The 121,896-nt window shown below is 49.8% G+C and overlaps 1 protein-coding gene across 9 annotated transcripts; it reads left to right on the forward strand.

Moving 5' to 3' along the window:
* Positions 1 to 50,422: 50,422 nt before the first annotated feature.
* On the forward strand, positions 50,423 to 121,352 carry LOC110145851 (tyrosine-protein phosphatase non-receptor type substrate 1). Of its 9 annotated transcripts, XM_070472318.1 has the most exons (10): positions 50,423 to 50,593; positions 74,108 to 74,337; positions 80,637 to 80,724; positions 98,702 to 99,058; positions 103,515 to 103,835; positions 104,401 to 104,730; positions 106,516 to 106,629; positions 109,849 to 109,873; positions 116,255 to 116,306; positions 118,820 to 121,352. In XM_070472318.1, the coding sequence occupies exons 3-10, from the start codon at positions 80,646 to 80,648 to the stop codon at positions 119,072 to 119,074; spliced, it is 1,533 nt and encodes a 510-aa protein (XP_070328419.1). In that variant the 5' UTR covers positions 50,423 to 50,593; positions 74,108 to 74,337; positions 80,637 to 80,645; the 3' UTR covers positions 119,075 to 121,352. The 9 variants fall into 9 exon arrangements, with proteins under 9 accessions (XP_070328419.1, XP_070328421.1, XP_020761986.2 ...); XM_070472320.1 differs by lacking the exons at positions 50,423 to 50,593; positions 74,108 to 74,337 and adding an exon at positions 79,492 to 79,579; XM_020906327.2 differs by lacking the exons at positions 50,423 to 50,593; positions 74,108 to 74,337 and adding an exon at positions 79,670 to 79,754.
* The last annotated feature ends 544 nt before the right edge of the window (positions 121,353 to 121,896 follow it).

The raw sequence follows: 121,896 nt of genomic DNA on the forward strand, positions 1-121,896 counted from the left end.
TTTTAAAGAACTGAATGAGAACTTGCCTTTAAAGCATCTAACTTAGTGCAGATAAACTCTCCCCTGAGAGTAGGAGCAACAGTGATGGACACTTTTTGAGCTCTAATTAAATACTGCACTATGTGTTTCATTGATCAGCTTACATACTCTTCACCAATGTAAGGTTGAATACCCAGCCCAAGGTCACAATAAGTGGCGAAGGTTGGGTTTGAACCTGAACACAGGCAGTCTGCCCCATGTGCTATTACCATGTGGACTCTATATTCGTACCCAATAGTGCCTCCATAGCCACCACAGCAGCTGATTGGAGCAGGAGGTGTCACCTGAGCCAAAGACTGCCAAAACATAGGCCAGCCAGCAACCACTGGTTTGGCCTGGTGCAAAATCTCCACCCAGCAGGGCTGAGCACAGTTAGCTAAACTGATCAGTACCAATTGGTCTAATATTGGTACTGTGTTTGAATCTGGATCTCAGAGTTGGAGAAATGCATAAAAACTGGAAGACCCCATAGGATCAGCTATTACAAAGACAGTGTGAAGACACAAAGCCTCTTACATGAAGACGCATAAGTGAAGAAGGGGGCCTTGAACTCACTCAATCCCTGGAGCATCGGCAGCTGAATGATTTGCAAGTGGCTAAACTGTCAGTCGGTCTGCGGAGACTGCAACAGCCTTCTGCTCTGTGCTCACCTTCTACAGGTGTTCTGCACTCAGCAGCCAGGGAGGTCCCACTAAAAGGGGATGCTCACAGCCCTGTCCCAAAACACGGGGACCAAGGAACTAGTCAAGGAGGAATTGTTTCAAATAGCTGGGAATTTCTTCTGACATATACATTCTTTTCCTTACTACAGAAGTCCTTGTGTCCCAGTTGTTGGCTCTCCTGCCAAACTTGTCCTACCCTGAGAGCTTGGTGCTGGCGCTCTGCATTCCCACCAGCGATCCACTGTCACAGAACCACTGGTAAGCAGTGCTGGCTTTCCAGGAAGCTCCCAGGGAAGCTGGGGTGCTTTGCCTTCCACATACACCTCAGCCTCCCCTCGCAACGGGGGGCATCATGTTGGTAATTGATGAGACTGGTAACAGATAAGGGGGTCATTGTACTAGTCTCCCTACTTTTCTGTATTTGAAATTTTTCTTAAAAAGAAAAAAAAGGGGGGGGGGTGTTTTCTCTGATGTGCCTTCTTCCCCACACATCCTCAGACAACTTCCTATTGCCCCTCTCTGCCACCATCACCCACGGCATAATTGCCCGCTTCCCCTCCCCTCTGGTTTGACTGAGAGAGTTTAGCTCCACTTACTAGCTGCCTGTCGGTGTCTTAAAGTCATCGGGGACACTCAAAAGCCTTTAAGGCCCAGTTGTCCCCCCAAGTCCCAAGAGTCAGAGCTAAATGGCCTTTTGTGGGGGTTCTGGATGCTGAGGGTTGGCAGATGCTCCCCAGGTGATTCTGGCACTTTCCGGAGTTGAGCAGCCATCTTGACAACCCAGAGCCATCCCTGCACTTTAGCAACAGCTTTTATTACCTGAGCCCCCACCCCACCCCTGGGCCACCACACCTGCCCTAAGTGACTTGAGGAGTTGTTCCTTCCAAACCCAGACCACGTGCTTCATTCACCCCAGGGTGTCTGCCTGGATGGCATTCTTTACCTTACCTTTTGCCGCAGGGGTTCACATCATTGTCACCATTTGGAAGCACAGAGAAGCACCTAGGAGCCCACCACAGCCCCACTACAGGTCCAGGAATTCGTGAGGAGAAAGGATCCATTGTTGCTAGTCACTTTAAGGGAACAGCTGAAAAACACATTCAAAGGATCCTGAGATAATGAGTATGCTAATGTGATTTCCATTGGGTGCCTGTGCTACCTCCAAAATCGCTGTCAGAATTTCCTCATGGATTCAAAGCTTCCATTGAAGTCAATGGGGGATTTGAGTTAAAATAGCATCAAAGTTTTTACTTGAATGGACAAAACTGGGGAGTTATGAATTAAGGGCTAGCTTCAGGTTGGCCCTGACACTGCTGACCTTGAGGGGAAAGCGCAGGCACTAGGGGTTGTGAGTGGAGCTTCTGGCCAGGCTGGCCAGTCCCTTGGGTGGACTGAACCAGCAAGTGTTAAATAGGGGACCATTTCATATGACAAATGAAAACCTGCTGTCCACTCACTAGGTGAAGGATCCCAGGCAAGGCAAACTGTTCCTCTGATTGAGTCTCAATTTTCCCATCTGTAAAATGGCATGGATGAAACCTACCTTGCATAGTTGCTTCCAGGATTAAAGAAGTATGTGTGTGAGAGGAGTCAGTTGTGAATAAAACAAGTGAAGTCTGTTATCACAGTGGAGTTGCCATTCCAGTGGGGGAGACCGATACCAAACACAAAAACAGATGGTTAACAAGTAAGTGGTGATAAGTGCTATGGAGAAAGAATAGAGGAGAGACCCTTAAGGAAAGAGATTTGGAATCAGACAGACCCAAATTCAAATCCAAGCTTGCCCCTCGCAGCTATGTTACTCCTGGGAAAGTGATTTTATCTCCCTGAAGTTCAATGAGATCCATTGATCATTCATCCACCCACTGAACAAATATTTACAGAATTCTGTCTTGCGTCAAGCATTCTTTTGAGTGCTGGAGGGGCCAAAATGAATAAAACAGACAGAACTCTTTGTGCTTAAGAGTTTAAACTCTAGAGAAGAGAAACAGACATCAAGAAAACATACACATATCGGGTGATGAAGGAAAATAAAGCAGGTAAGGGGATAGAGAATGATGGAGAGGGTGCTATTGTAAGTAGAGGGGTCAGGGAAGGCCTCTGTGAGGAGGTGACTTTGCAAAACATGAGGGAGTGAGCCACGTGGACAGAGCATTCCCAGGGGAGGGAGCAAGGGCAGAGGCCTTGAGGCAGTACCCTGCATGGGGTTCACGGGCGCATGGAGATGGGGGGGCGGGCCTAGAGGACCAGAGACCAGGTGCATGAAGAACCGCACACAGCGTGTGACTCTAAGTAGGAGTTCAGTAGATAGTGGTTATTGTCTGTGCCCCTTTCATGAAAACTGGGGCAATAGGTCACTTTCCACTATCATAAAAGTTCTTGGGGATTCTCAGCGGATTGATAGCTTTTTCATTTACTTTTCTTCTCCTTTACTGAGTGAGAACCAGCAAGTCAAGCTCCTAGTCCATGGGCAAGCCCACCTCTCTGCGTCTAGTCTGAAGCCAACAGGAATGTCTGATACGTGGCAGTTGTACTGGGGGTGGGGGCAGAGTGAATGCTGGTCGTTAGATAATAATGGCAGTGTCTTGAATTTCCTTCCTCTCTGCAGCTTCACAAATTAGATGCCCTAGAAATGCTGTGCCCGTCGCCAAGATGCACCTCCATCTGGGGTGGAAGGAGACATCTGCTAAACAGCTGCATCTTATTTGAGAGCTGGCACTTAATTAAATTACTCAGCTCTGGTTGGGGCAGGCAGAAGTGAGCAGCAAGGGGCAGGCCCATCACAAGCGTGCCTTCCACCTCTCCCAGAGTGTTCCTCCACACACACCTGTTGATTCCACCAACCTGGATATCTCCACATTTCAGTACACCCCATGCTCTCTGAGGCTCCCCCCTTGCCTTTACTCATGATGTCCCCCTGCCAGGGACACCCTCCTGCCTGCCCACTTCCCCTGTGTCTTTCAAAAGGCCCAAGTCAAACATCAACTCCTCTATGAGGCCTTTTCCAGCTTCCCAGGCTCAACACATTTCCTCCTGTGAGCTTGCGCTATACTTGGTGAATTCCTTACCTGGAGCGTTCATACCATTAAACTGCAACTTCATTCACCCTGCCGGTCTATGAGCTCCTCATGGCTAGGAACCATGTTGAATTCATCTTTGTGACTCCAACCTTGTGCCTAACTCCCCATAGACACTTAATATGTGTTTGGTTAATAAATGGATGGATAGAGGGAAGGATGGAGGGAAGAGAGAAGGAAGAAGGGAGAGATGAACAGATGGATTAACTGCCACCAATTAAGTCTAAGCTAGCATTATTTCTCAGTGGGACAAACAGCAGTGTCTTACTGATCTTCTAGTTTCTACTTTTCCCCACAGTAGTTCATTCTACTCAGAGTGCTTAGGAATCTTTTAATTACAGAACTAGCATTATGTCACTCCTCTGTTTAAAACCTTCCAGGAGCTTCCACATTCCTAGTCCTGGCCTACAAACCCGTATAGGATCCAGACCCTTCCTGCCCTTCCAATCTTATCTCCTTGTTTCTATGTGTTCCAACAGCTTTGGGAACCAGCCAAGCTCCCTCTCACCTCAGGACCTTTGCATCTGCTATTCCCTCCGCCTGTAATTCACTTCCCCTGGCAGTCTGTCAACCTGGCATTGTCTTAGTCCTTCAGATCCAGCTCTAATGCCATCTCCTCACAGAGGCCTTTCTTGATCTCCTAGAAAATATCCACCATCTTGATCCCCAAAGCAAAGGGTGTCTGATCCAGCCAAAGAGAGCTTTGACTGCTAAAACCCAGCCAGCTTCCCAGAGCATCACCCTCACCTGGGATGGCAGTTCAGATCCCTCCTCAGAGATAGCCACAAGCCACCCCTTCCCCCAAGGCCTCACTCTTCTTCATCAACTGAAGATGCTTCATGAATGAGCTTGTCTGGAGCGGCTGCAATTAAACCATCAGAGCAACATTGGACCATTTGTTTACTATGGCACTTAGAGCTGGAATGGCTTGTTGTTTTGATATTTCTATTTTCAGCTTCGTTTCCTAAGGGTAGCAGGAGAGGGTAGGCAATGAATCCTGGTCTATTCAAGCAAAAAGATGTTTCAGTGTATCCTAGCATTTCAGAGTCACAAAATTCTAGAATCATTGTCAGAGAATGTGAGAGCAGCAAAAATCTGCAATTTTAGCTACAGGTTCCTAGATTCATGGGATTAGAATCTTATACAACAAAAATTAGAATCTTAGTGTCAAATCCACTCATAGTCTTAGAGTGATGGAATCTTAAGAGATTTCTCACTCTGTTCAGAGTTCTCTGCTGTGCTATCAACTCCTCAGAAGACCTTCTCTAATGGTCTTATCTACAATGTGTCCCCCTGCACCTTGTCATCACACCCATACTCTGTCACTCTCTATTGTTTTATTCTGGTTCATTTTTCTCCGCAGCACTGATCACCACCTGATGTTTGATATTTATCTGTCTGCTTATTTGCTTATTTGCCTGTCTCCCCCACACGTTGAATTGAGGTCAGGAACTCTGTTTTGCTCACTGCTTAGGAAGTACTTACAACAATATCTGGCATGTAGTAGGGACTAAAAAAACATTTTTTTTCTGTTCATCTAATAAATATTTTTTGAATACCCACTTCATGTTGGCCCCTTGAGATGTCCCAGGATGGGAAGTAGGTCTCATTTTGCACTGCTCAGATTCAATTGGTAGTAAACACACAGGGCACTGTGTTGAAAAGAATTCTCAGGTCTCATCCAAGCTTGAGGGTTGGGGGAGGGGGAGATTGATTAGTAATGTCTGGCATGGACCCAGCAATGGAGAGATGTAGCCATCTCTGCTCTGACCTCTAATTTTACACTTAACAAAACTGAGGTCCAGAAGAGAATGGGGGTACACTAGAGTCAGCCAGCTTGGGGCTACTGCAGCCAGGATTGGAACCCCCCATCACTCTGCCTGTACTCTCTAGCCTCACCTCACAGGGCTGCTTCCTCAGCCTGAGTCTGTCTCAAGGGCATGGTTTTAATGTCCTCCCCATCCCCCCAGTCTTCCTGGGTCCACTCCTCCCAGGTGCTCCCAGGAGTAAGGGGCAGCTGAAGTCCCTGGCCCTAAACCCCAGCCTGGGAACCTAATTCTGGAACACTGCCTGAATGCACAAGCCAGTTATTTTTAAAAATCCAAAAAGAAAAGGAAGAAAGGGAAAACAGTGCTTCGGTCTCTGCGCCAACCCTGGCTGAGAGAATAGAGACTTGAAAGGAACAAAGAGTTTCCTCAAACACGGCAGATCAAGGGCTTGGCTTATGTGGTAACCAGTAACCCACCACCGTGCTTTGTGACAGATCCTTTAGAAGGCAGAGGGCTCTGTTCCTGCTGCAGCGCTGGGGGTGGCGGGGAGACACAGGGGACATCCTCACCACCCCCACACCCACCGCAGAGCAGGCTGCTACCATCGTAGACTTGGAGAACCCCTGAATGTTAGGGCCTCAGAGCCCTACAGAGCCTGGAGTCTGATACCCTCGTGGTCAGACAGGCAGGCAGAAGCCCTGGACGTCTTCTCATGGTCACAGAGGGAGCCATGGGCCAGGGCACTTCTCTCCTCACCAGGTCCCCTTTCCGGAGGATGGAGACTAGTTAAATGTTCCTATCTCCCTCTTTACCTCTTAGATCATGACTGCCTTGGAAAGCCTTCTCAGGAACTCTCCCAACCATGAAATTTCCTGTTCTCTTCCTCCCACAGACTTCTTTTTTCAAGGTGCCTATAGGGTACAAGTTTTACCCTCTAGGTCTTCAGCATCAGCACTGGTCAGTTCTGAGATCACAGAAGAATTGTAGCTGCATCCCAAACGTTCTTGTACGGTGGATCACATACCACCAGGTTCTGTGTCAAGCCCCTTACATGTGGTGCTCCATCTGGGTGGCAAAACAGTCCTATGATAGAGGCTCTATTATCCCCACTTTTCAGATGAGAAAACCAAGGCTCCAAAAACTGGAAAAAGTGCCTAAGGTGACGCATCAATGGTTTGGCAGACCTGACACTTGGACTCACCATCTTCTAAGCCAGCTTTCTGTTCCCTCACCCCTCCCTTGGGTATTAAAGTCAACAGTGTTTCACCCAAGTCACAGAACAGAGGAAGGCCCCAAGGGGTCCGGCTAGGAACGAGGAGTTTCCCTCCATCTGATACCACCCTGCACACAAGTCGCACATTCCTCCCCAACCCAAGTCAGCCTCCAGCCTGAGCGCGGCCCCGGCCCTCCCAGTCTCCTTGCTACTCCTCTGTCGCTGTCTCACCGTGTCTCTGTCACACAGCTTTTCCCCACCCTGTTTGCTGTCTCCCTTCTGTGTGCCTTTCTCTGCATCTTTGTCTGCCTCTGGCTCCCTGTCACATGCTCCCAGGCCCCATCCCTGTATCTTCTCTTTCTCTCTCAGCATCCTGTGCCGTTCTCTCTCTGTATTCTGTGTCTCCTTTAATCCTCGGGCTCTGGTTCTGCGTGTCTACTTCTCTTACCCAGCCGCTGTGTCTCTGGTTTCTATGTCTCTCTATCCCTAAAACCGCTTCTCTCTCTCACCAAACTCTCTTCTCTCTCTTCCTGATGTCTCTCTGTCTCCGTCTCTCTCATCCTCACTCCAGCTCTCCAGCTCTCTCGCCTCTGTCTCTGCAGCCTTACTCACCTTCCCTCTCCCCCCACCCCTCCCAGCCTGCTCCTTCCCTCTCACACCCCCACATTCTGACACATCCCAGCTTAGCTGTAGGGAGGGATGGGTCAGGGATACTCCAAAAGCCAGGGTGGGGGTGCTCACATCAGAGGGACTCCAGCCAGCCTCTCCCTTTTCTTCCTCAGAAATGACTGGTTGCTTTCCTGGGAGGCAGATGAGAAATCCCTGAATAGGGATTTAAAGCACTAAGCTCTGATTCCTTCCTTTTAATATTTATAAAGAGAGAAAGGGGATAATTTCAGGAAGATCATTTCAAGGCGAAAACCCACATATTTTCAATAGAATTATTCCAGAAAGCCCCTTTCCGGCTCATTGGAGTGTATAATTTTGTAAGTTAAAGACATGAGGCCTGGTTTCCAAGTTCCCTAAAATGACGCAGCTGAGTGAGGGCCAGAAAGGAAGTGTAAGATGAGAAGGAGGGGATGGCGGCAGAGAGATGAAACAGACTGAGGCCCCACACGGGCTGAGGGGGCAGCAGCAGCCAGAGTCCCTGCCAGACCCTCCCCTCCTCTGCCCACATCCCTCAACAGAGCAGACAAACTCAGGCATAACCATCACCAAATACCCGTCTCCGATCCTGAGGCCTCTAAGTCCAGAGCTGCAGAGCCAACTGCCCCTGCGAAGGGCTCACAGGCTCCGCAAGCAAGAAGCATCCAGAGCTGCCATCAGCATCTTCCTCCCCAGACCTCTTCTGTCCTTGGCCTTCATCTCAACCATCCAGCCACGCGAGTTTGTCTTGGGTCCTCCCTCTCCTCTGTCCCTTCTAATTAGTTGTCAAGCCTTGTTGACTGTATACCTCACCTGGAAAATCCCTCCATCCACATTCCCAAAGATGGATCTCAGCATCCCTGGCCTAGACCACTGTAAAGGCTCTGAACAGGGATCAGGGCCTCTGGTCTGTGTATGGACCTCTCCAGAGCCCAGCTCTAAGAATGATCTATCCTTCTTCAGAAACAATCACATCTCCTGTCGCTTGCATGGTGGACACCAAATTCCTCTACCCTGGCATCCACAAATAGCCACAATCTAATAACTGTATTTCTTCATACTCACCCTCTTATCACAAACTCTTCATGTGGCTAAAATGAGCCAGTCTTTTCTCTGTCTACACAAAATCAATGAGAAACACTTTTCTATCTCCAAACCTTGGCAGAGGCTCCTCACTTCTCTTGGAATGCCAGCCTGCCATCTTGGCTTGTGTATCTCCAACCCAACCTCAAGGCCCATCTCAAATGCCACCCACCATCTATGAGGAATGGCTGTAATGGCTCATTGTTCTTTCTGCAGGTTCGCTTTCCCTCTCTTTGACATTTCACTTTGAACATGAAATAGGTGGCAGGGCCTGTGAGCAGGCAAGCTCTGGGCCGAAGACAGAGGGAACAAGAAGAAGGAATCTGTCCTTCTGACATGCTCCCAAACCAGACCAAGCTGGATTCTATGGTTCTGATGAGTGCCTGAAATAATTGGCAGGATACTCAGCTAATAATTTACAGTTATCGAAGTAATTAGCAATATCATTGCAAAGATCAAATATTGAGCACCTACTATAAGCCAGGCCCCTGCTAAGTGCTTTGTCCACATTATCTCATGTAGTTCACCGTAAGTCAATATTGTGGGGACTGTTATCACATCGGTGGTACAGAGGAGGAAACTGAGGCACGGCAGCTTGCACAACATCACACTGTGAGTCAGAGGTTCAGGGTTCTGGCCAGGCCAGACCAACTTTGGAATCCTTGCGTTTAACCTCAGACACAGCTGAGAATGCTGACACCTCAGTATTAGCAGGAACTGAGTGATGAGGTCCCTGACTCATTCCCACTGAAGGGGGCCCACAGGCTGTGAGCCCACAGCCACAGCCCCTCCCTTGGGCCCAGCTTCCCCATCTCTTCAATGAGCCAGTTCCTGTTCAAAGTGTGGACCTTTTAGATACTGATTCTCCAAACCCCAGGAGCACAGCTTGTCTTCTTTCCCCCCACCTCCCCACTGAGAAAGGCACAGATGGAAGAGGCAGAGCATAGAACTTCAAAAGACCTCCACAGGAGCAAAAGTGGCCTGTTCCCCCACCTCCGCAGACTTGCCCCAGCACCAGACTTGGCCGAGATTATTCCCTGGTCTGCCTCTGAAAGCCCTCAGGGATGCTGCCAGCCCCTTCCCACAAAACTCAGCCTCACTGTGACTCCTGCCAAAGGCTGGCCCCTAATTGTCAGACTCTGGCTCCACCTCTGGTCAGAGCATCTATATCACCCTCCTCATTGGTCTCCCTGCTTCCATCCTAGGCCTTACCTACACAGTGACCTTAAACAAACATCATGAGGCCTCTTTAGTTCTTGAAACCCTCCATGTTAGATAGAATAAAGCCCAGACTGTTCCCCCGGCTCCCAGATCCTGTGTGCTTTGGCCTCCAGGCTCCCTGAGCTTCAGAATCTACCTTTCAACAGGGCTCAGGATAAACCAGCTTCTTTCCCATCTTGGGAACTTTGTTCTTTTTCTCTTTCCTCAGTTCTTTTCCAGGTCTCTTCTTTCCTCTCTCTCAGTTCAAAAATCATCTTTTCCGCAAAGCCTGATCCCAATCATTTATAGTAGCTTCTGCCATATATGTGTTCACACCAGTGATGCTGCTCCTTTCTCTTATCATGCAGTTAAATATTTGAGTGTTTCTAACATATTGTCCATCAGAGGCAGCAAAATGGCAGACTCCAAACTCTCATTCCTCCCACGGAAGCACCAAAAACAAAAATAAAAACCCAGAAACTGGGCCGAACTAATATAGGAGCTCTGAAAAACAATCAGAAATTTATAGCAACTAAATGAACACACAGTCAAGAAAAATCCACCTTCAAAACAGTAGGAAATGTTTTGTGGTGATTTTATTAGCTCTTATTCCATCCTCTCCCTGGCACAACAGTGATCTTGGTCTGGGGGAGACAGCAGCCCAGTTCCTAGTTCCCTCTCTCAAACCAGAGGTTGCAAGGCAGATCTTGTTTGCAACTTTCTGACCTGATGAGAACTCCCTAAAGAACTGGTCCTTGTTTCATCTAATTTGGATCTTAGGTAGGGAGAAGCAGCAGGCACTGCTCATGAAAGCTTCAGGGAGAAGATAGAACCAAGACGCCTGTGTCCATAGATGGTCTGTTGTATGTGCCCATCCATAATCACTTGCCCCAGACATCTTGATTGGATGTTCACTTGGTTGCTGTAACCTTTGACTGCTTTCCAGAGCTCCTATATTAGGTCAGTGCAGTTTCTCTTTTTGGTTTTGTTCTTGATGCTTCCATGTGAGGGATGAGAGCTTGGAGCGTCCTAGTCTGCTGCCTATGATGGGCAATACTGAACAGCCTGAAGAAAGATGCAGTAAACCTGAAGAAAGTGCAGCTGAAATGATTGAGCCTGAAGAGCAGGGAAAAAAGAACGAAGAAAAGTGAATAAAATCTAGGGGACTTGTAGGACAGCATCAAAGGACCAATACATGTATTATGGGAGTCCCCAAAGAAGAGGAGAAAAAGAGGCAGAGAAACTATTTGAAGAAGAAAATGGCTAAAACTTCCCAAATTTGATGAAGTACATGTATCTACAAATCCCAGAAACTGAATAATTTCCAAGTTGGAAATTGGTTGCACTCTAACCAACCCACTCTGAGCTGCATTATAATCAAATTGTAAAATCCCCAAGCCAAAGAGAAAATCTTGAAAAATAGCAAAAGAGAGGTGACTATGGACAATGGAGTTTTAATGTGATTATCAGCCTACTTCTCAGCAGAAACCTTGAAGACTAGAAGGAAGTGGGACAATATATTTAGTGTCCAAATAAAAAAATTTCAACCAAAGAATTCTTATCCAGCAAAACTATATCCTTACAAAAAATGAAGGAGGAATTAAGACACATCAAGATAAACAAAAACTGAGGTAATTCGTTACCACTAGACCTAACCTATGAGAAATTCTAAGGGAATCCTTCAGGTTAAAATAAAAAGATACTAGATAGTAGCTCAAAGCTGTATGAAGAAATAAGAATATCTGATAAAGGTAAGTACTTGGGCAAATGTAAAAGCAAATATTATTGTAATTTTGGTTTGTAACTCTACCTTTTATTTTTTGTAAGGTTTAAAATACAAATGAATAAAAATTAATTATAAATCTATGTTAGTTGGTACACAGTGTTTAAAGATACAATTTGTGACATCAGTAACTAAAATGGGAGAATGAACAGAACAATAAAGGAGTGGAATTTTTGTATGCAATCGAAATTAAGTTGGTATCCATTCAAATTAAATTGTTATAACTTTAAGATGTTATATGTAATCATCATGTTGTTGTTGTTCAGTAGCTGAGTCTAGTCCAACTCTTTGCAACCCCATGGACTGCAGCACCCCAGACTTCCCTGTCCTTTACTATCTTCTGCAGCTAGTTCAAACTCATGCCCATCGAGTCGGTGATGCCATCCAATCATCTCATCCTCTGTTGCCCCTTCTCCTGCTGCCTTCAGTCTTTCCAGCATCAGGGTCTTTTCTAAGGAGTCAGTTCTTCCCATCAGGTGGCCAAAGTATTGGAGCTTCAGCTTCAGCATAAGTTCCTCTAATGAATATTCAGGACTGATTTCCTTTAGGACTAACTGGTTTAATCTCCTTGCAGTCCAAGAGACTCTCAAAAGTCTTCTCCAGCACCACAGTTCAAAAGCATGAATTCTCTGCACTCGGCTTTCTTCATGGTCCAACTCTAACTCCAAACATGTCTAATGGAAAAACCATAGCTTTGACTATATGGATCTTTTTCGGAAAAGTAATTTCTCTGTTTTTTAATATGCTGCCTAGGTTTGCCATGGCTTTTCTTCCAAGGAACAAGCGTCTTTTCATCTCATGGCTGCAATCACCATCCACAGTGATTTTGAAGCCTAAGAAAATAAAATCTGCCACTGTTTTCATTGTTTCCCCATCTACTTGCCATGAAGTGATGGGACCAGATGACATGATCTTTGTTTTTGCATGTTGAGTTTTAAGTCAGCTTTTTCACTCTCCTCTTTCACTTTCATCAAGAGGCTTCTTTAGTTCCTCTTTGCTTTCTGCCATAAGGGTGGTGTCATCTGCTTATCTGAGGTTATTGATATTTCTCCCGGCAATCTTGATTCCAACTAATGCTGCATCCAGCCTGGCATTTCGCATGATGTACTCTGCACATAAGTTAAGCCAGGTGACAATACACAGCCTTGTCATACTCCTTTTCCTATTTGGAACCAGTCTGTTGTTTCATGTCTGGTTCTAACTGTTGCTTCTTGACCTGCATACAGGTTTTGCAGGAGGCAGGTCAGGTGATCTGGTATTCCCATCTCTTGAAGAGTTTTCCACAGTTTGTTGTGATCCACACAGTCAAAGGCTTTGGCATAGTCAATAAAGCAGATGCTTTTTCTTGAATTCTCTTGCTTTTTCTATGATCCAACAGATGTTGGCAATTTGATCTCTGGTTCCTCTGCCTTTTCTAAATCCAGTTTGAACATCTGGAATTCCATGGTTCATGTGCTGTTGAAGCCTAGCTTGGAGAATTTTGAACATCACTTTGCTAGCTTGTGAGATGAGTGCGATCGTGCAGTAGTTCTAACATTCTTTGGCATTGTCTTTCTTTGGGATTGGAATGAAAACTGAGCTTTTCCAGTCCAGTGGCTGCTGCCGAGTTTTCCAAATTTGCTGGCATATTGAGTGCAGCACTTTCATAGCATCATCTTTTAGGATTTGAAATGCTCAGCTAAAATTCCATCACCTCCACTAGCTTCGGTGTGATGCTTCCTAAGACCTACTTGACTTTGCATTCCAGGATGTCTGGCTCTAGGTGAGTGATCACACCATCATGGTTATCTGGGTCATTAATATCTTTTTTGGATGGTTCTATGTATTCTTGCCACCTCTTCTTAATATCTTCTGCTTCTGTTAGATACATACCATTTCTGTCCTTTATTGTGCCCATCTTTGCTTGAAATGTTCCCATTGGTATCTCTAATTTTCTTGAAGAGATCTCCAGTCTTTCCAATTCTATTGTTTTCCTCTATTTCTTTGCATTGATCCCTTAGAAAGGCTTTCTTATCTCTCCTTGCTATTCTTTGGAACTCTGCATTTAGATGGATATATCTTTCCTTTTCTCCTTTGCCTTTTACCTCTCTTCTTTTCTCAGCTATTTGTAAGGGATACTCAGGTGACTATTTTGCCTTTTTGCATTTCTTTTTCTTGGAGATAATTTTGATCACCACCTCCTATATAATGTCACAAACCTCTGTCCATAGTTCTTCAGGCACTCTGTCTATCAGATCTAATCCCTTGAATCTATTTGTCACTGCCACTGTATAATCATGAGGGATTCAATTTAGGTCATACCTGAATGGTCTAGTGGTTTTCCTTATTTTCTTTAAGTCTGAATTTGACAATAAGGAGTTCATTATCTGAGCCACAGTCAGCTCCCAGTCTTGTTGTTGCTGACTGTAGAAAGCTTCTCCATCTTCAGCTGCAGAGAATATAATCAATTTGATTTTGGTATTGACCATCTGGTGATGTCCATGTGTAGAGTTATCTCTTGTGTTGTTGGAAGAGGGTGTTTTCTATCCCCAGTGCATTCTCTTGTGTTTATACTAATATCAGACAAAATAGACTTTAAGCCAAAGATTGTTATAAGAGACAAGGAAGGACATTATATATTAGTGAGTGTCAATTGAACAAGAAAATAACAGCAATAATAAACATATATGTACCAAACATCAAAGCTCTAATGTATTATCCATCCTACTTCCTGAATGTTAGTTCCATGAGAGCAAAAACTGGATCTGTATTACTCACTGCTTTGCTCCAGTGTTAGGTACTGTGTCTAGCTCACTTCCCACTATTCCCAGCAAGTGACTACAGGGAAGCAGGCAGATAGAATCTGGGGGTTGCCACCAAGCTTCATTTAGGGAGCACTGGCCAGTGGTTGTCCTCAACTCTCCCAACTACCCTCTCCAAAAGTTTGAGATCTTTTCTTTGCCATCCTTGGGCATCATGAAGATGAGAATGAAGGTGTTTAGGAATTGTGGGCAATTTGATCATCCTCAGCCTCGCTGCATAATAGGAAATCTGAGGGACTAAGGGAGGGTGAATCATTGGAGGGCATCCAGTCTAATTGGCTGTTACCTATGAGGACACTGAGGCTTAGAGATGGCAGGGGACCAGCTAAAGTTCACACATAAAGTTCACATAGGAAGCTAATGGCAGAGCTGGCATTCAGACTCAATTCAGCTGACTGCCCACCCCATGCTACTTCTATAAAGTTGCCCAGGGGACTGTCCAAGGCACTGCCCATAGCTTTTATTTCCTTAAGTCATTCCCTCCTTCCTTCACTTTCACTCCTCCCTCCCTTCTCCATTTCTACATGACACTATTTGCTCTCCATCCTCATACCACACAAGCTTCTTATTTGACTCTCATGATGGCCTTTAGAAAGTGCATTTCTAAGCCCCATTTTACAGCTAAAATAACTGAATAACTAAAACAGGAAGAGATCAGCCAGTGAAGAAATGGGAGGCTAGAACCTTGCCCAGTTTTTGACTCTAGGTTTCAAGGTCTGGTCTGCTTTATCAGATCCTTGCACATATCAAGAATTTGTTTCAGCAAAACCCATCACACTCATTGTCAACTTGCTAGGAAAAGCTTCTTCCAACCACAAAGACTCCTGGCTCCCTTTCTCCTGTGGATATCCCCTTTCATCTCAGGATGACCTTGGATGACCAGGCACTCTCCAAATGGAAGCATGCAGAAAAGTTGGGGCCCAGACTCCAGGTTGGAGGCATAGGTGTGGATGTGGGGTCTCCCAGATCTGGACATCCTCAACTTCAACTAGCTCAGTGCACCTACCATTTATAGGTGCTGAGCTAAATGCTTTGCAGCTATTATATCAAGTTCATGCCCGCCATGCCCAACAAGACCAAAACCTCTACCCCATTTTGCTGCTGAGAACACAGAAGAGAAGTAGCTTGCACAAGCACACTCATGGTCATTAGCTGGCTGGCCAGACATCCTCTTAACCCCTTCACTGTCTTAGATCATAGACCCCTGAGGTCTGTGTGTCGGTGGCAGTGGATATAAGCCCTGAAAATGTACAAAACAGTATGTGTGAGCATGTGGCTTCTCCCAGGTCACCTTGGCAACACTCGTTTTTTCTTCTCAGGAGTAAGGAGCAGTGAGGGTTGGGGCTGAGGAATCCCAGGGTATTTTTGCTCAAACTCTGTTCAAAACCTACTTCTGAAGGGGCCTGACCCACATGAAGAAAGGGACAGACACGAGATGCTAGGGGATCTGGCCGAGGTCTGGGGTTGGGGGTTGGGGGTATCTCAGAACTGAGCAATTCCTCCCTTTCATCAGTGGTGGGAATTCCAGGACTACAGTGGTGTCGAAGGTGGGGTAGAGAGTGTTCCTGGGGGAAGGCAGGGGACCCTGGTTCTTCCCCAGTTTGGGGGAGGGATTGTTTTGCCTTTAGGGAGGCAATGGGCTACTGGCTGGAGGTCCTATGTTTTGGCTGCAGTCACTTGATCCTCTTACTTTTCCTGTCAGTGAGGAAGCTGTTTACTCCCAGAAAGTCATTTATTTCCTGATAAGATCAACCTCATTGTTAAAGAGAATTTTCACTTCCTGTCCGGGAGGAGGCGAAAGGCAAAATTCCAGCACTTGGAGCCCCATAAACAGTCAGTGTGAGAGAGGCTGTAGACAACACTGTCCAACAGCCCCTGTCTCCAAAGTGTGGAGACTGAGGTCGGGAGAAAGGGAGAGTTGGGGAAAGAGTCAGCGGCAGAGCTGAACCCAAGTCCAGCCCTCCTGAAATGGCCAGGCCCCCTATTGCTCTGCACCCTGTCAAGTGAAAGTGAAGTCGCTCAGTCGTGTCCGACTCTTTGCGACCCCACGGACTGACTATAACCCACCAGGCTCCTCCGTCCATGGGATTTTCCAAAGCACCCTGCAATTCTCTGTGCTGGCTTTTGGCTAAAGATGCCACTTGCCATCCTTAAAAACATGCTAGCAGAACATTTCAACAATATTTTTGGGTAATGCTCTAATATACTACAATAACATAACATTCAAATACTACATTCTGACACAGCTTAGTATTCGACTTCAACATTTTAGCACAGTTCTAACCCACATTCTAATCTAACACTCTGAAGAAACATACTATTATAACACACAACATTACATAACGTCCTGCTATGATAAGACAACATTCTAACCTAAGGATATGACATTTCTGTATTATTTGACTACAATTCTAAGGCAACACTCTAAAGTAACTTTCTAAGTAATTACTCTAGTACTGAGGACTCTGAGAGCCTAAGCCTCTGAATTTCGCTGGACAAGGTGACACAGAAAGCTCAGTTAGGCTGACAGCCTCATGACTTTGATACAGACCAGGCTACTTATTGCACATCTGCCCATGCCCAGTCTGCTTCCGATCTGTGAAGCCAGAGCACCCCTTAGCTCTGGGGACTCCAGGATCCAGGTCAAATGTCCCCAAGGCACACTGTGGGACTCCTTGACTTCTGGTGGCCACCCCTCCCCTCACTTCTCCGAGCCCCATGATTCTGTGGGCTGGGGTAGAATGAGGGCTGGGTGAGGGAGAAGGAGAAAGAGACTCATTTGGAGATCTCATTTGGAGCATCCTGGGAGAGCTGAAGACAATCCCACTATTTGGATCAGGTTTTCCTTAATGTTTCAGGTTGGGTTACTAGGGCTACAGTCGGAGGATGTGCCTGGAAGGTATAGCCAGGAAGGAAGAGGAGAATCAAGACCTCAGAACAGCATTCTTCTTCAAGTCTGAGGAAACCAGGATGTTGGAGCTTAAGGATCGGTGAGAGCAAGAGTTTCAGAACTTTTCCTGGCCAAGGATCCAACTGTTCACCTAGAATTATACCCTGGAATTCTGAAACAGATTTCCCATGTTTCACTCCCTCCCCTTGCAATGTCACCCCCCTGAACAGCCCTCTATGACCAATAGTCTAAACAGCGAGCCCCTCTTGCTGGGCCCTCTTCCCTGAAGAGTTCTCCTTCAGTACCTATCCCTGCCTGATGTATTTCTGGTGATTTCTTCATTTGTCTCCTCACCCAAACCTGTGGTTCTTTAAACATCAGTGTACACTGGAGTCGCCTGGGAGCTCTTTTTAAAACACTGATCGCCCACTGCAGACCAGTTGAAACCAGATCACTGGTGTGAGGCCCAGGCATCAAGGATTTTTTTTTATTTTTAAAGCTCCCCAAATGACTTCAATGGGCAGCCAAGGCTGAGAGCCCGAGTTAGAATGTCAGCCCCTCGTCCTTATTAACAGTATCTGATGAATAGTAGGTGCTCAGTAAATATCTGTTAAGAAACAAACACATTCAACAAAATACTTCTGTTTTAAAACTTTTCCACAGAGGAAAAAATTTTAAAATAGTACCAAAAAGTTTCCCAGGGCAAGGTGAATATTCTCCTTCCCTAGACTAAGTTGAGTCTCAAAAGGTGTGCAGCATTAACCTGTCCCTATTCTACCCAAAAAGGAAAGGAAAGTACATTCCCTACAGAAGGCATAGCACATGCAAAGACCCTGAGCGTTAGTCTCTGAGTGTCTCAACATTTCTGCCTTGGAGATTCTTTTACCCTCTCAGGATCTGTTGGTCTGTGAAACTCATGACCTTGTGGGTGTCCTTCCAGAACACTTCCCTAGGAGTTCTGCTTCTCCAAGCTTCAGTTTCTTCTTCAGTCAATGGGGATGATTATCCCCATAGCCTCCTAGTCTGGGAGAGTGGTGGTGGTATTCTGAGCATGTATTGACATAGCAGATGTTATCTCAATGTAAAGGACTGTGCATCATAATGACCAAGAACGTTCTCTGTGCCAAGCATGGGCCTTGTTTTTTAGCAATGCCACCTCACTGAATCTATTCAACAGCTGTAGGTGAACCATTGTTGTGCCATTTCGCAGATGGGGAAACCAAAACTCTGAAGAGTGTGAGACTTATCCAAGGCCATCCAACCTGGAACCAAAACCCAAGAAATCTGTTCATCTCCAAGGGCCATGGAAGCCTCAGAGTCTTTTGACCTCATAAGTACTAAGTCTAAGATTTGAGAATGTCCAACTCCATGAGTACCAGGTGGCCAAGACAGAGCAGACAGTCTGGTTTCATGATTTATTTCACTCCCATCCAATTGTTTGCCAAACGAAGGAGTGGGGGGTGTGGGGTGGCTGGTGGCTAGGAGCCTGGGCTGCCCAGTCACGGGGTGGGCTTGTCTGACCGCCAGCCAATCCGAACTACCGGAGCTGGTGTTGGAAAGGCGCTGGCCCCATCTTGCTGGGACACTCTATCTTTGTCCTGGGGCACAAAAGAGGCCTTGTCTTGGCCCGGCAGTGCTTATTCCACATGCTCCCGACTGCCCCAGCCCCTCTGCCTCGAGAAAGGCCCACTTTGTCGAGTCAAAAGACTAACTTGTTTCTTTTTCATCAAAACGTGTTGACTGACCTGGTTGATTTATCTTGGGAAAGTGGTGGATGAGGGAGGGGAGTGAGGTGATAGAGACCGGCACAATCCAGAAGGCCATATAGTCCATCCTGACTTGAGGGTGGACACCCAGAGGGTACGAGAGACGGGGGATAGCCGCACAATGAATGTGCTCTCAGGACAGTCCCCCAGTCTCACTAGTGCAGTGATTCCACTGTTAGCAATTCATTTATTTGGCTTCAACCTTTGAAAGTAGCTAAAAAAATAAAATAAAAACTTCATTTCAATGAGACTGCTCTGTTATCACATCTGAATGTGAAATATTTTTCCTGAGAATAAAGGTGAGTCAGCAGTAAGAGAGAGCAAGCAGTAGAAAGGGTACGACTAGGAACCCAGAAGGAAGGAGGAGGGTACTACTCAGATAAAAGGGGATTAAGTGAGTAAAGAAATATAAGTAGACTTTTTCTTTGGTAGTTTTCCCCTGAAATCAGTCCTCTCCCTCTCCATCTACCAAGTCTATTATTCAGTCTTTTCATTCACCCATTCATTCTTCCATTCAAGAAACATGCTGAGCATCTACTCTGTGCCAGAGACTCTTTCAGGCACTGGAACCACAGTGGAGAATGAGACCCCTGTCTTCAGGAAGCATCCACTCTGGGGAGCTAGAATGAACCGACAAGTAAGCAAATGCATTAATGTGATAACACAATCATTGAGCTGGAGCTATGAGCTGTGAGGAATAAGACAGGGTGGCTGGAGAGGCGCTAGCACGGGGGAAGAGCCGCTTTGGCCCAGGCTCCCTGAGGAGGGTACGTTTGCCTGTGGTTGGAAGATGGAAAGAACCAGCCATGGGGAGGCCGGGGGACAAGTCAGAGGGAACAGCACTCATGGAGGCTCCGAGGTGGACTGATCTGCAATCTTCCAGATGCACAGAGAAGGCCAGCATGATTGGAATCACATGCCTGGGAGGAGAGTGGTAAGGGGAGAATCCAGGGGCAGGACAGACCATGGGACTGGGAGGCTCCTAGTTACACCCTTGGATTTTTATTCTGGGTGAGATGGGTGTGCCAGGGGATAACATGAGCTAATCCTTATTTTTATGTCCTCCCCCCACCACTCCTGTGCTGTGTAAGAACTGATTGGGTAGAGGCTGCTGCAGCCCTCAGGTGATAACCATCGTAGCTAGGCCCACGAGGGTGACAGTGGTGAGGGGAGAGTGGAGAGAACTGAGGCATACTTTTAGAGAGGGGACACAGAATCTGAATGAATGAATGAACCCTCAAGGTGGGGCCTGAGAAATGTAGGTTCTATTTCCTATTCTGCCACTGAATTCCAGTGTGACCTGGGCCAAGCCTTCCCCATCTTGGGCCTCAGTTTCCCCATCTAAGAAGTAAGATCCAAGGAGGCTGGAATAACAGAGGCCAAGGTCTCTTACAGCAGGGACTGCCGGCCTAGGGGTTCCTGAGCCCCTAATGCTCTCAGAGGCGGGGACTGTGATCCAGTTACTAATCCAGTCAGGCCTTGTTGGCCCAAGGGCAGCTGCGGAAACCTGGTGTTGACGCAGCGACTCAGGCTTGGTCCTCCGCTGTCAGCAGAAACTGGGACAGCCAGGGGCCTGAGAGTCGCCTGCAGGCTCGGAAAGGCTGGCAGGATGCCACCACACAGCTGGGGGAAGGAGCAGGCTGCCAGCACCAGGCTTCCTCTGGGGACTGACATTCCAACCACTGCGGCCACCATAGCTTTCCACCCGGCCCAGGCTTGGTACTGGGACTGAGCCCAACCTCTGTGGGCTAATAGGAGACGCTGGCAGGAGAACACAACCTGCTGTGTGACCACTCCATCCCCTCTTTTGGTGAAGTAGATATTTCTACCCCCATTTTATTGATAAGGGAACTGAGGCCCAGAAGGTGGTAGGTGGCAGAGCAAGGAATTGGAAACTAAATTTGACTAATTTCTTTGTTGTTGCTTCATAAGTATGGAGAGAACAGGAGTGAAAAAGAAAGAAAGGGAAGCTAAATATGTTTTAATAAATATAGAAACTCAAAGTCACACCTCATATTTAGCTGGGGCTGCGGACTTTCAAACAAAAACTCCTTCATTTTATAGCCGAAAGTACATCCTTTTTGCAAAGTTGATAAGTCACTTGACCACTGTTCACAGCTCATTTGCTGCTCTTTTATTCGTTTGCACTTTCAGCAAATATTTCATTGCCAAGGATTCTGTGAGGCTCTGATGAGACCGTTACAATCATAAACAAAAAGTGACTTAGTGCCTGTAGTGACTGGCTCACATAGTATAGAGGATGAGACAGATATGAACAAAAAATTTTGGAGACTCTACAGTTATTTTCTTATTGCAGGTTTGAGTAAATTATCTCCTTCTCTGAGTTTCTTCCTCCATGAGGCGGCAGTAGGGATTAGATAAGTTGTTCTTATCATTTTCTGTGACTTCCTTCAACCAGTGGATGACTGTGTGAGCGGGGTCCGCGTGTGTGAAATGTCAAGGCTGGATGAGATAGGCTAGAGATTTTGAGAGACGGAGCAGGGCAATTTGGGGAGAGTCTTCAGACTGGAATGATGCAGGTCTAACACTTAGGGAGGGGGAAAGGAGAGAAAGCAGGTTGCATAGTCAAGAATCTTAGACTATAGCATGACTCCAAGAAAGGTTCCACTATGCTGATGGGGCATCCTTGAGCAAAGGCATAATCAGAGAGTCTCTGCATCTCTGCAGGGTGTCCTGCTTCAGTACTCCTGCCTTGCCCAGTCATTGGTTGAGAGCAGCCCACAGGAAGTGGGGGCTCAACAGAAGCAAGGTGGCATGTCCCAAGAGGCAGCAGCTGCGGCTCTCGGTCAAACCCGCTCCCTGCAGAAGCAGACCTGAGTGGTGCATTTTCACAGCTCCCACAAAAACCAGATTTGGCTCTAGCGCCAGAGTCTCCAAATCCCATGCTAACCCATCAGAACAACTCAGCGCAGCATGCTGCACCCTCAGCGTGCTAAGTTCACTGGCTAGTGGAACTTCGGGGAGGGTACTTGGCCAATGTCAAGCACACACCCTGGACAAGTTTTCGATTATGCAAAGTGGAAAATATGATGAGAAGCAAACTAAAGCAGGGCCCATTTGGACCAGACACTGCTGACTTCAGGAAGGGGAAGTTGGAACTACTGTTGCAACAGTAAGGAGAAGCCAAAAATATACCAAGGAGACAGTTGCTGCGAGCCCTTGCTGCTCAGGGGAAATGAACTCTGGGGGGGCTCCCCCCACCACAGAGGAAAGGCTGCTAGGGTGCTTGGGTCCCACTCAATCAGAAGGGGCTTGGGGTTTCTAGAGAAACTTCATTGCTCAGTGCAGAAAGGGACTTCTTCACTTATAGAGTCCAATCTTCATGGGGAAAGTGAGCCCTGAATGGGGACAAGAGCTTCACAAAGCCCCCTAAGAGTTACAAGCTGCTTACACCCTGCTCTCTGGGGCACCTGTGCCACCACCGGACGGGGAGGGACTGACGCTCTCAGACATTAGTCAGCTCGTGGTGGCTAAAAAAAGAAGCCTCATGGCACTTGTGAGGAACACATCTCAGCTTCAGGTGCCAAGGGGCTGCTGCCTCCCCCTGCACCAGCAGTTGGGTTCCACCACTGGGGCCAGGGCAATGGGCACAGAGGAGGAGGGGCCTGGAAAAAAGCAAGAACCCCCACTCCCGGGAGGCCTTCCTCCTCCCACCTCGCAGCTTTAAAATGATAAAAAGGACACAAAACCACTGGCAGTAGAGGTTGTGAAGTCATCACTCTTGCCACTGGCCCCCCCGGGGGGGGCGGTTGGGGAGAGCTCTGACCCCCACCCTGCCCAGGGGCTGTTCACATCCGGAAACCCCATCTCCTGGGCATGAAGGGACATAGTCAGCATGGCCCTGGCCAGAGGAGTGGCCCGTGTATAGCTGAGAGCAACTGGGGACCTCAGAGGTCCCTGGCTTCAACTTCTACCTCCCACTTTGTAGATAGGAGAGCTGAGGCTCCTGGCTCCAAGTTGCCCAGGGTAATCCCCAGCCCAGGGGTAATGCCAGCAAACCCAGAGGTGCTCAAAGAGCCTTCTCCCCACTCGACCTCGGCATGAGGAGGAAAAGTGATGGTTACTGCTCATTAGCACTAACTCTGTGCCAGGCACGTGTTAAGCTTCCTGCAGTCCTTGGCAATTCTATGAGGCAGGCATTACTCTGAATCCCATCTTCTATATGAGGATGTTTAGATGAGGTGCCAAAGGCCACAGGCTGAAAACTGGTAGAGCCAGGACTCGAGCCCAGGCAGGGAGGCTCCAGGGTCCAGGCAGTTAAACACCAGATGCCTGCTTCTTGTTGAACAGGTGAAGACAAAACTCAGGTACTAATAATGATTGTTTACTTGAAGCCGCCATTCACTGGCACTTATAATGGGAGGTGCTGTGCTAAGTGCTCTACACAGATACATTCATTCACCCAGTAAACACTGGGCATCAATGTATGTCAGACACCAGCATACAGTTGTCAAAAAGAATCAGGATGCCTACTTTCCTAGGGCTTATGTTCCAGTCTTCACATGTTGAAGGTACACTCATCCCCATTTTTAGATGAGACACAGAGAAGGGGTATCACTTGCCCATGGTCATACAGCAAGGAGTGGCAAAGCCCACATTTGAGCCAGCTCTGGCTGAGACCTCATCCTCTGCTTTTAGGGACTCCTTTCCAGCTGTATCTCCAGAAGGGACTAAACCAGACATGGCTACACTGATGTCTATTCAGGGTTCAGACCCTTTCAGAGCCCCTGAACACACCATCCCACCCAGCCTTAGCCTCGGTTCCCAGCTGGCAAATATACTAATGGTTCTACTCTCTTCACGATGTTGTGAGATTCCTTCCTTCCTCCCTCCCTCCTTTCTTTCCTAAAGCTAATTATGATGCTTCCTGACATTGTACAGACATCACGGGTTTATGAAACCCCTTCTCCACTTCTGGAGGTTATTTTTGCTCAGTTGCGCAGAAGAGAAAACCCAGGGGGTCAGAAAGATGAAGTGATTCACCCAAGGTAGCAACCAGATCAGAATTGGAACCCAGATATGTGTACCTCAAAGGGGTCCCAGTCAGGGTCATGGCAGGTCCTGGCAAGAGCAGACAGCACCAGTCAGTTGAGTTGTTTGATCCTAGTTTCATAAAGAGATGATTTACAAGGGCATGGGCAGGGCATAGAAAGCCCCAAAGGATAAAGCAGTACCCCAGAACCGATGCAAATGGATTATCAGCCTATAGGGTGAGAGGAAAGAGAAGCTACTGTCATCCAGAGACAGAAAGCTCCCTGAGAGCAGCTGTGCCTTCAGTTGGAGGACATAGCACATCTGAGATGACCCTGCCGGGAGAAAGCTGGGGAGTAAATACCCCAACCTCCCTCCCACGTCCTACCATTGCTGTCCACGGGCCAGGTCCAACTGAAGGCCAGAGGGCAAGGGAGGTCATTGACATGGTCCCTGAAGACCAACCTCCCAGGACAAAGAGCAGGGAGCAGGGTGGGAAGAGGACCCAGGAGGGAAACCACAAGATCTCCGCCAGAGTCAAGTGTGCCTTCCCTAGTTACTGCCCTGCCCTCGCATGGGCACAGCAGGCTCTGTTGCGTGTACAAGCAAGGCCACTAATGCATAGTCAGTATGGCTGGCTCACAACACAGAAACAAACAACCTGCAATTCTCAAGGCTTCAGGCGGTGGAAAGTTTATGGCCTGAGAGCTGGCCACTTTCTTCGGTAAGTTGAGTCTCATCAGAACGTAGCCATGAGCACTCATTGACGTCTGATGCACAGCTGCTTCCTTGCTACAACATCAGAGTTGAGCGGCTACAACAAGCCTAAAATATTCACTTTCCGGCCAAGAAAGTTTGCCAACCTCTGGCTTAAAAAAAAAAAAAAGGTTTGTTTCTTACTCATGTTACATGTCCATCTGCAGTTGGCGGGGCCTCTGCTCCATGTCATCCTAGTCAGACACCCAAGCTGGCCGCCCTCCCATCCAAAGCCCACCAGTCTCTCTGGCAGCATGTAGAGGAAGCAAACACTCCCCAACTCCAAGGCTCCACCAGGAAGAAGCGTGCCTCACTTCTGCGCACAGATCTTTCACTAAATCAAGTCCCATGGCCATGTTTAACTTCAAGGGAGCCAGAGAGCACAATCCCACCAGGTGCCCATATGAGGAGAACCAGAAATAGATTGCAGACAACACCCCTGACAACCGCAGCCTCTGAACACAGTGAATGGGTGTAAAGTAAAGAAATGAGATGCCATGTGTTACAGCAAAACTCACCAGACTTCCTGCTGGGCACAAGTCTCAGCAAGCCAGGCAGGATCAAGGCTGGGGGTGGAGAAACCAGAGAAACATACATGGCACCCCAGCCTTGCTCCCTGGCTTTATTATATTATCTGCAGAAACAACCTTGAGACCAGACAGGCCCTGGGTCCTTTCCTTAGAACCCAGCCTTGAATATATGTGTATGGATGGAGGGATAGGGGCAGTCTTGGGCTTAGACTCCTAGGGGCTCCCTTCTCTCCCTATCAGGGAGCAGAAGCTGGCCAAAAACCCAAGAGATCTTGTCTCAATCGCCAGCTTCATGACTAGACACTTTTCAGCTGTGTGGACTGGGCAGGTCACTACCCCTCTCCGAGCCTCCATTTTCTCAGCTGTAACAATCACGTCATCATGTGGTTCTCAAGGTGAGCTCCTGGGACCAGCAGCCTCAGCATCACCAGGGAACTGATTAGAAATCAAAGTCCAGGCCCCGCCCCACCTTCACTGAAGGGAAACTCTAGCTGTGGGGCCCAGCATTCTGGGTTTTAACAAGCCTCTCAGGTGACTCCGGTGCTCGCTCAAGTGTGAGAGCCGCTGGTAGAAAGTGAGGCTTAAATGAATTGAGATGTGCAAAGCCCAGGCACGAAGCCGCTCTCCCTGCAGCTTTCCCACCTCCGTACGTGACAACTCCATTCTGGCTTAAGCCAAAAAGCCTGCAGTCATCCTGGATCAGGGTTCTCCTGCCCCAAGCCTGCGGTTGAACCTTTAAAATGTAACCAAAGGTGCCCGCTGCTCACCGCCTCCTCCCCTCTAGCCGCCCCAGCCTCCATCATCTGACACTCACCTACCGAATAACTTTTCAGTCCACCTTCCTGCCCTGGCTCCCTGCAGCACCTCCTCACCCCAGACGCCAGAAGCATCCTCTTAAAAACGAAATCAGATTATTCCACTCCTCCGCTCAGAGCCTCCAATGATTCCAACTCACTCCAAAGAAAATCCTGTAGGACCCTGCTAGGTCTGACACCCACTGACCCCTCCACCTCCTCCCCACCAACACGCTCCCCTCTCTTGCTCTGCTCCAGCCACAAGGACCTGCCCTCTGCTCCTCCAACATGCCAGACACGCTCCCACCTCAGGACCTCGGCTCCGGCTATTTCCTCTGCCTCAGACCTTTCTCTGAATATCCCCATATGGCTCATGCCCTCACCTCCTTTGGATCACCATTCAAATGTCACCACCTTAGAGAGCCTTCTCTGACCCTGCCATCATGCACTGTCCCCATCTCCTGCCGTTTCTCTCTATAGCACTTATCAGCACCTGACACACATCTTTATTGTTTCTCTATTTACTGTCTGCCTCTCCCGACTCAGAGGGAGGTCCATGAGGCCAGGGACTGCCTGTTTTGTTCACTGCTGTATCCTCAATGCCTGGAATACTGCCTGCACAGAACAGGCCCTTAAGAAATATTTGTCAAGTGAATGAATGAAAAAGTAAATGAATTTTTAAAACAACAACAACAACAAACAAGTAACTGCTATTTCCCCTCCCTGCTCCTACTGTCAATGACTTGATCCAGGGCCCTGACTGCACCCAGTGTGAGGCTGCCCCATGAGCACTCCCAAGAGTTACACTTCAGAAAGACCCCAGGATTAAGGACTAGGGTTCTTGAGTACCACTCTGGAATCAACAGACCTGGGTTCACGTCTCAGTTCTCCCACTGTCTAGCCCTATAACATGCAGCAAATCACCTCACCTCTCTGATGCTTAATTTTCTCATCTCTAAAATGGGGATTATGTTAATATTGTCTAAGTTATAGGGCTGCTGCAAGAACTACAAAAGGGCTATGTGAAGGATGCAGCATTACACCTGGTACCAACTAAGCACTCAATACATAGAAATTGCTATTCTTCTGCTTTCTTCCACCAATACCCAATGGCCTGAGGTATCTGGGCAGTGGGAAGGTTTACCAGGAGTATGCCTGGCTTCAGGAAAAGGGGCCTGGATTTGAGTCCTCGCAGCTGCCATCTTGCTACGTGACTTTGAACAAGTCACTAGTCCCCTCTGGGCTTCCACAACTCCATCTGAGCAATGGGAGTAAGAGGTGTTGCAGGAGCTGGTCTCCATAGTCCTTGCAGCTTCCTCCCCAAGTCCTTCTGGAGAAACACACCCGAAGTCTAGGTTCACGGAGCCCTCTGTGTGGCCCACACCATGGAAGCCCCTGGGCTGAGCCGGCTCAGCGCGTGCTGCCCCCTCCCACCTTCACTGGCTCTGTGGGGGCAGGGTGCAATGGGTGCAGGGCTCCATGGTCTCTGAGGAAAGAGGCCCCAGCACCCACTTGGGCAGTGAGCCCCTCCTTCAGCCTGCAACTCACCCCCCTCCTCCCATCCCTCGGCTTTATGACCTGTTTTATGAGCCCGGCCTGGCGGCTTCCACGTTGCCATGGGAACCAGCCTGGTGCAGGCTCCTGGCAGCGCAATCTGAGATTGGCAATTTTAAGTCAGAAACCAATCCTGAGGAAGAGGTGGGGGGCGGGGGGGCACCCAAGTGTTGGGGGTCTATGGGACCCCAAGGATGCATGGTGCCTGCCTGCCCCCTCTGCTCTGCGCCAGTTCCCATATGCCACAAATCTCAGGGACTTCACACCTGGGAGATTGTGGAGCTGTTGGAGCCCTGGAGGGGCCTGGAGCTGGCTGGGAAATGAGAAGGGGAAACGAGTAGGGTCATGGAAAGCTAACAGAGCTAGAGGGGTGGACAGACATGCTCAGGGACACAATTACAAGGACAGACAACCCAAATGTCCTCACAATGGTATATGTGGACACACACAGACTCAGACACACACAGAGAAACAGAGATATGCACACAATAGTCACAGGGAAAGACACACATATGCAGAAATCCAGAAGGATACTCAGGTGCCCAGACACACAGACACCCAGAGACACATGCAGATACACACAGACACACAAGGGCTATATAGACATACACACCTCGACAGCTATGTGAACCAGGCACACTGACCAACCTCTCCAAGACTCAGTCTGGTAAATTGTCAGATGGGTACCATAATCCCCAGCATAGGACGATAGGGGAGGAGTGGAACACCTACAAGTGCTTAGACACCTTCATTCATCCACAATATGTACCAAGCTCCTGCTATGTGCCAGGTATTTCCTCTGAGCTGCAAGAGAGCTAAAGGACCAGCTTAGGAAACTCATAGGTGAGTCAGGAAGAGAATAAACAAATGCACAAGCAAAACAATTTTAAATTGTGAGACTTGCCATGGGGATAATAAAAGTAGGAGTGACTTGGGATAGAAATGAGTTAGGGTAGTCAGGGAAGGCTTCTCTGAGGAGGCAACATTAGTCTGAGATGGATGTGATGGAGCTGGCCATGCAACAGTGTAGAGAAGATAAGTTCAGTCAGCGGGAACATCAAGTAAAAAGTCCCTGAGGTTCAAAGGCAGGGCTCCATGGGTCCAGGGAGTGGGGCAGGCAATGAGTCTGAGGGAAACTGGCGGCCAGGTCAGGCAGGGCCTTGAAGGCTGACTTATGGTCTGTGAATTTCATTATGTACGAGGCGGGACCCACTGAAGGGTTTCCATCGGGCAATGACCTGATCAGAACTGCATTTTAATAGGCTACTTGGGCTGCTGGGAGGAGACAGCCTGGATGAGGCAAGACTGGACGTGGGGAGATGAAGGCGAGGCTGTGGCAGCATCCAGGGGACGGATGACCACAGGCTGGGCCAGTAATGGCAATGGCAGGAGAATTGGTCCATGAACGCACACATTCAGCGCATTCTTATTGGGTTTCTACATTGTTGCAGGCACTGGAGACACAGCAGCAAACAAAACAGAAATGCCTGCCCTCTTGGAGTGTAGGGTCTAGAGGGAAGAGAAAGGTTAATCAGTAAATAATTTTAACAGAATACATCAGTGGGTGATGGTGGTGCTGAGCGCTGTGAAGAAAAACAAAGCAGGGAAGGGAGAGCGTGGGGAGGCCAGGGAGGGATGAGTCAGTTTGTAGTTTTAAACCTGAGTTTTGGGAAAAGTTTCACTGAAAAGGCAACATTTGAGCAAAGATCAAGTTACAGGAGTGAAACTGGGGGTCGGTGGGAGCAAAGAATTCCAGTCAGAAGGGTCAGCGAATGCAAAGACCCTGAGGCAGGATCATCCCAGTGGGTTTGAGGAAAGCAGGAGGTCCACGTTGACTGTGGTGAAGTCAGATGTGGGATGCAGGCAGATCACTGCAAGGAGGAGAGGAAGGAGAGAGAGAGAAGGAAGAGAGGGTGGGGCTAAATGTTTGGGACACATCACAGGACCTGGATGCCTACACTGGGTAGGGCAAGAGCTCCAGGTAAGCCTGGGGCAAGGAAGCAGAATCTCCACCATTCACCCCTAAACCTTCATCAGCCAAAAAGTAAAAAAGTAGGGGGATGAGGGGAAAGACGTTCCCATGAAAAGAAATTAGTCAGAGGGTACCCTCATCCAGGACAGATTCCTGTCCAGGTCAGAACAAATTTCTCCTAGTGGCTCTGTCAGAGCTCCAGCTGCCCTCAAGATGCAAAGAGAGAGGTGGTGGCAGCCACAACTTCAGAATCAGGATGACTTTGGGTGGAGCCTAGAACAAGTCACCCCCACCCCTGCCCATTTGCTGCTGGCCTGACCCTACCTCCCTGGGATATCAAGATGGAGTAGGAACAAGTACATATAGGGCCTGTCCCAGGACATCAAAGGATGCTGGTTGTCCACATTCAGGAAACTGAACAGGTATCTTAAGGTGGACTGGAGTTGAGGGTCTGATGGGGCCTCAGAAGGCAGAGAAAGGGAGTGCATGGCCTTTAGTAACTGGTCTCAGGGCTCCGAACCCTGCCCAGAGACACCCCAGCCTTGACACAGTGCAGCAGGCGGCTCCCAGGGTGAACCCCCTAAGCTGCAGGTGAGCAGAATGGATTTCCTGTGCAGCAGGAGGTTAATCTGGGCGCTGCTCCCATGGCTCTCTAGGGCCTAGATGCCCTGGGCTGGATTTCAGGCTTGTTAAAGGCTTGACACAAACCCCTCTCTGGTTTCGACCTCTTGGCTGCCCAGCCCTGCTTGAGGGGCGCAGGGCGGCTTGAGGGGGACTCACAGTGCCATGGTCCACCCCTCAAGTCAGCCCTAAGTGGACCCCACTTCAGCGCAGCTGGCTGAGAAGCCCTCCCTCCCTGAGCCTCATCCTTGTCTGTCCAGAGGGGACTATGAGCCTCATTCACCTGCCTCCCAGAGCTGGAACGAGGTGAATTAAAGCATGGAAGTGAAAGAGCCTGAATCATTAGAGAGTCAGGGAACCTCTGTATGCCACCCAGAGGGATGTTGTGAGTGAGGAAAAGAGACCTGTGCCTGCTGCTTCCGAAACCCCCTGCTTCTGCCCTTCCATGGGGCCTCTCTGCCAGCAGTCCAGGGATTCTGTTCTGTAAAACACATAGGGTCAAGCAATTTCACTTCTGGGTATAAATCCAAAAGAACTGAAAGCAGGGACTTGAACAGATACTTGTACACCATGTTCACAGCAGAATTATTCATGACAGCCAAGAGATGGAAGCCACCCAAGTGTCCATTGACAGATAAATTGGTAAACAATATGTGGTCTATACATACAATGGAATACTATTTAGCCTTTAAAAGGAAGGAAGTTCTGACACTTGCTACAATGTGGATGAACCTTAAAGGCATTATGCTGAGTGAATTAAGCCAGTCACAAAAAGACAAACACTCTTTGATTCTGCTTACATAAGATATCTAGAGTAGTCAGGTCCCTAGTGACAGAAAGTAGAACATTGGTTGCCAGGGCAGGGGGTGGGGAGTACCGGAGTTATTGTCAACAGGCACCTAGCTTTAGGTTTTCGAGATGAAAAGTGGACATGGATGGCTGTGATGGTTGCACAACTCATCAATACACTTAATGCCATTGAACTGAACACTTAAAATGGTTAAAATGGTAAATTTTTTGTTATACATATTTTACCACTATAAAAAAATTGCATGTACATCACATACACACACATACACACACACACACACACACACACACACATATACAGCATCACCACCACCACCACCTCTAACCCCCCTCCCCGATCAAGCCTCTGCTCAATATCTTTCCGTGGTTTCCATCACATATCCCACAACACCCCCACTATGCTCTGTACCCCCAACCTCTCTGCCCAGCCTCCTACTCCTCCCCTGGTTCATCCACTCTGGCCCGACTGAACTTGTTCTTTTTCCAACCCACTAATTTCCAGCCTTAGAGCCTTGGCACCCTCTGTCCCTTCTGCCGGGAAGGCTCTGCCCCAGAAATCTACAAGTCCTGTCTCTCCTCACCCTCCAGATCCCATGTCATATGTCACCCCCTCAGAAGCACCCCCCCAGCCACCTGAACTAACAGCCCCCCAGTCCCACTCCTTTTGTTGCAGGAAGGGGGACCCCTTCCAGGGCCCGAAGCTGGGCTCTTGTCTAACACTCGGAAATGAATTGTCCGAGGAGACACATGTGCTGACAAAGCAAGAGATTTTATTGGGAAAGGGCACCCGGGTGGAGAGCAGTAGGTAAGGGAACCCAGGAGAACTGCTCTGCCACATGGCTCACAGTCTTGGGTTTTATGGTGATGGGATTAGTTTCCGGGTAGTCTTTGGCCAATCATTTTAATTCAGAGTCTTTCCTGGTGGGGCACACATCGCTCAGTCAAGATGGATGCTAGCGAGAGGGATTCTGGGAAGTGGACAGACACGCGGTGTCTCCTTTTGACCTTTCCCCAACTCTTCCGGTTGGCGGTGGCTTATTAGTTCCGTATTCCTTATCAGGATCTCCTGTCATAAAACAATTCATGCAAATGGTTACTATGGTGCCTGGCCAGGGTGGGCGGTTTCAATCAGTGTGCTTCCCCTAACACTTTCATTCTTTATCCCTTTATCTGAGTCTATGTCTCTTTATAGTGTCGATCACCACATGAAATCACACTTTGTGCTTGTCTGCTCTCTACTTGATTAGAATGTCAAGATGAGAGGGCAGGAATCTCACATGAGTAGCCCTAGAATAAATAGTACCTGACACATAGTAGTAGGTGCTCAATAAACAGTCGTTGCATGAATGGAGGATGATCCCATAGATGTACAATATTTGTTTACACTTTTTTATGTCAAAGCAGGTGTAAACATGGAGGAAAGGCCTGGAAGGATGCCCACAGGCCTACAGCAGTGAATCAAGAAGGAGAGTGGGCAGAAGCGGCTGCTGGCCGTGGTCGGCAAAGGACCTTTCACGGTTTACTCAATGCACCCAGGTGTTGCCTGAGACCTAAAGTGGAGCATGTGGTCACATGGTACCTCTGTAATAATGTTTAAAGAACTCTGGGATAGTGATCTCTGTCCTGTGTAGTAGGTATCCATGTGTGATATTCTCACCTCACCTCCTTGCAAGCCCTTGGGGTGCTGCTATCACCCTCATTTCATAATGAATCTCATTCTCTATCCCCCAGAGGGTCCCTGTGCCCCTGCTGCACACCAGGCACCATTCTGGGCTCAGAGACACCAGAGTGAAGGCACAGTGCCACCTTCATGGAGCTTTAGTGGGAGGCAAGCAATAAACACGTAAGTAAAACGTGTCTGTGGGACAAGGATGCTATGGATGATGCAAAGTGGTGATAGCTGAGAGTAGCAGAGCAGGGACGGCAGTGGAAGAGGGGTTGCAGTTGAAGGAAAGAGATCAGGCAAGTCCTCGCTGGAAAGGTGACATTGGGGCAAAGACCTGAAGGGGCCAAGGAGGGAACCATGTGGATCCGTGCAGGCAAAGGCCCAGAAGCAGAAGCACCTCAGTCCCCTGCATGCTGGAGCACTCGCCAGGAGGCACCCGGGCTGGGGCAGGCTCCAGGGGAGAGAGGCTCAGAAAGGTGGATTCCCTTGCCTCACAAGGAGGAGGACGCCTGTCTGACTGCAAAGTTAGGGCTCTGAACCGCCAAAGGCCTGACACGAGCCCTAGGGCGTGAAACCTCATGGGTTGAGCAGGTCTTAGGTGCCAGGCGCTGCACTGGGTGCACTGGGGAATCACGCTGGTAAAGCCCCTTCTCCTGGGGCTGCTGCTCCCACGGAGAGTTGAGAGGAGCCTGTGAGAGGTCAGCAGAGAGTCAGGCCAGTTTCCACAGAATCGTGTGATTGTCATTTCCATTTCTGTGTGTGCTGAGGGGGGCACGTGGGCACACAGCATACATGTGCCTACCTCTGAGTATGTGTCTGCCTGAGCCCGCATGCTCTGGCTGAGCAGGGGTCTCGAGTCAGACGGTAGTGTGCTTAGCCCTCTGTGTCCAGGTGAGTGTGATGCAGTGGGCATCCTTGTGCGGCTCTTGTGTTTGCACATCCTGGAAGGGCTCCAGGTCCATCGGGGGCACGTACCTGTACTGCAGTGGTTCAGTCTCTGGAACATGGCTCCCTGGGTTGGAATCTATATTCTGCCACTCACCACTTTGCCAAGGTACTTGGCAAATCGCCTAACCCCTCTGCACTTCACTTTCCCTGTCAGTAAAATGGAGACATTAATAAGACATACCCCATAAGGTAGCTGTGAGGATCAAATAAATTAATACGTGTGGAATACTTGGAACAGCATCTGGCAGATGCTGAGAGCAGTGTGTGAGCTGTTATTACGTCAGGGCTCTGTCTGCAGGTGTGTCTCCCAGGGCAGGCCCTGTCTGTGTGTCTGTCTGCGGGCACAGCCCCAGTCTCATCCCTGTGTTCGGAGTGCTTACTCTTCTCTCTGGCCAACGAGAGTGAATGTGGGGGCTGGGGGAAGGGTTGGCAGGAGGGGGCTGGCCAGCTGGACTTTTCACAGCCCAGTGGCTCTCTTCCTGAGCGGCCAAGCAGCTAGATGGGTGAGCAAAGGAGGGGCTCCTCTTCTGGGTTGCCCTGGGCCTGTGCTGGAGCCACCTCTAGTCCTGATCACAGGGCCTGGGCTTATATACCTGATGCCCCTTGGGATTGGGGGGCCTTAGAGGGCAGAGTCATGTCTGAGCCACCTCTGTGTCCCCACATCACAGGAGTCACTCTTAGTAACAGCTGACACTTACAGCGGGCCAAGTATCAGGCCCTATACTCACACATGGCCTAATTCTCTGAATCCTCACATCAGTGCATTGAGATAGGTCTTTCCCTTATTCCCACTTTACAGATGGGGAAGTCTAGGCACAAAGAGATGAACTGCTATTAAAGTTACACAAACCAAGCTGTCTGGCTTCAAAATCTGCATTCTTTTATCACATCCCTTTTACTGCGTTGGGCTTCCCAGGTGGCTCAGTGGTAAAGAATCCACCTGTCAATTCAGGAAACATGAGTTTGATCCCTGGGTCAGGAAGATCCCCTGGAGGAGACAGTGGCAACCCACTGCAGTATTCTTGACTGGGAGAATCCCATGGACAGAGGAGCCTGGCAGGCTACAGTCCATAGGGTTGCAAAAAGTTGGACATGACTGAGCACACAGGCTTTTTACTGAGTTACATATACTGAATTAAATTTACTAAATAAGCTCTGCGAACCGGCCGGCAGTGTGTTCGGTTAGCGCTTTTTGCTGGTTAATTTTCTCTCTCTCTCTTGCTATCCCACAGTTTAAGTTGCTATCTCACGTTAGCTCCCTCTGATTGCCCTCAGGGCTTTCAGGCCCGGTTCTTACCCTAAGCTATGTAGCCTGCTCCTCTCCATTCAGCTCCCATTTGCTGGTGGTGGATGCGAGCGTCTAGGGTGCTTTTCTGCTGGGAGTTGCTTTTATGCATGTGATCTGTGGGTTTTATTTATTTTTCCTCCCAGGTAGGTTGCCCTCCGAGATTCAAAAACTTCCCCCAGATCCGCCAGTGCGAGGGTTTCCTGGTGTTTGGAAACTTCCTCTATTACGACTCCCTTCCCGGGACGGGTCTCCATCCCTAGCTCTTTTGTCTCTCTTTTTATATTTTGTCCTACCTCCTTTCAAAGACAATGGGCTGCTTTTCTGGGCACCTGATGTCCTCTGCTAGCGATCAGAAGTTGTTTTGTGGAGTTTGCTCAGCGTTCAAATGTTCTTTCGATGAATTTGTAGGGGAGAAAGTGGTCTCCCCATCCTATTCCTCCACCAAATGAGTAAATCAGTGAACTAAAAACAAAAGAATAAAGTCTGGGGTGGAAAGAAGTGGCTGAGAAAAAGGTGGATAGTGTTTCTGGCAGAGGAGGGGACCAGCTTGGCACCCTGCTGCGAAGCCCTGGGGAGGGGAGGGGAAGGTAGATGGGGCCAGATGGTGGGGGTCTGGAAGGCTGAGCAGAGGGGCTTGAATCTGAGCTGGCTCCACCATTCAGAGACCTGGCCACAGTTATGTGCCATGGGGACAGGCCACCTGGATCCTTCTTTGTAGATAAATTGGTGAGCTGAATCCAGGCCTCTGGGAGAGCTCATGGCTGAAGGTGGAATAACAACAGAGTTGGTTAGAACAAAAGTCCTGCTGTCAGTCTGGGGCTGGAACCTGGTGCCCTTGCTTACTGGCCAGGGGACCTTGGAACTAGTCACCTACCTGTTAGGTAGCTTTAAGTTTCTCATCTCAACCAACTTGTTGAAGAGATAAAAGGCATTAAACCCAATGCCTGACACAATGAATTCACTCAATAAATGATCATTTACTATCAGGCAAGAACTTTAAAATAACTATAATAAGCTGCTTAAAGGATCTAGTGGAAAAGGTAAACAATACGTATAAACAGATGGGGAATTTAGGAAGAGAATACACTTTTTATTTATTTTTTTACTTTTATTTGCATTTATTTTCTGTGGCATTTATTCCCGGGCCATAAGTTTTTGTTTCTTCAGTTTCTTCTGGGATATCTTTTTCTTCTGTGCAACCTCCTCTTCTGGTTTAGGAACGATCTGTTCTTTTTCAGTAAGGATCATCTCAACGTGGCAGGGAGAGCTCATGTAGGGTTTGATCCAACCGTGAGCTCTGAAAGTCCTGCACCGCATCTTGGGGGTTTTGTTCACTTGGATGTGCTCAATGACCAGAGAATCTACATCTAAGCCCTTAAGTTCAGCATTACTCTCTGCATTTTTGAGCATGTGTAGTAAAAAATTCAGCACTCTTTTTGGGCCACCGACCCTGCGTCCAGCCCCATTGTTTGGCCTGTGCACATCTACCAACTCCACCATTGTAACGATAGAATGGCACGCATTGCTTCTTTAAAGTGACATCCTTCAAATACTTGGTGGCTTTTTAGATATGCATACCCTTTATGGCCTGGGCAGTTTCACGAGTGTTCTTAAAGTGAACACTAAGATTTGAACCTCTTGATTTGCATGATTTTGTGGATTTTCTGGGTCGAGTGAATAGCGCGCCATTTTTAAGGGTCAGCTCAGGCCGCTTACCAGAAAAGGAGAATACACTTTTTAAAAGGGAGTTTTCTTTTCTAGCAAGCTAGAATCATGCTCAAAAACAAAACTATGATATCAGAGATGAAGAATCCTTTTGATGAGATTATCAGCAGACTATGCCCAGGAAAGAAAAATGGATAATGGGTCCAGAGAAATTCTCCAAACTGAAAATAAAAATTCATAGTACAGTTTTCCTAGATTTGTTTAAGATAGTGCAGCTCAGAGTCAGACACACGGCGCTCAGTGTTATCATTTCTTCAGTCATTTAACAAATACGTTGCTGTCATTGTTCAGTTGCTAAGTCGTGTCTGACTCATCGTAATCCCATGGACTGTAGCCCACCAGACTTCTCTGTCCTCCACTATCTCCTGCACTTTGCTAGAATTCATGTCCATTGAGTTGATGATGCTATCTACTGAGTGCCTAGAATGCATCAGACAGTATTTTCTGTCTGGGATCTCAATAGTGATCAAGAGGACAAGGTCCCTGCAATGATGGACCTCACACCTAAGGAGAGAGTCAGATTAATAAATAAGTAAAACATACAGTCTGTTACATGGCATATGTTCTGTGGATAAAAACATGGGAAGGTTCAGAAATTGTAGAGGGAGATGCAATTTTAGATAGGGTGGTCAGGAAAGCCTTAATAAGAAGTCAACATTTGAGCAGAGGTCTAAAGGCAATAATGGAGGGAATCATGTAATTATCTGAAATAGCATTCGGGGTAGAACGAACGGCTGGTGCAAAGGTCCTGGGGCATGCATGCTTATAGTAATTTAGTGGAAAAACCAGAAGGTTGGGATGGCCAGAGTGCATAATTAAGAATGATGAGAAATAAGGTGAGAGAGGAAGTGGGCAGTGGGGGCCACCTGTAGGGGAGCAGATGAGCATGTTGGGATTTTTACTTCAACTGTGAGTAAGATAGGACCCGCTGGAGGATTTTGATTGGAAGAGTAGCAGGATCCTTCTATGTGGAACAGATTGGAGAGGGCCAGGTAGAAGCAGGAAGGCCAGTGGGAGGTTTCTAGTAACTATCCAGGTGAGATTATAACACCAGGAATGAAGGTATTGGCAGGAGAGACAATGGCAGGCTTTAGATGTGGGGTGCTGGGCCGATGTCAGGAGAGTCATAATTGTTATTGTTGCTGTTATTAGGGCCCCTCACAGGCCTTCTCTGGGCATCCATCTCCCCACCCCCTGCCCCCAGACAGGCAGGAGCAAAGGGATCCACTTGGTCCCTTCTCCCAGGAGAACCTCATTGATCTTGCTGGGTGGCCAGTAGTCAAGAACAATCCCCCAGTGAGGCTCCTAGCCTTCCAGGCAGCCCTGGGCTGGAGGCAGGCTCAGGTCTGCTCCTCACAGCCTCAGTTCCACAGCTTCAAGGTTGAGTTGTTTGCTCAGAATAGGCAAAGGTCAACAGCAGATTCATCTGAAGAAGCTGGCCCCGCAGTGCCAGGCAGCTCCTTTAGCCGCCTAAACCCTCATGGAAAGAGGAAGGGGACAACCACTTCAAGACACCCCGATATGCTCAATACCCAGGCCCCTCCCCCTCCTTCTCCATAGCACTGCTCAGTCCAGCCCCGCCCCCACCTGGCTGGCTGTCCGCGGCCTCTTCCTGGCGCCTCTGTATTTATCCCACCCTATTCCACCCACCCCACTAAAGGCGGGAGAGAGGACTTTGGTCAACAGCATGGAATCCTCTTTCCACTTCTCTATGCTCAACTAAGTCCCATTGGTTTCTTAATGCCCTCTTCTCCAGAAGGTCCGCCTCGACTACCCCCAGGTCAGGTTCCCCTCCGGCTCCCGCGGCACCTTTGATCACTCCTCCTTATCCCATTCACAGTGTGTTACAAGGACTAGACACATAGGCAGGCATACCCCTGCCCACCGTTCATGGCAGACACCACTGAACTATCAGGGCTCTCTTCCCCACAGAGCATGGTATGGCCTCAGGATCACAGCATTCTAGGATTAACAGTGCTAGAAGGAGGTGAACGGATAGGTTAAAAACTTTTATTTCATCTCCAGGTGTTAATTATATGCACCACATACACACAAACATTCACACATGCACACACCAGCACCTTTAGATAATTGCTTCCTGGAGGGTAGGGTTAAGTCTTATTCATCTCCCTCTCTATCTTTCTAGGACACCACTGAGGCCTGGTATTGAGAAGGTGTCTGCAAAGGTTCATCCTACACCAGCCCTAACCGCTCCCTGGGATGGCTGGGAGGAACATCACAGCAAACTGGCCCACTCCAAACATTCCAGTTGAGACAACTAAGGTTGTCTCAGAAAAGCCGCCCAGAAACACAAGCTGCTCCATCCAGGACTAGAACTTCTATCACTTCCACCTCCACCTCTCCTGCCGAGCCGACGCTCTGCATTACACTGAGCTTCCTGGAATTTTCTTTGTTCCAAATTCCAGTTAACATTTGTGTCTGACCTGTTTGATGTTGGGCTCCCTCAGAGGAAACTCACAGACCACGTGGGGAAATTTTGGGGAACCGAAACCTCTACCCTTTCTCAATTTTCTTCCTAACTCTGTCTACAATAACTGTTAATTTCCATCTCTTGTTGAAAGCCAAGGTCTATACCGTAGGGGTTAGTCTCAACAAGTCCCAGGGATGACCCATGTCTGACGTTAAAAGCATTCTGGGGACAATATGCCTTGGAAATGCCATGTGAGATCTTCCCTTTTGTGCAGCGTCATGTTACATATTAGCATATATGTAAAAGAATCTAACTCAAGCAAAAAAAAAAAAGATGTCAAACTTGCATAATCTTGTTCTTCAAACTTATTTAACCACACAATTTTTTTTTTTTTTTAGTTCCTGTTTGCATCTCTATTGGTTACAATTCTTTGAGTTGCATCAGAACCTCAACTGAGTTTGTTTCTACAAGGGGAGTATGTTGGCTTTGGTGACTAGAAAGTCTAGAAGTAATGAGGGCCTCAGGTATAATTAAATCCAGATTTCAGCACCATTTTCCCTTCCAAAGGGAATTCCCAGGATCCCTTTGGATCGCTCTTCCCTCCCCTGTGCATTTGTCAGCTTCATCTTCAGTTTGGCTTCTCTCATAGCAACAAAATGGCTACAGCAGTTCTGGGTATCATATCTGAGTACCCCACAACACAGAGGAGAAGCCTCCTCTTCTCCTCATTATGGACTGGATGTCTTTATCCTAATTAGGCCAAGTGTTCATCCCCGAGCCAATCACCAGGCAAGAGGAATGGGAATCAGCCAATGAGAGGCCTCCCTAGGGATGAAATCATGATGTCTTCCACAAAGCCCATGGCAATGTCCCCTCCCTATTACTATTCATCCCAACCACCCACACCCCATTTTTTCCTGAAAAGAAAAATTTGCTTTTTCCTATGGAGCTCGTGATCCACTGATCTCAAGGAGGGTAGATCCCTACCTGAGCCCTGAGAGTGAATTCTGATTGTTCCAAAGGACACATAACCTCATTCCTCTTCACCAGCAATTGATTCTGGAATGGCTGTATGACTTAGTTCTGGCTCATGAGATGCAAGCAAAAATCTGCTACATGGGGCTGCTAGGAAAGCTTTTGCCTTTTTGATGTGAAGAACAGACCTGGCTGGCATGTCCTTTTGACCCCTTACCATTCCTTTTTCTTCAAAACGAGAATGAAGATTTGATACTTGGAGGTGTGGCATGGGACCGTGAAGCAAGAATTGCAAAAACAAATTTTACTATACCAGAGACAGCAGAACAGAAAGATTGTGCCTAAGGCCTACACAGCATCGTTGTGCAGTTGCACATACCCTGGACTGCTATCTCAAGTAAAAAAATAGAAATTCATATTTGTTTAAGCCAAAGGCATTCCTAACTGACACAAAGCCAAGTCACTTTTTGCAAACTAGGACTAGTGAGAGCATAAAGACACAGCCTTGGAGACATAGCTCAAGTCTCACTGAATCCCAGATACTTTCTTAAACACATTCTTCTCGAGGGATATTTGTGAGAAAGCAGCCTTCCACTCTAGCAGAGTTGAGTGTCAGGAGCCACAAAACAGTAAGCTGTAGAAGGGGGCCACTGTCGTATATACTGACATTACAGGGTATCCCAAGGTTGCTTTAGGGCTTATTTCAGAGGGTTTCAGTTATGCCAACACAAAAGCACATTCTTGAACTCAGATACCCAGTTGGCGTTCAGCAAAATCTATCCATAGCCTCAAACTTATCTCCCCTTTCTATTCCAGTCATCTCACTTCTAGAATCTCCCTTGAGAAAATAACCCAGAATAAAAGCAGAAAAAGCTAAGAACTTGCCATTACAGCCACATATACAATAACAGGGAAAAAAAACTAGATAAATATAAATATCCTAAACCAGGAATGATTAAGAATGGAATATTACATGGACATGAAAATGAAGTTTACAAAGTTTGCAAGAGAATAGGGAAATATGATATTTGTTAATGAGAAAGCCAGCTTCAACATTTTATATGTATATGGTATGATCTCAATTATATAAAAATTGCATTGGCAAAAATAAACCAGGAAAAAAATATACTGATGTGTTAACTGTGATTGTGCCTGGTTGGAGTATTATGGGTAGGTTTTACGGGAATTTTTCCTGCTGTTCTATATTTTCCCATTTTGCCTATATGTTCTACTTTTGTAAGCAGAAAGAATAAAATTGACTTTTCTTTTCAGAGCTTCCAGGACCCTCTACTGTGTGAGATCACTGCTGTCATCCCCCCCTCCAGTAACGCAGATAATCAAGCACTTCCTAGAACGGGTGACACCCTACTGCACTGGGCCAAAATAAAAACAGCTTCCAAACCTGGCAGATCTGATTAATAGCATGAAATTTTTTCAATAGGCAAAGGGAGTGGTGGAAAAAGGGGAAGATCAACACCCTATTTTTAAATGGTGACGTGAGCTCACAGGAACTAAAAGGCAAGAAGAGGTACACACCATTCCAGGCCTTATGCAAAGCTATGCAAATGAGACACACTCCCTGGCTAACAGAATTCCGGGTCTGAGTTTCCACCTGGAATCTTGGGTCTCACTGAGCTGATCTGGAAGAGAAGACAGAGAGAAGGGAACGGTGATAACAATCATTCACTGAGCACCTACTAAATGCCCAGCTTGCATAGCATTGTCACAGCCTGGAACCCTTCTGACCCTCACCACACCTGTGGTTTAGGTAAGAGGATCATCTCTACTTTGCAGGTGTATCAAATGGAGGTCACAGAGGGATCAGCCAACTCCAAAGCTGTGGTGTCTGTGACCAGGCTAGGCAGCCCTGGGGGAAAATGATAGATCCGAGGGGGTCAGTCCTTGATGGGGAAGAGAGGAGGAGAGAAGAGAGATGCAGGCTGCTGGGGGCCCAGGGAGTACAAAGGTCCAGAACCCCTGGATGCGATGCCATTAGACTTGCAGGTGCTATGTATGCCCTGATCTTGCTCATCACCTGATGTTTGTGCCTGGAACACCCTCCCTTGGTACACCACCTCGGTCAGCTTTCCATTCCTAGATCACCTTACTAGAGGGGCCTCCACTGATTACTCTACCTAAAAGAGCATCACCTGTCTGTCTCTCCCACCCACAAAACCTACACCCTGCCCTGCTGGGATTCTCCTCATAGCACTTACACCTCTCTGACTTATATATTTGTTATTGCAAGAAAGTATGCTTCATGAGAGTAAGTTTAGCTTTTGGGTTCACCTCTGTGTTTCTAACACCTGGCACATACTTGATGTTCAAGGCATATGTGTCAAAAGAATTAATGAGCAAATAATGAATGAATGAACAAATCTCAGTTTGCCCTAGGAGCAAGTTAAACAACTTCAGACAATGACCCAAACAATAACAGTAACCTTGTTATTAATGGTACATTATTATTGTAACTCCCATTTCTAAGCACATATTTCCACATTCCTTTCCTCATTGAATCCCCACATCACTGATCCAAGGCAGGAAATATAATTATTCCCATTAGACAGCTGCAGAGACTGAGGCTCCAAAAGGTCAGGAAAACTGCCCAGAATCAGAGAGAATAACCAGCAGAGCCAGGTCTTGAATCAAACCTGTCTTATTCTAGAACATGCTTCTCTATGCATCACATGATGCTCCAGGTGGATGCCACCCAGTGAGAGGGCAGGTGCTACAGTTCGTTATTCATCACCGTATTCCCCATGCCTGGCATGGAGTAATTTGCCCTGGATGCTATTGCTGCTGCTTAGTAACTCCAGTCATGTCCAACTCTGTGTGACTCTATGGACTGTAGCCCACCAAGCTCCTCTGTCCATGGAATGCTCTAGGCAAGAGTACTAGAGTGGGAACTTGTTGGAAACATTAGTTCTCGGGTCCTATTCAGTTCAGTTGTTCAGTCATGTCCGACTCTTTGTCACCCCATGGACTGCAGCACATCAGGTTTCCCTATCCATCACCAACTCCCAGAGCCTGCTCAAACTCATGTCCATTGAGTCGGTGATGCCATCCAACCATCTCATCCTCTGTCATCCCCTCTCCTCCTGCCTTCACTCTTTCCCAGCATCAGAGTCTTTTTCAATGAGTCAGTTCTTCTCATCAGGTGGCCAAAGTATTGGAGTTTCAGCTTCAGCATCGGTCCTTCCAATGAACACCCAGGACTGATCTCCTTTAGGATGGACTGGTTTGATCTCCTTGCAGTCCAAGGGACTCTCAAGAGTCTTCTCCAACACCACAGTTCAAAAGCATCAATTCTTCAGCACTCAGCTTTCTTTATGGTCCAACTCTCACATCCATACATGACTACTGGAAAAACCATAGCTTTGACTAGACAGATCTTTGTCAGCAAAGTAATGTCTCTGCTTTTTAATATGCTGTCTAGGTTGGTCATAGCTTTTCTTCCAAGGAGAAAGCATCTTTTAATTTCATGGCTGCAGTCACCATATGCAAAGATTTTGGAGCCCAAGAAAATGAAGTCTGTCACTGTTTCCATTGTTTCCCCATCTACTTGCCATGAAGTGATGGGACCAGATGCCATGGTCTTCATTTTTTGAATGTTGAGTTTTAAGCCAGCTTTTTCACTCTCCTCTTTCACTTTCATCAAGAGGCTCCTTTAGTTTCTCTTTGCTTTCTGCCATAAGGGTGGTGTCATCTGCATATCTGAGGTTACTGATATCTCTCCTGGAAATCTTGATTCCAGTTTGTGCTTCATCCAAGCTGGCATTTCGCATGATGTACTCTGCAAAGAAGTTAAATAATCAGGGTGACAATATACAGCCTTGACATACTCCTTTCCCAATTTGGAACCAGTCTGTTGTTCCATGTCCAGTTCTAAGTGTTGCTTCTTGACCTGTGCACAGATTTCTCAGGAGGCAGGGAAGGTGGTCTGGTATTCCCATCTCTTTCAGAATTTTCCACAGTTTGTTGTGATCCACACAGTCAAAGGCTTTGGCATAGCCAATAAAGCAGAAGTAGATGTTTTTCTGGAACTCTCTTGCTTTTTCTATGATCCAACAGATGTTGGCAATTTGACCTCTGGTTCCTCTGCTTTTGCTAAATCCAGTTTAAACATCTGGAAGTTCTCCACTCACATACTGTTGAAGGATGGCTTGGAGATTTTTGAGCATTACTTTGCTACCATGTGAGATGAGTGCAATTGTGTGGTAGCTTGAACTTTCTTTGGCATTGCCTTTCTTTGGGATTGGAATGAAAACTGACCTTTTCCAGTCCTGTGGCCACTGCTGAGTTTTCCAGATTTGCTGCAGGGTTCCACTGCAGACTCCTGAATCACACCAGTGTACACTGAAGTGTGAGAACCACGGGGATAAATGAGTGAGGGCCTACAACAAATTGCCCTATCCCTAAAGGAGGGCTGATCATCCAGTGGAGTCTTCGTGAGGCTAAAACGAAAACCTCACCCTGGTTCTGGCAGGGCTTCAAGCTCTCCTGATTCCTTCCCACACACAACTGAAGGAAAAGTTTTCGACTCTAATTTCAGGCCTTTGATTTCGGCCTCATCTGGTTGAGAAGATGCCAGCTTGTCAGAAGGAGCAGGGAGCCGGGAGTGCTCGAGTTGGAGCAGGAGGATCTATTATTAATTGCCATGTAACATTGATTAAGAGCCCACAGGGCACTATATCTGTGAGGAGCTTGGGAGAAACTCCACTCCTGCCTGGAGGGGAAAATGATTAGCCACGTTATGAAAGGAAACATTCATCCTGTAGCAGCCCTGAGCAAACACCTCCAGGGGTGGGGAACATTCCTCTCCTAGGATCTCTCTTCCGGGAGCAGGGAGCTGCTTCCAGGGTTTGGGGCAGGCTTGCTGAGGCAGCAGGATGGACCATCTGACCTCTGACCCACCTGCAGGCCTGGGGCGGATGGATAAACTAGAGAGCATATGCTCCTCCACCCAGTTCTAGGGGGCGGAGATGCCCAGCTTGGCCTCGAGACAGCCGTGCAAGGTGCCGAGATCTTTCTGAGAGACAGAGGCAAACTGGATTTAGATGCGTCAAATCTCCCAATTTTTAATCCGGGTAAGACAAATTCTGGGTAGGCAACTTTTCTAGCTACTCAGCTGCCAGTGTCAGACTTAATCCTTTCAATAACCCCATCTCCATCTCTCTGATAAAAGTGAGGCTCATGACTCACCACCAAGTTCATGGAGAGCCTGGGATCCAAGACCACCTGTGCTTGCTGAGCCCTTGCTTTCTCCACCAGACTACTCAGGCACCCTATTCTTTTGTCCCTCACCCCTTAAAAATATTTCAGAAAGTCTGTCTTCGCCCAGTCCAGGCTACACCTGTCCAAACTGTGTCTCACACCAGATACAGTATAGAAACCCTTAGACAACACATCTAGGTGTTCAGATTTGAACACCTAGCCATGCCATCTATACTATGTTCCTGGAGATAATTCCCTGATCCTCCCAGAATCAATATACTCATGAACCAGCTCTAGCCTCTCATGGAGTCTGCTTCTGACCTTTGACCCCATGTTACCAAGAGTGTCTGGTGAGACTGACCAATTACCTCTCACTTTGCACTGCGGAACTCTATTCTCTACAACCACTGACTAGGCTCAAGCTTTAAGCAAGACCACTCTTCTCTGGGACTCGATTTCTTCTCTATGCCAAAGAGAATTCTTGGGCTTGGACCCAAGATTTCCGACCTCATTAATTGTACAATTAAGCCACTAACCAAATCATTACTAAACTCTGGAATGAGAAGATAGACTTCATATGTGGTGATGATGATACTGATGATGATACCAAGTAGTAACATTGTTTTGATGCTACCTGTGTGCCAGGCACTTAACTTGGATTATTTTATTTAATCCTCATGCCAGCCCTGTGAATAATGTGGTATTATAAGTGCCATTTCAGAGAAGATGAGGTTAAGGCTGAGAAGGGGAAAATATTCCAGAGCTCACAAGCTCTGAGCCACAACCCTAATGTCCACCCTGTCTCCTCTCCCATTACCCCAAAGCCGCGTGAGGCTTGTTGGCCCCTCTAAATCCCTCCATCTATGGTCCAGACCACACCAGGTCCCTGGGGCTGAGCAAGCTTCTCTGTTTCCCAGGAAACCATTTTGAGCCCTTAGGATTTATTAAGGAGCCCATGAGTTTGGGGATGAGATTTCAAACTGGTACAGTTGACTACAGCTCCCCAGAGAAGGAACAAGTTCCCCATCCCTACAAGTGTACAAGCTGAGAACAGGCAATGAATTTGGGAGAATGTTGCAGCAGGGATTCCCACATCAGATGGGACGCAGAGAGGATGAGCTAAATCAGTAGCATTCTGGGAGAAAACAGTAGTGAAGAGCAAGCTGCCTGGGTTCAGATCCTACTTTCTTCACTGTGTGGCCTTGGGCAAGTTACTGAACTACTCTTTGCTCAATATCCTTAGCTTTACAACAGAACTAGTAAATAGGCCCTGCTCCACTGCATTGCTGTAAGATTCCACAAATTAACATGTCTGAAACATCTAGCAGAGCGCCTAGCACATGGTAAACATATAAAGCGTCAGCTCTTACTTTCAAACTTTTAATTTTAACTTTGGAGCGCTCTTCCAGTCAAAACTTCAGTGGATGCCAACACAAGAAATAGATCAAAGAGAAGTTGCCTGCCTGAGGAGATGGGGGCTGGTGGCATAGGAGCCCTGTTGAGACCACACCTCCTCTTCCCACAATAGTCTTAGCACCACATCAAGGGTCTGCAGGGCCAAGGGGACAGGTGACAACCAGAACCTGTGTCACAGCAGGTCCTCCACCCCAGACACTCAGAAAAGTTCCCTGCCTCTCAAAACCCATTGCATTCAACTGCCACACTTCACAGATGGGGTAAGAGAGTCCCGGAGAGGAACGGGAACTTGCTGAGGTCACGAGTATGTATTACATACACGCGTGCATTACCACGGGAGGGCAGAGGGGCTTCCCGGCACCCTTGTCAGAAAAAGCAAACACCAGGTCACAGAGGGACCCCGGGGAGCCTCTTCAACACGTTCTCCCCAGTGCGGGGCCTCTCACTGTGGGAAGCTGGCTGGCGGAAGGTCAGAGCGGCTGGGATGTCAGCAAGAGAAAGTAAGTTTTGGAGAAGGAAGGAAGGGTGGCAGGAGCCTGAGAGACGGAGGGGTGAGGAGCCGAGGGTGGGGCAGCTCAGGCCTCCCAGAGGCAGAGGGGCCTCCCCCAACGCCAGACACTGAGCTGGCAGGGAGGGACCTGGAGTCAGCAAGCCTAGAAGAGCCCCCAAATTCACCAAGATTCCCCCTCCTGGGACCCTGCAGTCTCAGGGAAGGGACGATCACAGGCTGCCTGACGTGAGGTGTCTGAGTCCCATCAGGGGAAGCCTGCAGCAACCCTAGGTTCCAGACACTGTTTATACAGAGGGGACTCCAGCCCAGAGAGGGGCAGCAGCTTACCCAAAGTTACACAGCAAGTGGGGGCAGAGCTGGGACCACCCCACAGATATTGGGTCCTCATTGTTTTCACAGGCATCCAAGCCTTATCCTAGGAACCATAGTTATAATAATAACAACAACAATTTAAGGGCCACATTTTTTGAATGCCTACTCTATAGGGCAGGCACAATCCTAAGCCCTGATAAAACATACCCATGGGGAAGGACCATGATTCCCACGAGGCACATCAAGATAACAGAATCTGCCTGAAACCACACAGTTGGTGCTCAGTGGAGCAGTAATTACACAACCCACATCTTGATCAATACTGTGATCGTGGGAGAGGATCTTTCTAGAAGCTCAGCATTGCTGCACATGGGCACAGTGTTTGAGGAACCATTCTAGAGCTGTTGAAACCATGTATGGGCATGACCAGCGTCTTTCCACACAGACAACAGCTCCTCTCATACTGGCTACAGAAAACAAAAAAGAAAGAAAAACGGAAACCCAGAAAACTAGTTTTCCCAGCTTCCTTTTTGGGCAGCAGTAGCATGTGACAATGATCTAGCCAATTGCTTTAGGAAAAGCCCAGAGACAGCATTCCTCCACAATTAGAAAGTCCTTTGCTTTGAACTTAGCACTTTGCCTTCATCCTACATGGAACAAAGAGGCAATGTCTGAGTCGTGGCAGTCATCTTGGAACCACGAGATACCGGAAATGAGGACAAAGGGCTACACATTAAAGATGGCAGAACATGGCCAACCGCAGTGAGAGCCACACTGGTCCCAGTGACCTTCCATGGACTTCTTGCCATACAGGGCAACGAGCACCCATTGGGTTATACCTGAATAGTAGGGTTTCTGTTATATGTGGCTGAGTATGTTTCTACCTTTCCTAATGATGGAAATGAGATGGCTGACCCCAGACCACACTCTCACCTTGGGTTCACACTGCCTTCAGGCAATACTCTTCCTCCCTGTCTCACCAAAAGCACTAGTATAGGCCTCTGTTCAGAACTGGGCTCAGAAAACTGAGCAACCGCCTCTCAGGCCACATTGTCACCAGCCACCAGGCCACCAATGTAAACCTAGTTGGGAATTATGAGGAACAGACTGGGGATCCTGCCTGAAAATTACAGGGTCCCAAATATCCAGCAAATTGAATTTCCAAGCAGCACATTTGACTGGGCCCACGATGAACACCTGCACCCACATACATTCCACTGTTAAACAAATATGTATGGAAGGCAGGATGAGATCCTGATGCTCTGGGGTGAACATACCAGCCAAGTCTCTGCCGTCAGATCTCACGTCAGAGGCAGACAGTAAGCAAGTGAATGACACATTCTCCTGGAATCCACCCTCACCTCTACAAGGCACTTTACAGTTTACATTATCTACCTTCATCCCCTCAACAACCCTGCAAAATAGAGACCATTTTACAGACGAAACAAAGGCACCAAATGGGAACTAAGAAGAGGCTTCCCGAAGAGCACCCAGCGTGTCTGAGAGGCAGCGGGATTTGAGCCCAGCTCTGTCTGTCTGCAACTGCCCTCCCCAAGCTGTGCCCTCTGTCCACCAGAACAAACAGGCCCCTGTGCTGACCCGAAATGAAGTCAGGCTGGGACACAGTGTTGCCAGCTACATAGCAACCCCCTGGCCAAGCTGTTGGTGCCTGATGGTGCTTTAATTATTCATTCTATTCATCCCCTCTGAATGCGCAGGCTCGGGGCTTCAGCCATGCTTCTCAGAGCTTGCCCGTGGGGCAGCTGGGTAATGAGTCCAGGCCTGTCAGGAAGTTTGGAATCTGTCTGCCTACAGAATGTTCCCTGGTCCTCCCACAGCAGCCCCATCAGGCCCAGGATTACAAGGAACCAGGACGCTTCAAAGACCTGGGATGGGTTGTGGTTTTGATGGCCTGATTTCCATTCCTTCCAGGGCAAGGTCCTTCAGACTTTGACTAAGCAGACTGTCAGGCAAGTTGAGAGGGTTGGTGAGGGGAGAGGGTGAGAATGTCATGTCTTCAGGGGAATGGGTGGGATACAGTGACTCAAAGAAGCATCAGGCAGGGAGAAGATCTCCTTTTTCAGCATGGACAGAGCCAAATAATGTTGGCTTAAATGTTGGCTCTGTTACTTGCTAGCTGTGTGTCCTTGGATGAGTCACTCATCCTTTCTGATTGGGCACCTTGAATACAAAATGGAAAGTCGCTCATATCATAAGCAAGTATTGGACCCCTAATGTGTCCCAGGGACTTCCCAGGTGGCGCCAGTGGTAAAGAGTCCTCCTGCTGATGCAGGAGACATAAGAGACATGGGTTCGATCTCTGGGTTGGGAAGATCCCCTGGAGGAGGCCATGACAACCCACTCCAGTACTCTTGCCTGGAGAATCCCCATGGACAGAGGAGCCTGGCGGGCTACAGTCCACAGGGTCGCAAAGAGCTGGACACAACTGAAGCAACTTAGCAGACACAATATGTGCCAGGTACTGGGGATATAGCAGTGAGGATGACAGTCCCTGACCTCAGAGTGAGCCTTTTGTAAAGATCACAGTTGTCTAAAGCGTTATGTCCTATACATAATAGGGCTCAATGCAAGGTCATTATTACTACTTTTACTATTATAGAAAACACAGATTTAATTATACAATTATTTTCTCTAATTTATCCTGTATTGTCATTTTACCACAACAGAAAAGAATCCCCCTTATGCCACAAGCACACACCCACACACACCCCACAACACACACACCACCCATTTTGAAGGAATTTATTTCCTCTTTCAAAGTTGCCTCTAACATTCATTTCTCCTAGCCTGTGCGTTTTTTGCTCCATTCATTTCCCGTAAGTCCTAAGCTAGTCTAATTTGTCCTAACCTAACCTGACGTTTAGCAGGGAACAATAAATGTTTTCTTCACTCACTCATTCACTCATTCATTCATTCATTCATTTGACAAACATTTATTAAATCCTACAGTGTGTGCCAGACCCTGCCATGATCAAGACAGATGGAGTCGCTGCTCTCCTGGAGTTTACATCCTCTAAGGGAAGACAGACGGCACACAGACAGAAAGTACGCTATATCCGGAGGCACAGAAGAGAGGGGAGTGGACGGCTTCTTTCGGACTGACTGGTGAGGGAAAGTCTGGATGAGAAGGTAACATCTGAGGGTAGACCTGGGTGGGGTGGAGAAGGCGGCCTTGTGCACTCCCGGGGAAAGACAGCTCCAGGCAGAGGGAACAGGAGGTGTCAAGGTCTAAGGCAAACAGAGGCTGGCAAGGAAAGGGAGCCTATTGGCGGCTGCCCTGGGTCTCCATGCTGCCTCAGTGCATAATCAGGCAGAAGTACAAAACTAGGCACCAGTGATGCCTGGCAACCCCTTAGACTCACTAATTAGTGAGTCTTGGAATGGGGACTTGAGGGGATCCCAGACTCGAAACCCTTCCTGATGAATTGGGAGAATGGGAACCAGAGAGGGAAGGAGCTTCCCAAGGTCACACAGCCAGCAATGGCTGGTTGGACCCAGGTTTCATATGTCCTAACTCCAGCCAGTGTTGCCTCCACAAAACCGCTCGTTTTCTTTCTGGCTGTTAAATTAAGGGTTCTGGGAAGATCTCAGGAGACATAAGGGGTCACAGAGTTTCAGAGACAGACAGGATAGAGAGAAACTCAGCCTGCCTCACCCCCAGTGGTGCTTGTCCTCCTGCTCAGAGAACCGCAGGGAACCAAGAGAGATGAGCCCTCATCCTGGCTCTGCATCTGGGAACCATGGTTACAGCTGCCTTTTGATTGGCAGGGGGTCTGGAACGCCTTCGAGCCACCCCTCGGTTCCTAGATGTTGTGTCAGAAGCAGGAACAAGGGCCAGGGGACAGGCTGAGGGTCACCAGTTGCCCCGGGATACCATTCACTTCACCTTCCCCTCCGAGCCGTTCATCCGGGAACCTTGCACCACCGCGAAATCTTTTTTGGAGCTCTGAATTAAAAATAAATTTGCAAGCACACAACCAGATGTTACATGGGGAAAAGATAAATAACTCTGCCTGTCAAGGAACTGCCTCGTCTCAGTCAACCCTCTCTCTTTCACAAGGTTTTAATTTTTAATTTCACAGCGGTAACTATAGCAACCTGCAAAAATAATATATTCCAAAGCAAAACAACTTTCTTGGCTCTGGCTCGGCATCTCCGTGTTCCCTCCTTCCCTCCTCTCTACCAACTTCACGGAGGTCTGTGCCCAGAGTTGATGAATGCTCTCAACTTTGAACTCTCTCAATCATTAAGTCATTAATTTATTCACATACAGGTATCTCTAGCCACCCACACCCATGCTACTCACAGTTCAGGGGGCAGGATGCTGGACGATAAATCAGGATCACAAGGACCAGAATGCTCTTTTCATCCATTTGGTTAATAAGTTTTGAGTAAATAGGAGCAAGAGTTTGGTTAGCAAGTGATACCTGTATTCACAGGAAACCTAATTTGTTTCAGGGACAATGCTGGACATAAAGGAGAGACAAGTGAGGAAGGACTGAGCCTACTTCCGAGGGGAGACAGACATTTAAGCAGATGATTATAAAAGCCTTGGTTAAAAGAGGTGAATAATGTACAAAGGAGCACAAAAGAAGGGAGAATTATTGATAGCGAGGATGGTCTAGGAAGGCTTCAGGGAAGAGGTGACTGCTGAGATATGTCTTGCTGGATGAGCAGAAGTTTTCTGAGTGACAAAAATAGGAAAGGTCCTGCCAGGCAGATGGAACAACCAGTGCAAAGGCAAAGACATGAGAGACAGATGCACTGAGTCCCAGCACAAGGTGAGCGTGGTGCCTGAAAGGGATGCTGGAGGGACTGGTGGAGCAGAAGCACAGAGAGACTGGGATGTTGTGCTGAGGACTTTGCTTAGAAGCAAGGGGAAATCAGCGAAGTAGTGGGATGGACAAAACATATCTTTAAAAGGTGTCTTTGGGGACAACTATGAACTTCCCAGGTGGTGCTAGCAGTAAAGAATCTGCCTGCCAATGCAGGAGACTCAGGTTCAATTCCTGGATCAGGAAGATCCCCTAGAGAAGGGCATAGCAACCCACTTCAGTATTCTTGCCTGGAGAATCCCATGGACAGAGGAGCCTGGCAGGCTATAGCTGATGGGGTCACAAAGAGTCGGACAGGACAAGCGATTTAGCACACACGCACACGTGGAAAATGGATTGGAGAGGACAGAGACAGAACTTGGGGAATGCGAGTGGCCAGAATGGGTGGTGCTACAGGGAAGAAGAGGAGGGTAGATGTCTTAGTTTGGGTTCCAGGAGAAGCAGACCCTGAGCCAAGGATTTGAGCTGACGTGGGAGGAGATCCCAGGAAGCGCTGATGGGGGCTGGGGAAGTGAGACAGGGGAGGGAAGGAAGCCAATGAGTGGTTATTACTAAGTCAGTTTCCACCTGGCCAGCTGGGGCTGAGCCCTGCCGGGGAGTTCAGGGAGCCAGTGCCCAGGGCGCCTCAGAGTCGTGCCCCCTGAGGGCAAAGGAGCTGGAGTATTTAAATGCCCATTACTGTATTAATTAGTTGAGGGCTGCTCCCAGGAGACATTAATTCCCTGGTGCTTCTGACCTGCCATGCAGGTTGAAGAGGAGAGTAGGCTCCAGGGCCAGAGAAAGTGCCCGCAGACTCCAGTGCTAGCAGCTGGACAAAGGCCACTGTGCCGTAAAACAGAGAAGAAAGGCCCAGGGGCCAAGGGTGGGGCCTCCCCAGCTTCTACCCCAGTGAGTGTGCATGGTGAACAAGCCCAGTGTCTGGAAGGGTGGGCAGGCGCATGGGCATATATAGCCAGGTACGGGGATAAAGCAATATGCCCAAGGAAGGATGGACCCAGGGCTATGGTGGATGGGGCTGGCTAAGACTGGTCACATGGAGACTGAACAGTGCTGGGCAGCAGGCCTGGTGCAACCCTCAGGACCCTTAAAGCATGGGCCAAACATTTCCAAACAGAGAGTCCTGTCTCAGCCAAGCAGAGATGTCCCCTCAGTCCCTGATTAAATGTGGAATGTGGCAAGAAAATGTATCGAGTGAGAGTTTTGCATTTTGCGTGTTCAAGGTTGTGTTTCTGCAGAGACGTAGCAGGGATGTGTGACCTCAGGAGAGGGACATCACCTCTCCTGGTCTCGGTTTCCTTGTCTGTAATAAGATGTTGTTCCCAGAAGCACCTACTGCATAGGCTTGACATAAGGATGCAATTAGGTGATGTGCTGTGATGCCTAGAAGTCCCCTAATAAATATTACCTGTTATTATTGTTTTTTTCAACAATATTTTTTGAGCATGGTACACATTGCTAGGCCCTGGGGGCACAGCGTTTATCCAAGAGACACAGTTCCTACCCCACTCTTATGCTGCCTACGGCCTCATGGACGTGCTAAAATGCTTTATATAGAATGTTAAAGAAAGCAGGATAGGAAATTATGCATAAAGCATGAGTCTAATTTTGTTTAAACACACACACTCACAAAGGCCCGAGGGATATACACTAACATGCAACGACAGTTAACACTAGATGGTGGAATTGAAAGTGGCTTGCATTTTTACAATTCTTTTCTGGTTTTTGTCTTTTAAAATTTCACAGTGGGTTGTATTATCTGAATAGTCATTTTCTGAAAAGAAACGAAAACAAATATGCTTCTTTCTCTGACTCCCTGTCCCTCACAAATCTCATCTGCTTCTAAAGGAAGCCCATTAGCGAGGCACTTGGTGGTACTTCCCAGGGTCCCAGGACCTGACCTTTCCTCCACTTGGGTGCACTTTTAGGAATGGGCTGGGGGCCACCATGAGAGCCACAAGCCTGTATCAGTGAGTGGAGAGTGGGGGTTGAATTCCCCATCCTCCTGCCCTCAGGGTCTGAGGACAGTGGTCTGTGCTTGTCTGTCTACCTGTGACAGTGGAGGCAAGGTGTCCAGTGCTGAGGGTGGGTGCTGACACCTCTATCTGCCCGCAGGCCCAGTTCACATTTGCTCATCTCTCGCCTAATGTGTCTCCTTCTATTGATCCTGAACTTAAGCGAGGGAAAAATAAAAGTCATGTCGACAGCACAGAATCACCTGGCTCCTAGAAATTGCCTTCTAATAAGGATATTAATTAGCTACTGATTTTTCTCAAATTTCCTGTCCACTTTTACGTCTAGGACACTGTGATAGGCTCAGGGCTCTTGGAAAGTTCTAGTAAGGTCCTTTTTAGTGAACTTGTTGGTATTATCTGTCTGGGTCCCTTTTTAAAAAAATGAGACCTCACCCGTACCATGCAGGCTTCCATCAAGATCACCCAAACAAGGGTGGTCACAGGTCCCAAGCAGGACCTAAGTGATTTTCTGGGCTTGATATACAGACATATACGTGAATACAACGTGTGAGGAAAGGAACCCTCTCTTCTGCCAGGCTACTGACGTTGGGGCACATGGGCCTGGGCCCACCTGTGAGTGGCCATCTTCCTTACCACACTCTGAGAGCCTGCTTGTAGGGTAAGGCCAAGCCAAAGAGATGAGTGTGTTGAGTCTCTCTGTCCAGCCATTCCTGAAAACACCTTTCTCAATCAGAGCCAAAACATTCAATTTTTTTTTTTCGTAAGTGAATTCAAATTGGGCTTTTATTATTATCAATTGACTCCAAAAAAATCTTGATTAGCATCATGGAGTGGACATCTATTAATTAGAAGCTTGTGACCACCTCCCCAAAATCCTCGTTCCCTTCCTAACCATCTTCATTGTTTAGGAAAATTGTCTCTCCAACATTGAAAATATCTCGAGGAATGTCCAGGTGCTGACACCACACCTCCTTCACTCCTAGATCTCTACCTTGAGCCTCAGACAGAGCAGGTGAGTTGGTCATAAGTCCCTTACAAGCCTGCCCTCCTGCCTGGCCCCTCCACACTCTGCCCTTTCCTCTCCTCTGCTGGGATGACCCAGAAAAGAATCCCAGACCCCAGAGGAGGATAGAGGCACCAGAGAGAAGGGCCTGGACCTCTGAGTAAATGTGAGGGCTTGACCCATGTTGGACTGACATGAGTGAGAATAAATACTCTGGTGTTAAGTCACTAAGATCTGGCGGCTGCTGTTACAGCAGCTGCCCTGTCCTGATCAATACAGCATGGTGGTACTTGGAGATCGTATCTGAGAGCTATGATGCTTCGAGAGACTCAAAGCTTTTCAACTACAAATATATATTCAGCTCCTATTTCTGTGTTTCTCTTTATTTGACCCACAATTGCCTCCTTCCTCATCTGTCCTCTCCACCTGAACCATAAGCTCCCCAAGAGCCAGGTCCTCCTCTGCCCTCTTCCTCTATTCTGGGCCCCAAAGACATAGTTTAGTGCCAGGCTTGATAGATACTGATTGATTGATTGGCTTTGCAAAATGACCAGCTGCCCAAAATTGATGTGAGGCTCAAGTGAGGTTCTGATGGTAATGTTATACAGCGCTCAGTAGGTCCTCAGCAAACAGCCCCAGAGCAGAAAAGAGCTAAATAAAGACACATGTGTTCCGGTGAAGGCTTCAGAGGGAAGGCTGGGACTCATCCCACCCCACATGCTCCAGAGTCAGTGCTCTCTGGTCCCTGACTGGCCCCAGACTCTGTACACACAGCAGGGCAGGGGAGGGGACCCACTGCTTCTCTGAGGGAGCCCCAGTCCCAGAGGGTTTGGGCTTTGATAGGGTGAGGTGACACTTCAGAAAATCATATTCCAGAGGCTTTTGCTGCGCGAGCAGACTTCTCACCTTTGCCTTGGCGTAAAGGTGGGTGTGGGATGCCTGATATGATTCTGGGGTAAAGCTTCCCTTTCACAGCTTGAAATCTCATCTCAGGAAAGGTTAACTCCTTGTACTACATCCTACTTACGAGAGACAGGCTCTGGGGACCCAGAAGAATCCTGGAATAACATCCAAACTGCACAACAGGGCGGGGGTGAAGGCGGGCTTCCAAGTAGCAAAATGGCTCATTAATGAACTCTGGACCAGAATTCCTGGGTTCCAATTCCACCGCTGGCTACTTATTAGCTGTGAAATTTTGGACTATTTAGACTATATGAGCCTCAGTTTTCTCATCTAAGAAGTAAGATGACAGTAATAGTAAACACACTAGAAGGTTGTTGGGAAAATTAAATGAGCTGATACAAGGCATGTACATGACACCTTACAACCACTGGGGCTTCCTCTGGTGGTGGTGGTGGTGGGCGGTGTGAATTTCATGTCTTTATTCTTATGACAGTGCAAACCAATTAAAAGCTCTGATTTTATTAACCCTGTGATTGCCCTATGCTTCATTGTGAATCTCTGCGATTACACGTTTGGATTTTTATGGTTACGCTTACTATGTCCCAAAAGCCAAGCAGTAAATCCTCCCTTCCTGGGGGTCAGTTGGACACCCACCATGTTCCTCTACTTGCTCTGTGACCTGCTTTCTTTGAGCCTCAATTTCCTCATCAGCAAAATAGAGGAAATGACTTTGGAGGGGTGATGAGGATAATGTGAGATCATTGTTGCCATTCGTATTGATTCGACAATTGCGCTTGTTGAGTACTTACTATGTGCCAGGCATTGTTCCATGCTACAGGGCTAGCGCAGTAAACAAAACAGACAAGAGCCCGGTCCTGATGAAATTGACATCATCACAGGGACCTCCAGATGCTAAACAAATGTGCGAAATTACGTAGCATATCAGATGGTGATAACTGTTGTGTAAAAGTAATAATTGAGCCAAGAAGGGGAAACAGAGTGAGGTGAAGGGGCAGTGCCATTTTAAATAGGATGTCCAGGGATGGCCTCGCGGAAAGGAATTTGGCAAGGCAAGGAGGCCACGTCCATGTCTCAGGGATGAGGTTTGCAGAAGGCAAGGTCAGAGGGGTGGCAGGGGTCAGTGGGGCAGGGCTTTTCTCCACGTGCCCTGGGAGCCACTGGAGAGTCCTGAGCAGAGGTGGGCGTGACCTCACCTTCATCTACTAACAGAGCTGAACCCATGTGACCAGATGAGAATGCAGCCACCTTCTCCCCTCTGCAGAAGAACCCCAAGCCCTGTCCACTGGACCAGATGCTCCGCTTACTCTGCCCTCCAGCCCTCTTGAGCCCTATCAGCAAGCCAGTGCTGGCTCCCCACGCCCTCGGCCTGGGACTCTGGCCACACTCCCCTCCACACTTCTCCATCTTGACTTTTGTTTGTCTTCTGGTGTAGGCCATACCCACCTCCTCTGGGAAGCCAGCCCAGAGCCCTAACCTGCCCTCATCCCTCCCTTCCCAGAGAAACAAGAAGAAGGATCAGGGACAGGTCTGGGCATTGAAACACAGGTTCAAATCCTTCCTACTTAAAATTCCTATGCCTCGGTGCTGTTCATCTACAAAATGGAGGTAATAATAACAGATTCACCCTCATCTTAGAGGAATCCCAAAGGTTTGGTCACACGAAATGAAGCACAGGGAAGTCAGAGTTAGTGAATATCAGAGCTTTAGCGGACCTGTGCTATCGTAAGAGTAAAGACATGGAACTCACACTGCCCACCACCCTACAAGGTTCATTTCCTAAACTTCCCACTTGTTTCCCATTCAACTAAGGACTGTCCACATTTCAGAACAGGTGCTAGACCAAGGCAGGCTGCTCCTCACCAGTCAAAGTATGCTCTCCACCTGCGGAGGGGGGTAATGGGTCCATATGTGACACATCCTCGGGGGTGTGCCTGGCATGTTTGGTGAGTGTCAGCTGCCCATCACAACACACGGGAAGGCCCTCCTTCCTCCTCAGCTTGATTCCAACCTGTGAGAGAGATGCAGGTAATGACCACGCGTGTCACCAATGCCTGGTATACAACAAGAACTCAATAAATGCTCCTTGGAGGAAACAAGGGCACAGCTAGAGGTGGGTGTTTGGCCTGGGGCAGGTCTACTCTGAGCTTCCACTTCCTCACCTGTAAACGGGAGGACTCGCTCTTCCCAGGGCGAGGAAGTGAGTGCCCCAGGGGTGAGTGGGGCACCCCCAGGGCTCGTGTGCCTCAGTTGTGCACTTCACCGAGCACCCAGAGGGTCTCTGGCAGGGCCCAGAGGACCCGGTGAGCCGCCAGAGCCAGGGCGGCATCCAGGTGAAGATGACGTGAGCTCTCGGGAGTCACAGGTGGGGCTCCGGATAAGACCCGGTGAGGCTCACTGGGGTTGGGGGGCTGCAGCAACAGGTGGGGGTGTGAGCCAAGTCGTTGTTTCTGCTCTATCAAGGATTCTGGGTTTAGTAGGTTTTCTCTGGGATCAGAGAAGAGCAAGACTCACTGGAATCCTCTCTCCCTCCATTGAACCAGTTTAGGGCAAAAGCCCCAAGAAATGCCCTGTTAGTGAGGACTTTATGGACCCTGGGCTCCTAGATAATTCCTAACAGCTAACTTACTGACTGCAGGTGACAGTTACTGAGCACATATTGGCAGAAGGTCTGCTCTGTGCACATCTCACATTCCATCTCACGTGAGGCCTCGCATAGCCCTTTGAGCTCAGTCTTACCAGTATCTCCAGGGCCACACAGGTAGTAATTGCTGGAGCTGATTTTGGGCCCATGGCTGACCCCTTCGGTCCACCTGGTGGGGAACAAAAAGCACACGGGCCACCAGCCTGCGGCTCCCTGAGTCGGAGGGGTCTTGGGATGGGGGAACTCTGCTGCCCCTGGGAGCAGAAACCTGACCCTCCATCTGGTTTCTCCTCCCCCCCCCCAAGTAGCTTTCTGCTGGGAGCAACCTGGTCTAATGGTTAGAGCCATGACCTCGTCCAAAGCCATGCACCAGGGTGCAAAGCCTGGCTCTGCCCTTTGTTCTCAGGCCTCAGTTTACTCGCCTACAAGGGGAAGACCTATCTCACTGGACTGTTGTGAGGGTCGAGCAAGGGCTGTGCTTAGAGTAATGGACAGTCCATGGTTAGATCTTGGTCCCACTGGATCGCCCCCTTCGCTTAGTCTGCGGACTCCTTGCCACGTGTCTCCTCTTGCCTTATTCCTCTCTTGCTCTCTGCCTTCTCTTCATATGAGGCATATCTGTCTCGCTTTGAAAAGCTTCTCTTTGTCACTCTCCTCTCTTTGTCACTCCCTTCTGGGTCCTAAATCCTGGCTCTCTATGACATGCTGCATAAACTTAAGCAGAGGGCAGAGCAGCCATCCTGACAGGGGACACCTCAAACTTTGCTCTCTAGAAAATTCTCCTGGGGCATTCACTAAATGCAGGTTCCTGCCCCATTTCAGAGATTCTGGCTCCGTAATCCAGGGTAAGCCAGGGAACCCGCATATTAACCAGCACCTTCTTCCGGCACCTTCCACATGAGATAGGGTGGCTCTTGGGGTGCACTGTGAGAAGCACTGCAGTGGCCCCAGTTTCTACAGTTTCATCTGTAAAATGATAGTCAATAGAACCCACCTCCCAAGGTTGTAAACTTGAAGTGATTTGTCTGGAAAAGAAGACATGCATCTTCATTTTTTTCTGTCATAGCTTTTGTAGGATTTCCTTTGTCTCTGTCTTTCCCATCCTCTGTTTCTGGTGTTTACATATATCTTTCTCTCTCCTCTCTCCCCACCCTCTACCTGAAAGTGAACCCGATTCCAGAGCTAAAGTGGAAGAATTAAAAAAGAGTGACCTTTCTGTAGCGGCTGGGGGCCCCAAGACCATCCAAAAGGCCTGTCAGTTCCTCCTTGCCTAGCACTCTGGCCGTCCCCAAAACAGAGCCTCTCCCGCCCCGGCAGCCCCCACAGAGGCGGCAGCAAAGCCCAGGGAAGATGGGGGGAGCCATTGTGCAGGAATGGCCCTGCTGCTATGGAAACCAGTGCTTAGGAACCGCTCAGAGCAGATCCATTCGGGGAGCAGCCCGGCCCTGGGGGAGGGGGAGAGGCCAAACTGCACCCTGGACTCTGCCCTCCCCATTACCCGCCCTGTGATGCTGGGCAAGTCACTTAACCTCTCTGAGCCCTTTCTCCCGCACCAGCCTGGGGAGCAGCAGCCCCCATTAGTGATGGGTGATAACGGCCGCAATGACTGAACGCCGCTGCGGCTTTCAAGCCTAAAGACACGTCAAATTGCCGTTTGCTTTCATTACTGCGAGCTCGAAATATTCTAGTGCCAGCTTGCTGTGCGACCTTGTGCCACCCGAGGGCTATCCAAACGATTTCCATGATAGAATTTCGTCTCACGGAGGCACAGGTCCACTCTGAGTCACCCTCGAACACACACGCACACAAACCAGCCACCGAGCTAAGCTGCCCAAACATCCTGTGACCCCAGTTGAGAGGAAGGGAAGAGGTGGCTCCATCTGCAGCCGCAGTGCTTGCAGCTGCTGCCACAGTGTCAGGCCCCTATCTGAAGGTGCGTTGCCCATTCTCCCTCCTCCCCAGCACTCTGGGCTCCTCAGGCCTTCAGCCCTAAGTCTGGGAGCATCAGCCTGAGGCCCCAAGCACCGGCCTGAGAGGTTGCCCTGTCCCCCTGCTCCACGGCATCACCCCCTGGACTTGGTCCACAGAGAGGTGGGAACTGCCTGCCCTTCCCCCACTGAGAAGCACCAGGCCAGGGCTCTCCCTGTCTATGCCTTAACTTCCTCTTACACAACCCAGTGCAGCCCCAGCCCCACAGAGGTCTGGCCGTCCCCTGAACGAGCCTCCTTGTCTTAGCACACATTCCTCCAGAACTCTCTGGGATCCTCTGCATGCCACCCTTCCTCACTGACCTACCTAACTGTGACTTGCCCAAGATCACACAAGAAGCATGTGACTCAAGAGCCTGGGTCAAATCCCAGACCTCGGGGGGACACTGAGTCCAGCTGCTCCAAAGAGCATCCATGCATTCACTCAGCCAGCCAGGCGTCTGTTTGTTTGTTTTCCCAGCAAACATTTATTACACCCCAGGCAGGCTGCTCAGTGCTGGGGACCCAGCCACGAACAAGGCCAGTAGAGAGAGCGTGCAGCTCAGAGAAGCAGACAGATGCTAAACAAGTAATTACAAGTGTGATGGATGCCACAACGGAAAAGCAAGCAGAGCTCTGAGAGGGGACCAGGAGAGGGCCACTGACGTCTCCCATTTGTACAAGGGTTTACCCCAGGCGTGGTCCTCTAGCCCCTTGCATCCACACCTCTGGGAAGCCTGTTTCAGTCCCCCAGGCCTGCAGACCAGCATCGCTGGGGAGAGATGCTTCCTTCTGAACATGCACCCAGGGAAGGCTGCTCTGAGGTGTAAGAACCACAGCTTAAGGGGCCTAGATGGATTGGAGGGGCAGGGGGCACATGTTTTCTAATCACCCAGCACGTCCTGAGCTCATCTGTCTCTTGCTAGGCCTCTGGATAGAGAGAATAACCTCAGTTTACAGAGAAGTCGAGACCCAGAAAAACCCAGTGACTAGTGAGTGCAGAACAAGGATAACAACCCAGGCCTGTCAGATCCTAGATCTCCAGAAGGCTCCTCAGAGATGGGCCTGCTCCTGGAAGTCCAGCACACAGCCCTGCTGAATGTGAAAGAGAAAACAACCAGCCCCCAGTGAGGCCCAGATTACTGATTACAAGGCGCTACCTGTACTTCACAATCAAGTACTTTCGTAACAAGTGATAAGAGGCTCTGGCATCAGAACAAGTGGGTATTTGATCAGCTGCCTCTGTTTACCAGCTTTGTGGCCTCAGGCAAGTTGTCTAACCTCCCTGAGCTCAATTACCCCATCTGTAAGATGGAGATGATGATGGCGGGACTGTCTCCAGGGTGGTTATAAGGAGCCTCACTCCTCTGGCTCCATCACCCTCCCTCTCTCTCTCCACTCCTCCACTCCAGTTGCTCTGGCCTCCAGGCTCTTGTCAGACATGCAAGGTCCTCTCTTGCTCAGAAGCTTTGCACATGGTATTCCCTCCAACTGAACACTCTTCCTGTAGATATCCACATGTCTCTCTCACTCCACTGCACCCTCTGGGTCTCTGCTTAAGTGTCATCTTTTCAGAGAGACACTCACTCATCCTTCCAGTAAAAATAGCCCCTGCACCATCACCTGTGTCCCACCGTGTCACTTTATTTTTCTCCCTTAGGCTGTCTCCAGCTTTTACATCTCCCTGTACAAGAAAATAGACTGCAGAGGGGCAGAGACATTGTCTTGTTCGCTGCTGTTTCCCCAACCAAGGCACTTGACCGGTGCCATCCAAGTTACACAGCCTCATGCATCCCATGGCCTGCACAAACCCTGAGAGCCCAGCGCTCCACCTTTAGCCTGGCAGACAGCAAGGCCCAGGCAGAGCATGTCCACTGCTCTGCAAACCTGCTCAGGCCTCCTTGACCACAGCTAAGGCTCTGGGGACAGGAGCAGTGCATCCCCCGGGGCCCCCTCCCTGAGTGCCCTGGAACCAGCAGGCAGTGGAAAACCAGGCCCAGGCTTGGCAGGCGATTGGCTAGGGCTCAGTGCCGAGGGGCATGGACCTGCCAACCTCACTCCCCAAACAGCAACTGATTGTCCCAGCAGCTCCCAAGTCCCCTGAAGACCTCCCAGTGGCCACTCTCTCACAGGGACACTTGCTCTGAAAGGGGCCGGCCTCCTGGCTGCTTCCGGCCACAGACGGGGCATGGTGGTCTCAGCCTCGCAGGAGATCCTAGGACTTCCGGGCCTGCTGGGAACTCACAGCCTGGTGCCTGGCAGAGAGCAGGCGAGGACAGATTCCGGGGCCCACTGGCCTCTTGGCATTTGTATGCAGGTGCTGGTCCCGTGCATGAGCCGGAATCCATCACCAGAAAATAAAACACTCAGGGAGAGCAGGCCTCAGAAGACAAACGGCGGCCAGGCGAAGTTAGCACCCGCCCTGGCTTGCCGAGCCCTCAATGTGTCTCCCTCTCAGGGGGCCTCTGGATGGAGAGAAGCCTCCAACCCTCTCAACAGGGAGGTGGGATCCCCGTCTTCCAGAGAGGGGACTGGGGCACAGAGAGCAGAGGCCACTGGCCCAGAAGAAGGAAGCCAGGATTAGAACCTAGGCCTCCTGTCTCAGAGGAGGGCTTTGACTTCTCTGCCACTTCCCAAACTTCCCTGCTGGTGCAGCGGAGTGGGGTGAGGAGAGGCTGGTTACAGGAGTGTTTCCATGGCAAAGCTCTCCTTTATGCCCCTGTGGAGCAGTGGGTTTGCATTTGGCCTCAGACCACCTATATCAGAGCAGAATGCAGGGAACTTGCTAAGAAGCTTATTCCCAGGCCCACCCCAAACCTGCTGGGCTGACTAATCTGCCTTTCTTAGACAATTAATTCTGATGCTCATCTGAGTTTGGGAACCAGTGACTTAGAAATAATTCTGACCTAGACAGAACTAGCGTCTTATTTCTTAGATGAATAGACCTTTAAAAGTGCAGCTTATGTGGAATGTAGAGGTGATAATAAGAGCTACTATTTATTGAGCATTTACTATGTGCCAGGTAATTTTCTAAGTGCTTTATGTTCATTTCACTCTCAAAACAACCCCACTGAGGAGGTAATATGATTATTTTGCCCATTTTACAGATGAAAAAGGTGAGGCCCAGGGAGTGTAAGTTCTGTTATACAATGTTGCACTGCTAGAAAGTGGCAGAAATAAGATCTGAACCCAGATCCACTCAGGTGGGGGCTCCAGAGCCTGTCCTCTTCCTGCTAAGCTAAAGTCAGGCTTTTATCTTCAACTGCTGCCCCACCCCCAACCCCAGCCTTGTCCTGAAGTCCAGGTGGAAAAGGAAGAAGCAGGCACAAGTTGCCAAATTCAAAGAGATGTTCACTAATGGAGGGGGATTCATAGGCTGGGGAAGCACAGGAAAGGGAGCCCAACCCAAGATGGGGAGCTTGTTGGAAAAGCCTCCTTAGAGGAGGATCTGACGGGTGAGCAGGAGTTTGCCAGGCAGAGTGGTGCTTTTACACAAAGACAGGGAGGCATATTCAGAGAAGTTCCATGACAGACACATGGTCGTGGGGCAGCACTTGATGACTGAGGCCTTCAAGTCCTGGTTATGGAGTTGGACTGCACCCCAAGGACACCTGAAATGTCCCTGAAGGGTGGAGGAAGAGCATCACATTCAGAAAGCCTGGCCTATGGCATGAAGAGGCTGGACTGAAGTCAAAGAGTCTGCAGGCAGGAAGACCCTTAGCTCAGGGAGCAGGCGGGGCTGAGCTGGAGCAGCCACAGTGAGAATGGGGCAGACGGATTGACTGGGGAAACACCTCTGAGACAGACCAGGTGGGACTGGGTGGCTATGGAGAGGAAAGGAGGCAAGCATAGGGTGTGTGAACGTTCTGGAAACCGGGAGTTCAACGACACAGGAGAAAAGCAGGTACGGGAGATGGTGAGGTCCTCTACAGGCACTTTGAGTCTGAGGGGTACCGGGAGGGGCATTCAGGAAGGTGGTGGGGATACTTGAGTGGGAGTCTTCAGGGTGGGCAGAGCTTCAAGGCTGATGATGGGTGAGGTCACCCACTGAGAGATGAAGTGGGGGCAGACTTCACCCACACGGGGTGTCCCACCCAGACTAGACCTCTCCCTGCAGAGTGTCACACCCTTTCTCTCCCTACATTCCTGACTGGGGAAGGGGGAGGGAGATGGATGGGAGGGAGAGACATCACTTGTCCTGCTGTCTGTCCTCTGAGACACATTGTCATTTGGAGATCTGTCCTCTTCTCTCTGGTAAACTTCCAGGTGTCTTGTACATGATTGAGGCACCAAACGTGAATGCAACAGGTGATTCTGGTGGTGTGGGGTCACGGGATGGAAGTTTCCAAGGGAGCAAACTCTGGGGGCTCTCCTACCCCCACTGCACCCCCACACTCATATGTCTGCCCTCCTGGGCTCCCCGGCAAGGGCACAGAGTCTCACTTACCATCGGGGAGCAAGTTGCCTCCTTGTCTTCATCTACACACAGATGAAGCACCAAATAGAGAAACAGGGTCGAAAGAGATCACACAGATAAAGCCCTTCCCAGGAATGAATGGGAGGTGGAGTCAAACTGTGGCATGCGTGTCCAGACAGACCTCAACTGGACACCTGTTTGAGGGCAACACAGACTTCTATTCTCCAAGTCTGCACAATGCAGATAGGAATTGCACACGATCATCTGAAAGTTGAAAAACCAAAAGATCAGCACACAGTGGGCTCATTGTATGGTAGCTAGAAGAAGGGTTGGTGCCTGTCTTTCTGGACCCAAGCACTGCAGGGACTTCTGTTGGGGGGATTCCCCCAAGCTGGTCTCAGCTGGAGACTGGAGCGGGAGGCCCATGGACTAGGTAGCAAAGAGAGATGAGCTGTGGGGAGCTGGCACTGGCAACAAAAGGTATTTGCATCAGATAATGGGTAAAGTGTCTTGTTATTCCATTAACTTGTGTAGCAACGACTGCGGCAGAGAGAAGGGAGTGTTGGAAACCCACAGGGTGGGCAGGAGCTGAGATCGCTGATCAGCAATCAGACTGGGGGCTTCCAGGGGGCTGAGCAGCCTCAACAGAAGCTGCAGCAGGTGGCCTTTGGACAAAGGGGTACGGGCAGAGCTGGGCTTCATCCTAGACCCTCAAGACCACTTCAAGGCTGGAGACCCAGCTGGAGGCAAAGTCGAGAAGCACATCCCTGGTACCACTGCACCAGCCATCAGGAGCAGGTCTCAGGGAAAGGGAAGAGCAAGCACAGAGCCCCAGGCTGGACTGGACCAACATGTTCAAGGACAGGAGCAAGGCCAGGGTGGCTGTAGCAGGGTGGGCAGTGAGTGGTCCCACCTCAGGATGGAGGGACAGGGCACATTGAGCAGGGTCACTTGTAGGATTTGGGTTTGATTTTAAGCACCATGGTAGGCCCTGGAGGCTCAAAAGCAGGGAAGAGACATAATCCTATTTAGACTATTCAAAGGCCTCCTGGAGGCTGGTTGGAGATGGATTGCAGGGACCAAAGCTGCAGGAACAGAATTGCTGAGAGGAGGCTGGTACAGTGTCTGGGTGTGAGCAGATGGTGGGCAGTAAGAGTCATCCTAGGGGAGGTGGAAAGAGGCAAATGGACCAGAACAGGGTTTTAAAGGTCAACAGGACTTGTAAATGGACAAGGGGTTGAGGCAAAGAGGGGACAGGGATGACAGGGATGAAATGAGATCGTGGATGTGAGTAAAGGGTTTATTTAGCATGGTACCTTGTACACAGTAAGCGCTCAGTAAATACTGCCCATCATAGGAGCCAAACGTTCTGCACCAAGCCTAGCCTGCCACCCAAACCCACTCTGCCAACTCTGTAGGTGGAGTCTCTGCTCGGTTTCCTGGGTTGGGTCAGATAACCTCTAAGAGAAGGAAAACTCCCCTCACTGGCAGGGGTCAGGCAGTCATGCTAAGTAGTAAGTGCAGTGCCCATGTGAACACCAGGCAGGGGCTTCCCCGGGTCACTGGGCTTGACAGAGGCAGAGAAAGACCTGGAAACCACGTCTCCTGACCCTGGGAATCCCCTCTGGAATCTGGAAAGTCAATGACGCCCGGGCATGAATTCCCAGCAGCACCTTCCCCCAGCATCCGCTGAGACACTGGCTCTGAAGTCCGTTTCCTGACTCTTCTCTGGACCGCAGTGGCTCTAGCAGCCCAGCCTCAGAGACTTTGCACTTGCTGCTCCCACCTCCCGAACCTTCCCATGACTACTCCTCTCTCCCTAACCCCAGCAACCCTGCAGAGGTCTGCCTGTGGGGGGCGGGGGGGGGGGGGGGGGCCGCTGGCCTCACAGCCTGCAGGATTTCCCAGGACTAGGCAGCTGCTTGGGCAAACCCAAGGGTCAGGTCATTACCATTGCCTCATCCTCTTCCACAGCCCACTTGGAAGGACTCCCCAGCCCTATGCCAGGAGAAGCCAGCACAGCTGCTAGCACCCACTCTGTGGCGCCACCAGCCCCCACGTGGACTGGCCCTGGACTGTGGGGGCGGAGCCACACAGGATAGACCCACCTTTCCTGCTGGGACGCAGCCCAGGCAGAATTCCCCTTTCTTCCTTCTTGGCCAGCTAGAATATGAGTCAGAGAAGGTCCCATTGACACTTTTCCTCTCTCCTCCTCCCCAGGCCACGAGGGCATGAGCAGGCACAGCCCTACGTGGCCGGGGAGAGAGGTGGAGCCAGCTGGAGTCAGTGCTCAACCTGCCTTGCCTGGTAAGGCCAACCAGGAGTTTCAACCCAGTGGGCGGTCCATCCTCCTGTCTCTGAGGCTACCGCCTTACGCTGGCTCCAAACTCAGGACACGGGCTTTACACTTAACCCCAGAGCAGTCCCTGCCTCACTCAGGGCCAAGTTCAGACAAGAGGCAATCAGGGGCTTAAGTGGCTGCCAGAGAAGGCCAGCTGCCTAGTTATTAAATATTAAGTGGCAAGAGCATAGGAATGTATAATTGCAAATAAGACTTTGAAGCAGATGTTGCCAATGGCTTGGACCAGCGCTCACAGTTTGGACCAACAGGGGATTGCAAGTCACTAAGCTTGGCTGCTGGCAACTGCCCTGTGTTTACTGGGAACCTGCTGGGTGTCAGGCTCTGAAATGGATTCTGCAGGTAAAGGTTAACAAGACATGATCTTAGCTTCAAGGGGTTCCAGGTCTAGTAAGGAGACAATGTAAGCAAAGACCCACACCTAAGGTGGTTTTTGGAGAAGAGAGGAGAACCATTTCTCCAAATGGTGTAAGATACTTTCAAGCATTTGTTGAATGCCTACTGTGTGACGAACATTGTTGTAGATTCTGGGAAATCAAGTATTAAATAAGTCAAACTTTTTCCTTCATGGCACTTACAGTTGAGTGGGAGCTTGCATTCCACAGATGAATGAGCATGTACCATGAAGAAGAGGCAGAGGGGAACAAGCCCATGCAAAGATTTGGAGGCATGAAGATGTAAAATAGATTCAAGGCGAGTAAGGAGTTCAGCGCAGCTGGTTGCATCTGGGAGGGAGAGATGAGATGGTTAGTAGTTGGGGCCTGAAAAGCTGCCATGCCAAAGAGTTTGAGTCCTGCAGTTCAAAGTAAGTGAAGTGAGCTCCCTCGGGGACCAGCCGTGGCTCCCAGGATCACTGGGATAGGACATAATCTGCCTTTGAAGCTGTCATCTTGAGAAGAGTGGAGTGGAAGGAGACACCTCAGTGAACATCCTGGGGTGGGAAGTAGCTGCCTGGTTGGTGCCCACTCCAGTTTCCACTGCCTGGCCTTCAGAGGAGCCCTGCCCCTTGGCTCTCCTCATACCTGCAGCCTGTTACACCAGTTCCTGAAAGGCTGAAAACATAGCCTGGGAACATAGGCGCCTTTGTCTCAGTCCCTGCAGAAGGTAAAGGTGTACTATGAGCCCAGACCATTCAGCGGACGACTTGCCAAAGGAAGATTCCAGTTCAACAACCCAAGAATGTCCAGTTGACTGGGCTTCTCTCTCCACTACCCTGCCCTGATCAGGGTGAAGTGGAAGCCTATGTGGATGAGATGAACCTTCAAAGTCATTCCCTGGCCATGATTCTATGCAGAGAAAGGCGAGAGAAGAATGACCTTTGAAGATGCTAATCCAAGAGGATTAGAGTTCTTAAATACACTTCTGAGAGTCTAGAGTTGCATAAGGCTGAGGTTCTAGAATTCTGCAGATTGAAAATTCTAGGATTCTAGGATCCTGTGATTCTAAGCTGCTAGCTTGATTGAGGAAAGGGAAAAACCAGCCATCATATCCTCTTAATAAAAATTATGCATCTGGAGAGAACCTCAAACTAACACTGAAGCCAAGGAGGCTTGTTTTCCCCTTTTCTGCCTTTAAATTGTCTTCTCACTCCTCCTCGGTGTCTGCTCATCTGCATACCCCCACCACAGTCCCTCCTCCAAGCCTGGCAGCCACACATTTGCCATCTGCATATAACCCAGTGATTAGCGCAGCCGAGCAGGAGAGGAGGGGTGTGAAACCCTTGCTGCCTGCCAGTCAGGCGGCCTGAAGTCGGCCAGGCTGCAGGGAGTCACCCAGCTCCTTGAAAACGGCTGAGCAGGGGAGGACAGACACATTCACCCAGACACACACACAGAGCAAAATGCACCCAGAAAGGCCCCAGATACACAGACACACAGAGACAGAGACATGCACACCACACGTGGACATCTGCAGACAGCACTCACACGCGCAGCACACACATCCAAACAAACCAAAGGAAAACACACAACCCTACAAGCGACACATTTCTGAACACACAGACATGCAAAGATTCAGAGAAAGATGCGTACAGCACACATGGATATTTGTAGTACAACACACACATACATATCCATAGGGACATGGCCACTATAGCAAAACACACAGTGGCACTCACACAAACACCTGTGTACAGACAAGCACATGAAAACAAGGCAAACAAATAGATGCACACTATATAGGTGGATACACGACCAGGAGGACACAGTACCAAGTTGTTAGTGAACTGTCCAAATGAGGAATGACAGGAAAGTCACCCTTCCCATCCCCTTCTCATCCCTCTCCTCTCCCTCTCACTCATGGGACATTATTGAAGGCATCCTATGCACACAGCCTGGCTTAGGGCCCTTGGGAAACTGCAGAGCTATGATGCATGAAGCGGGAGGAAGCAGTTGAGTTAGACTGTGGGAGCTCAAAGTGGCTGAAACACAAGTAGGCACTGAGTTTAAGAAACTGTTCCCAGAGCTGCAATGGGATTGCCCAGAAAGGTAGTGAGCTCCCCACTGCTAGTGGCAATCTAGTGTAACAGAGAGATTTGCACATCAAATGAGAGAGGGAATGATGGGGGAACTGAAGGCCTTTGAAATTCCTTCTAGATCTAACATTCTCTCCCAATTTCACCAGGCTTAAAAATCAGTCATGTTTTAAAATGTTTTAATCATATTCCCATCAGTAAAAACATTTTAAATATGCACCCTAATGTACATTTGTTTATTTTATAAATGTGCTATATACTTTTAGGCTAATATGTACTTCGTAGAACAGACACAGAAATAGAAAAACTTGAACTAATAAGATGAAAATATTTCTGATTATGCACCCTAAAGGACAGGCAGAAATGGAGGGAGTGATGTAACATTTATTGAGTACCTCCTGTGTGCCAGACTTGTTATATATATTATTTCTTTAAATCTTCAAAATAGCCCTCTAAAAGGGGGCAGTATTTTTCCTTTTTACAGATGAGAAACGGAACACATGAGGCAAAGTCCCTTTCCTGAAGGCACGTCACCTACAGCTGGCAGGGCTTGAATGTGGACCCCAGCAGGCTGGCTCTGGAGTCCACTGCTCCCACATCATGCAGGCAAGGGGTGGGGCTTGCACAGAAGGGAAAGACCCATTGGTTCTTGTGGACAACAGGCCCACAGGTTCAAAGGGCACCCTGATGATTTAGGCTTAAAAGTGAACAACAGGTAGGATTCTAAGGCCACAGGCATGAATGGGCACCTGCTACTCAAAGTGTGGTCTAGGGACAAACAACTACAGCTTCACCTGATAGCTTGTCAGAAATATAGGATCTCAAGCCCCACTGGGACCTACTGAGTCAGAATCTACACTTAACTTGGTTAAAACCTGGGAAGCCCTGGTGATATTAAACTCCCCTGGTCTGTGATCATGTCCACTGGAATGAGGGGAAACAAGTTTACCGTTGGTTCGTCTGGGGGCTTCCTTCTCTCAAGAGTTTGCTCAGTTCCAGAGTATTAGAGAGGTGGCTTCCAGGAATCTGTCTACACTGCTTTCCCTCTAGCTCCAAGTGAAAACTGAGGGCTTTGCCTTGCCTGTGAGACTGTGAGCCCTACTTCCTGTCCAAGCTTGCCTCCCCACCACTTCCTCTACCATACTGTCCTGGCTGCCCATGTCCTTGACCTTGCCACCCCAGGGCCTTTGCACTGGCTGCTCCTTGCGTTTTGTGGCTCTCCCTCTCACATCCATCAGGAAACTCCATTCTCTGAGCAAGACCTTCACTGCCACCCTGCACGAGAGAGCAGCACCCCCTCCCACCATCAGTCTGCGTCCGTCACCCTGCTTCCTTTTTCTCGGCAGCTATCATTGTTCACATGACATGCAGTGTATGTCAAAACTCACGCATTCATTTTTCCACCTCTCGCACTAGAATGTGAATGCCTCCAGCACCCAACACACCCCAGTCCATAGCAGGGGCTCCTTACATATCTACTGAATGAGTGCAGGCCGTGCATTGTCCCGTTCAATGGCCACACTGGCTCAGCTGTGCTGTGGGGTTGCACGATCTGTGAGGAGACCAGAGGCCTTAGTCAGGCTTCCTGGGGCTACCAGGAAGCCTGCCCTGAGGTCTTGCCCTGCCCCCGCCATCCTGCTAGGGGAAGGGCAGCATCCTCTCCTGTCTGGGACCTGCCAGCAGCCTCATCCAGTATGTCTGTCTCCCTCCAGTCTCTCCCACTTTTCTCTAGCAATTTCTTCAGTTTCAGACTTTACAAAAACCAAGACCTTACTCTGGGTACCCTTCTGCCAAATCCCTACAACTCCTGTTTACTAAACCCCAATATTTGCTTGAAACTGGGGAGCAGAAATATCAGGAGAACAACACAGACCAATATCTTCCAGTGTGGCCAGCCAGGCATCTAGGCAGAGACTTTGGGCCTCCCCATTTCTCTCTTTGCCCCTCAGTCCTCTTATGCATTCCATGGGGACTGTTACTGCTTTCCTCCTGGTCAAGAAAGAGAGTGGACTGGAGATAAAGATGAGGAATAAAGGATTTGGTATCAGAAGATCAGGGTTCACCATCTTACATCCACTGGCCCAGCAGTCTCTGACTCTCCTGACGCTTCAGTTTGTTTATCTGTACAAATGGGTAAATGTAAGTGGAACAAATTCCAGCCAGATGAGGCTGACATCCAAGCCCAGTCTTTGCACAGCATGACTGTGAGGCTCCCATGAGGTAAGAGGCCGAGGAGCTCTGGAAATGAGCTCTGGGGGTCCTCCATCCCACCACCCTCCTTGCTCCAGTAGCATGGTACCAGCATGGCCACCTGCCGCCTGAAGCCACAGTGCCAACTCCTCAGAAGCTGGGAGCAGAGAGAGTGGTATGGGTTGCTTTGGCTTCCCCCTGAGAGCCAGGCCAGTCCCCGCCTGGGGACAAATACTTCCTCTTGGGAATAGGAATGAGGCCAACTGGAATGCCTGGCCTCCCAGCCTGGGAAGGAAACCCAGGTTCAAGGAGGACATCTGTTTATTGGGGAAACCCAGGCCAAGCAGGGACAGGGGCAGAGGAACCTGTGCCACCCGGTGGAGCCGCCAGCACCTCGTGGACAGAGCTGCTCCCTGCCTGGCTCCTTTCACTGTGTGGGCAGCCACTCTGTGCAGGCACGGCTCCAGGTGCTAGAGAGCAGAGTCCGGGTGGAGCTCGAATCAGGTTGGGGAATCTCCAGCAACCAAAGAGGGTGTCATATTTACATGCTACCAAGAAAAATAAGAAATGATAGGAGACTTTTTAAAAAAGTGGTCAGGACAGGATTCTCTCGGGAGGGGACACCTGAGCAGAGGCAGAGTGAGGCTGGTGGCTGGCTGGGAAGAGTAGGTTCTAGGCACAGGGAGCAGCAAGTGCAAAGGCCCTGAGGTGGGCACCTGCTAGGTGGATTCCTGGAATTCCGAGAAGATGAATATGGCTGGACTGGAGTGAGCTGGGGGAGAGGTGGTAGGTGAGATCAGAGAGGTGGCAGTGGGTGAGATCATGAGGGGCCTTTGGGGTTTATTCCTCTTTCCCTCCCTCACTCCCTTTTACCCATTAGTCCTGACCTCAGCCTATTGCCAGAAGAGGAAATGGAGGCTGAGATCCACCCAAGATCACACAGCTAGTGAGGGGCAGAGCATGAGTTGAAAGCATGCCTCTCAGCCACTGACCAGTATTGTTCCATCACAACTGGAAAGTCAGACTCATCTGCAGATTCTTTATTTCATTCACCAGATACTTTCGTTCCTATGACACATCAGTAGGCCTGGTGCTCAGCACCAGGGCCTGGAAGTCAGCAAGCCCCTTGGTGTGATGGAGACCCTGAGAGGGCACTCTGGGGCATCCAAGCTCATGGCAAAGTAGAAGGCAGAATGTGCAGGGGTGAGGAGCAGGGGCTGGGGGATGATAACCCCTGGATCCAAAGCCTAACTTTGCAACTCACAGGCTGTGTGTTCTTGTACAAGCCCCTTAACCTCTGAGCCTCAGTTTTCCCATCTGTGAAATGGGGATAAGAATTGTGTCCACATAAGAGAATTGAGTGAGAAGCATGAGAGAATCCACAGAAATCCTTTAGGTCTGGGGCTTAGTAAGCAGTCCTAATATTTTAGCTATAATTCGTGTTATCATTAGGCTGAGTCAGCACTTGAACTCAGGTCCCCCAGTGCATGCTGAGTCAATCAACTCTGTCCTGACGCCACCCTTGCACACCCCCCCCCACCCTTCAGGAGACCCTGCCGCCCAGATGGTTGGGGGAGGTTAGGTTCTGCACAGCTGAGCTCAGCTCCAAGCAGAGCCAGATCTTCAGAGCCTGAGAACAGTGTTTAGGGCCTGACAGTGCGGTCCCACCCCTGACGAGCTCAGGCGAACTGCCTGCCTGCCTGCCAAGTCGCTTAGTCGCTGACTTCCCCTGGAAAGCACTAATTACATACAGCACGGCTCTCTCAGGCCCTGGCTCTGTGATCTGTCACAGCCCCTCAGCTTTGCGGGCACTACCTGCAGCCTCTGAGCCAGTACTGTTGCCCTCTCTGTTTTCCCCTAGGTGGGGAGGACAGAAAGCAGAAGGACAGACAGACTGCAAACCAGCCAATAGGAAAGCTGAAACTGGGCTCATGAAACAGTCCAACCAGTCTATTCAGTGGTCCTACCAGTCTATCCACTGGACTGCAACATCAGCATCACCTGGGACCTCGTCAGAAATGCAAGTTCTCAGATCTTACCTGATACCCATTGAATCAGAAACTGGGATCCGTGGTTTAACAGTCATTCCAGGTGAGGATGATACCTGCTCTGTGGCGGGAAGGTGGGGGCTGTGGAGAGGTGATTATAAAGTAGAGTGCACTGATGCACGGGCTCAGGGAAATGCTTCCTCAAATCCAGATTCTGCCAATGGATGTTTTAGATGTCTTACTGTGGGATTGTGAGCAGGTTGCTTTTGTAATTGAATAGATATTTATTGATAACCTATTGTTCACTATTAAGGTGCTGGAGGCTTAGTGCTGGAAGAAAACTATGGCAACAGCCAATATCTTTCCCCAGATTAACTCATTTTCCTTACCAGAGACTTTTTAGGTCTGATTCCATCAGTTCCTGAATCTGGGTAAGTGAGGCACAGATGAGCAGAGAACCTTGCCCCATGGCTGGTCAAAGGCAGTGCTGGGGGTTTCACCATAGTATGTGCTCCCAAGGCCGGGCACTGGGCCCAGGGATAGGCTGACCCGCGACTCATTAAAGAGATGGACGACATGGAGGGCAGAGGCACAGTGCTGGCAGGTTGTGATGCCTGTGATGAACATAAAAGAAAGTAGAGAAGGAGGCAGAACACACTGTGGGGGGGGGGGGGGGGGGGGAGGGGATCTTAAAAGGATGGTCCGGCAAAGTGACCTGAGAACAGAGACCCCTATAAGGCAGCTTAGAGGAATTCTTAGTACCCAGGTGTGGTTTGAATATGTCACAAAAAACATGCCAGTAAAGCACAGCAGGAGATTTCCCAGGTGGCTCAGTTGTTAAAGAATCTGCCTGTAATTCAGGAGACCCTGGGTTCGATCCCTGGGTCTGGAAGATCCCCTGGAGAAGGAAATGGCAACCCACTCTAGTCTTCTTGCCTGGGAAATCCCAAGGACAGAGGAGCCTGATGGGCTATGATCCATGGGATCATAAAAAGAGTCAGCCATGACTTAGCGACTAAATAAAAACAACAAAGCATAGTAGATGCTGAGCAAATGGAAACTCCTATTATTTGGCGAAGTGAGTTCGAATCCTAACTGGCTTGGTCGCTCACTAGCTGTCTGTCCCATGTCCAGAGTAAGTAACTCCATCCCTTTGAACTGCAGTTTCCACAGCTATAAAATAGCTGCGTGACCGCTGGAGATGACCCAGCTGCAGGTCAGAGAACAGGGGGGCGCAGTGAGGACACTCCTTCCTTCAGCCCCCACCAACTTCTCTCCAGCCTTTTAGCAGCTCCTCGCTGGGGCGGTTGGTTCCCTGGTCCAAGCTGCCCAGGAGTCCTTGCTGTTTTTATTTTTATTGTTCTGGCTCCGCAGCTGAGGCCTCTAACTTCAAATGGCTCCTCTTGCCCAGAAAAATAGGTCGTTGGCAGCTCCGGCCTCCTGACAGGCCCCACACAAAGGCGGCTGGCGGGCCTGCCTGCTGACGCCAGCCCAGGGTGATGGGAAACGAGGGGCAGAGCCTGCAGGCCTGGCGCCCGGCAAAGCTGGGTCTCTGCAGGCTCCTGCGTGCCCTGGCAGAGTGACCCTGGTCCAGTCGCTTTCTGTCCCTGGCCTTGCTTCCTCACCTCTGAGGACATGGTGGAATTTCTGAGGCTTTGACAAGACGATCCCTGTAAACAGGCCTGGCACACACAGGGGCATCATCACCCTACCAGCAGGGACAAACTCCACAAAGGCTCACCACAGCAGCTTTCATGTTTGTGCCACCACCAAACCCTTGACCAGGGTGGACCTTGTTATTCCTGTTTCACAGATGAACAGACTGAGGCTCAAAAAAAATTTTTTTCCCCAAGTTGCATGAATCAAATAGGCAGAGTCTTGACTTCAAGTCCCTGACCCTCCCCTCCTCATACTCTTTCACATCTTCTTTCCACCAACGCTGGACAACAGGAGAGGCACATGGTCTGACCTCTGGCTGCTGAGTGGAGAACGCACAGGGTGGGAGATGGTGGAGGACTGGACCTGAGCGGTAGAAGGAAGGGGCTGAGGAGTGCTTTGGCTCTGGATGTGGAGGGATGGTCCAGCAGGGGATGTGCTGACGTGTTACACCAGGGAGTTACAAAGTCAAGGACCAAAGCCTGATGGAGCTACCCCTGGCTCCATCTCACATCTTTCAGGTCTTTGCCCAAATATCACCTGTTCTGAGGCCTCCCCTGATGCCCTCCCCTCTCATCATCAGTCCTGGTCCCCTCAGTTCAGTTCAGTCACTCAGTCGTGTCCAACTCTTTCCGACCCCATGAACCACAGCACCCCAGGCCTCCCTGTCCATCACCAACTTCACCCAAACTGATGCCCATAGTGTCGATGATGCCATCCAACCATCTCATCCTCTGTCATCCCCTTCTCCTCCTGCCCTCAATCTTTCCCAGCATCAGGGTCTTTTCCAATGAGTCAGCTCTTCGCATCAGGTGGCCAAAGTATTGGAGTTTCAGCTTCAACATTAGTCCTTCCAATGAACACCCAGGACTGATCTCCTTTAGGACGGACTGGTTGGATCTCCTTGCAGTCCAAGGGACTCTCAAAAGTCTTCTCCAACACCACAGTTCAAAAGCATCAATTCTTCGGTGCTCAGCTTTCTTTAATAGTCCAACTCTCACATCCATACATGACCACTGGAAAAACCATAGCCTTGACTAGACTATTATTTTTGTTGGCAAAGTAATGTCTCTGCTTCTTAATATGCTGTCTAGGTTGGTCATAACTTTCCTTCCAAGAAGTAAGTGTCTTTTAATTTCATGGCTGCAATCACCATCTGCAGTGATTTTGGAGCCCAGAAAAATAAATCCTGGGCCCCTACCTGCTTCATTTACCCCTGTAGCCTGTCCTCCTCTGACAGACTAGCTATTTTACAGACTGACTTGCTTGTCCCCACAAGACTGTTAGTTCCTTGGGGTGAGGTTCTTGTCTGTTTTTCTCAATTGCTGCATCCCCAGTGCCCAGCCTCCCATGGAGGGGGTTGATTCACCTCAATTATCTGCCATAATCTGCGTGACCTCAGGCAAATTGTCCCTCTACCTCAGTATATATCCAGATGCCCATTGGTCTCAATGATCTCCCAGACCTGGCAGTCAGCCAAGGGTGATTTTTATGTAGATGCTGATTCAGGAGAACAAGGCCCAGACCCCCTCCTGGTGAAGAAGGAAGGCTGTTGGGAAGCCCGGCTGGGTGCCCTGGCTGAAGGTACTACATAAATAGCAGCTGGTTCCATTATTATCCTTCCCTAATCCGCAGGTTCCTAATCCCAGGCAGGTCTGTGTGTGTGTGTGCAGTGAACAGCAGAGCCTTCTGGAAGCCCAGGCCGGGAGGCTGCCTCATCTCTGACCTTCAGCAGCAGCCCTGCCCCACTCCCACCCAGATAGATTCAGGTGATGGTTTTACCCAGGAGCCCCACTGGTCACCTTCATGGTTTCAGTCAGATGTGGCCTTGAACAGTTGGAGACTCCCTACCCTCACCTCAGATACTAGGAGGACCCCAGAACATCTCCTTGATTCCACACTCTCCTCCCTCCAGCCCACTCTCCACTTGTAGCCACAGTGGCCTTTTAAACACATAAATCAGACCATGGCACTCCCCTGCTTAACAGCGCCAATTATTTCTTCCCTGCAGAATAAATGCAGGTACTTGACCAAGGCCTGCGAGGTCACCCATTTAGACCAGTCTCCCCCATCCTTTGCTCACTCCGCTCCAGCCAAGCTAGCCCCCGGGCCTTTATATGTGCTGGTCCCTCTTCCTGGAAGAGCAAATCCCCAAATCCTCACCTTGGTGCCCTTTTTTGTGTGTGTATGATTCAGCTCCCAGTCTCAGGACTTACCCTTATCCAAATCAGCGCACCCTTCTCACTGTGTAAGCTCGACCTTCTGTTGTTCATTAATTATTTCTGCTTGTCTACTTATCTGTCTCCCCACTAGAATGTAAATTCGTCGTGGACAGGGACATGGCGTGGGTCTCTGCTGTATTTTCTGCACCCAAAGAAAATCCCCTTACACTTCACATACTGTCCAGAACCCTGTAGGTTCCTGAGGACTGCTGTCAAATGCTTGACTTATTTGTCAAATGCCATGTGGCAGTTTTTAAATGTTGTACAAATACCAACTCATCTAATCCTCACTCCAGCCTTTTTAGGTTGATACTCCTGTTGGCTCAGGAAATGGAGCCACAAAAATAAGGTATTTTCTCAAGTCTACACAGCTCACAAGAGGTGGCTGGCAGGATTTGAACAGAGGCAGCACCCTGCCTGCCTCTTGTCTTAGCACCATATCAGACCAGGCATTTAACAGGGAGGCTGGGGTAGGGCCAGGGAGGGATGAGGGTGTCGTTGTACAAAGATCTTTAACCTGGGAATCAGAAATTCAAACCTTGTTTCTACCCTAGGTCTTGCTGTGTGACCTTGGGCAAGTCCACACCCTCTCTGGGCTTCAATTTCTCCTCAGTTTATAGGACTGACCCCTCTCTTACCTTGCTTCATATCATCCTAAGGGCTTTTTGAAGCCAAATTGGTTATTGTTTATTTACAATTAGAGGGTCTTTGACTCCACTCCCTCCCCCATTCTGGAGTCTTCTTTGGTCTGGTGACCAGAGCATTCTCACCCCCATCCCTGACCTGGGTGCTATTGGGAATACAGCTTTCCCTCAAAGAAGGGGACAGAAAGAGGAATTGAGAGAGGGAAACCGGCTGCTTTTTTCTCACCAGCAGGCTCTGTCCTGCCTCCAGGCTTCTGGCTCCTGCTCTCCTCCCATCCCCTCATCTTCCTCACCTCCTGCCATTTTCCTGAAGCACAGGTCTTCCTAGTTCCCCTGGCCCCGCACCTCTTCCTGGCCCCTCCCCATCCCTGAAGCAGCCATCCTTGACATAGAGGCACCTCCTTGACAGACGGGCACCTGGCGGGGAAAGCCCACCTCCCTAGAGAGGCCCGGACTCTTTTCCCGGTTTCCTGGCCGCAGCCCCCCTTCAGCTCCCTCTCCTCCCCGCGCCGCTTTTCCAGGCGGTACTGAAGTCCTTCCTACACACACGCTATTTTTGTACCATCACTCTCTCCTTCCTGCCCCCTTCCCCCTACCTTCACTTACTTCCTGCTTTTTCCTTCACCTCGGCCCAGATCTGAGAGGATAGGGACCCTTCTGGCCCTCACCCACCCCGAGAGGGGCCTTGGCTCTGGGGTCCGGGGACAGGGCCTCAGAGGAGGGGCGAAAGGCAGACTTCCCCCTCCTCCACTCCCCGCGCTCCTGAGCCGCCTCCAGCCTCCCGGGGAGGGAAGCCGGGACTGGCCGTGGCCAGAGTCCGGAGGTGAGGGGAGGCCGGCCGCAACTTCCCCAGTCCACCTTAAGAGGACGATGTAGCCGGCCTGCGGTGCTGACCTTAGAAAAACAAGTTTGCGCAAAGTGGAGCGAGGGACCCGGCCTCGGGGCAGCCCAGGCGACGCTTCCACCGTCTCGCAGCTCTCGTCCGCCGGGCGGCGCAGGTCCGAGCCCGGCTGGCCGAGGGAGGGGGCGAGGGGGAGGCGGTTCGGGGCCGGGGCCACAGCGCGGGTGTCTGAACTGGCACATTGTCGAAGCCCGGGCTCGTCCAGTCCCGAGCCGAGCGGGGCGCCGGCGGCCGGGACCACAACCCGGGCCCGGGCGGGGGTGAGGGGGTGCCCGGGCCTTGCGCACCGCCCTCTCTCTCTCGCTCCCTCCCTCCCCGGGGCGCGCAGCCGGCGGGCGCTCGGCGGAGGTGCCCGCGGGGCCCGAGCCCCGCAGCCTCCAGCGAGGCCGGCGGGAGGAGGGGAAGGGAAGGAGGGCGGGGGGGCGCCCCCTGCCCGGACTGCGGGCCGGAGGAAGCGAGCCGCGGCGCCGCGAGGAGCCCGGGTGGGGCAGGTGGGCAGCGGCGGGGGCGGCCGGGCCCGCTGCCCCTCGCCCTGCCCTCGCGGTCCTCCCTCTCCCGCGCTGTCTGTCTCGATCTGCGCGCCGCCTCGCTCACTCCGCGCGCGCTCTCTCTCTCTCTTTCTCCTCAGCTCTCGCCTCTCTGTGTCTCTGGCTCTCTGCCTGGCTCCCTTGGGTCTGTTTCCCTCTCCTGCCGGCTCTCTCGGGCCGTCCCTGGCTTCGTTTCGCGCGCGCTTGGGGTCTCTCCCCTTCTCCGTCTCTTGATCTCTCCGGGGTGGCGGGGCTCGGGGGAGGGGGGTTCCTCCGAAAACCGCGGCACTGACGGCGCCTCCTAAGCCGCTCCAGGCGCCTGTTCCAGGGAGGGGGGAAGCCCGGCCAGGAGGAGAGGTGGGGGGAGAGGGGGGAGCCTTAGTCATTTCCCCGCTCCAGCCCGCGCCCGCCCGAGCGCGCACTCACGGCCGCTCTCCCTCCTCGCTCCGCAGCCGCGGCCCATGGAGCCAACCCGCCCGGCCCCCGGCCGCCTCAGGCCGCTGCTCTGCCTGCTGCTTGCCGCGTCCAGCGCCTGGACAGGTAAGCACCCGCACCGCCCACCGCTGCCGTCCCCAAATTGCCGGCCCAGGCCTCTCAGCCGGCCACTCGGAGCCACTCGGCTAATGTCGAGCAGTAATAGGGGGAGAGGTGCCTGTAACCAGGATTACAGATGAGGAAACTGAGGCCCAGAGAGGGACAGCGACTTGCCCAAGGTCACACAGCCAAGGATGGAACCCAGTCTCTCTGGACTCTGACTGTGCGCCACTAGGCTGGGCATCAGAACAGACCCAGAAGAGCTGGTTCACTGGTCCCTGCCCAATCCGATGGGGGAGGCGGGCTGTCAGTGGCTTTCAGAGCAAGGCGCCCTGGCTCCTCTGGAATCTCTCTCCCAGGTCTTATGTTTTCCACATGTTTGACTTCAGGGTCTCAGAGAAGGGGAAAGGGCAGAGGTCCTTCCTGTACTGGCCAGGATGGAACAGAAACAGGCTATGACAATTGGGGAAGAGTGAGCTCTCCTTCTGCTGCGCAGAGTAAAACAGTGTTTGTGGGGGAGAGAGAGGAAAGGAGGCCAGGGTAACTCCGGGGTGAGTGGCTGCGATCTGCAGATGCCGATGTGAAAACACAGCGGATTGTCCCTGAGGTTGCCAAAGCCTCTGGGTGGATGGTCGTGCTCCCAGCTGCTCTGTGGCCCCCCTCCTTCCTCCTGCCTTCCCCAGGTTTCCAGGCAGCTCGCTGCAGCTCAGGTGCTCAGTGGGGCTGTTACCTGTGGCTCTGAGCATGTCTTTTTGTTGGCCTACATCAAACACCTGGCTGTCTCCAGCAGGCGGGCTCTGAAGGCTACCGTGTGTTCGCCAAAGGGTGAGGTCACCATTCAGGAGCCCTGCTTCTTAAAGGGGTTTTGCAGCACCCTGAGTCTCCTGGGAGGGTGTGGAGGGCAGAGAAACTGTGTTAAAGGAGTTGTTGGGGGGAGAATGGGATTTTGGTTTTGGCTGCTTGAAGCAGTGTTGTCAGCAGAGGGGGTCTCTGCACCTCCCTCTCTTGAGGGAAGGAGGTAAAGATGAGCTCAGTACCCACCTCCCCCCTCCTTCTGCATTTGCCTAGAGACTGGTAACCATCTGATAGCAGTGAGAAAGGGAGAACTAGCAAAGAGTGGGTGGAGGGAGAAGAGGGGGTGGACAGCAGCTTCTTTCTGCCCCACTGTTTCCACTGAGCCCCCAAAACCCACGCAGGCACCCCACACACACATCCACACCCCCACTCCCCAGTATTTCAATTATAGTTGGGCCCTTGCTGGGCAAGAGGAAGCCCTAATAGATTTCATGTCTCTATGATGAGTCAGTGGTGTCTCCTATCTACTCCTTCCCGCATGAGCTGACCATTTACACCGAGTAAAAGTCTGAGGCTCTGCCCTGCCCTCCTTCCTGGCCTGGGATGCATGAGATTCTCTCACAAGTGCTTAATTTCCCTGAAACAGGGAATTGGGCCCAAGTTAATTTCTAAATGTCTGTTTGAGACCCTTCTCTAACCAGGACCCTGTGGTTCCGTCCCCAGGAAATTCAGGGTAATGCTTATTAACAAGTGGGCAGCTGCTGTTCCCAGGCCTGCCTGGGAGCACCACCACCCTTCTCATGAGGAAATTCTCCCCCTGTTGCTATAAAAACAATCTATAAAATGGTAAAGATTAGGCTGTAAAACTTCCGTTCCAATCCATTCAGCATCAATAGCCTGAAAAAGTGGGAGCAGCAGAGGGGCCAAGATTAACTTTGAAATAAATAAATCTTAGAAGGGAAGAATAAATTTCTTGGTTGAGGGTGGTGGGGAAGGGGTGTCACCCCCAGAGCTCAAGTTTCTCAGCATCCTTCACTCGGTTCTAAAGGGTCCTGGTCACCGTCGGCCCTGGCATGGAATTCACCTGGTTTGGCTGAAGGATGGGGCTTCAGACCCTTCCCTCAGGTCTCCAGGCATGGACTTTATGACAAAGCGAAGAGAGGCAGGGCAGAATAGCAGGAAGGTAGAAGGAGGCAGTTGTCCAATTTTCTAAGAAAATGGATTTGTTTGAGTGAGGAACTCAAATGTCAGGCTTGGGAAGGCGCCTTTGGATTGAATGACTACTAGTGTCTCCGGCAGAACTATCGGCCTAGGAGGTGTCACATGACTGCTATGGTTTCACATGATCACTGTTTGTAGGGGGCTACTCATGTGAATTATCTTGGATAGGGGAGGCAGGGAAGAAGTTTCTAAAGATTGCTTTCAGCACAAATGTTGCCAAAGAGAAGTTCTGAAAAAGAGGCCAGTGAAGTCACCAACTTGTGTTCTCGGAGCCAGTGTTTCCTCAAACGACTTCAGCAAGGGAGGTTCTGAGGTGGCAAGGAGGGCAAGGGGCCTGGGCTGGGGGCACCTGGGAAGCTGGATTCTGCAGTCGCAGCAGCGGTGCCTGACACATCGAGGCTGCAGGCTCCTCACTTGGCCCCTCTGGGTCTGAGGACCTCTGGGACCCCTGCTGGACAGACTTTAGATAAACTCCCATTCACTTCTTGCTCTGATTTGGAGAAGGCCAGGCCAAAGTGGGTGTCAGGCTTTGGGGAATAGCTGAGCGCTCTGGGGAACATCTCACTCTTCGGAAGAGGGTAGCATGCTGGTGATTCCTCTGTACTTTCCTAAGTGGTGAAGTTCAACTCACTTCCTCTTTCACAAGAAGAAGAAACGGGGCGGGGTGCCTTGGCCCCAAAGAGTCTGTGGAAGGTCCTTTGAGGTCTTGGTGTTCTCTGGGTACTTTCTTGCCATTAATTACTCCTTTACCAACCCCGTGGAAACTCGTGGTGTGATTCATTCCTTTACTTGCCATCACTTAGCAAGTATGAAGTCCTAATGGAATCCATGTGTTGAGAGAAGGGAGGAGAACCAACATTCCTTGAATGTTGCCTGTATTCCTGGCTGAATCCTAAGTAGTGCCTTATCTATGTAATCCTATTAGTCAGCAAAGCAAAGTGTGAGTTAACTATTATCCCCATTTTGCAGATGAGAAAAATAGCGTCCAGACTAGGGAAGTAACTTGTCCAAGGGGTAAGTGGTAGGCAGCCTGGATTTTGAATCTTGGCCTTATGACTGGGTAGCCTTTGAGGGGAGACATTTGATGACTTAATCAAGGGTATTTTCCAATGGTGTGAGAGGGTCCCCCTATCCAGCTCAGATGGCAGTTTGTGAAAGGGTTCCTTCTGGGGCAGAAGTTTTTAACTGAGCCACAGTTGTTTCTCTGAAAGTGCCCTGAGGATGGGAACACTGGCAGCCCCTTGGCCCTCCTAAATGACAGCTCATGGAAGCAGTGTGGCTCCTGTCAGAGCCCCTGATCTGGGCTGCTGAGCTCTGGAGCCCCTAGAGCTGGAATCTTCCTCCCTGCATCTTCCTGGTGCCCTTTGCGACAGATGGAGAGGGGGTGTGTGAGAGGAAGGCAGTCTAAAACTGTTGTATGAATCCCACACGCATTCGCTTGCTGCTTCCAATGGCTCCGTGCGACAGATTATTTTCTTATTTGTAGTCCTGAACTGATGGAAGGTGCCTCCCTCCCCCCCCCCCCCCCCGCCTGTTTTTAATGCGTTCAGATTCTTGGTCTGTCAACACAGTTCTGATTATGTCACTCTCCTGTTCAAAACTGTTGAGTGGGTCCAAGTTTTCTTTAAAAAAAAACAAAAAACAAAACCTACAACAGGGCCTGGGCTCCCTCCCTGACAGGCCCTAAGAGCTGACCTGTTGAGATGCTGCTAGATAGCCAGACTTCCTCCCTGCAGCCAGAGATTTCCTGGCAGCTCAAGTGTATCAGCACCTGAGAGACCCTGAGATGGCCTCCACTTGTAGAAGCCCCAGCTGGACCCTTTTCACTCCAGGGTTCCCCAAACATACGAGTAAGAGGCATTGGGTTTGTTTAATGGCCGTTAACACAGGGCCTGACCCAGTTTGGTAAATGTGTGTCTGTGTTAGCTGCTTAGTCGTGTCCGACTCTTTGTGACCCCGTGGACAATAGCTCACCAGGCTCCCCTCTGTCCATGGGATTCTCCAGGCAAGAATACTGGAGTGGGTTGCCATTCCTTTCTCCAGGGGATCTCCTCAACCCAGGGATCGAACCCAGGACTCCAGCGTTGCAGGCATACTTTACCAAAGTTTGGTTAATGCCTTTGTACAAATCCACAACCTCAGCTGAACTCTCTCATCTCTGTGCCTTTGCTTATGCTGTTTGTGCCACCCGAGATGCCCTTTCCTATATGTCCCTATCATTACATGTCCAAACCTACTCAGCCTTCCCTTTGTGCTGCCTCTTGTTCCATGGATCTCTTCCTCCTCTGAACCCTCACCCCAGGATTTATCTGAGGCTACTTATTACTTTTCCCTTGTTTTTTTTAAATCACGTTTTAGTGCATGTTTAACTCTGGTTGACATAGTGGTTCTGCACTGTAGCCTTTCCACGCACAGACACAGCCTAGCCTACTTGGACAATTTATTGAGCCAGGTGGTTAGGTTTCCTCATCTGTAAAATGAAGATGACATCAACAACTGTATTTCAGGGACTGAGTTAACCCACATTTAATGCTTGAAGCCGTGCCTGGCATGCAGTAAGCGCTTAGTACCAACTTACCACACGTTACATTCAGTAGTCGTCGTTTGGTTCCGTTTGGGTTTCCTCATCTATGGGAGTGGGACTGATGTTGGTAAAGAACCCTGCAAAGGCCTTGCACAGAGAGGCGCTCACAAAACAAGAGCTGTGGCAAGTGAACATGAGCATCATGCTTTTCCCTGTGGCTTTTGTGCAGTCAGGGAAGACAAGTTGAGCAGAGACTGGCTGGTGTGACTGAATAGTTCCTGGGACTCAGCGCCCGCCGTGGGCATAGCCTGCCTCTAGGTGTCTCTGTCTCGATCCACAGGGCTGGAATTGTGGATTCCCAGACCTGGAAAGCTGGAGGAGGCCTGAGAGAGCTGCCGTCAGTCAGCACCTCTTTGTGCGGCCAAGAAAACTGCAGCCTTGAGAGAGGTCAGGGCTGGCTGGGCTCACAAAGCAGATCCCTGGCAAGGCCTGCGTGGCACGCCAAGCCCCCTGTCATTCAGACCAAGGCTCTTTAAAACCGAGATGGGTTGGAAGTTTCCATCACTAAAGCTAGAAATCTGACAGGATGCCACATTCCATGGAAAATACCAAAGTGATAATAATGGGAAGCATCATTCCTGACCCCTTACTGGGCTCAACACTTGGCCCATAAGATCCCAGTGGTACGTACAGTTACCCTGGGTGATGTGCATGGTTATCATCAAATCCATCTGACCATTGAGGACACTAGGCTCAGAGAGGCAGAGCAACTTGCTCGAGGCCACACAGTAAGTGTTAGAGTCCAGATGACCACAGCACCTCTGATGTTCACGCCTCGGCGTCCCTCCACTCTGACCGGCAGAGAGACTGAGGTGCAGGGGTGCTGCTCTCCTGCCCTCTTGGCACTCCTCGCGTATTTTTGTCAGTCAGTCCATCCTTCTGGGAGGCACAGACAGCGGCTGTTCCCAAGATGTGTTTCCATCCCATACTGAAGAAGGAAGCATCTATTTTCACAGCTGAAAGTGCTTTCCTGTTAGCTTGGGTGTTCCTGGGATAGGTCTTTTGATGGCTCCCTCCACAAGGTGGATTTTTCCCTGCCAGGTGTCCTGCCAGGCCCTCAGTCCAGAGAGATGCAAAACAGCTGAGGTGGAAGTTGGCGGTTATACAGAATTGGTTCTTTGTGTCTGTAAGATTTCCTGGCACATCCGTTTGGGGGCGCAGAGTGTGAGATGGCTGCAGATTAAGCCAGGAGCTGAGGGAGGTCAGGTGTGTGGACCAGGGGGAGGTTGGGAGCCAGGAGTGAGAGACGAGCCTGCAGGCGGGAGGGCCGGAGCGTGGGGGTGACAATGCCAGCCTACGGTGTCCTTCAGAAGTGGCAGCCCAGGCCGGAAGGAAGTCGTGTACGGTGTGCTCAGGCACTAGCTGAGCTGGGAATCTCTGCTGCCTCTTCCTTATCTTTTTATTTTAGAAAATTTCAAACATTGTGAGATGAGGAATGGTATGAGGAACCTCAGCGTCAACACTCATCTGCCATTCGAGTTTCACCTGCCCCTCATTTTTCTGGGAAAAGCAGGAGGAGGGAGGATGGGTAAAGACTGCTAGATATGAGGCATCATTTCATCCATCCATACTTAAACATGTGCCATTGTCTAATCCTTATAATGAGCCAAAATGTATGAAGTCCTTCATCCTCCTTTTACAGATAAGGAAACTGAGGATCTCCAAAGCTAAGTTGGGCTCCTCCCAAGGTCACGTGGCCAGTGAGAGTTAAGTAAAGTTAAATCCAAGCCTCGGTTTACTCTTGATCACTTTTCTGTCCTTATTACAGTTATTTTAATTATAAATATCCATTCAACAAATATTTTGGGGCATCTTTGTGCCAGGGGTGGCTCTAGGTGCTAGGAATACAGCTACAGACAGACAAAAACACCTGCTCTGATGAAGCTGACATTCTAGTGAGAAAGGAAAAACAAACCCAAGTAAACGTTACATCAGGTGGAGACAAGTGCCATGAAGAGAGCTAAAGCAGGTCAAGAGCATAGAAGGTTGAGTGGGGATGGCGTGGGGGTGTTCTCCAAAGAGCAGAAGCCTGGGTAAAACTGAGGGAGCAACCAAGGGAATGTCAGGTTCAGCAGGCCACACAGGAGTAGCAAGTGCAAAGGTCCTGAGGCTGGGATGGGTTAGCTGTGTTTCAAGACTAGCCAGTGAGGCTGGACTTACGGAGATAGGCAGTGTGGGCGTTAGGAGAGGTCAGGGCCAGACCAAGGAGGATCTAGTTCACTGAGCACTTGACATTGAACATGTGAGGTCATGTGATAGGATGATCACTCTATACTTCATCTCATTTAATTCTCACCGCTGCTCTGTGAGATGGGAACTATTGTTATTTGGGCAGATGAAGAAACAGACATTCAAAGAGGTGAAGGGACTTGCCTAAGGTCACACAGCTTATAAGTACAGAGCTAGATTTGAACTCAGGCCCCTAAACACTGCAGCATCCTCATCACTGCTGTCTTGTTTCCCCTCTTACCCGCTTCAGTCTCTACCCATAGCGCCTGGAGTGAATCAAATCCTCTTGGTCTTTCTCTGAACTTTTCAGTGATTCCCTTCAAATAAAATCAAATTCCTTACTATGATCCCTGAGACATGGCATTTTCTGGAAAACATCCATCTCTCCAGCCGCAACTCATACCACACTCATCTTCCTCCAAGGGCTTCGGCCACAGCAGTCTTCTTTCTGAACCTCATGTGCGCCGGCTACTTTCCTACCTCAGGGCCTTTGCACTTGCTCTTCTCTCCGACCAGAGCACCTTCCCTGGCCTTTGCTTCCTTCAGCCTTCAGCTGCCATCTCACCTCCTCAGAGATGCCTTTCCCAACTGCCCTATTCTAAAACTGGTTCTGCTTATTATTCTCTTTCATGGTGCTAAATGTATTTTCACTCCTAGCCGTTTTGTTTCATTATTTCACCCCTGTCTCTCCCACTAGAATATAAGCTATCTGAGAGTAGGGACTATGTCTTATTCACTGCTGGGCCTCTGGGACCTTATACTGGGCCTGCTAAAAGTAGGCAGATTAATATATGTTGTTTGAATGAAGAAAGATCCTCATTTTTTAAAAGGGAGCTCAGAACCTTGAGGTCACACAGGCAGTAATCTGGTCAGAAAACAGACCTGTGCCCTAACCATTACACAGTTCTGCTTCTGTAAGGGGACCATGACTACAAATCCCTGCCCATCGTGTGAAATAGCTATGTTGATAAAGAATCCACTTGCAATGCAGAAGACCCTGGTTCAATTCTTGGGTCAGGAAGATCCCCGGGAGAAGGGAAAGGCTACCCACTCCAGTATCCTGGCCTAGAAAATTCCATGGACTGGATAGTCCATGGGATTGCAAAGAGTCAGACATGACTAAGCGTCTTTCATTTCACTTCAAGATAATCAGGAAGCTCAAAGTATCAGTGCCATCTAGGATGGAGGTGAGGGGCCAGAAACGCCAGAATTGGTATTTAAACTTGGTACTGAACAGCTTGCCCAAGTGTAAACTCATAAACCATGAAACACAACGCAGTTCATGCTATACTCTCTCGGCTGGGATTCGGCTTGGAGGGCCTGATTCAGTGCCAGCCTCCCCCGAGGGTCTTTCATCACACCAACCCATCTGATGCAGTGGGTGAGGATGTGGGTGGATTCAGACTCCTCTGCAGCCTTGTGACTTGAGCAAGTGGCTGTACCTTCCCAAGCCTCAGTCTTCCCCTCTGTGAAGTGGGGGTAGGACAGCCTGTGTTGCTGGGTCCCTGTGGAGGGTGGTAAGGCCTGTTGTGCTCCTGGTAATACCTGTGCTCAATGCCTGTTAGCCATCGTTACTATTACTGTTATTACAGTACAGTCATCATTTTCTGGTTGGGACTCTAAAGAGCAGGTGGAGGCCCTGCTCTTTCACTTACCAACCAGGACTTGGAACCACCACGCTGTCCCTCTGAGCCTCAGTTTCCCCTTCTGTGAAGCAGAGGCTCAGCTTGGCTGCTCTCCTGCTGGTCCCTTCCTGGAGCTCAGATGCTCCAGCCAGGATGCCTCTCTCACCCTCCATCTTGATGGTACCCCAGACCCTCTGTCTAGCAGGGGAGGCAATGGAGAGGCCTCCACTTTGGAACACATTCCTGAGTGGATCCAGGTGAATATGCCGTTTCTTGGCTGTGTGCTCTGGAGCAGGTGTCTTTCTCTGCTCTGAGCCTCGGTTTCCTCATCTGTAAAATGGAAATGCTACCAGTCTTTCCTCCTGCACAGAGACCTTTGAGGGTTAAGGGAATGAAGAGCTGTGGAAAGTGCTTTCGTGAACTACAAAAAGCACTATAAAAGGCATCAGTGAATAGTGTCAACTTGGGGAAAAATCTTGTCCGGAGACTGCTGTCGGCCACAGAATGTGCTGAAACCTTGGCAAATGTCATTTAATAAATGCATGTCGCTTTAAGGGGGCCTTTATCTCAACTGGGAAAATGTGTGTGTGTCCATGGCAGCCTGAGAATCCAGAAGCCTGAGCCGGAGGGGACCTGGTCACCGAGGGAAGAGATTGCATGTGTCTGACGTTTGTGTTTGAGTCCTGCTTCTGCCCCTTCCTGCCTCGTCAGATCTCAGCTTCCTCACCTGGAGGAAGGGGCTGGTTATAACAGTACTTACATCACTAGGTCGTGACAGTTAAATGAATGAGGGCTTCCTGTTATGTGGCCTTATCGGTGTGTTGTACCCATGAGAGCGTGGCCGAGAAGCACCAGGGCTTGTCCTAAAGGAACAGCTGGGCCTGGAGGTTTGGGGTTGAAAGGACGCACCAGGGTTCTCAGCCTCTCCAGGCTTCACTTCTGGGCCTCAGTTTCTCCTTCTGCAAAATAGGGAAGTGGAAAAAAGGTCTTTAGGCTGTCAAGAAAGTGGATGGTGGGTGTTACACCCCCTGCCTGCTCTCCCAGCCTCGCCTGGCCCCACTAGGCCTGGAGAATGTAAAAGATGCTTACAGCACACATAGAATGGTAGTTTTTTTCCCTGCTGCTTTGAAAACGACTGCACCGCGAGCATTTCTTCATTACATCCAGGTCCCATCTAAATCCAGCAAATACTCACCAGGGCCTCTGGCCCTCCTGGCCTCCTGTCAACAGTGCACACAGCCTGTGCACAGGCTCCGCTCCAAGTGATCTTATGTAGACAGTGAGGCAGAGCTGGTTCTGCCTCAGAGAAAATCTTTAGCTTCTCTGGCTTAAGGCTGCAATCGTCTGTCTTCCTTTTCATTCATCCTTAAATATCCACTGCCGTGGTAACGCCCTGCACCGAGCACTTCTTCTGTGCCAGGCACAGCACTGAGCTCTTCACACACTTTACCCTGTTTCATCCTAGAATAGCCCTAGTGTTATTGTTATTATTATTATCATCATCATCCTCATTTTATTGATGAGAAACCATAGTTCCAAGGGGGTTAAGATGCTTTCTGGGGTCTCATGCATGGCAGAATTAGAATCTAAACTAGAACATACATTCAGCAAATGCCAGTCACTGGTATAAACCTGGAGGACACTGCAGGGAACAAAACTGAGTCCCTCTCAAAGGATTTATAAGTCTAGGTGGGGATTTAGATGCTGATGAAATTGACAAATGCTTGTAATATGTTGGGTGGTGGGTGATATGTATTCTAGAAAAATAAAGCAGAGCAAGGGACATTGAGGGGGGTAGTGCTCTATACACAGTGCCCAGGAAGGCTTCTCAGGGCTGAAGAAGGTGAAGGATCCAGCATACAGATATCTAAGGGATGAGAGTGCCAGGCAGAGAGAGTGGCAAGTGCAAAGGCCCTGAGGTGAGTCGAGAATCCAGCACGGTTGCTGGCAAGGCTGCAGGAAGGATCCTGGGTCTCACTGTGAGAACAATGAAGGCTGCAGGAGGGTTTTGCACAAAGGAATGATCATGTTACCTTAGGTTTTATGGGCTCTTCTGGCTGCAGAAGAGCATGTATGTATGTAGGGAGCATACATCACAGAGAGGTGAGGTGGAGCAGGGAGGCTGGTTTGGAAGCTGAGATAAGGATCTAGGTGATGGATGGTGTCACAATAGAGGTGGTAAGAAGAGGTCAGAGTCTGGCCAGATCTTGGAAGGTGAGCCAGCTGCTCTGCTAATAGCTGGCTGTGGGTCAGGAGAAAGATGGGAATCAGGGAAACGTACAGATCTCAGGCCAGCTCTTCCAATCACTGAACATCTGGCCTTGAGGAGAAAGAGACAGCGATACCCCTTTATTTACAGATGAGAAAGTGGAAGCTTTGAGAAAATGACTCTGCTAAGTCACCCTTCTAGGGCTGATATATGCATCTTCTGGTCCTAGCGCCCAAGCTTCAAACTGTCTTGGCACCTTAAGAGTTTGCCTGCTGCATGGAGGGGGATACCAGGGTTTGCCCTTTGCCTGAATATGGACAGTGTCCAGTTCTCTGAGTTGCCTGGAGTGGCGATGGAGGAGAGAGTACACTGATCCCAGTGGGCCTGCTCCCATGTTATTCACAAGGCCATGTGTATCCTCATTTGTGCTGGTCCCAAGGCAGGTGCTAATTTCCACCGCAGCATCTGGGGCATCTCCACCTAACAGGTACCAGTAGGCTGCTCTCAGTGATGGGCTGCTCTTTAGATGGCATCTGAAGCCATCCTTTAGGGTCCTAGGTAGCTCAGTCCTGGGCTAACCCTTTCCCAGCGTGCTCACAGTTATTGAGTATGTCCCAAGGACTCTGCCCTGGTCCCTTAATTGTGCCAAGCCCTTTTCTCTCCTCTACACCCATGCTCACATGGTTCTCCCTTCTTGAATGCCTTTCCTTCTCCCTAGCCTTTGTCAGCTTTCAAGACTCAGCTCAGGGACCACCACCTCCAGGAAGTCTTATCAGATCTCTTCCAATACCCTTATCCCCAAGCCTCTTCTTACTGATCACCCTGCACGTGATCATTGCCTGTGTTCAAGACTGCCCCACAAGAGTGAGAACCCATCTTACTTGGCTCTGTGTCCTGTGGCATCCAGGACATGACCTGGCTGTAGAGTGAGGCTTGAAAGGGTGTAAGTGAATCAGCCTGACTCCAGAGGAAAGTCAGCGCCTAGCTGCAGCTGGTACTCCTGGATCAGAGCCCCAGGCCCCCTCCTTGGGAACTGTAGAGTCTACCCAGTCATCACCCATGCAACCCCCTCCTGAATGCATCCTGGGAGCCGCCTGCCCCACCCAGGGTCATGAGCTCCAGCAGGGCAATTCCAGGCTGGCCTCTTCACCACTGTGACCTGTGGCTAGTGCCTAGTAAGCAGGTGCTCAGTACAAGTTTGAGCCTCCCGTCAAGGGCAGGACCCTGTGCCAGGGGCCACACAGGGCCTTGCCCACCAGGAGCCAGACTTGAGGGGGCATCTCCCCCACCATCCTTCCTCTCTCACTACCCCGTGTGTGCCAGGCATGTTCACAGGGCACATACACACACAGTGTACATGACAGTGATCCCCACACATGCTGTGGCCCCTTCTCCCCAGCACTTACGTCAGCACACACACCCTCACATTCACACTCATGTACACCATTCCCATTGCACACATGCCCTCCCTGCACAAATATACACACACTCATGCATACACCCCACTTCTCTCCTCCCCTGCGTGCACCCACATTTGTATGTACCCACATGCTCACACCCCTCCCAGACATCTATCTGTTCACACCTTGGGCACAGACACACACCAACAGGTTCACACCCACATTCAGATACTCTCCTGTGCACAGTTCACGCCCCTGCCTGGCCCTGGTCCCCGGTCCCCTTCTGACACACTCCTAAGTTGCACCAGAGCATGTTCTTGCACATGCGAGCATCTTGTACACAAGCTTATGTGTGTCTGCACCCCTGCACCCACCCATGCACACATGTGTGAATACTTGTGCTTGGCACACCCATGCATGCATGTGCACACCTGTCTTTCTCCTGTGTGCGTACTCCCATCCACCCTCCTCACTACACACTCACACAGAGACATCAACTCGTAACCCAGAAGATGCCTAAGGCGGTGCCTAATGAGGTGCTGCTGCGTTGAGGGGGTGGTAAACCAGCACTCCCCATCCCCAAGGATGGCCAGTAACAATTAAAGCCAGGAAGGGGGCTGCTAAGCCAGCTAGGGCCAGGGTGGATGTTTTCTTGGGATACTGAGCCCCAGGTGCTGCCAGAGCTCCCGCCATAGCCTCCCAGGCCACAGGCTCCTTGTGTTTGTGGAAATCTGAGGGGAGGCCTCCAGCCTGTCCCTAAAGCCCCTGGTCTGGTGACCCACTGTCCAGGCCTAGGCTCCCACACGAGGGGCAGTGACGCCCACCAGGAAAGGCTGGCTCTTAGGAAATGTGTTTCAGCTTTGCCTCTGTGTCCTGATGAGGCAGGAAGAATCACACCCAGAGATCACAGTGGCCCTGTTTCCCTCCCGGCAAGTTTCAGTTCTAAGTTGATTTGTTTTTTCCATTAGAAAAGCATCCATGCTTGTTTCTTTACTTCTGATTAAATTGTTTTTATCTTTTTCTTAATCTCAAAAACTACACATGAATGTTGTTTAAAAAAAAAAAATATTCAAAGATATTTTTCCAAGTTCAGCGGTCAGTTCTCAGTCCCCATCTTATTTCGTCTCTTACACCCTCCTTGGTCTATTCGTGGAAGACCAGGGGGGTTGGAGCAGGTCATGTGAAGGGGACGGGAAATAGGGTCAAAGATGCCAGCAGGAGTCCCTTGTCTAAAGGGTTGGGGCTCATTCCAAATGTAAGCTTTGGAGTTATTTCTTTAAAGTCTATCTTCTCCACTTATGTGCAAGCTCCATGAGGCCAGGACAGCCATTCCACAGCCGTGAGCTGAGGGCCTGGAGCACCGCAGATTCTCATCATTCATCACCATCCTCCCCTGTCCCATGAGTTCCCTGCTCGGTGTCCCCGTGGACATGGAGTTCCTCTTACAACAAATACACGGGGCAGTTCCACCCACTGTGATGACTTCCTCCAATAGGTAACTTACATGTTTTATTTCCTTACTTAGTATTTTTCCAAAAGCGACAAGTTTGTTCACTGCAAAAAAAAAAAAAAAAAAACAAAAAGAGAGAGGAAGACTTCAATATATTATTTACTATAAAATAGAAAACACGCCCATCCTGGTGCCCACTCACCACTCATCCCATTTCCCAGTCGTAACTCACCTCAGTGTCATGATGATTAGCACTCTAGACCTTTTCTCAAGACACTGATCAGCGAGTCTGCAGATATTTATTGAGCATCTACCCTACGCCAAGCACTATATTGGGAGCTAGGGAAAAAGCAGCGAATAAAATAGACAATTCTTCGGAAAGTTCATTCAAATAATAAATATTCATACCCATGTAACATACATATTACATGTATAGGTTTTTCTTATTACAGGTGGGATACTGTAAATATTCCTTAATAGCTATCCAGTTTAAAAAAATCTGAAAATACCCAAAATAGAAGGAATAAAAAAGAAAAAGCCCGTTAGACTCATGATCTAAAGAGAGTTGCGTTTTTAGCCTTGTGTAGTACCTTGCAGTTTGTTTATATATAGTTTTAGTTTATTTTACAAAGTCATGATCATATTGAAAGCAGTTTTCCTGCTTCCCTATTGTACAAGTAATGCAAACAGAAAACATAAAAGGAGAATCCCTTGGAAGTCTGCTACTCCCAATTAGTCATGTTAGTCTTTAAATCAGATATACATTTTTTTTCAAAATTAGAAGTTTAAGATTGCATGAAAAACGTCACTTAGTAACTTACTCTGATCTTGTCATCTATTTCTGTGTCCATAATTATAATCCTTATATGTAGGTGTGGTCATCATAAATTCATCATCTTGGGATCAACAGTCTCCTTTTCTTGGAAATTAGAATACTAGCAATTTTTTATTTTTTATAGGAACACCTGAATGAATGATGCAAAATATTTGCAAATATCCTTAGTAATATGAATATGATTTTACATTGTTTTTATTCACTCATTTTTTAACAATATCAAAATGTAGTTATCTTTGATAGTATTCTATGAGATTATTATTTTGCTTTTATACTTTTGCTTTCTCTAAATACTTTGCAATGGACAGGTTTTATTTGCTAACCACAATATCATTTAAAATTATGCCTTGCAAAAATGTCCAGTTTACCAGTTTCACACTGTTTTTTGATGGCTGCTTGTAATTTCATCTAGTGACCAGGCCACAGTTCCCTTAACCATCCCTGTCACTGAGCACTTGAGTTTTTTCCCAACTTTTACAAGATCGTTCCATGGGGACCCCACTCCATATCTGGGGTCGCGTCCTTGTGGGACAGCCCAGCAAAGGCTGGTGAACAGCCTTCATACCTGTGCACCTCCTGCCACACTGTTTTCCTGAAAGAATGGCCCAGCCTCCAGTCCCACTAGCACCATGGGAGTATGCCTGCCCAGTCTCCCTCCTCTCCCCGAGACAGTTCAGGCTGCTGAACTATTGCCAGGAGGGCAGGAGAGAGTGGGAAATGGGTTTGTCAGTGATGCCAACATGATGACCCCGGGCCCAGAACCGCGGGAGTGATTTTAACAAGCCCAGTTCCCAGAACAGAACCTGCAGAGAAAAAGAAAAGCAAGCAAGTGAGGGAAAGACTCTGCTGGAAAAAAACACACAGAGATTAAAATAATATTTGGCACTTACGTCGCACTTTTAAAATTCTTCAAACGCTTTATAAACACTGGCTAATTAATTAAGCCTCCTAAATCTGGCTGCAGTTGGTGGAGAGAGCTTGAGAAGAGCTAAAAAAAAAAAGTGGGGGGGACAGCCCTCCACAATGCTAGATTTTATTGTCGCCTCCCTGGGTGTGACTGCAGGCCTCCGGGTGCAGCACAAGAATAACCCTGCCCCAGCCATGCTCCTGGCTCCGCACCCCGTGTCCTGCTCATGGTCCCTCGCCAGCTGCTGACTCACAGCCCCGTGCAGTGGTATTGATGAGGATAATAATAACCACCACTGATTACGTGCGTCTATGGTCCAGGCCCAGTCCCAGGCTCCAGTCTTGGTGTCAGACCTGCCTCTAGCAGCCCTCTTAACAGATGAGGAAAGAGGCTCAGAGAGGATTTGCCCAGGAGCAAGTGAAATCCCTCCTTCCTTCATTTTTGTGTTCATTCAAGTGTGTTTATCAAGGGCCCAGCGTGTGCCAGGCAGTGTCCTAGGCAGGGGGTCAGAAACACTTCCTTGTGGATCCTGTCTCCTGCTTGGGAAGAAATGTCAATCCAGAGAAAGTCAAGTATAATGTACCTTTGATAATGATGGGAACAAAAGCTAAAGTTTAATCAGCACGTGTGCTGCAGGCACTTATATCCAACCATTTCCTCATGACTGTCCCAGGGGATGGGTGTCCAGAGTGGGTGATGGAGACCCACAAGGGCAGGTGCTGAGCTGGCTGGGTGGGGACTGTACTCTCACCCAGGCCTGCTGGCCCCGGCACTGTACATACTCCAAGCTGCATTTCTAGTGTTGTCTCTGGTGTGAAATGTGGGCCCATTGGGAATGTTCCTAGATGGATGCTGTTGGCAGCTGCTAATGAGGCCTGAAATGTCTCAGGGTACCTGCACGTCTCCATGGGCCTCCTCCCTGTGTCTCCCGCACACCTGGCCACCCACTTCACCCCAGACCCCTGCCTTCTGCTGATTCTGGTTTCTTCCCTGCACCATGAGGGTTGGGCCGCCCTCAGGCTGCCACTCCTTCTCTGATCACCAGCCATGAGAACTGGGCATGGAAGTTAGAGCAGGGATCATGGGCAGGGAGATGAGAGGCCTGTCTTGAGGTCCAGGCTTGCCCGCAGTGAAGGCAGACAGGAGTCTGTGGCTGGACAGATTCACAAGGTCACTCTCCTGCTCAGCCAGAGGCGAGGGCCTGCTCAGGGCATCAGCTGCAGCCCTGTCTGATGTACAAAGCCAGGTGGCCTAGGTCAGGACAGGACAGGGTCACATCAGGTCAGTGGAGCAACCAGGCAGAGGCCATTTGGCCCATCTGCACCTCTGCCAGGTTGCCATCACTCTGTGTCTCTGTCTTGTTCTCTCTTTTTTCTCCCTGCATCTCTGTCTCTCACTCCGTCTCCGTCTGCCCCTCCCTCTGTCTATCTCTGTGTGTATGTGTGTTTCTCCAGGGTCTTCATGATCTGTCCTTTCTCCCCACCCCCACCATGCTTAGAATCAGGGCCCCAGCTGCACCTTACTCTGAGCAGCCACAGCACCTCCTATAGCATCTTCACCCAGCCTGTCCATCTTCCTTCTGTGTCCCCCTCCCCCGACCTCCTCTACTGGGGCTCCCCGATCGTGTACCCCAGTCCTCTTCAGTCTGGGGCTCAGGCCCCTCCTCACCACTAACCTCCTGGACTCCTTCCACCTGTCCATCTCAGGAGCCCTTGAGGCCTGACCTGGATCTAGCCCCTGTGTGTCCCAGCGTCCAGCCTGGGCCGGGCCCACAGGAGCATCAGTGAGGGCTGGTGGGAGTGAAGTTCATTTATTCACTGTGTCCAGCTTGGCACTCATTGGCTCCTGTGTGTCATCTCACTGTCTTTTCAGAACACAGAAGGCTGTGGGTGTTCTACCCTTCTTGTGGATAAGGTAACTGAGACTGAAGCAACGGATAAGGTCATGGGTGAATAAAAAGTGAGCCAGGTCTCAAACCAGTTCAGTTGGCTCCAGACACTAGACCCTTCTTTTTGACCCTGTTCTGGCCTAGGCATATTGTTTGTTCCTACCAGAGATCTATGGAGATGGGGCCATAGTAACTGACAGATGAGACCCAGGCCCAGAGGGCAGTAACTCACTCCACGCAGTGCCTGGCAGCATCCAGCACACTCGCTGGCCTCCCTGTAGGATCTTCATGGTTGCCTGAGTGATGGCCAGGGTCACTCAGTAGGACTGAGCCAGGACTCACACCCAAGTCCTTGTACCCAAGTCCTTCACTAGTCCATGGCCTACATGGGACCCAACTGCCGAGTGTAGTCTCTCTGCCCAGGGCCTGCTTGCTGAGCCAGACCTGAAACAGATAGAGCCGCTCACACACACCATGGTGCCACCCACTTCTGAGCCTTTGCCCAGGCTGTCCCTTCTCTCAGGGACGCTTGTGCCCCTCTCTTTATTCCTGGTAAATTCAGACTTGAATTCAGAGCCCAGTTCAGACATGACTTCCATAGATGGCTCAGGTATTCAGACTTACTATCGGCCACATTTTTTAGCCTCTGTGTGCTTTAGTTTCCTCCTTTGCAGTAGGGTCTCAAGTTACAGGTTCAGTGTGAGGGTCACATGTGATACATGCGCAGTGGGCTGAGTTAAAGGCCAGCTCATGGTGTGCTCAGTCACTGAAAGCTGTCCTTAAGAAAACCTACAGGATCACATGAGGGTGAATAAATAACTGCTTTGTGTTTTCCTGCAGGAGCGGCAGGTGAGAGGGAGCTGCAGGTGGTTCAGCCTGAGAGGTCAGTGTCAGTTGCAGCAGGAGAGACGGCCACTCTGCACTGCACCCTGACCTCCCTGAGCCCCGTGGGGCCCATCAAGTGGTTCAGGGGAACTGGGCCAGGCCGGGAGTTGATCTACAGTCAAAAAGAAGCTCCCTTCCCCAGAGTTACAAATGTTTCAGATGCCACAAAAAGAAACAACATGGACTTTTCCATCCGCATCAGTAACATCACCCCAGCAGACACTGGTGTCTACTACTGTGTGAAGTTCCAGAAAGGAGAACATGGTGACGTGGAGTTTAAGTCTGGACCAGGCACTCATCTCACTGTGAGTGGTGAGTATGGCCTGGGTGTCCTTCATCCCCTGGTCTGTGATAACATGTCAACAGGAATGCCCTTCACTCTGTGAACCAAAAAAAAAAAAAAAGCAGTCAGATGCAGCAATGTGTGCTTATATCATGATCTAGACATGATATGATTTCACTCCCTTCTACAGATAGAGAAGTTGAGGCCTGTGGGGGTCATGCTACTTGCTCAAGGAGCCACAGCTGATAAAGGTGGGAAAATTCTAGAACCCCAGTCTGCCTGAGGTCTCATCTGTTGTCTTTTCCATCCCATCCAGCTCTTTGGTTCCAAGGATGAGGGAACTGAAAGTCTGAGTGACTTTCCCTGTCACAGGTCAGATCCTACCACCTGCCTCCAGAGAGTACTGCCTTCAATGTGGCTGAGTATTCCATTTATTCAGCACCTACTGAGCACCTACTGTGTGCCAGGCCCTGCTCTGGATGCTGTGGTGCAGCAGTGAGCAAAGCAGACACGAGCTCTTCTCCCATGAAGCTTATGTCCTCCTCCCTCCCAAAGAGGAGAAGTCCATCCAGGGCAGGGAGGCGAGATGTGTTTATATCTTCTTCAAAAACTATATGCCGAGAAGAAATTTTTAGGGCAGAGGATCAGTGTTTACTCTGATGGCCCTGCTTGGAGGAGATGCCCAGAGGTTGGGTGTTTCCTGGGGAATCTGTTGAGAAAACCCTTCACTGAAGACTCCCAGCAGAGCTGGATCATCTCAGAAGATGTTCCCCATGTGGGTGACTTAGGGGCAGTCCCACTGAGGTAGCAAAGGTGCTTATTTAGGGTTTTCTGCCAGAGGCCCAGGATCCTCTTTCTAACTCCTGAATCCTGGACTGTCAGCACAGGAAGGACCTTTAGACACCATCCTCCAAACCCCCCAAGTACACATGGGGGCCTGAGGCCAAGAGGTGACAAGGACCCAGACCCCAGTCACATGGTCAGTGAGGGGATACTTCCAGAACCCCATCTGATTCTTGGTCAGTCCCCTTCCTCCACCAACAATGAGACTGGTTTCATGGAAGAGCCTGCTACAAGGAGGGAACAAAATAAAAACCCCTTAATTTGAACCATTGATCAGGCAACCTTTTCATAGGGTTCCCAGAGGTTCATAATGCCCCTTACATGCAGACCCTGAGACCCAAGGTGATTGGGAACCTCTTCCTACTTTTGTTTTAACCATAAATCCCTCATTCCAAATCATCACCTGGAGCTGCCCAGTATTTCAACAGCTGCAAAACACTTGGCATATGGAGACAACATCTACCAGTATTTTGTTAACAAATAAACAAGTTGTTCCGAAACTTAGGTGATTAAAACAGAACTATAGTGGATAACCTTGTCTATACATCACTCTACTCAGGTGGGAGATGCCCACTATAAGTGGCATTGCTAGTTCAGACAGTATGTGGATTTAAATTTGGGTGAAAATTGCCCCAAATTTCTCTCTTAGATGTGGTAACAATTGAATCTCCATACAACCCCTGGTCATCGGAGAGGAAGGTGGCTTTTTCCTGATTTTACAAATATTACTTAATTTCCCAGATGGTGGGCTCCTTGCTCACTAACCACAGCTAGTAAGTGGCCCCCACCCCGCCACTCAGATCTGCGGCCTCCCAGGAAGCTGCTCTGCCTTTTCCCCAGGCCACCTGCCCAGATGATTCCCTGGATGAGAACGAGGGAGGGGAGGGGAGCAGCCTGTTAGGGTGCTCCCAAGCTCCGTGCACAGTGGTTGAGCCCTCTGCCTGGGCCCCCACCCCAGCTCTGCCCCGTCCTGGCTCTGCGACCTCTGATGAGTCCCTGCCCACCTTGGAGCTCAGTGTCCTTGTCCCCTGGTGACAGCCCCAGCCTCACAGGGCAGCTGCAGGGACTGAATGAGGATATATGTCAAGAACTTAGAGCAGAGCCTAGCACGTGGGACAGGTTCCACCAATGTGAGCTCTGATGTCCCAGAGCCAAAAGACCTTGAAAGAGTCACTTTCCCTCCAGGACTAAGTGTAATGGGTTGGGGGTGGAACTAGGTGACTTTCAACCTCAACTGCTCATTGGAATCACCTGGGAGATGGTGACAAGATCAAGGACCCTGTCTCCACCCTAGAAATTCTAGTTTAAGTGCGCAGATGTGGCCTGGGCAGCTGAGTGTCTTAACTCCCGCAAAGGATGCTGGTGCCTAGCCAGGGCAGAGGAGCCCAGAGCTACATGTTCTCTGAGGTCACAAAGGGAGAGCTGTGGTTCTTCCCTGAAAAAGGTAGGTTCCACTTGGTGCCTGGGTTGTACGAACAGATCTTTTGGGTGTTAGTTCTTCAGAATAGCCTGTGATGGTGACAGCTCTTAGGAGGCACAAGAAAGTCAGCCTGAGTGGGTTGACAGGGACACCCCTCACTTCCAACAGGACTCACTTAGGCTGAGAGGGGCTTCCTGCCCACTCAGACCACCTGTTCAGACTGGAGGTTCGTCACTAGGGAAACCTTCCCATCTTTAAACATGTGTGTGTGTAAACAGGTGCTGGAATCCCCAACAACACTCCATGCTCAGCCCAGAGCCCTCCTGCCTGAACAACCACAGTGACACTGATGAACTCTGCCCTCCCTCCTTTCAAAATGCTTCCAGCTCTGAGAAGAGCTGATCTTTAGGAAAACACCTGTGATCCCTTGTGTTTTTTGAAAGCCAGTTTCCCCAACTTTTTCCCTGAGGGGGTGTTTTTGAAAAGAGGGAAAGGATCGTAACTTGGTGGTTTTCTATTCCTTTATTCATGTGAGTCTTTCATGGCAATTGCAGGGAACAAGGTTTGAGACTTTTCTTGTTTTTTCCACAATACTTTGTTTTGCCTTCTTACTGCCTAGAGAATAAATACCTAGGAATGACCTAGGTATGACCTGGTATGACCTGGTCAGACCTAGAAATGACCAGATATGATGACAATCTTGGTTATTATTGTTTAAGCACCTACTATATGCCAGGCTCTCTGTTTTATATACACCCTCACTCATCTTACCAGGTGGTGCTTTATCCACTTTGTCTAGTGTCACTGAGGCTTAAGAGTAAAGATCAGAGACGCTAAAATCAATCAGTCCCATGTGCAGTGAGATGAACTCTGGTACTTACTCTCTGGGTGTTCTTAGCCTCATACCATAATGCACCTTCCTGGGCCTCATCCTCTAAATGGGGCCACACTCAGCCCTCCCTCTCAGAGTTGGTGGAGGGATTAAAGAGCTGAGGTTCCTAGAGGGATCAGCCCAGTGTCAGGCTCCCAAGAAACTCTTGATAAGTGGTAACTAATCACAGCATCCGCTCCCCTTACATTCAGGATGCTGACGTGTTTATGACTCGACTTACTCAAGTAACACCCCTTTACCATGTCCTCAAAATGTTTGATGAGTTTTAGGAAGCAAGTTAAAAATTTACAAGCGTAGATATTTATATAGTTGCTATCTGCCAGCTTTTATAGGAGGTGTTAGGTAGTAATGGACAATTTGGAGATGGCCCACAGGGCCTTCCTAAAGGGAGACACTGCCCTCACTTTTGACTTGCTGATTTGTATATATTTTCAGGATACAAAAAGTGCTTCTGCTGCTTCACAAGCCCATGTCTGTGTGTCTTCTGATTTAATAACAATTAAGAAATTAACCACCATTGGTTTCTCAGCACTCGGTGATCTTTGTTTCAGCCCAAAACTGATCTAGGAGAAGAACCCAGATTCAGAAAAGTATCTGTTTGCTCCCTTTCTTTCAAATTTAAGGATTGGTACACATTAGTCTTACTGGAATATTTGTGGAAAGAGTGAAAACTGTGGAGTAAATTCATAAGTACCTGAAGGGGCAGCTCTGGATATAAGTATAGTCTGGCTTAAAGAGAAATCTCTGTTTATTTAGTTTGGTGAAGCATATTGTGTTTTACTCACGGCAAAAAATGCTTCCACTGACTGTTTAACTCTCACTGGAGCCCCAGGAGGAATACTGCCTGCTGCCCCACTTCATAGATGAGGAGCTAGGAAGTACCACGGTCACACCTCTCATTGGATGGCCAGCCTGGTTAAGCTTCCGCATGCTCCCACTGTGCCCTTGCTTCCCTTGCATTCACTTCTGTAAATGCTTTCTCTGAACTTAAGTTTTCCAGGAGAGCCCAGCTAGGAATAGGAAATAGGAAGAAGTCTGAGACCAATCAGTATCAGTACTTTTTGTTCCTGTGCCCAGACTGGTGGGAAGTCACCTTGCAGAGGAAAGAATGTGGACTTTGCACTCAGACCTGGAATTCCATACCCCTGACTCAGTCACCCCGGGGAACCCATGTGTCTCCTTTCAGATGAGGATGATGACAGTGCCCTCCCAGAACTATTTGAAGAATTAAAATAATAATATATGTGATAGTTCCTAACTATGTTACATATTTTTCATTAGTGATGATAATCACAATGGTTTTCAGTGTTTATAAATGTTCCTTTTGTAGCCAAGCCCTCTCCGCCCATGGTATCCGGCCCTACAGTGAGGGCTACACCTGAGCAGACAGTGAGCTTCACCTGCACATCCCACGGCTTCTCCCCCAGAAACATCTCCCTGAAATGGTTCAAAAATGGCAATGAGCTCTCAGCCTCCCAGACCAGCGTGGACCCACAGAAAGACAACGCTTCCTACAGCATCAACAGCACAACTAAAGTGCTGCTGGCCCCAGGGGACGTTCACTCCCAGGTCATCTGCGAGGTGGCCCACGTCACCCTGCAGGGGGGCCCTCCTCTCCGTGGGACTGCCAACTTGTCTGAGACCATCCGAGGTAGATGCCCCTCACATCATCCCAAGCCCATACCTTCCCGCAAGGCCCCAACCTGCTCCTTCCCCCTGATTTTTGTTCCAGGCCTTGAATTGCCTGGAATCTACTTCCTGACAATCCTGCCCAGTCATCAGGCTTCTAGATGAGCTGGTCACTTATTACTGTTTTCATGACAGCTTCCAGGTAGATGCCTGTCATGTGCCAAGCACTGTGCTAATAGTTTACCAATAGCTTCTTCAACTACTGAGCACCTACTTTAAGTCAGGCCCCTAGTGTTTAGTGATTTCATTTATTTTGCTGCAGTTATTGTATTTCAACTGCATACTAGGGCTGTGCTTATAGATTGCACACATGGTTAGCCTAATAGGAGCCCAGCCTTTGAGCACCTGCTGTGTGCCCTGCACTGTGCTTAGTGTTTTCATTCATATCCAGAGACAGCCTCAGTGCTTGAGCACCTGCTGCATGCCTGGCTCTGGGTGACTCCCTGGCTGTGCTGAGCTGTTATCCATCTCCTCCCCTATGACCTGTGTGTTCCATAAGGTCAGAACTTCTTCCTGTGCTGTTTCAGTTCCACCCACCCTGGAGATTACCGGATACCCCCCAGCGGGGAACCAGGTGAACGTCACCTGTCAGGTGAACAAGTTCTACCCCCAGCGCCTACAGCTGACCTGGTTGGAGAACGGAAACGTGTCCCGAACAGAACCGGCCTCGACCCTCGTAGAGAACAAGGATGGGACCTTTAACCATACAAGCTGGTTCCTGGTAAACTCCTCTGCCCACAGGGAGGCTGTGGTGCTCACCTGCCAGGTGGAGCATGACGGGCAGCCGGCGGTCTCCAAAAACCATACCCTGGAGGTCTCTGCTCCCCAGAAGGACCAGGACACAGGTCAAACCCCTGGTGAGGTCACCATTGCAACTGACCCAGCTGTTTATCTTTTTTTTTTTTTTTAACTATTGAAGGTAGTAATTCATACTTTGTAAAGAACAATCTAGAAGCCAATAGATATAAAATAGAACTTTACAGTGAGTTCCCACCTCCAAGAGTGACCACTGGTAAGAGTGTGGCATATTCTTTATAGATCTTTTGACATAAATATCCTTGAAAGAAAGAAAGCAGGGAAGGAGAGGGATTGTCTTGCTCGTGGTGTACTCTCTCGTTTTCTTCTCCTAACAGTTTCTGTGTTCACCATTCCCTGCCCACCCACCTCCTCCACCTTGCTCTTTGTGACCTGAGCCTACTCTCCCTGGCTGCCTCACTGGAATGGGGTCGGGGGCTTCAGGCCATCTAAGGCTTATCTCAAGTATGATCAGTGCTGCAGTAACTGCCCTTGTACATATTCTGTTATATGCACAGCTATTTTTATGGGATGATTCCCAGGGAATGTTGCTAGGCCCAAGTGCATGCCCGTTTAACATGATGGCGATGCTGCCAGCCTCCTGGGAGAATGACAGGTGTCAGGGTATCATTGTCTCAGTCCCTGTCCAACCAGTTATCGGCATGTCTCCCTTTCTTTAGAATGACAGTACCTGGTTGGCATTTTGGTGCCACTGTAGAATGTTCCATCACCTGTACACATGTACATAGCAAACCCTTTGAATGTATTAGAATAGAGGCCATTTCATTCCTTCGTGCATCCTGAAAGGGCAGCTCTAAAGAAGACTTGGGGTCTGTCAAGTTGCCCTTTGATGCCACCATGAGCCCTGCCCTGGAGACAGGATGTATGGATCTACTGGCTGTCCGTCTCACTGGGGAGCTTGAACAAGTTGGTGCCTGTCTCTGGGCTGCTCCACCTGCCCCAGGCAGTGTTAAAGGAGGTGACCCCGGTGACCTCTCAGCTTTGATTCTCAGCTGCTGGGACCATGGCTGTCCCAGCGTTGTGGCTTCAGGACCAGGTAGGTAGTTGACACCCAAGAAACACTTTTAGAAAGGACAAAAGAGTGAGTGGTTGGTTGGTTAGTGAGGTGTTCCTCAGAGCTATTCAGTGAAGTAGAGATTTCTATTGGCCTCAATAACATAAGAGGAAGCCAGTGGGTGAGGGGGTTTAAATGACCTGCTCAAGGTCGCACAACGAGGGCATTGATTTGAACCTACATTTCTGTGGCTCCAAGCCCTGCTCCTGACTGCACTCTGTGTCCTCCTGTGGGAACCCCTCCTGTGTCTGGTGCCAGCCCCTGCACGGTCTCCATGGCAAGTGTCCTGGGCTCAGCCCCCCGGGACCCAGGCCCCAGGCATGGACCAGGGCACTGCCTTGGGGTCTGCATGTCCAGTGGCAGGTCACCCTCCTCACAGCCTTTCCCCCTGTGGTGTGTGATGCCCCAGCTGCAATTAGGAGATCCAGGCAGACCTGTGTCCCCAGGTGACCACTCTGTGGCTCACTCAGGTGAGGAGGAACATATGTCTATTCCTCAGGAGGGCAGTTCCACCCGCACCCTGCAGCTGGGGTTCCTCCACGGCTGACAGCAATGTTTCCCTCCTGGCACCTCGCCACAGTTTTTGCGCTGCCGGTGGGTGACCCACAAGGGGAAGTGTGTGCAGATCCATGAACATGCCCACGGGGCCGAAACAACTGAGCCAGATGTTCTCAGTTAATGATGCCTGCCTCGTGGTGAAAAGGGGCAGTGGCTTTTACTTTTCTTTGTTGTAAGTTTTCCTACATGAAGCCTCTATTGTGTGTGGTCCTAGGCCCGAATGGCAACAGCTGGAACAGCGTCTTCATCGTGGTGGGCGTGGTGTGCGCCTTGCTGGTGGCCCTGCTGATCGTAGCCCTCTGCCTCCTCCGAATCAGACAGAAGAAAGGTGGGTGGGTTCCCTGGTTCCTCCCTGAGAGTTTACCCCTGGGCTGTCCTTCCCAGATGGGGAGAAGCCTCTCCTTTGTGCTACATGTAGTTTAAGTCATAAGGACATCCAATTACTCCCAGTAAGAAGAAGTCCAGGGGTACTGTTGCCGTGGCTGTGCAGCCCCTTCACCAGGCTGAAATCTGGGTGGGCCCCCTACCTTGCAGCACCACTGCTCCAGGCCTCGCAGTCTCACAGAACCACTGCTGATGTGGGAATCGGGGAGATGCCGGCAAAAGGGTCTCAAGGAGGAAACAGTACTTCACAGGAGCCCCTGGAAGACTTCTGCTTTCCCCTTACCTGTCCAGATTACATGCCCAGCCCCTTGGCAGGAGGCTGGAATGGAGTGGGGAGAATACCACCACCTACCTCCCAGGCTGTTGGGAGAATTGAACGAGTAACTGTGGGTACAGCGTTAGCAAGATGCCCGGCACAGCAGCAAGTTCTCAACGTTAGCTCCTATAATCAGTATTGTACGTGAGACCGAAAGCATGAACCACCTCCCTGGAAAGCTCCCCTCATAGTGGCAAGGTGTGTGGCCTTTGACTGCAGCAGGAGGGTGTAAGTTCAAATCCAGGACATTGTGCCCTATTTGCACGCTCATTCGTGCAAGTGTGTGTGTGTGTGTGTGTGTGTGTGTGTGTGTGTGTGTGTGTGTGTCTGTGTGGTTGTTTCTGTTGCCAGGCCTCTTGATTTTGGAGTCAGATGAACCAGGGTTCCAGATCCTTGTTTTATGCTCTAAACAATCAGTTTGGCCTCCATAAGCCTCAGTTTCCTCACCTGTAAAATGGACGTGGCAGTGCCTGCCTCGGAGGATAGTTATGAAACAAATAAGCTCATGTGCAACAACAGCGCTGACACATTGTCAGACCTAAAAAAATGCATGTCCTCTTTCCCACTCTTGAAGACTATTTTAAGCCAGTGTTTCTGAAACCTTTTTGGCTACAAGTGATAGAAATACATTTCATGTCTCAACCCAATGCACACACACCCCATCTATAAAATTGGAACTCTGATATTTTCCTTTTTGTCATATTTTGTACTATATTCTCTTAAAAATGTTGTTTGTGACCCAGCACCACGTGCTGCAGCCGGCAGAGTGCCAAATGCCATCCTGAGCTGCATTTCTGCACCCGGACCTCCAGGCAGAGCTTGACAGGCTTTCTGTGCCTCAGCCACACACCCCTCTTGCACCCCCTTTCCTCTGGCCCCCAAGTTTCCCTCCCCGCTGGACAGCCTGGAGGACTCAGCCCTGAGACACTGCCTGAACCTCAAACTCCCATCTGGGAGGGTTGGCATCTCTAGAATCTAGAAGAGGTTCTCCCAGGTGATCTGCAGGGTGGTTTTCCTAACATTCCTGGAGCCACCGCACAGGCAGAACTCCTCCTTGGATGAGGAAACAGGGTCTGTTGCCCACCTTGGGAGACAAGCCAGCCCTTGGATGGAGCACTCATAGTGTCTGCTCATAAAACCCCAGCCTCCTTTGGAGCTTTATCCCTGGGCACCATGGTAGGCTCTAGCACATAGGAGCTCATTTCCGTGGGCTCGGGCATCAGCCATCCAGTGTTCTGGAGAAGAAATGGGGATCGGAGAGCTGCAGACGCTGGTGAAGGCCACCCAGCCCTGAATGGTGGGTCTGCTTGTGTGTAGAGTCCAGGTCTCAAACGTAGACTTTAGTGACGGCGACAGCTGGCCCTCAGTCAGCTCTTTTGATGTATCAGGCACTGGAGTCACCACAGACCTCTAACTCCACTTTATAGACGAGGAAACTGGGGCACGGCAAAGTTATAGAGCTTGATCAGGTCTCACAGCTGGTGAGTGCTGGTGCCAGGATTCACATGACACTCCAGGGACCATGTTTGAGACCACGCTGCCCTTTACCGCTGCCCTAATGAGACACCCCCTCTCCCTTGTCAATCCCCAGAGGTGTCTGCCATCCTCTTCCTCATACTCACAGTGAAATATCCTAATTTCAGCTCTATCACTCACCCGTTGTGTGACCTTAGGGAGTCATCCAGTGTCCTTAGTGTGAAATAGAGATGATCAGTGTCCCATCACTGGACTCCCTGAGATGACTCGTGTCCCAGCACTTGGCAGCCCATCAGCCTCCAGTCAAATGTTAGATGCTGAGCTGCTGCATCTAATGGGTACCACTCACCCAAAAATCCAATACCTGCCCAGGCACCAAGCGTTCATCTGGCAGTGAGAATTCTTGCAGTGTGGCAGCCTCCAGCCTGCTAATATGTGATACAGGGCACACTTGCCTGTGCCTGTTGCTTTTTAATTACAATTTTACAGCAAAATCAGAGTCAAATGGTGGCGAACCCCAGTGGCTTCTCTGTGGGTGCCCCACATCCCAGGCTCAAAACTTCTGAGCCAGACAGACCCTTTCTTTCCTCCCATGGTCCTTTTTGCAAAGGTGGTGAGTGAAAATGAATGTCCAGCCCACCCGTGTGACTTAGAGCACGGAGATCTAACCTCAGAGAGGGAAGATGATCTAACCTCAGAGAGGGAAGATGACCCACCCAGGGTCACACGGCATGTGAGTGGGTGACAGAAGTGGAATTTGCTTCCCTGGTGGCTGAGATGGTAAAAGTGTCGGCTTACAATGCGGGAGACCCGGGTTTGATCCCTGGGTAGGGAAGATCCCCTAGAGAAGGAAATGACAACCCACTCTAGTACTCTTGCCTGGAAAATCCCATGGATGGAGGAGCCTGGTGGACTGCAGTCCGTGGGGTCCCAAAGAGTCAGACACGACTGAGCGACTTCACTTTCACTTCCCCCAATTAGCAGTTCTGCCAGAACCTGTTCTCTAGCAGTGAAGGGTCCTGATGGGCACCCAGGCTTGCTGTAGGGTTTCAGGTAATGGGTGTGATGGATGGAAGTGAGGCTCAGCCAGAGGTAGGGCAGCTGGCCCTCACAGACTGAAGGTTGCTTTGGCATCTGACCTCTGGCAATTCCCAGAAATGGGAAAGCTGGCAGGCCCAGCTCTTCCTGCTGGAAGATAATGGACCACCCACCCCACTGGGATGGGCATGGGGTTTCCTGTGGTTTGGAGGATATGATTTCAACAATTCCTCCCAACATTCTGGAGGCAAGCCTCTGCACCCTCCAAAAAGTAATTAGAAAAGTGTGTTTCTAAGTTGAATAACTGGCTTTTTTTTTTCTCTTCTCTTTCAGCCAAGGGCTCCACTTCTTCTACAAGGTAAGTATGTCACTGGACTGGAGTGCTTTTGCAGTTATTTGGTTGTTTGCCCCCAAAACTGCCGAGCAGAATCCGCACCCACTGACCCTCACTTCTGTGCCAGTCAGCCTTCCTGTGGCTTTCCTTTGTAAGCTCCTCTCACCAGGTCTGCCTGTAACTACTGTCTCAAGTGAGGGCATTTCAGCACACAGAGGCACTGATTTCCTGCCTGCTGCCCACAAACAGTGAGACCCTTATCAAATCCTGTTTGGACTGTGGCAGAAACTCCTGCACATGCCATCCCCAAATCTAATTGTATACTGTGCTCTTTCCTTCGTTCATTAAGTTTTTATGGAGGGCTTTGACACAGGTAGCCTGGGCAATGCCAGGGTAGGTGGGTATGACAGATGCACCTGTGCCTCCTGAAACCTGTACCTTGGTCAGAGGCTAAACCAATGACATTATATCATGGAAAGTACATTAGTTGGTTGATTTAACATTTACAGTGATTTTTGCTGAGTCCCTACTGTCTGCCAGCTCTGTTCTGAATGAACAAGACTCAGTCTGGACCTTCATGAAGCTCAGATGCCTGTGAGAGGAGCAGGCAATAAGTGTGGAGGTGAAACAGTCTGTAATGTCATGTCAGGTGGTGACAAATTAAACACAGCAAGGGGATAGAGATGGGGGCAAGGGCAGGGCCTCCTCTGAAGAGGGAATATGAGCAAGGACCTGAAGCTAGGAAGCCGTGAGGGGGCATAGGCTGGGCGAGAGAGCAGGCAAGGTGAAGGCTCAAGGTGGGCAGTGCTGGGAGGATGGGGGAGGCCAGTAGTTGGGGCAGAAGAAGCAAGGGGACAGAAAGGGATGAGGTCAGAATGTGCAGCCCATGTGTCTTAGCTGCAGCACACGCAGCAAGTGGGTGACTAACCCAGATTCTGCTGCTTTGGGGAGGCCCCCCTCCACCAACATTCATCCCAGCAGAGTAGAGGCCACACCCCATCACCTGCGACGTGAATGTGCCTGTGTGGAAACATGAACATCGACTCTGAGTACGATAAATACAAACTATAAATCGCTTCATGTTCATTCAGAACAGGTTTTGCCATCAAATGGGTTTTGCCGATCTTTTGATTCTTTTAGCACTTTGTGGATTTCAGAATTGCAAAGCAGAACTGAGGATCTGGAGTGGAAGCCAGTGTCTAGGGGCTATGGCTGTTAGGACTGCGGATTTGACTGCCAGTTAGATGAGGGGGCATAAGAGGGAGCTGATCTGACTTTGTTTTAAAGGTACCGCTCTGACCACCATGCGGGAGCCACGCTGTAGGAGGGAGGGTGGAGGCGGAGAGGCCAGGCAGGAGGCTGCTCCAGTGGTCCTAGCGGATGGCTGTGGCCTGGATGGGCTGAGAAGTGGTCAGATTCTGGATATAGTTTGGAATCAGAGCCAAGAGGACTTGCTGACAGGTTGTAGGGTCAGGGACAACCACACAGTTGGGGGGAAGGGAGTGCTGTGTCATGTGTTTGGGGGGGTCACAGGTGATGGGTATGGTGGGGGGCAATACCAGGCCTATGGTTGCTCACAGCAGGAGCACCTAACCCATCTGAGGGGCCCTGGGAAGCACTGGGCCCTCCTGCCACACCAGGAGTCTGTGGTAGCCTTGGGAGAAAGCCTTGCTTTCTGCTCTGACCTCCACAGGGGGCTTCCTGCTCTGAGCCCTGGCCAGCCTCCCAGCCTCCTGGTCCCGAAACAAACAGCCACCATTCCAGCAAACCGGGCTCCTCACACCCCCGGGGAAGTGTGTTTCCTGTGTTGCCATGCCTTCACGTGCCACACTTCCCACACCAAGTGCTCTTTCCCAAGAGCAAGGCTCGGCCTTTGCCTGGAAGCCCCTAGTGACTCCTGTGGCCCTCTGGACAGTCCAGATGCTCTCCTGAGGCCCTCAAGCCCCTTGCAGTGCAGCCCTGCTGAGCCAGATAGTTTCACTCCCTTCCATTCCCAGGGCTCTAATTCCATGGCTCAGCCTCGGCCTCCCACCTCCTCCCTCACGCTGCATTCTCGTTCTCCTCACCCTTGTGCTCCCCACTCCTGCTCCTGTATCACCCAGGGTCTGCACAGCTCCAGGGCCCGGCAGTCACAGCAGGTTCTGAACAGCACCCCTTGGAGTGGGACTAGCGTGGGTAACCCTCCTTTTTACTTGGTTACCTCCTGCTCTTCCTTCTGGGCTCAGCGAGGGCATTGCTTCCTCCAGGGACAGAGGCTCCTCCTGGGAGCTCTCCTGGTGTGCCTGGATTGACAGCCTGGTGTATTCAAGCTGTCTCTGCACTTGTCCCTGTAATGTGACCTACCCCTCTTCAAGGCAGGATGGCTTACCTCCCTCCTGTTCCTTGCTGATTGCTGCTGAACTTGGCACTGTGCCTGGAATGGAATAGGTGCTCAGTAAAGGTTTGTTGAATGAATAAACGCTACCCCAAACCACTCCAGTAATCCCTGGTCTCTGACCTCATGAATCCCTAAAACTATCCCTGTCAGTGGCTTCACAGCCCCAAATATGGAAGGAGCTCTCTTTTTTGTTTCATTCTTACTGTTGTCACTATTTTTATATGTCTTATCTCCCCAATTATATAATACATTTCTGGAAGAAAAGGGCGGTGTCAATAATAATACTAATGACAACAGCATCAGCCGCTAACGTTTATTGAGCATTCACTGTGTTCTAAGCACAGATCTATGATTTTACCTATATTAGCCCATTGGTGATTTGATTATCACAAAAATCCTGTGGTTTACTATTATCCCAATTTAATTCAACAGAGGTTCTCAAACTTGAGTGTGTGGCAGAATCCCTGGGAAGGCTTATTAAAACGCAGATTACTGGCCCCTTCCCTTGAGTTTCGGATGCAGAATTTATATTTATAACAAGTTCTCAGATGGTGCTGACACTGCTGTTTCTAAGCCAGAATTTGAGAACCCCTGCTTTAGAAGCTTATTATTGTCCCTATATGTGGTTGAGGAAACTGAGGCTCAGAAAAGTTTTGTGACCTTCCCAAGGACCCACAGCTAGCAAGTGCGGAACCATGAGTCAACCCAGGTTTCTCCGATGCTGAAACTGAGGCTCTTCATCACTGATCTAGTGCTTCTTTCTGCCTGTTTTTCCTTCCCCAGAGAAGCCAACCGTTTTCTGCCTGTTTTTTTATTTTTTTTTAGTTTTTGAGCATGAGCCTACCCAGGGAGCCGTGAGATCACTTGCTCCCTTTGATCTCTCTAAACCAAAGCGCTAGCTAGTGAGCGGTACTGGTGCTTTTCCACGCAGCTGCCAGCTTCAGCTCGGCTGGCTGGGATCAGACACTTTCCAGAGAATGTTGGCGTGGGTAATAACCCAGCTTCCCGGGAGGGGGAGGGGCAGTAGCAAGAGTTGGGGGCGCCTCTGCTTTGAATTCAAAGGGCCCATCAGGTTGCAGGGCCAGTGGGAGGACTGGCTATTTCTAACTCCCTGGGTTAGGAATGTACAGGAGAACATTATAATCTTCCCCAGCTCAGATGAGAGGAAGATGTGGCTCTGCTCCCTTAATTGGGCACTGGGGTTCATTCGGTTGGCCATTTGTTCACTTGTCAGACATTCACTGCGTTTATTCTTAGAATAGTTAAGGCTTCCCTGATTCTTTCATTTATTCATCTGGATTGAGCTCCAGGCCTTAAGCTGGGGGGATTGCAAAAAGGAACAAAAAAGACACTAGCCCTGGTCTGTGGCACTTTTGATCAGATGGGAGAGATGTTTAGTCATTCATTCAGCAAACATCTCTAGTGTGCTGATGATGCACCGGCCCATTACTAGGTTTCAAGGCTCCAGTGGTAAACAACATTGACCTAGTCCCTGCTCGCCTGGAGCTCGTGGTCCATAGGGAGGCAAGTTACCATACTAGCTGGGAGGTTAATACGTGGTTTGTTACAGGTGCTGACTAACACACAGGCTCAAAGTAGAGGCAGGAGGGGGGGTGCAGTGGGTGGTCAGGGAAGGCCATCTAAGGCGGGGATGTTTAGATGACAGCTGAGGCTCTAGCCTTGGGAACATCAGGGGCAAGAGTGGACCAGGCAGAGGGAACGGCCAGTGCCAAGACCCCAAGGCAGGAGCAGCTGGACGTGTTCATGGACCGAGGAGGAGGCAGAATGGGGGAGAGGCAGGGGGGAGGGCAAACAATATGGAGTGAGCAAGGGCAGAGACAGAGGACTAGAGCACATCACATGGGCCGGGCAGTCAGGACACAGAGATGGATTTTACTGTGTTGTGGGAAGGAGTTGAGGGTTTTGAGCAGAAAAGTGACCTGATACCACGTATGCATTTTACATGTGGAGACTGGAGTGTGGGGGGGTGGGGGGACAGAAATAGAGCAGAGACCAGAGAGGAAGCTCCTCAGAAATTTGAAACCTGGATGGTGGCGATGATGGTGTTGGGTATGTATTTTGGAGGCAAAGTTGACAAGCCTTGTGGTGGATTAGACATGGGTTGTAAAGGAGGAGGAAGGAGAATCGGGGGGCGGTTCCCATTTTTTTAGCTGAGCACAAGGATGAGTAGTAGCAATGCCATTCACTGAGATGGGAGAGACCCGAGGAGAGATAGACATGACAAAATGGATAACTGCTTCCAATCCATAATTATCACTCTGAGAGAGGAGCCCAGTGTTCTGAGAATGGATTTGGGGATAGTGAAGGTTTCCCTGAGAAATGACCATTTGAAACTACTCTGGGGGGAGAGAAGGAGTGGATCAGAGGAAGAGGCAAGGTGGACTGACTGTGCCAAGGCATTGGAGCAGACTGATTGGCATTCATTCCAAGTCACCTTTGAGCACCTGTACCCATGTGGTGAGGAAGCATGGCAGGCAGACAGACATACGAACCCGATGGGAAAATATGCAAGGAGTTTGAAACTGTCATGGAGGGACAGCCCAGCCAGCTTAGCACTGTCAGAAGCCGTCCCAAATAGGTGACAACATAGTTGTCTTGAAGGATGAACAAAGGTTAACCAAGAGGAAAAGTAGTTCAGGAGGTCCTTCAAGGCTGTTGACATGTAAAGTGCATCACAGTGAGTTGCCCTTGAGAAATATTGGGTGGGTGTGATAAGTGGGTGAATGAGGATGAGGGAGTAAATGAGTCTGGGTTGGTGGATGAGGGGCAGGTGGGGTGGTCAGCCAGGGCCAGACTCCATGGGACATACAAGCAGGTTGAGGTGTTGGACTTAAACCAGAGTCAGTGAGGAACCAGACAGGTTGGAAGCCGGAGGGGCATGGATGGAGCCGAGTGAGCAATCTTCTCCAGACAGCGTCCCTGCTCCCAGAGGGCCGTTGCTGTGGCCACGTGGGGCCCGTCATGCCCCAGAACTGCTTTCTGAGCCAAGCACTCATGCCAAATCCATTAATAACCCCGCTGCCAAGCCCCATTGCTCATTTCTGACATGAGCCAGGCTAACGTCCCCAGAGTGGCTGGCTTGAGAATTTACACAACTGTCGAACCAGTAGCTCCGGTTTACTCACCACCTTGACTGTGACCCTGCAGTGAGCCAAGCCACAGCCTCCAATTACAGAATCAAGTGCATGAACGGCTTCTTTGATTAATCAGAACACATGGCCCTCCTCTTTTCTTTTCTTAATGATAAGACTTAGGTGTGTAGAATATAGAACATTAGGAAAACATGGGAAACTAAAAAGAAGAAAAAATACCACCGCAAGACCACAGCTGTTAGTGTTTCACTGTTTCCTTCCAGTGTTATCTACACATTTTTCATAACTGAGATCTTTCCACAGAGAATTTTATGCTTATCATTTTAGTGTAACCATTTGTAATAATAAAAAAAAAGAAAGCCTCCTCATAAACCTCTTAAGTCTTTATCTACAAAATCTATCCTGATTTCCTTAACCGGTCCCAACTGGTGGAGCTGTGAGATGTGAACCTCCCTCTCCCATCTCGTTCTGTGGTAAATGCTTTAGTGCACAAAGCTTTTTCTATATTTTGAATACCAATACCCCCCAAATGTGCAGTTATGAGTCAAAAGATGAGGGCACCTTCCAAGCTCTTGACTTTGACAAGCTGTTTCCAGAGAGCATTATGCCGGTCAGCCCCTCCACCAGCAGTGCATGAACCTGCCAGTCTCACCGCACCTTCCCCAGCACCGAGTATTACAGTTTTTAAAGATCCTTGATGATAAAGTAGGTTAAACAAACAAACAAAAAAAGTAGTGCATTGTTGAAAAGTCCTTTGGTCCAAACATGTGATCAGCAGTTGTGTTTCTGTTGGGAACGGCTCATCCATGTCCTCCACCCGTATAGGAAGTGGAACCTAAATGTTATTCTTATCCATGTGCATGAGCACTAGAGATAGTGAGGGTATTTTTATCTGTGCGTCTCTTTCCTTTTTAGGCTGCACGAGCCCGAGAAGAACACCAGAGAAACAACTCAGGTACAGTCCTTGGTGAGATGCCCTTCCTGGGTGATCGGTGGTGTGATTTCCTTGCATCAACAGGAATTGCAGATCCTGTTCTAAATTAAGACTTCTTCACCAGGGTGGGTGGGTACCGGGGGTGGAAGATCCTTACATTCATTCCTGAGTCCTCCCCTCCCCTCCTCCCTCCCCCTCTCCCCATCCTTCCACCCACCTCACACACACCACCACCACCACACACACCCGCCAGCCCCCGCCCTGGCTCCAGCCTGGAGAGTCTGTCCCAGCCGCTCTCAGTGCCAATCACCACACAACTTGGAAGGGCCCCATCCACCATGTGTTCTGTGTAAATGGTGCTTCTGGAGTTGGGCTTAGTGTTCATCACGCCATCCGGCCTCCATGCCTGTGCCCAGCCAGTCCCTCTAGCGGGAGCACCCTTGCGGCCCTGTGTCTCTCACGTGGGGGAACACACAGCACTGCACTGCCTTTGCTGATGGGAAGACCCCATGCCACTGATCGCCTCATGCAATGGCACATGCCCCTGGAGCTGGCAGTTCCACCCCAGCATTATTGAAGAGGCTTTGCAGTCACCATGGTTGGTGGCCTGTTTCTGAGAACCCTGGCCCTGTCTGCACTGGCTGATGCTATCAGACCTTGCGAGGCAGAGGGCTCCTCAGCATCTTATAAGGAGACAGGCCCAGCCCTGAACCTAGAATGAGAAAAGCCAGCTGTCCTTGACATTTCCCTGGCAGTTGTCATCGCTGTAGCTGTAATTTGTTGAAGAGAGCCAGACTGGCAAAATGCACAGTGTTTGTAGGCCAAAACTCTCCCGACTCAGTGCCAACTTCCCCTCCCCCACCCGTGACCATAGGCACAAGCTCAGGCAATGATTAGAAATACAAGACAATTTCCAATCATGGGGCAGGAAGGCTTTTTCCCCAGTCATTTTACTTTCTGGAACTTTAAAAGTCAAAGTTCTTTCTGGAATTTTCCAGGGAAAGAATGATGGTGAAAAGAGCTGGTCACTGAATCCTGTGCAGAATTTACAGTCAGTCAGGACTTACTGAGCACCTACTATGTGCCAGGCCCTGGGCAATGAGCAGGGCTCTTGTGAGCTCGCAGCCCTGTAACTAGGACCCCCAGCCCGGGGCCAGCCCTTACTGGCATGGGTTTTCCAGAGAGAAGTGAACAAGCATGCAGGGTTGAGGACAGGGGCCATGTGTTCGGACCACAGCTTTAGAGGCCAGCAGTCCTTGACTCTTTTCTAGCTGTGTGACTTTGACCCAATTATTTCACCTCCCTTGCTATAAGGTTCTTCACCGTAAAGTAGGATAAATATGTCTTACCAAGCAGGGTTGTGATAGCACCTAAATCAGGTGGTCCACGTGAGAGCAGGGTACCCAGCAGCCGTCAGGGTCTGAGGTTATTGTTGTGCGTCAGGTGGTATCATGGGTGTTGGTCACTCCCCTCCACTTCCACAGTTAAGTTGCTAGGCACAATGAAGCCAAGTGTGTCTTTCGTGATGGGTAATTTCAAGATGGTAGTTGTGAGTAATAAGATAGGCACATAGGAGCAGCTCAGGTTTGCCAGGTGGTAGATGATTGCTGACATGTGCTGAACCTCCATGCACCTGGCATGAGCCAGGCTCTGTCCTGAGAGCATTACCTGGACCACCTCATCGGAGCCTCCCAGTGACCATGGCAACAGATACTATTATTAGACCTCCTTTAAAAATGAGGAAACCAAGGCCCAGAGAGGGTAAGTGAACTGCCCAGTCCCTCAGCCAGAGAGAACAGAACCAGGATTCACATTCTGACTTCTGCCTACGAAACCTTTGCCTCCTGTTAACTGCTGGCCTCATTCTCACAAACTCCCATCCTCTCTCCCCCCAGTCCTCAGCTTCACCTAGAGTGGGGCTGGAAGAGTTGCCATCCATTTATTCATCTACCACTCATTCATTCATTCAACATTGATTGGTTTTTTCTGTGCCAGTCTTGATTTTTGCATCATAACAAATGCCTAGTGAATACTTGTTGAATAAATGAGTAAATAAATGAATGTTCCCACCAACTGGGGATCAGCAGCCACTCACACCCCTGGATAGGCACAGACAGTCCTCACTAAGGAGTTTGGTGCTGTGATGGAGAAGCAGAGGGAGGTACAGAGTCATGGTCCTGGACCCAACTGAGAGGAAGGTCTTAGGATAAAATTGACAGGGTGCGTTGGCTTTCATTATAAGGAGAAAGGGGGCTGGATACTCTCAGCAGAGGCAAGAGCATCAGGAAAGGCAGGCAAGAACTGCAGGAGGGGTGACATTGAGGCAGGGCTTTGAAGTGACCACACTGACATTTAGGAAGAGCCTTCAGGCTATATGAGGAGGCTGACTAAAAGGGCAAGGCTGGAGACAGGAGACCTCGGCTGGAGAAAAGGGGACATGAATTAGGGCTGAGCCAGTGGAGGCCAAGAGGAGATAGAGCATCCGGACTTGGTCCCAGTGGTGACTGGCAGGGGCTCCAGAATGACCTTCTCTCTATCTCATTTAGATCCAAGACAACAATGACATCACATATGCAGACCTGAACCTGCCCAAGGGGAAGAAGTCAACCCCCAAGGCCAATGAACCGAACAACCACACGGAGTATGCCAGCATTCAGGCCCGCCCGCCACCCGTATCTGAGGACACCCTCACCTATGCTGACCTGGACATGGTCCACCTCAACCGGACCCCCAAGCAACCGGCCCCCAAGCCTGAGCCATCCTACTCGGAGTATGCCAGTGTTCAGGTCCAGAGGAAGTGAACAGGGCCGTGGTCATCTCTAGGGTCTGTTCCCATGAGCCTTCCTGTCCCACACGGAGCAGCCGTAGTGAGGACAACCAGCCCAGTTCCTGGGGGGCTAGGGTGGCAGAGGCCCTGGGACCCAGGAATGAGGGTAGCTCTTGTCTCCTCAACCCAGTTGGCTCACCAGCATTTCCGGGGTAGCCGTGACCCCTCCAAGTGGCCACACATGGAGGCTGGTGTTGCCAGACCAGGCGGGGAGCCGGCCTGGGAACTGGCCAGAGCCACAGTGGGTGCGAGAACTCTCACGCCTCTGTCCATCAACTGTGGGTCTTGGTCATGGTCTTGGAGACCCCTGATTGCCTCCTTGATGCTCCGCAGCTTGATCTTCCAGAGTGAGGAGGGAGAAAACATACCTCCTCTTCCCCCCCGGCACCACCAGCTGAGGCTTTGGGGAAAGCTATCCCCTTTAGATTGAACTGCCTGTCCATGGGGAAGCTGGACCCACCTCCTGAGACCTGGTGTAGTGGCTGCCAGCAGTCCTGGCCTCCCCCAACCTGGAGTGATCGGCCACAAGCCCTGGGGAGGAGAGGACCCTCTGAGGAACTCCTCCAGCACCAAGGACTGAGGGACAGAAACACCCTTCCTCCTCGCAGCCCTCGAGATCTAGAGGGCCCGTCATCCTGACTGTGATGCTCCATGTGGCCCCACCTCTTCTTTCCAGACCTGAGCTCGCTTCCTCCAGCAAGCACTAACTCACAACATCTCGCTGTGGACGCCTGTAAATTATTGAGAAACGTGAAATGTGCAATCTTGAAACTGAGGTGTTAGAAAATTTGATCTGTGGTGTTTTGTTCTGTTTTTTTTTTTTTTTTTTTCTTTCTTAAAACAACAGCAGCATTATCTTGGCTCTTTGTCATGTGTTGATGTGCGTGGTTGGTCTTGCACAGTCTGAGGCTGAACGGTCGGTTGTCCCGGAGAGAATCACTCATGGCAGAAACTGAGTTCCTCCTGGTCCCAGAGCCCTGAGGGTGGGGCAGACATTTCCAGGTTGGCTGCTCCATGGAGACACTTAGCCTTCCTTCCACGTGGCTGGTTCTTCTGCTTCCTGAGCCCCCAGTGTGGTAAGTCTGAACCCGCCCCTACTTCTCCAGGCTGCCTCCTTCTCCACGAGGTCTGGTCGAGACCTCATGCTTCAGTCTGCTTACCTGTACAGAGGAGGGAGGAAAGATGCCGTCCCTCGCCTCCATCTCTCACAAGCACTTTAGGGCCATGCAGGGTAGGAAGCTGTGCCTGGCTGTCCCCACCCCCACCCCCCACCATTCCAGCTCTCTGAAGACAGAATCTTCCATTTCTGTTCCCAAACCCTATTAGGACCAAACTGGCATAAATCAAAGACAGCCAGGAGGCCTGGACATCTGTGAAGCCAGGAATGACCCACCGTCTGTCCCTCTGTCTCAAGAGGTTGGGCAGAGGCTCTGACCCCATTACCCTCAGAACCCTGGCCCTTCCAATTCAATGTGGCAGCCCAGCTGGGCCCAGGGCAAGCAGGTGTCACAAGCCCTGTTTATTCAGTTTTCACATGTAACTGATCCACTCTCAGAGCTGAGATGCTAATCTTCACTGCCCCCTGGGTCCAGCCATTGGATGCCCAAGGGAGTCCTGGCACAGGCTGTCAGAGCCAGAAGCTGAGCCATCCTGCATATCAGCAGGTCCTCCAGGTGGAACCCTGGGAGGCCAGCACAGACCTGCCTCTCTGGGGAAGGGTGATTTGTATTACACGATGGCATCCAGGAACTGGCTGAGCCGACAGGCCATGTGAGCAGCTTTGGCCCCATGAGCCGGAGTTTCTCTGTGGCATCTGGGAGCTCAGTGTCCCAGCCACCTGGCTCGAGCTACTTCCAAATTCCACAAGGTTGGCTTGTAAACCCTGGTCTCCCTCTCTTTTACCCAGAGAGAGCACACGTGTGTGAGCACACACAAGCACACACATAGAATTTTAAAAGAATGTTTTCTTGGTGCCACTTTAATTTTATTTTGAATTTTGGAAGAGGAGTAAGGAATGAGGCCAAGGAAGTCATGTAGTTTAGACTTAGCCTGGCAGCCTGGAGATTCCCATACCTTGTGTATCGAACCCCAGGAAAAGGAAACGGTCCAAACAACAGTACGGAAGGAGCATGGTTTCGGGAGTTTATTTTCAGACTGTGGGGAAGGAAACAGGCCCCATTTTGTATATAGTTGCAACTTAAACTTTTTGGCTTGCAAAATATTTTTGTAATAAAGATTTCTGGGTAACAACAGCCCCTTTGGATGTTGAGTATCCTTGTCTCTGTGAGTTTGTCCTGTCCACATGAGGTTGGGAGAAGATTGCCTGGGCCCCAGGGCTTGGAAGCAGCCTCAGCATTTGGGCCTGTCTCTGGGGCTTTCCAGGGAGCTCGGCGGTAAAGAATCTGCCTGCCAATGCATTAGACACAGGTTCAATCCCTGGGTCAGGAAGATCCCCTGGAGAAGGAAATGGCAACCTACTCCAGTATTCTTGCCTGGAGAATTCCATGGACAGGGGAGCCTGGCGGGCTACAACCCATGGGGTCGTAAAGAGTCAGATATGACGGAGCAAGCACACATGCACACTTGGACTTTATAGACACAAAGACTTCGTTTCCCCTGGTTCATAGGGGGTCAACGTAAGAAAGCCCAAAACACCTGCTTGAGCAAAATTCCAACAGAAAACCAAGTTTGAATCCCAGATCTGCCTCTTTGTAGCTTTGAGAACAAACCACTCGCCTCACTGAGACTCAGGGCAGTCGTCAGCGCGATGTAATACCCTTCCAGGGTTAGTGTGGG

The sequence above is a fragment of the Odocoileus virginianus genome, chromosome 9 (assembly GCF_023699985.2).
Source record: "Odocoileus virginianus isolate 20LAN1187 ecotype Illinois chromosome 9, Ovbor_1.2, whole genome shotgun sequence".
NCBI classification, from domain to species: domain Eukaryota; kingdom Metazoa; phylum Chordata; class Mammalia; order Artiodactyla; family Cervidae; genus Odocoileus; species Odocoileus virginianus.

What these genes read in the sequence shown, in the direction of transcription:
- LOC110145851 (XM_070472318.1), top strand. Translation starts at nt 80,646, where the DNA reads ATGGAGCCAACCCGCCCGGCCCCCGGCCGCCTCAGGCCGCTGCTCTGC. An exon ending in GGCTCCACTTCTTCTACAAG is followed by an intron (nt 109,874 to 116,254) that starts GTAAGTATGTCA and finishes TTTCCTTTTTAG; the next exon opens with GCTGCACGAGCCCGAGAAGA. An exon ending in CAACTCAGGTACAGTCCTTG is followed by an intron (nt 116,307 to 118,819) that starts GTGAGATGCCCT and finishes TATCTCATTTAG; the next exon opens with ATCCAAGACAACAATGACAT.